Here is a 144,179-nt window from a genome sequence, read left to right on the forward strand (position 1 = left end):
GCTGAACCACACAGATTATTTTTCAGTGTATCATTGACCACAAAGTAAGAAAAACTTTTGTCTCAATAATATAAGAAGCTATTACACCCTACATGCCATCCCTATCTTTAAAAGGCAGTATATTTTAATGTATTATTAATCAATAAGTCCAAAGCCCCTCCTCCAGTAGCTTTTCTATAGGCTCAAAAAAAAGTAGTTAATAATGCATCCTTGGGTATTCTAGGGAATCCATGCCAGTGTACTTGGGGCATTTTCTCCATTTTCTACAATGAAAGGCCATGAAGATGTTCCCCAGGGTGCTGTTTTTTTTAATATTGTACATTTTTCTTGACAGATGTACCATGACCATTTCATAAGCTTCATAATTCCATGTACCTACTTTGTGCATATTTGATATTCTGGAACTCTGTCATTATGTTGAATAACATTACAGTGTTGGGAACCAGACAATAGACTAAGTGTGGGCTTTGCATAGAAACAGCTTGAGTTTCTCAATATTGCCAAAACAATTTGGTATTTGAAAGGCAATTTGTCACTTCCAACCGCCCTTATGCTAACTGGTCTTAACTGGCTTGACTATTCAAAAACATTAATTCAGCATCTTACACCAATTAGCTCATTTAAAATCTGTGTGTCCTCTTACATATAAAGGTTTAAAAATGCTTCCTGTTAAAAATTGTGGGTTTGAATATCATACTTGAAACCTTTAGCAAATCTAGATTTGGACAAGACCTCATTTTTACATTTTATGATTTCATTGATTTTAATCACATATATTTTAGCAACTTCAGTCTGCCTGTTACTAGGCATAACCTTCTCTCACCCCTCCCTGGATCTTTCCCAGGTTTGCTTCACATTTCTCAGGTAGGTTGACAAGGTGTTCCTAAAGCCTTCTCACAGCAAGGACACACTGATGACTCTGTCCTCTGTAGCTCAGCGACACCAGGGGAATGCTTTCACTGCAGTTCCTTCAGATTCCACAGGATGGTGGCCTTGTCTCCACAAACCAGATTTCAAGTCCTGTGCTAGGGCTTTATTGGCCTCAATTTCTAGCTTGGCTCTCAGAGCAGCTGCCAACCTGTCAAAGTCCCTTGAAACAGAGGAACTTCTAGGCTTGGGCTCCTCCACCACCTGTGGCTGTGATGCAGGCATTGTGAGTTGCCAGGTGCTCACAGTGAGCAGCAGACTATCCAAAGACTTTTTTTTTTTAAAAAAAATGTATACAAGTGTGTGTTTTTTAATATTAATTTTCTATTGGTTTGTTTTAGCCCAATTGAAATTTTGAGGACAGTAGATAAAAATTCACAGTGATAATTTAAGTAACAAATCATGTTCTATTCTGTTTATTGTCCTCTACTCTTAATTATTTATCTCATTAAGAGCATTGTTTTCCAATATAGAAGCCAACATGTGGATTCTGATTACCCAAGGCCAATTCAAAATTGATACCTGTGTCAAAGTCAAAGACATGAGAGATTTCAAAAATCCAATACCAAAAGGGTAGTGTAAAAAGTTAAGTATGCTTTGATGTACACAAAGATCCTTTAGTATATTAAGTTGAAATGTGTTATTAAATTTTATTTCATTTGTTATTTCTTAATAGTATTTATCAGAAATTTTGAAATTGCATGAAATTTGTTTTTCTGGTTCACATAATAGTTACATTGTACTGTGCTTTTGTTAAAGAAAGCTTATTAAGCACCAAGAGAGAGATCTAGTATTTCAGTACAACATTTTTTTCTTTCAGAAACTCCACTTAGCAGGCTGCTTTTCAAACTTTCCTTAGAATCTGGATCCTAGGGAAGCAGTTGAGACTTTGATGTGACTATGGCATGGGTGGATCTTACAGGGCCCTAAAGAAGAGCTGAGAAATTGTGGTTGGCTATCAGAATACTAGGTGGTTAAGTGATGTATGATCCATTCCTACAGATGAGTTGATTTTAAAAATACTACAGATTGTTATTTTGTATTTATTCATTGTTTCTTTTTCTTTTCCTGTTCAATTCCATTATATGAGACAGGTGTGGTCAATAGAGAGAGTCTTAACAAAATTGGACCGAGGAGCATCCCCCTGAGTCATAGTCTAGAACTGCCCTGAGGTACCAGAGTGCAGTGCACTCAATGTTATAATCAGCACATGAAAGCCAGCTAACTGAATGCAAGCTATACGGCCCAGATATACATTTATCTAAATGATGTAAAAATTCTAAACAGTATTTGACTCTTCTGGAGGTATTTGTTGTGCAAGCAACTATAAAATCACACACAGATGGGGCACTTTAGACTGGAGAGCCAGCAGGTTCTTCCCTCCACTACTTAAATGCATCATTTTTACTTTTTTGGTTTTGGTTTTGGTTTTTCGAGATAGGGTTTCTCCGTGTAGCTTTGCGCCGCCTTTCCTGGATCTCGCTCTGTAGACCAGGCTGGCCTTGAACTCACAAAGATCCACCTGCCTCTACCTCCCGAGTGCTGGGATTAAAGGCCTGCACCACCACCAACCAGCTATTTTTTTTTAAATGACAAATCATTGTCTGAACTAGACATGCTGTTTTAGGTGTGAAAACGGGCCACTAACATGCATTAATTTAAAGTAACCAGCAGACTTTGGCAGACTTTGGTGGGCCGGTCGGGGCACATATGGTGAATACCTAGAGAAGATGATGCTGCAGTTCATAAAAGAATTAAAATTTAAGAGATTGATTGAGTTACCACCTCACTTAACCATTTGCCTATGGCTCTTCTCCCCCCTTTCATGTGTACTTACCTATGTTGTATGTTAGAAATAAAACAACAGAGAAAAGAGAGTCATCAGCTCTCCCACTGCAGAACATTCTTTATGATTTCCACTTGACTATTGCAAATAAGAAATTAATTTCCATATAAAAGGCCATGTGCTAATTTCATCTTTAACTTCTTCTAAAAACAAATTTACTTTTACACATGAAGGACTTGTACATGTGGGTGCTTGTAGGGGCCAGAAGATGGTTTTGGATCCCCTGGAGCCAGAGATCCAAGAGGCTGTGAGCCACTCATGTGAGTGCTGGGAAGAGCAGGAAGTTCTCTCTTAGCTTGGGAGCCATCTCTCCAGCCCCTCCTGCAAAACTTCTGTTCACCTTGCTTTGTGATCAGGCGCCCTGCCCTGTTTTGTGAAGCTGGCACCACTGTGACTGGGTACGTGATCAACTGCTGGAAACTTCCCAAAAATTATTTAACATTAAAGCCTTTGAAAATGATTGAACTTCTGAATGACTGTAAATTCTCACCACTTGAAAGAATCCTGGTTTAGAAACTACATGTGACTTAACTTACACTAGGAATTTTATGTGTCCCTTGGCATGTAAGCTCTTCAAGGACATTTTGTCTGGTTTGTTTAATGCTCTACCTCAACTTAGAAGAGTACCTGGCATACACTGTATAAGCCAAAACAAACAAACAAATAAATAAATTATAACATTAGATTAAATTGATCATTAAGCCTAGACTCTAAGAATTGTGTTTCATAGCTACTGCACACGTTTCGACTAGGTCAATGCACAGACCTTTCAGGATTTGTGAAATGTAGTCATAGAGAAGCCTTGGCCTCACATCCGTTTTCTCTGTAGACAGGTTGGATGTCTGGAATTGCTCCCATCAAAGTGGATAGCCTGGTTTCTGTGAGAATAATGGTGCTGAGGTTTATGCAGTAGCATTAAATTACCCAAGACAAGAAAAGCATGAACACCACAGTGAGGGTCACAGCAAAATTAGTAGTGTGGCAGGAACAGTCTCACTGGCAGAAGCTTGGGGTATGGAGTGTTTGCTTCCTAGAACTCTAATAAGGGGACAGCCTAACTAAGTCCCACTTAATTTGCATAGGTAAGAAGATCTGGACTTGGTGAACACAGGAATGGCATAAATGGCTTTATTGCCAAATGAAGTGATTAGTTAACTGAACTAGGAATGCAGAGGCACAATGCCCAGCTGTGTCAGGTAAGGGGCACATCCCATAGTAACAGGGTCATGGAGTTCAAAACAGTAAGCAATGGAAATTAAGAAGCAGTTGCAGGAGAAGATTAACAGTATAATAGAACTCCCTGAAACTTTGATCTTAGACCGCTCAACTCTCCTAACTGTCAGAAATGAATGCATGTTGTTTAAACCACCAAGACTACAGTAATTTATTACAGCAGCCTGCTCACAGCCAGCAACGTAGGTCACCCTTTGTTCTTTGAGACAGCCAAAGTAGGGGGGGTGGGTGACACAATCACTTGACAATATGTCAGAATGCTATTCAAAGAGAAAGTAAATAAATTGTAAGCAATACAGCTCAATTTTATTTCTTGCATAGGAAAAATGCCAGGAGTCTGTCTAGAAAATCCAGAGGATAAATTCACTTTATGTGAATTCTATCCAACTAGTCAAAATACTGATAGAAGCATCATGTCTCTTGTGTATGTTCTTCATTGCCCAGGTATTTTATTTCTTAGTAATACTAACTGCAGCTAATTAAGTATCAGAGGATCATATAAAATGCTTCTGCTATACAATAAGATGAAAGAAAAAAACATTTCTTTCTTTCTACATATTCTCCATCTCTCCCCTCTTAAATTTATCCTCTCAAGTGTGACCTTGTAGTTGGCAAGAGCATAGTCAGGTATTTCAATATGAAGCTTGCTTCATGTTCATGTTCTGTATGGACTCTGCAAGTTGTAGCAATACTGTAAGACCTGCCATTCCAATCTTGAAGGTTGTTCTTGATGAATAGAGATTCTCCTCCCTTCTTACCACCTTGATGTTATTCTGTTCCCACTGATCTCATAAAATGTGAAAAGAAGCTTCTTTCAAGAGGTTATTATAGCTTCTTTTGCAATCCACTGGCTGGGAATGAGCTTTCCTAGTGATTTAACTTTGCTGTACTTCCAAATTTGGGTTTAATTCTATCCATCCCAATGGGTGTCAGAATAAAAAACCAACATATTACTATGAAAATGAGCAGTGTTACTATAAAGTAGATGACACCTCAAATAATTTGATTCAGAACACTTTCTACTTTGAGAGTTTTAACGACCCAATATCAACTGTAGGAATTTTGAAAACAGTTACAAAATACAGATGTATCACTTGGGAAGGTCAGGATATACGCTAGAAATTCTCTCATTGGGCAGCATGACACTGGCTAGTGTTCTTTGGCTCACACAGCCCTCGTTGGCCCAAAAAATGAATTAGCCTAATAATTTCAACCAACTATGATGGAGTAGAATCACATTAAGCATGCTGTAGCGCTGAAATTTAAAATCGCAGTCTCCATGAATTAATTTGTAGAGAGGAAAGTGAATGTATTTTGGGCTCGGTTGGCGCTCACAATGACATGGCTCTGTTTTCTTCCTATGTGGAGACATAAACATGACACCAGTAACCTTGAGGTCAGTACTGTCAATCCAGACAGTAAGAATACCCCTCTCCAAGCATGATCACACTTGGATTGCCATGTGGGTAGCTGCAGTCCATACTTCCTCATCTCTTAGCTCCTAGCTGTGATGTAAACCATCTGGCTCAGTTACCTTTCTTGTTGCTGTGACCAAATGCCTGAGAAATGCAACTTTAGGAAGGAAGGGATTATTTTGGTTTGCAATTTAATAGGGAGTAGAGTCTCACCACAGCAGGAGGCTAAGGCAGCTAGTCGCATTAAGTCTGTGGTTAGGGAGCAGATGGGGAGGAATGCACGTTCTCAGTTCTCAGGTATTTGATTTTTCTTTCCGTGTCTGGTACCTCAGTCCATCAGGTGGTACTGATCATTTTCAGGGTCGGTCTTTCCTCTTCAGTTAAACTTTTCTAGAAGCCTGAAAAGATACATACTGACATATGTATCTTTAGTTCTAGTCAAGATACTGGCTCATCCGTGTTTGAAAACCATGAAAGGAGTCTTTCTTATTCCTCTTAATTGTTTTAATCCAAGAGCAATTTTCCTTTTTAAATGGCCTCTACATGTGTTCCCTGGGGCACTGGTTTCATGATCACTTTTAGAAAGCAATCTCTTCTTAAAATGTATTTATTAATATATCCATACATTTTATAGTTTAATATGATGTATTAATTAAATACAAAAATACATGCATTATATATAATATGTGTTATATGTGGTTCTGTATTATATATATAATGTGTTATACCTAAATAAGTAGCATATGATATATAAGTATATAGTATGTGATGTAATATATGATGTGTTTGTGTGTATATATATGCATATGTATATATGTGATTCATATATGTACATAATGTGTATAATGAGGCAAAACATAAATAAATAAACTGTAATTCTTTTTTCTAATTGAATGAAAAAATACATTTGCCGAATCAATAGCTGTCTACAGTGTAGTAGAAGCATCACTGACCTGCCCTACCAATGGCAGCAGGTCTGACACAGCATCTTCATCTGGAGACCCGTGCTGTGCACATTAGGTTGACAATGGTGTTGATGATCTCCATTGTCATCTCAACTCCAAGGAGTGCTTCTCTCTTTTAATTAAACGTATTGATTTCCCTGGGATGGCAGCTACAAGGGTTCCTTGTGATAGCCTTTACTTTCCACCAATGGCCCAGCCTGGCAGATATTCAAATTACTAAGCATATCCATTCCAATTAAACATTCTGGCACTGAGACTATTTGGGGATGGCAGGGTCTGCAGACTGTCCATCTGTGACCTGGTTGTTATCTAGGGCACATTTCTTACTTGTTCCTGCAGACCTCCACTTATGCAGACAGCCAGGATGGTGTCTGGAATTGCTTCCACACAGTAGGTATTCTCCTTTCTCTAGCACACAGTTACCAGCAAACGTCCAGAAACCCTCTTGGGGGAGAAGCTAAAGGGACCACTGTCATATTTCATTGCCATGTTGTGCCATAGACTTTCCTTTTATTGACTTCAACATCTCAAATGTAAAAATATAAAGGAATAGCTTGGAATTAAAACCTGAGTGGTGAATTATAACTATTTTAGGGGACAAACGCCAGGCTCTTCTTCTGTTTCCACTTTTCCCTGGTTGCAAATTTCCAGTGTCGTCATTACCAACTGCCTTGTTCACTACTCTGTTTTTGTCTCTACCTAGGACAACCAATCTAAGGGCTCCGATATCCATTTCCTAAATTCTCTGACAGTCTAGTCTATTTGGCCATTCCTCAAACCTTATGGTTGTTAAGGTAATTGAAATTCCTGAGTGTTGACTTTAAGCATCGACACCCACTGAATTCTTTATCAAGGCTGGTATTCCTTCAAGCAGTGGTTTCCTGATGACCTGGTGGCTTTAGTCAATAGTGTGCCCCTGGGTTCACATAACAGAAAGATCCTCTGAGGAGTTTTAGGTCTCCAGATTCACTACTCCCTCAAGATTGATGTTGTTTTCCTTTAACCTCTGATTTGAACCCTCCAGGCTTTTTACCTCACTCTATGAATCCTTGCTTTCTCTGATCTTCTCATAGCTCCTCCAACAGGGAGTTTAGTTCCCAGATTCTTGTCAAGGTGTTAAATCATGTGACCTAATCAAAAAAAAATGTATCCTTGCTTATAAGGTGTTAAATTTATGTTATCTCTAGTAGAAAATCTTATCAGTGAATTCTTTTGACCACCATTGGAGCACAGCACCATATAAATACCATTGTTTCTATCCATAGAATATACTCTAAGACTGGAACACAGAATGCAAGATGCACACAGTTTAAATGTTAGTTTCTGTACAAATAATGTGTTTGTATAGGAATGTTCCATACATCATTTGGGATATGCTTATACCAAAAATGTTCACTTATTACTTGAAATTGAAATTTACTTGCTTTTTAATTGATAATTCTAGTTCCTTACATGTTCTAGAATGCAGTGCTGACACTACACAAATGTATTCCCCAAGCTCTCATATTTCAGCTTTGCTCTTTAAAAAGCTCTTGCCATCTTGGGCTGGACTAGCCAGCTCCAGCCAGTGCTGCCTGTGTTGGGTCCAGTGGATCCTGTACTCACTTAAATGTCCATTAAAATGAAGTGGGTTTTCACTGTTGTTGCTGTTATTTGTTTGTTTTGCTGTGAGATGTGTCCTAAATTTGAGGGACTAGTCCGAAGGTCATCCATAAATCTAACATTCTCTGAGCACTCAAATAAAAGGGTAGATTAGAAGGTAAATGAGTGTCTAAAATGTGAAACTATTTACATAATAATAACTTGGCTATGTTCTCTAGAATATTTTATTCAGATTCAATCTGAGTGAATACTTCAGCATTTCTATCTGTGTATTCATAGAGAAGAATATATGGGAGAAAACATAAAAATGTATTATGAATTATCTCAAGCAATTTTACTGAGTTATTAAACATGCTTTTATATTATTAAATTCATACAAAATAAATGAAAAGAGACATCTCACTGTAACTCTAATTCATGTTTGTAGCTCTTGCTATAGTTTATTTTGTTCTCCTAGGCTACAGTTATTACATTAACCTAATGAAACACTAATAATTGCTATTTATTGTAATAAAAATTCCAAGGCTCTTGCTTCATCATTGATACAATAATCTATTACTTAGCTAGGGGAAAGTATGCTTATTTTCATGCAGCACTAATGGAACTAAAAGTCAACTGTTTTCTCCCTTGTAAGTAAGACTGGTAAACCACAGTAGCATGCACTATATTTGTGGACTTGGCATCGATTGAAAGTACAGTCTCTTGCCACATTATGGTTGCTGCAGATATATACAAGTGCCGTTATGATACATTGCCGCTCTCAGTAGCTCCTACTCCTCACTATAAAGTCTTACTTAATATGTTAATAAAGAACCAGAGTATTTCTATTAAAAATTTTGTTTTCTTGATATAACGACAGTAGTATTTAAATATAATTGAAGTCATTTATGATCAAATATATTTTGAGTTTCATAGATAGTATTCTGTTTAAAACACAGGTTTTTCCAGATAGTCAAAAAGGTTTATGAAGCAAAATGTTTAGAATATTTTTCTGTGGTAAATTTTGTCTTTAGCATCCTCCATTTTTTGTATATTACTACAGCCTCTAAGTTGGTCCATCTATTAGCTTTGTCTAGGAGGCTTGAGAACTTGGTACCTAAGGCAAATGCTAATACTGTATGAGTAAGTAAGATTTTACACTTTACATCCTGTTCCCTGTTTCTCCACTCTCTTTCATTCATTTTGATTCTATGAAAATGAACTCCCCTTTCTCAGTGCCCACTTGAAAATAAAGGGGCTGGCTTTAGAAGGTTGCATCTAGAAACAAAGATTATGCATGGGCAAGAGATGTTTAAAGAAAGGAAGAAGATATTTGAATATGAAACAGCTACAGAAGCTAAGACAAGCGTAGTAGGAAGAACCAGTATGGGGAAGACATGAACAGGGCTCAGATGACCTGACAAGGGGAGGCCCAGCAAGAAATGAAAATGTGTATTGAACTGTAATGCAGAGAACAAGGAAACCACAGCTGTAAAGCCAAGCAGAATGTGGAATCCTGGCCTGGAGAATGGGATTGTACTCCACCAGTCTATGCTGCTCAAGTAAGCTGTCCAGAGCAAGGCTGGACTCAGGGTGGTGATGGTCTGCTGATGAAGATGGTCAAGAAGAGGAAAACGGACCCTAGTCTTAAGGAGGCAGCTGCATTTCTTGGATGACTACACACTAATTAACTGGGGTCAAGGGAAATTTTGAAGTAAACTCAAGACTTTATCTCTGGTATCAAAGCCCAGATCTGCTTCCTGGTCCTGGGTTTGATGTGTACGTAAGAGAAACAAAGTAAATGTGATCCTGACTTTTGTTATTTTACCAGATCATATTAAATAACTGAGTAGAGAATGATTTACAAAGTCTACGATGGGACTTAGTATGTTAAGGGAAATGTGGGGACGTGAAGGCATGGAACCTAGAAGTTGATAACTGGTTAGGTGGGAACATCCATTTCCCTATTTGGGAAGTAGTCACTCTATATGATACCAGGCCACTGATGCATGAAGTACTAGGTTATTATGAAGTCAGATCTCTTGGGATCACAAGAAAACAGAAAACAGTATTGCAGAAATAATAGAAGAGGAAAAAATCAAGAGAGAAAGTAGTGGGCAGCCAGAAGCAAGTGTGAGGCAGTTCCAAATGACCTTCATTATTTCTCAGTTGGAAAAGTTTGATGATTCGCCAAATTAATTCCCCACCTTAACTATTCCACTGATCAAGCTGATGGTATAAACCACTTAGAGGTGACAAATTAAAATTCTGTGTAAATGCTGTCAGTTGCTTTGGATTCTACTGAAACGACAAATGGCTCTTCGTTGCCCACCAACCTCTTTCTTGGCATTCAATTTGTAGAAAGTTGGAACTCAGGAAAATGCAAAATTTCTAGAATTTATTTTTTTAAATCTTAATATTCAATCAATTAATTAAAGTGCACATCATTTTAATGCATTCTGATATCCCCTTTGCGTTTCTGAGAAGTGAAACCTTCTTTGAAGAATTCTTCTCCTTCACTTCTATGTGATTCTGGTAGGCTGTCTATGAGACCACAAACTCTGACAAGAAAGCAATCATTTGGCCTTTATGAGGCCATCCAAAGTCCCTTACTCAGAAGGAACATTGAGACTTAAATTGATTGGAACTAATCGTGAAGAACTATTAAGATATTCTGAGTAGCCAGGTGGTGGTGGCATATGCCTTTAATCCCAGCACGCAGGAGGCAGAGGCTGGCAGATCTTTGTGAGTTTGAGGCCAGCCTGGGCTACAGAGTGAGTTCCAGGAAAGGCACAAAGCTACACAGAGAAACCCTGTCTTGAAAAACAAAAAAAAACAAACAAACAAACAAAACAAAAAACAAACAAACAACAACAAAAAAGATGTTCTGAGTACTGCATCTTTCAACATTCTCATTCTTCTATCCTTCTCAATCCCCAGAGCTGCTGAATGTACTTATGAGAGAAATTTTCACACACACACACACACACACACACACACACACACACACACACTGCTTTAAAATACTAGTTTTTACTACTGTGACTAATGCATACTAACTTTTGCAGAAACTGATGCTTACAGACCTCCAGGGACCCTGTAGTATGGGGAATTTATTATTGTGCTAAGGTCATAAAAAATGAGATCAACATTACTCTTAGGCTAATAATATATATTGGAGAAGTGGGAGGTAAAATTATTGACTGAGATACTGAGAATGAAATTCATAAGAATATGGGACAATGATGTGTTTAGTGCTAGTGTTTTTGCCTCCAGAACCTTCCTGTGACTGTACACTAAGGATCTCTTTTGACAGGTTGCCATATGACATTGATCATTGAATTAAATTGAGAAGTGTATCATGCAGCTTATTAAACTAGAGTAGGTCAACTGAGGGTGTTTTCCACCTATCTCATATGAATTTTGAGGAAAATAATAGGGCATGAGATACTTACCAGTTTCATAATTGAACATTTGAAATCCTCGAACAAATTCCAACGTCAAAGTCTCTTGCCCATGTTCACCTTGTTTCCCTTTCTTGGGGAAGTGGGGTCCCTCACAAGAGAAACCTTTCAGCTCCTGGACCTCATTGCTACACAGCTCATTATCATTATTTCCCAACCTCTTGGACCTTCTCCTTTTGCTTGCATTGCTTAATCCACTGTTCTTCAGTACTCCCGGAATTTTCTAGAAATTTCCATCTAAGAGCTTTTGCACTGACTCTCCTCTATATTTGTTCAATTCTTTCCCAAGGTCATGGTAGATTTGCTCACCTATCCAAGCTGTTCACTCGACTAGCATGTCTTATCTCTAGAAGGCTTTCTTTGGTCATGGAATGTGACTACCCTGCTCCAACACTGTGGATTGCTCTTGACTGCCTTCTTTTTCTCTATTGTACTTGTGTTTTATATATATTTCCACTTCATCTCTGAATTTGTCCCCAATAGCCTATGACTCAGGGTTAACTTTGTTATTTAATTCTGTCCTTAAAATATGGGCTTCCCTTCTGAGTCCTTCTTTCATTTAACCATTAGATTTTGGCTAAAGAGGTGGCCAGATCCTGGGTTGAGCCCTATGAAGGCTTGGTGGTTTTCAGTTCTGAACTTTGGAGTGCCCTGTGAGGCCTTGTGAAAAGACTGGTTATCTTGATGGATATACTTTCTGGGAAAAATGATGTATGGAAAGTATGAAGTACTGAGACCACCTATACATTCAATCTGACTTAATTAGTCTTTGCCTACTTCTGTAAAAAGTCTCTTGTGTGAGCCATAACGGACATTAAGTTCCTCAAATTAGCATAATATGGGACAAAAGACTCATGGAACATTGGGGACAAACATAGCATGATATGAGATGACATGACCACACTTTAACACATCAATTTTATGTTGTGAGGCAATAAACTGCAACATCACTCAGTGTATCTTTTTTCCATAGTAACATCAACACCAAGATGTTTGTCATTTTGTTCTTTGCTGAACTTCCAACATCTGTAACAGTGTTGAACATGTAAAAAAGATGCAAAACAAGTGAATGCATGAATTGTTAATGAATTTAAGTTGGATAGCCTATGGAAAGAAATGTATGATCCATGCTTAGAAGCAGAAACACACCCAAGAAGATTTTCAGGAATTAATATGTATAATTAACCAAGATTCTTATTTGTTCAAAAAAAGATTTTGGAAGAACACTTCTTAAAAGAAAATAATCTCATTTTGGATATGGTTAGATTTCTTGATTGGGGTGTACTAAATCAGAAAGTGTGAATTTGATTTCCCACCTTAGGTTAAGTTTCTTTATTAAATGGTTGAAAACTCTGGTCAAATGCTACTCAAAGCAATATATTTAGTTTATTAGACATCTTAATGTAGAGGGAAAGTCTCAAAAAGTTCAGACATTAGAGGACATAGTAGGGCAACAGCATGAATCCAGCCCTCTTTCCTTCCAATACCTCAAAATAGATATTTATTATTTCTCCTTTGATCCTGGCTATAATATTGGTAAACTTCTAATACAAACTAGTAAGAAATTCAGTTGTAGGCTTTGCTTTCTTCATCTAGAATGCTTGGAATCTAGAGTGCTGGAAATGCAACCGAGGCTTTGATTGAAGCAAGCCTCTTCACCTTGGCAGGAAAAGAAAATCCATTTCTCAGGCCTAGGACAGGCAAGCTGTTCACTGAACTACCTCACCTGTTAACCCAAAAAAAGAGACCACGTAATGAAAATTTCTTTTTACTTGTTAAAAATAGCATTTCATGCCGGGCGGTGGTGGCGCACGCCTTTAATCCCAGCACTCGGGAGGCAGAGCCAGGCGGATCTCTGTGAGTTCGAGGCCAGCCTGGACTACCGAGTGAGTTCCAGGAAAGGCGCAAAGCTACACAGAGAGACCCTGTCTCGAAAAACCAAAAAAAAAAAAAAAACAAAAAAAAAAATAGCATTTCATTACACAGGGCATAGGGAAAGTCAACACTTTGATTGTGCCACAATGTAATTCACGAGGTTATCAATTCCCTCAACCACTACATACTGTAATTGTCTAAAACATTTATAAAATCAAGTTGATATGAGTTCACAGTTTGGAAAAAACATGTATTCCTGGCATATGGTACACCATGGGAGATAAATGTGCAAATCTAAAGACGTTTGTGAGAAATGAAGGCAGCCTGACAGCACTCAATAGACCTTAACTATCACATGTGCCCACAGTTAGGAGATCTAAAGAGTTTTCCTCTGTAAGACAAATTAGATAATTTTTTGTAAATCTTTACTGCTTACTATATGAACTCTCAATGTGTCACTGATATGTCCTCCTCATACACAAACTGCCTGTATTCTTTCCAAAGAGTGTTTTTGAATAATACTAATTCATTGTCATTAGATAGATCTTACTTGACTTGGTGAGCACCATAATAGATGATAGATAAACAGATAGATAGATAGATAGATAGATAGATAGATAGATAGATAGATAGATAGATTAAACAGGTGATTGATAGATGACAGACAGATAGAGGGAGAGTGAGGACATCTATCTGTCCCCTTTATTGATTGTTGTGAGGTTTTTCCTTCCCTCTGAAATGATGTCCAGTACTACACATTTAGACATAATATTCAATTTGTGATGCTGGCAATTTTAAAGATAGGCCCAATAATTCTGAGCCCCCGAAAATAAGAATAATGTCTACATATCTCCTGGTAATACAGTTCTTATGAGTGAAACTGACAATATATGAACAATTGTTCTTATGTTCTTATATTCAAGTTTGTGTTCATTTTTCACAGTTAATTTTCCTGATCCCTCAAGACCTGGGATTTGTGACAACATTCCCCCTATAGTAAATAATAAATTAGGTATTTTATAAACCTGACACTAGAAAGGTAGCTTGACATATTACAAGCTCATTTGTGTTTTAATGTCAACATGTACAGCACTTGGAGATCCCCACCTTCCCTATATACCTGTATTTTCAATGAAGGTTCAAATAATTTTCTCATGAAAAGGTGGAGCCTTGCACGCTATAACTAGATTTCATACTTGTCACAAGTAGGCAAATCCAGTGATGCTTGGAGATTCAAGTGCCAGAGAGATTATTGTGGGAATTTAAGGAAGCCCCAACAGAGGATTCAAAGTAATGTTTTTGAGTCTCTGTTTCAGCTACAGGCTTACCACACAACAGCTGACATACTCAAAGGAGCAGTGTATCAAGAGGAGGTTTCACAAGGGGTCATACTGTAACCAAAGACAATCTTTGTTTCTCCTATGCATGAAGAAATAGGGAGGAAGGGAAGGAGGCATTGATAAAGCACAGAGAGAGACACAAATACTAACTACGCACATACACAGAGACAGACAGACAGAGAGACAGAGACAGAGAGAACCTAATAGATGCCAAGAATTAAATTCTAAGGATACAGCTGAGGCCTAAGCCTCTCCATCTACCTATTTTACTGATCTTTCCTTGAGAAATACTCAGAGATAAATTCTCTGTTATGTTCCTCTCCAACAGAGCTAACAAGACGTGAAGTCATTTTAGGACGGTGTAGTCCCACTGTTTTTACAACTCTCTTCACACCTAAGGATAACAGTATCAAACCTTCAGGATCACTTGGAAAGTTGGGGGATCTGCATAATATGCTGAGCAAAGAACCTCTCTGTTCCATGGGAAGTTGTATTTTTTATCAGGGTACAAGCAAGGCTGCTTTGCATCTTCCCAAATATAGGATGGAAATCTGTTTTTTAAGAGTTTGAGGAAACGAAGTTGGCTTCCTTACATTTCTCTTCCCATCTTTCAGTAACAATGAACTTTGAAATATCATTGATAAAAAATGGGGACATTTAAGGAGAGGGCACTTTCTTGGCACTATATACAGTGAGTGGCAGTCTGTTATTTTCCTGTTTGTGAGCACCATTGATTTGGTGAACAGTTTCTTATACCAGTTCAGTGCTTCTGTGCACTTAACATCTTAACAAGATGTTAGAAGTTCTCAGAACCTAAGAAGAGTTGAATGTGTATCGGGGAGTTGTTATATAGTATCCTGAGAGTCCTGGTTGACATGGCAGAGAACTCTGCCTGCTTGGATTCCTGCCTTGTCCTGTGACTAAAGGAGCATGTCAATAGTTATTTTCAGGGCTGCCTTTCCCTTGGGAGATTCTGTTCTAGTTCACCTTAATTCATTATTGATTCATGGCCTATTGCTTTTCTTACATGATGATGACTGACAGAGTTAATCTGGAGTCTAACAAAATTTACCGCAGACTCTTTCATCATCCCACCCTTTTGTAATATGCTGTCAAAACCCCACTTGAGACATTGCCTTTCTATCCTCTTTTCCATCCATCCCCATGAATACCTTTTCCTATTAAGGCCAGCACATAAAAGGACTACATTTACTATTCATGTTTCTGTCAGTTGTGCTTTACAGGGTACTCTGATTTTATTAAGCACCAATACCTAAGATGCCTACAAGTTTATCTTTTTTAAGTTCTCCACTGGCAGCTGGCTTTGACTTGGTGCTGAAATAGACTTTTCAGCATTCCTATGCTGTGGATGTCTTCCTGTAGGCTGTGAATATGTGTTGCTCTGATTGGTTGATAAATAAAGCCATTTGGCCTGTGGCAAGGCAGCTTTGAGGCAGATGGAAAATTCAAACAGACAGACAGGAAGAGAAAGGAGAGGCAGAGAGACACCATCTCGTCATCCAGGGAGCAGCATGTAATGGGACACAGGTAAAGCCACAGAACATGTGACGATACATAGATAAATAGTTATGGGTTAATTTAAGATATAAGAGCTAGCTAGCAAGAGGCATGCCATAGACTATACAGTTTGTAAATAATATAAGCCTCTGTGTGTTTATTTGGGACCAAGCAGCTGCGGGACATGGATGCAAGAGATTCATCTCAACCACAGGGCTGGGGCAGGACCAGAGAAATCTTCCAACTACATTCCCAGCTCAGGTGGAGTCTTGGACAAGATGACCTGCATAATTTAGCTGCTGATACCTTTGGCTGCACATCACAGCCACATGTAATTAGCTGTTTTGTGGCTATCCCATGATATGCAGAGCTACCATCTCTGAAAATGGGTTTGTAATCATCTTGTTAGACAGGTATCTGCTTATCGAATCTGATTATGTCAAGACTTCATACCACACTCAGCAACTTTCTGGAGACTTTGTTTCCTGAAAGGCAGAAACTTGAACTTGTCTACTCAACACTGTACTTTGATGTCAGCAAAGGAGGGAGCCCTCAAACTCTTTGGGATTTGTGGTATATAACAGAGTACAATTCTTGGTTTCTGGAAACTCTCAGTTTGCATTTTGTCCCTATGGTCTTGATCTGTTTTGTATCAAGCTAGCCCAAACTCATTTAATGGATGAACCTTCCTCTCTTGCATTAAACACTAGACTAATTGAAGCCTTATTGAAATTTGTTGAATTCCTTAATGAATTACTCAATACTGATACAAATCAAGAATCTTTTATCTAAAGTGTTTGGAATGACATGTACCAGATTTGATTTTTTTTTAACTTCATAATTTGGATGAGATGTCTCAGGAATGGGATCTGCCACTAAACACTGGTTTGTTTCTTATACACCTTGTACACATAATCCCAGGTAAGTGTATGCAATACTTCTGTGTGCCTGCATTTCTGCTCTGAGTCTTCCCCAGAGCCATGGGTAGACGTTTCCATGTGTGAGGTCAGTTCTGTGCACAAAAATGTTGGGGCTTTGGTGCACGTCAGATTTGGTGTTTAGGGGTCCTTAGTCTGTACAATTTACCCAAACACAAAAGAAAAGAAAAAAGAAGGAAAACACTTGAGTAACGTTTGTGCCCATAAGGAATTTAACTAGCTTGCATGATGGACTTTCACAGCATGGCTGACAAAAGGAGAATTACAATATGAAATTACTGCACACAAAGCACCTTTTATTCAGCATCAATTTGATTTATTTCCCTAGATTTTTTTCCCTCAGGTGGAAAAATGATTTCATCAAGAAACCAAAGTTTCTGCCAAAGTGAAAGAGTGTCATATTTTAATGCTTTTCTTATAAAACAAAAATCAACATTGCACTACATCATTGTTTTGCCTTTCTCCTTCTCTTGATTTGCTAATTTTTAAAGAAAACATCCACCAGCAGAAAACAATGTATTTCTCTCCAATAGAATGATTATATTTTATTGCTGCTTTGTTTAGTATATGTTTTTCTCAATTGGGAAAAAAAGGTCTAGGTGAAAATCTATCTAGCAAGAGAAGTAGTTTACATTGTTGTAACATTTAAATTGCTGCCCAAGGGGGGAAAATGCAAAAAAAATTAAAGAAAAAATGATTTAAATGTGAAACATCACATAACTTCAAAAAAACTTACCTCAATTGCCTACCACCTATCACATACTACAGCTCAACTTCCTAAAAAGTATTACAGTCCTTTATTATAAGCCCCTATTGGGTCTATGGTATACATTTAAAAAAAAAAAAACGCTACTACAAAAAAATTTCTTTTCTCTGTTTTTTTTTTCCTGTCACATACTTAAGCTACAGATAATGGTTGAATAAAAAGCCTACAGCAGGTATAAATGTAATAGTTAACTATCCTGTTTGCTGATGTTCTTTTCCTGATCCACGGAAGGTGGCATCTTTTAATCCAGCATCTTCTCCTGCTTCTTGCCTTCCTTTTTCTTCTTCTTTGATTCTGCTGCAATTTAAAAGAAAAAGAAAACAGCATCAAGGCACTAATCTATGAAAAGGATGCCAATTTTCTTATAACTGGCCAAGATCAACACACAAGATGTTTGCTCCTGTGATGTTGCCAGTATGTGTGCATGTGTACAAACAAGAGTTGGGGGAGTATCTATAAGAACAGGCAAGAAGAACACAGCCTATCTATGTGAATAGTTAAACGTGCTTGTTACCATGTTGGTTGCCTCCATTTGGAATGTCAAACATGTTTGAGGATCCTGCTTAGAAAACATATGTAGCAGGCTGGCCTCTCTTAGGAATAACCCAGGCCTCTTCTTGATGGAATGCTTTAGTAGCCTTGCTTAGTTTCAATGCTTTCACAGTCCCTTCAACTGGAAATGTTCATTAGCATTCACTTTTTTTTTCCTTTTAAGCAAACAGTTCCAACGTGCATCTAGTCTGGATCTTGACAGCTGCTAACATATTCAGGCAGCTCTTTATAGTAAAACTATGGACCATATAGTATATAGTCCAAGGGAGCTTTGTCTAAAGGATCATACAGAGTTGAATAAATCAAACAGAGGGTATCAACCCCCTTTATACTGAATCCACTCATAAACCCATTAGGAATTATACCAAATGGTTCCATTCTTTTCTTTTCAATCTTCTTACTATCTCTCTTTTACTGATATGAGAACATAGTGAGTCACATTTGGAAGGTTAACATTGCTTTCTTATTTTTAAGAATGAGACCTGAATTAACTCTGTGGATAAAGTCAGTTTCATTTCAGTAGTCTTTCAAAGTGACCATAAGACAAAGCTTTAGTATGATCATGAGGGTCCCCGCTTGATCTAGGGTAGAACTTCACTTGGTAAAGCCAAGTGCTTTATAATAGTCATGCAGTGGCCACTCTGCAAAGCATTAAAAGCCAGGAGGATCCAGACACTGATGTGTAACAATAGGGCACCTTAGTTCACATTGAACAGAACCAAGTGGTATGACATACCAAATGTTAACTCAATCCCCAGGCTCCCCATCTCTTTCTCCATCCTGCACTGAGACTGTGAAGCAGACATGCTTGCCAGGAAATGAGCAACTGTGAGACATGCAAGAGGAAGGGCTGCCTCTTGGAAGAATGTCTGCTCTGTCCCTTCAGTGATACCTAAGGGACATCCCTGATCCAGACATTTTAAATGTATTATGGGCTCATGTAGACAATATAGAGACATGCATACATCATGGCTACACACTGATGTTTTAGCTCCCTAGGTTTGTAAACTTTCATCCTTTCCTTAGCCAATGACTAAGTTCATAGAGGATGATGCTCATAGTTGGGTTGCAGACACAAGATGGTTGTAGTTCTGTAGAAGTTAGCACAATTACATTAGAGATGCTATTGTATTTTCAATATGTTGGAAAGTGTTTCTAAAGTCCTGAGACTTTCTAACAAAACAGTAAAATTCCAAATGCCTCCTATTGCTATAAATCATGAATATAAGCTTCATCATTATTATGGTCTCCAAGAACCAGGGGAATTATTGTAAAGAATAGCAACTACCCGATGTTGTCCACTGTGTGAAGATGTATTGCTGTGATTGGTGTAATAAAGTGCTGAATGGCCATTAGCTAGACAGGAGAGGATAGGTGGGATTTTATGGGAAAGAAAGGAAGAGGAGGAGGAATCTAGGCATGAGCAATTCACCACGGAGATGCAGAGGAAGGCAGGATGTGCAGTACGGAGATGAGGCAAGAAGTCACATGGCCAAACATGAATTGAAAAATATGGGTTAATTAAGTTATAAGAGCTAGTTAAAACAAAGTTTAGCTAAATGCCAAGCTTTCATAATTAATAATAAATCTCCTTGTCGCTATTTGTGAGTTGGCGGTCTGAAAAAAAAAAAAAAAAAAGCCAAACTACAACTACCAGCAGGAAAGACAAAGGAAATAAGAATGGGGAGGAATTATATGAGCTGTATAACAATCCATCCTGGGCCCATTTTCTTCATGCAGAAACATTGAGACTTTTATTAAGAGCATACTAAAAAGCAAGTGCCAACTTGCAGCATTGCTTCCTGCCACTGCCTGACATAAATAAGCCCTGTGTTGGGGAAATCAGTCAGTCTGCATTTGTTTTCTGCCAATTGGTAAGAATAAAGCCTGCATCCTCATGGAGGAATACAGGGAGTACCTTGTGAGATGATGGCCCCTGAGATCCCACTTCACTACAACTGCCTCCCAAACATCCATTTATTCAGTGAGAAATAAATATGCATGCCATCTCCACTATAGATCAGATGCAGCTTGAGATTCTCCTACATAAAAGTGAAAGGTGAAAGGAACAAACTGTGTCTTCAAAGAGTTGGCATCACAAAAAATCCAAAGAGAAATGTTTTCAAGATTGTTCTACATATATATTTCTATATATTTTTAAAGTATTCTAAAGGCCACGCTTATGTTAAAGATCATGCCAGGCATCACAAAAAAATCCAAAGAGAAATGTTTTCAAGGTTGTTCTACATATATATTTCTATAAATTTTTAAAGTATTTTAAAGGCCACGCTTATGTTAAAGATCATGCCAGGGTTTTAATGGCTTTGAGGCCAATTTTTCTTGCTAATTTACTGGAAATACATTGCAGATTCCTGTGACATAAAATAGAGAGCATCCACGAGGAAAATGAATTACTAAGAAGAAAAATGTTTATGAATAGTAGGCAGTATGAAAAAAAGATCATTTCTCCCCTCTGAGTTACTTCATCATTCTTAGAAATATTAATAACTTTCCTGTTTTTAAATGTAGCATGAGCTCATGTAGACAATATAGAAACATTTACATGTTAACAAGAATTGTCCATCATTTCCCAATATGGAAACAAAATGGTTATTGGTAAATTCTACTTGTATTTCTTCCTGTTGTTTTTATTAGGAATGCACTGAAAACTGTTGAGTACTAGAGAGAAGGCTCAGTGGTTAAAGTATTTGCTGCTCTAGCCTTGGACCTGGGTTATGGTCCCAGCACCCACATAGAACTCCAGTTCCAGGGAATCTGATGCCCTCTTCTGACCTCCGTGGGCACCAGGCACATACTTGGTTCACAGACGTATGTGTAGACAAAACACTCATACACATAAAATAAAAATAAATAAATCTTTAAAAATCTGTTGAATCGACTTTCTGTAATACTTATTTAAACCTTGAAACATGACCAAGTGGAATTCCCTGACATAAAATAAAGTATCCAATTTGTTTTTAACAGTTCTTTTGTAGTTCATTTGGATTGCTGCCATCACTTTTTGTTGTTTTTTTTTTTTTCTTTTTTTTTTTTGGTTTTTCGAGACAGGGTTTCTCTGTGTAGCTTTGCGCCTTTCCTGGGACTCACTTGGTAGCCCAGGCTGGCCTCGAACTCACAGAGATCCGCCTGGCTCTGCCTCCCGAGTGCTGGGATTAAAGGCGTGCGCCACCACTGCCCGGCTTTTTGTTGTTTTTGCTCACAAACCAAGAAGCTTTAAAATTTTTGTCTGAGTATAGATAATAAGGAGATGATTTCCTGGACAGAAGAATAGATCATTTTGAAGCTCCAGATCTGTATCACAACTTCACTTCTTGTGAGTTCTAACCTAATTTTTTATCAGCAGTTTCTATGGAATCTTATCACAGTCAATTTGTTCCACAAAACTGAATAATCAAAGAACATGAGTCATCTCTTCTTCCTCTCTCCATAGTCCTTTAGTAACAACTGCTATGCAGTTGACAGAGTAACTTCTAAACCGTTCTCTATATTAGGAAAATGAGAGAAATGGTGTCAGAAGGCAGCCCTGAGAGAGTGACAGCCATTTAAACACTTTAAGGACCAATACTTTCGCATTAAATTGAAGAGTTGAGTACTCTGGGACAGATTTATCTCAGTTCTTCTTCCCTGTCATAGCAAAAATGACAGGGAAGAAGAAAGGTCATGTGGTGGTTTGAATAGGAATGACCCCATAGGCTCTTACATTTGAATGGAATGCTTGGTCATTAGGGAGTCACTCTACTAGACAAGGATTAGGAGATGTGGCCTTGCTGGAGGAAGTGTGGTACTGGGGGTGGGCTTTGAGGTTTCAAATGCTCAAATCAAACTCAGGGTCTCTTTTTTCCTGCTGCCTGTGGATCCAAATGTAGAACTTGCAGCTCCTCCAGCACAATGTCTGCCTGCATGTAGCTATGTTCTGTCCATGATAATAATGGACTAAACCTTTGAAACTGGAAGCCAGGCCCAATTAAATGCTTTTCTTTATAAGAGTTGCCATGGTCATGGTGTCTCTTCCCAGAAATAGAACACTGGCTAAGATAGTATAAGAAGAATGAAGAGGGATTAATATGAGCCATACTATGTGGTTCTTGTATCTCATATGGCTATTAAATGTACAGAAAACTAACAAGGAAATTATGAGGGAAATGATGTCAAATATCAGCCCTTGTTTCCTGTTGGCTTGAGCTAAGTAGCTTTGGTTCAGTAAAGCAATGGGAGAAATCAATGACAACAACAGAAATAAGTCATTCTATCCTAGTGGGTAAAATAAAAGACTCAAAAGTGCGTGCTGTGCTTTCAGAGCTCAGGAGTCCACCATGAGTTTGTTTGGGTCAACAAATTACAGTAACCTACCAAATGAATAGGAACCTATCACTACCATATAGAAAAATCATAGTGTAAACACATCCTGAAGCCTGGATATCATCAAAATAGTTTCTATGCTTGGTTGACCTATTTAAAGCGACTCACTGGCACTTAAGAATGAGCTACATCGTTCACAAGAAATGTATGATTTCTCACACACTGCACCTTAAAACTGACAATGAGTTTTGTGGACTCATAAATGCATGACTCTTTTCTTTCTTTTTTTTTTTTTTTTGAACTTTTTTTTTTTTTTTTTTTGGTTTTTCGAGACAGGGTTTCTCTGTGTAGCTTTGCGCCTGTCCTGGAACTCACTTGGTAGCCCAGGCTGGCCTCGAACTCACAGAGATCCGCCTGGCTCTGCCTCCCGAGTGCTGGGATTAAAGGTGTGCGCCACCACTTTTCTTTACCTCGATCCAGGTTCTAGTTGCCTGAGCTCTCCAAAATGCTGACTTTCATTAAATTCTCACTGAGTTCCACTTGAATTTCATATATATATATATTGATATATATATATATATATCATAAATATTTGCTGTGGAATAATCCTTCTATACACTGTGTGAATATATGTCACTGTGATTGGTTTAATAAACAAGATGACTGGCCAGTACCTGAACAGGATAAAGTTAGGTGGGAGAGCCAAATTGAGAATGATAAGATGAGAAAGGACAGGGTGAAAGAATCACCAGCCTGATGGAGAATGAGTCAGACATACAAAATGGAACAGAGGCAAAAGCCATGAGCCTCAGGGTAGCACATAGGTTGATAGAGCTAGTAAGAGCTAGTTAGTAACAAGCCTGAGCTATTGGCCAAGCATTTGTAATTTATATTAAACCTCTGAGTGATTATTTGGGAGTAGGCAGTTGGGACAGGAAAAATCACCTACAAATATTGTTAAATATTAAAATAAATTGGTATTAAATCATTATAAAGTCATTTAGTCATATATGCTGTTAATATGATTAATAATATATAATATATTAAATATTATATATAGTTGTACAGTACAGGAAGATTCTTTATTTCAACCAAATAGAGCCAAGTTAATAAAAGTCCCTAAAGAAGTTAAGTATTTTCCAAAGGAACTCACACACCTATCAATAAACTGTTATAAATAAATAAACAAATATCAATAAATAATGTGAATAGGTAATAATGACAAATAAAATAATGTAAGCCAAGTTTATTTTCCTTTCTATGAGTATCCCAGTCTCCTTTCCCTGCCAACTTACCACATTTTTTGTGTGTGAGGTGAGGGGAAGGGCATATGATGTCTTCATTGCTTTCTCAGTAATTTTATAATGTACTTTCTATGTACAGTTGACACAAGAGAAAAGCCAGCCATGTGTTCATGTGTCGAAGTCACTGATTGGCTTGACACTTGAATATATCAGATAGAAAATGGACAAATTTTATTATTATTTCACTAATGTAACTACATAATCCTCATATTTTAAGTACCTATTCACACACATAGATATTTCTGCAAAAATCTCTTCTTTTTCCTGAGTTGGTGAACCACTGCCATGACCTTGCACTCAGCAATGGCTTCCCTACTGACTTCTTCCACCCTGAGGCAACAGGGAAGACATCTAAATATTTAATATATTATTTCTCAAATGAGAACTCAGGTAGAAAATTTGCCATATTATAGATGATAAGCAATTATATTGATGGGATCTGTTAGAAATGTCACATTTCCACTTAGCTCATTATTGTTTTTCACCATCATAACTGATAAATACTTTAATATAAGATCAGCACCAATAAAAAAAAACAAATTATGATTCACAAAATGAGGAGAAGCTTGAACTTCAGGATGTGAAGATTTTTGCATCCTAAAGTATAACCCTATGAAGTCTTCCTTGTTTGCTTCCATATGAATTTTGGGGGGGGGGTCAAAAAATAATAGGCATGGATTAAATGAGGTTTTTATGGGTTAAATGTGTTCCCCAAAGTCCATGCTAAAATTTCGATCGATGTATCTCATAGAGCCAATATATCTGGAGATAGAGCCTTTGCAGGAGTAAATCAGTCAAAATGAAGTCTGAATCTGGTGACTGATGTCCTCAGAAGAGACAATTCACACACAGTGAGGACACTGGAAGAAATCAGCCATTTCCAAGCCAAATGGAGAGAAGTCAGAAGATACCAACCTACACAGATCTTGCTCTCTTACTTGTAGCTTCTAGAATCATGAGGAAATGTAAATGTGTTGTTTAGGGTACTGAGTCTGGGATGCTTTGTTACAGAAGATCTAGTAAACTAATACATCACTTAATTATTACCAAAGCAGCTCATGTGTGTATATCCTTAAGACCCACTATAGAAGGTCAAAATATATGTCTCTTGCTTTTTTCATTTGGCCTATGGAAGAAGAGACTATGATGCAATTGTATTGTATTGGTGTTGAGGACAAAAGAGGCTGGGGCTGGGAAGGTGGACCAGCAGGCAAGGTGCTTGTTGCAAGAGTATGAGGACTTGAGCTCAGAGCCCAAGAACTTACGTACAAGGACAAACTTTGCCAAGATGATCTCTGCAGTGTGTGTGTCTGTAACCCAGCATAGGTAATGAGAGAGAGACAGGTAAAACATAGAGGGTCATTGGCCAGGCAGCCTAACCAAATTGGTGATCCTGGTTCAGTAAGAGATCTTGTCTCAACAGACAGGGTGGAGAAGCTAATGAAGAAGACAGCTACCTTCAACCCGCCATGCACACATACACACATTAAAATATAAAGAGGCTTGTAGAGGAGGGAGAGCGAGAACCACTGCATGTTTTCTGTCATATTTAGAATCCAGACTATATATGTAGGTGTGTGACATATGACATAAAAGCAAAAGGGAGAGACTATCTGAGGGAGGGAGGTGACCAGAAAGAGGAGGAAAGGTGACATGGGAAGTAATGGGAGGTGAAGTGAGCAAAGCATGTTGTCATATATGTATGAAAATGTCACAGTCAAATCCATTATTTAATTATAAATATTAACACTAGAAAATTTATGTCAGGTTTTATGTTTGATAATGGTCACACAAAACACGGCATTAGTCCTGTTCTCACATCTCCACGCAGGTACTCCTGGTTCCAAGTGGATGAGACCCCAGTACCTATCTGTTACACAGTCAAGACTAGATCTTCATCGCTCTCTCTGAATCTTTCATGCTCTCGACAGTAGCTTTTGTAGCAGCTGAATTTATTATTCTTGTGTGTCTGGATGAAAGTCGGAAAATAACGAGTTTCGATTTTTTCTAGAATAAAGATAGGTTTTGAAAGTCTCCTAAGAGTGAATACTATGAACACTTTAATCAATGAAAAATATCTCCAGACTTACCCTGTGTGTCTAAGCAGGAGCCCAGGAACACTTTTACCTGCTCCCAGCCTTTGGATTTCTGATGAATTTTCCTATGTATATTGCTTACTCTTCTAGAAAAAGCCTTTGTTTATTTTCTTTCCTTTCACTGCCTCTGCGTCCTGAGCACCAGCCAGTCTGCTTTGATTTCCCTGTGGGCTCCCACCAGCTCTGTATCAGTGCAGAGCTGAGTAGGACTGCTGGGAGTGTGGATGAGTCCCTCCTGACAGCCCTTGTTACCAGGACAGATATGCCTCAGATAGAGATAGGTACCAGATCCTCCACAAAGCTCACAGCAGAATCGAGACTATCTGGTTCTGTCTGGGAGGCCACTAGTATGGCAGGATGGCTTGATGTACTTACTATTCCTCACTTTAAAAAACTACATCCTTCTTGTCGGGCCTCAGTTGGATGAATACAGTACTAAAAGTTGTCCTTTGGTTTCAATGCTATTACTATACAAAGAGAAACTTAAGCCAGGAATTGTCTGATTCAATTCAAACATAAATGACCCCAAATGTATTTATATGGCTGGCTGTTTTAAATCATCACAAAAGAAAACAAAAACAAATTATCAATTTTATTTTTATAAATTCTTCTGGGAGTCCTTGGTATAGAAATCTCAACTTCTGTTTCAAGATTGGCCACTTACTGGGAGGGTCAACTTATACAAATTATAATTCCTAGACTATAAAATATAGTAAAACTCCTATAAATTGTTATGAGGATTAAGGGAGACAAGCCACACCAATAAATTAGCATAAGGCTTGCCATATAACAAATATTCAATAGATAAACTACTTTTATGATGCTCAAGAAAAGAAACAACAATAAACTACAGAGAACACAAGAAGTAATTCTTGATTCAGAAATTAGAAGGCAAAAATACAAAAGCTTCTGGAGAGGGAAACCCAAGATCCTCAGCCCAAAAAGTAATTAGTGTGAACGTTGCTCGATTATGCTGCCTTCTTTAGTACTAATTATTATAGAGCTGCATTCTGTGTGCACAATTAATGAGCCTCCAAAGTGTGGAATTTACCCAGGGAGATGAAAGCAGACATAGAGTGAAGTAAACCCTACAAATATTTATAGTTCATCGTTCTTATGTCTGCCTTGGCAAGTAGGAACAAAAGTTCTTGACTTAAGGACAAGATCTAAACACCCAAGAGAGTCTTCCTCCTGGTGTGCTTTTAGCAGTGATTCCTCAGCAGATACAGGAAACCAGTGTGTGAACAGCATGCCCCAGTGAGCCAAGTAAGACAGTACAGCTGGATATACCATTCATTCTTTCATCCATCCACCCCAGTCATGTCCCATTCATCTATTGCCTGAAGTTTGGACCTTTGGCTTGATTGGTGCAAAGCACATAGACAATGTGTAGAGCAAAGATCAGGGAAAGTCCAAGCAGGATGATTCTCATGAAGGCTGGTAAAGATTTAGGATGAGTCTGGAATTCATGACCTTTTTTACGTAGGAGTCATGACATCTATACTGAATTACACAGGGAGAAGCTGTATGTGATGCAGGAGATCCCTACTCAAACTGCCGTGTGTCTAAGTCCACAACTCTGCTTGTTAGGATGGAGTCCTGCTCTAAGTGCCTGGCTTCCCTACAGCTTCAGCTTCCTCATCTGTGAAACCAGAAGTTGCAGGATGTACTTCAGCATTTTGTGCCAATTCAGTAGTAGCAGGTACACACTACACTAAGCTGTGAACTGCACGAGAAACTCATGACTAGTTACTACTGCAATCACCACAGGTCTTCTTCCATCAGAGGTATAAATACCCACTTCAACATTGGCTATGGTGGTGCACTACCATGCAATACTACTACTAAGGAAGGTGAGGCAGGAGAATTGTGAATTCAGGATCAACCTGAGCTATACAGTGACTTCTAGGCCACCCAGACCTCATTGTGAGACCAGCCTTGCTTAAAAGAGAGAGAGGGAGAGAGAGATAGAGATATAGAGAGAGACAGAGAGAGGCAGACAGAGGCAGACAGAGAGACAGAGACAGAGAGACAGACAGAGACAGAGACAGAGAAAGAGAGAAAAAGGAAAACAAAGAAAACCCACTGAAAATGCCTACATCAACAGGATGTAGACAATAGGAAAGTAGTATCAAAATTATTGCACATTTATCAAGCACATTACTTATAGTCCTCATTTTCATTTTTCTTTAATAATATTCTTCATTTATTTTGGGGGAGTTTCATATATATATATATATATGTATGTATGTATAATATATCTTCATTTCATCTTAACAATGCTATGTTGTATTTACTGTCTGCAGTTTGGAAGACAAAACACATCACTTTGACATGAAAGGAACAGAATCAGATCTTGCTTTGGATATAATATTATAAATAGGAAATAAAAATATAGGTGCTGTCGAACATTTCCACAAGCAGAATAGCCATAAAATGAAAATCTGAGCCCAAACTGAAGAGGACTTCTCTCTGACCAAGAAGCACGGAAGTCCTACAATGTACCCCATGCTGCCTCTCCTGCTGTCCAAATGGAAGGACAAAGGTCCTCATCAACCCTTTTTCCAGCCAAAGAATCTCAGCGGTGGAGGCAGGTCCTGAGCCATCTTGCATGGAGATTCTACACCATATACTCTCTTTACACGGTTAAAAGTCCCAGAGCCTAGAAAAATCTGTATGCACAACACAGCTATGCCTCTTTCTGCTGGATGACAGAGCCTCCCAAAATGGGAAAAAAAATGTTGAGGAACTTCTTTTATCTTCAAAAGAACAAACAACAGAAATCTATTTGGTGGAGAGAGAATGGAGAATGCTGGGAATATCACTTTACTGACCCATTTTCCCATTCAATAGTCAGCTGCCAAAAGCTGTGCGCTGCACACAGCGGAGCCTGGCTCTGAGACAGTGGCCTTTCTTTTGATCTGTAAAGATGAATCATCAAACCTAAGAGAAAGCTAGGCAGCTGTCCCAGACAGAGCAATGAGATGGAAAACTTTTTGAAATAGCTGGAGAAAAAAAAAAAAGAATGGGCATTATCATGAGTGGAGAAATTCAACGAGCACCTGGTAGCAGATTGTGGAATGTAACGGAGCTGGCCGACCAACCTCCATTCATTTCCTCAGTCACCTGCAGGACAGACATCTCATTTTGAGCTTGCACCATGGACCATCCCAGGAACATTTTGGACAAGCCTTGGGTGCCAGACAACTTAAAAGCCAATGACCACCCTCCCAACTAAGTAAGCCCAAAATTAACTTCAAGATACCACTAATGCTTCTAATGTAAAAAGCAACTGCCATATCCAAAATCCTTGAATAGTCCAGACTGGTTAAGCAATATCATTTGCAAGCCACAGAAAATCCATAGTTCACTGAAGTTCCCACATCAGTCCCAGTTCCAGGCCCCACATGCCTGTGCTAGCTAGAGGCTGATGTTCTGTTCCATAGGCCGCAGCACTCACAAAGATGATGCTGGTCGTAGGACCCTGTTCCCCACAGAGGGGTCTCTCCCAGGACTCTTGCTTGTCCCAGTCATTTTCTAATTTCTAAGCGATCCAATCATTTAAGGGGACCCCTGAAACACAAGATTCAGGAAATCTCCTGAGTTCTTTGCTGTGGTTCTTTCTACAGAACCATCTGAATAGGGCAACTATAATTTTCTTCACTGTTAATACAGCTCAATTAGCTCCATGCGAGGAAAATAATGGTTGTTTCAAGAAGAGACCTGTTTTAAATATGTTCATTGTCTTGAATAGAATCTCTATAGGCAATGCTGTAGCCATGGAATGGCAGCAATACTTCCTCTACTCCAAGAAGAGAAGGGTGCTAACTAATGATATAGACTCCAACACATTGTAGCACTCCTGCCCACTCTGAAAGATCAGTCCACTAAGTACTAATTCAAGACTCTTGTAGCAGGCCATCCTGTGCTTATAGGTAGAATCTAAAAAAGCCAATTATATTTCCCAAACTCCCTTGCAGCAAGATTCTGAGTTAGATCTAATATTTATCAAGCAAATATATTTAAACGAGATATGAAGGTATACATGACATGTGAGTAACACACAACAGGGACCAAATTTGGAGATATTGGATACCCCCCACACACACATACACACAAGAGGGTGGGGGAGGTAGAAGGGTCTGGGAGACAGAAGAGTCTGATTTGGTGAGCAAGCTATGAAGCTTTTCAGGCTTTGAGTCATTGCATTGTATGAGCTGAGTAAGAGGTAATTTCAGCAGAAGGTTTTTTGCGAGAATAATCCCACGTTGGGTAGTTAGATATTTTCCCCGGATCTGTTGCCTTTGGCTGTATTGTTACTGACCTTGCACTATCCAAGCCAGATCCACTGGGCTCCTGGAGAGTCTTTGAACTATGTAATACCCTTGAATAAACTCCCTTCTGCTTAGCCAACTGGTGTGGATCTTGATGCACCTAAAATCACTGGCCAATACAGAGTTTTCCTGATTAAAGTAAACTTGATTAATTAAAACTCTTTTGTTTCCTAAGCAAATACAAGCTGTAGTCTCCAACACATTTATTCTCTCAGTCATCACTGCTAGGCTGGCAATAATTAAGTAAGTTCTGATTACATCTGCCAGTGCTTAGAGCAACACTGCCTGCCTGGAACCCTAGGAAAGCTAGACCCATTTAATGTACCAAATATATCCCTCTCTTCTTGTTACCCCTCTCTTCTTCTGGGTAGACAATGCTGAAGTTCTCTTTGGGTTATGAGTGTTTCCCACACGCAAATTTAAGGAGATTTAAGAAGATACTCTATGCCCTTGAGATCGTGGGCTGAGCCTGAAAGGCTGAACTTGCACAATATTGACAAAGCAGCAGTGAGTACCCATTCTACATTTTACAGACTGTGTTGCCTGAATGTGCTGGAATGGATTTCAAGGCAATTTTTGCCCAAGTGGGCTAGTTAGCAGTTTTCCAATTGTTTAGATGGGAACTCTAGACATTATAGGTCCCTTTACTTTCCAATCATCTATTCTAATTTTTTACCTTATTAGCAACAGTCAAGTCTCAAAGATATTTTCCAGTTTTCTTTCAACTTAGTAGTGAGTATTGAAGTTCTACCAACAACCATGCTGCATTCTGATATCTAATTACACAGTCTTCATATTAACCCAAGAGAATTTTCTGAACTAAACTACAAGAAAGAAAGAAAGAAGAAAGAAAGAAAGAAAGAAAGAAAGAAAGAAAGAAAGAAAGAAAGAAAGAAAGAAAGAAGAAAGGAAGGAAGGAAGGAAGGAAGGAAGGAAGGAAGGAAGGAAGGAAGGAAAAAAGGAGATCACTAAACAAGCAAATAAAACAATGTAAAATGGAGCCTGGCTGTGTGATTGACAACAAAGCTAATGACTGGGAGAATGGAGAATTGGACCATAACCTCAGAGATTCGAGTATTTGAAATAAGTAAACGTGTTTTAATGATTATTGGTTTTCCTCAAGACCACAGTATCACGTTATTTATTTTGTAAAGTCTGAAAGTTATTAGAGAGTCCGTTTCAGGTAGGTCTCATGTATGAAAAAATAAATAAAAAATGTACCTAGAAGACAAACAAGAACAAAACTTAGAACTCTGGCTCTGCTGATAGGCACCAGGCAAGATGGCTGTGGCTGAGCCATCAGATTTTTTGCTGTATTCATTTGTTACGTGAAGGCTAGATCAGATAATAGGCAACTTCCCAGAAGCTCTGCCATTTAATGCGTCTAGACAGAAAAACAAAATACCTCACATGATAAAAGTTTCATGAGTTGACAAGTGCAACTGGAAAGACAAGGCATCCCTGTGTCCATCTGATTTCCTGCTCTGTGGTTTACAAGCTAGAGAGCCTCTGGCATTATCACTGAACCTCTCTGAGCCTGTTCTTCCAGAACTCTTAGAAACAATGTCTGTATGTGGAGGGGCAGGTACCGTATCCCATTCAGCCCACTGGCACGGGGCTTTACAAAGATCACTTTCTCTTAGATCAAAGGAAAATAAAACATCAGAGCTTAGTTCATATTAATGTGATTTCAGTAATGTATAAACAGGGAGAAAGGGGGTATGAATGCAGAGCTTGCCAAACCCTTCCTCTGTCATTCCTAAGAGATACGGCACTGGCCAAGTGCATTAGGCAGGGTTTGTCTCCTCTCTAATAATGCTGCATGGGACCTTACAATGTAGTGTCTGTACAGTACATAGAGCAATGTGTGGAGGGGAAACAATCATGATACTCACCATGGAGGTTCTGACTTAGTATCACCTGCTTTTCCACCTATCTGAAGAAAATGAGCTACAATGCACAGAAGGAAGTTGCAGTCTCTATGCAGCGTTATTTGAGAAACAGTATGGAAATATATGTAACTCCCAAGTGTCACTAGTTGCATTTTATTTAAACAAAGAAAGACACATCACAGAATGTGTTTGTGTATCCCATTTAAAAAAAAAAAAAAAAAAAAAAAAAAAAAAAAAAAAAAAAAAAAAAAAAAACAACCTCCAGTCTGACACATCTTCCTGACTCATCTTCTACAGTAACATTGATTCTTTGTGCAGAAAAATGTGTAGTGCCTAAAAGGATATTTAGAAAATCTTTTACTGTTTTAGATGGGAGAGATTGGTTACTTTTAACTAAGGCCTATTAGGTATAAGGGGAAGATTAGATTTCAATAACTTATGGTCTACAAAATGCCTAAAAAGTATTCTGAAGCATGAGGCTAGTCCATTTTAAATAAATTACATACCTGCATTATTTAATATGAATAAACACGATAGAATGTCTATCCACTTGAACTATTTTTAACCACCATATTGAAAACTGAATGTGAGAAACCCATCTAGTCATCAGCTATCACTAAGTAACAAAGGGAAACTAGCTGAAATATTCAACAGTCCAACTAAAAGGAAGGCTTCTTATATTGTGTTTACTGAATACCCTTAAGGATCTTTTTCAGTTGTGGACTACCAAGTTTTTTGACAGTTTTTATATTCACCAACTCCACCATCACCCTGGACTCCTTATTTTTCCTCCCTTTTCATCAAACTTCCTGTCCCCTCTTCCACCACCTCAGGGATGATGTGTCTTCCCTGGTCACTGGATTTCATACTGAAACAGGACTAATTTTCAGTTTGGGAAGTGTAGCACAATCCTCTAAAGATCATTCATCCTGTTAGAACTACTAGTGGTGATCTGGTGAGTCTGATAAAGTTGGGGCAGTGGGAATTTTGTAGGTTCCTGTGGAAAACTCTTGCATACAGCTCAGGCAGAGAATCTCAATGCTGGAGCACAGAGGACACCTTGAGTTATCTGCATTTTGGTTCAATTACTGCTTTGAAATTAGTCAATCTGAACACTGAATCTCTGAACTTCATTTCTGAAAATACTTCCTGCTCTTTAGCTGGTCTTGTCTAGATAAGCAACAGTTGAAAGTTGGTTAAAAACTGCCCTGGAGGGCAGCCAAAATCTCAGACCCAACATCTGAGGTCCCACACTACCCAGCTGCCCTGAAGATGGAGGTAGCCCTTTCCATTGCCAACTGCATCAGAAGATGGAAAACTTGGCATGTAGAAAGAACTCTCTCTGTGTCATCAGTATAAAACACCAGCAGTCCTCAGTTTCTGGAAGATTTCTTTCTCTTATTTTGGCTAATCATCAGCATTTATCTGAATTTCTCCTCAAAATGAGTCTGGCAGGATGGATTTTCAATTTTATTTTGAGAGTCACGTACAAGGAGAGGTCAAGGGGGTATTTTACTTTGAATTTCATTGAAGCTTACGGGCGTGAATCGTCTGTGGGAGCCACATGAAGCCCCACAGCACAGGCAGCTTAGAGAATAGACATGCACTCTCTCACCATTCTGGGGACTGTAAGTCTGAGATCAAAGTGTTGGACTGACCTGGTTTCCAGTGAGACTTCTCTCTGTGGCTGGCACTTCTCCCCTGTGTCCTCACAAGGCTCTCCCTCTGTGTGTGTCTGTTTAATAATCTCCTCATATAAGAGCATCGACCATATCGAATTGGGTCCCATTCCTATGACCTCATTTGAACTTAGTTACCTCTTGAAAGTCCATGCTTCTAGATATATTCACGTTCTGAGATACTGGGGGTGGGTAAGACTTGAAAATACAGATTTGGAGTAGACAGAATTCAATCCACCTACCCATGAAATGAAAGGATTTACCACCTCTTTGGCTTCCTCCAGCTGGCATCCCACCTGCATGAAACCATGGCTACCTGCTTTACCATCTTCAGCATGAATGCTGAGCCTGGCATTCTGGGAACAAGTACTCTGCATAGTTTTAAAATTCTGTGATGAATGGGCTTGGAAAACTGAAACACTTCAAGCATGTAAAATAAGTACAAAACATATAAAGTCTATCATCTCATGTAGTAGAGGAAAGGAATAAATAGAATATCTTTCCCGATCCTGTGAAAATTATATTGTAGATAATCTGAGAGAGGTTTGATTTAAATTTTCTGCATTATGAGTTCTATAAGTTTATTTATCTTGTCCAATTTGAATTTTGAGACAGATGTTACCCATGTAACAGCCATCTTAACTAGCATGTTTTGCTGAGGCTGCATTCCTGTTTAGTTCCTAACCCCCAAGGTGCAGAGAACTTCAACTTGAAGTCAGAGACTGCCTACAGAAAGTATGCTGTGGCGCTTGCAAGTGGGTATTTTTTAGTCACTGTCCTACAGTAACTCATTTAACATTCTCTCCTGGAATAATTGGGTTTCGCCTGAGTCTCCCAGTCTATTAAAGCTGCCAGAGTGACAGCTTCTTACCTTGAGGCTTGGGCTTGGTGAGTTTGCCACAGGGCTTGGAGATGGTGACTGTCTTCTGGCAGTCAGCATTGTGAAGAGCTCGCTTCAGACTTCCAGTCCTGGTCTTCAAGGCAGTATTCAGGTCACATTCTCCCCAAGCCTGGAACTGGTATTTGCATTCAGCTAAAAAGCATAATAGGATGAAAGAAAAATTCTTTAGAGAACTTATTATGGTGATAATAAGGGCACAATTTTGATGTTAACTTTTTGTATTTAAGCCACTGTACATTCTTATGCAGTTATAAGAAATAACAAAGGGACATTCCATAACTCTTCACCCAGTTTCTCCCAGGTTTGGCATCTTGAATGACGGTGGGCCTGTGTAAAAATTGATGCATTCTAGGAGTGTAGTCATAGTTCATCAGTCTTATGTGCATGAACATGTATAATTCCATCAGTGTAAATGCATGTGATCAGCACCATCAATGTACATATAATCCCAGTGCAAGGGACCCACTGTCACCTTCTGTATAGTCACAGCCTCTTAAATTCCTTACAACCACAAATCTCTTCTCCAGCTCATTTCATTCTATAAATATAAACTTTTATGAATGGTTATTCTGGTGCCCACAGACTTTAGAAGATGGTGTATTATCCTCTTGAACTGGAATAACTGATGGTTGTGAGTTACTATATGGGGGCAGTAGGAATCAAACCCAAGTCCACTGCAAACACATGTGCTCCTAACAACTGAGCCATCTTTCTGGCTCTGAGACTGGCTATTTCTTTACTTAGCATAAATTTCTGGCAATCAGCTGAAGTTTTGTCAATCAACAGTGTATGCTTTTATACAACTAAGTAACCTTCCATGACATATATATATCAAAGTTTATTTATCCATTCACCAGCTTAAAGATGCCTAGATTGCTTCTATATTTTGGCTAAAATATATACATATGCAAATACTATATATTCATATAAGGGGTTTTGTGAAAAAATTCTATTTTCTCTGAGGAAAAAAAAAAGCCCAAGAAACTGCTGAGTTACATGGTAAGCTCAACTCATGTTTAATTTCATACAAACATAAAACAAGCATCCCCTCTGAAAAGTAATATTCTTTTTTAGTATGGCTGTGCCATTTTGTATTTCCACTGACAGTAAATACATGACCTAGCATTTCTGCACCTTCACTATTATTCAATATCATATATTTTTATTCCAGTCATTCTGATGGGCACATAGTAATATGTCACCAAGGTTTCAATCTCTCCCCTTAATGGGACAGAGAAATTGAATATCTTTCCAGTTATTTATTCATTACTATATATTCTTCTCAGGAAACATGGCTGTTGATATTTACTAACTCTCTTCCTGGATAGTTAAGGTTGTTTGTTTTAATTCTGTATTGATTTTTTGAGATTTTTATTGATGTTCAAGACATGAGTCCTTTAAGATACATCCCACAAACTTTTTACAAGTGAGTCTTAACAGTGATCCATACTATTTAAAGTCTAATTTATATGAACTCTGTTGCCATTATGGCAGTTACTGCCATTCATAAAAATGTACTCCAAAGTTACAGAGGAAGTCAAGACTACATGTGCGCATGTTCATTCTCCATCTTTACTCATATTTAGGCCACGGTGTGTTTCTGTATGGCACAAGTCGGACACTGTAGTCGTTATGCCCCGTGATGGTCAGGAAAAACACAAAGTGTGTGATGTAGGAGAAAAAGCTATTTGGGATTTTTAAATTGGGATAGGAGCACTATGGAGATGACTCTGTGGATAAAGGGCTTGCCTCAAATACACGTAAGGATCAGAGTCTCGGTGACCAGAACCCACATAAAAAGCTGGGCAGATGTGGTAACCCACCTGTAATTCTAGTGTTCTGGAATCAGAGACAGGGATCCCTGTAGCAAGCTGGCTACCTTGACTAGTAGAATCACTGGGTTCCAGATTCAATAAAAGACCCAGCCTCAGAAAATGAAGAGGAGAGCAACGGAGAGAGATATCAACACCAACCTCTGGTATCCACACACATGTGACCTGAACATATATGCACTCACAATCACACAAATGCACATGAACAACATTACACAATAAAAAACACACACACATGCATGTAGATGAATGTATATGGTTAAAGATGGAAATGTTGATTAATGGGTTAAAGATGAAAATGTTGAATATTGAATTAAAGTTGGAAGTGTTGAGAGAATTTGTCTCAAGTAGATATATCAGAACAGCCTGGAACTGACTAGAGTTAGTGAGACAAAAATCTACGAACATGGGCTATGACCATGCCTGGTAGAGTCAGTGAGCGAATCTATAAACATATCTGGAGGATGGGAAGGAGTCAAAAGAAAGAGTAATAGCAAGGGACATGAAGAAGGAGAATAAGTACAAAAGGGGAAACTAGAAAGTGAAGTGGAGGAGAAGATGGAACAGAAAGATTATTGGGAGGGCACCAGTGCATATTCTATGCCTGTATAAGAAATGATGCTTAACTACAAACAGTTTTGACTACCAAATGACATTTGGCCAGTTTTCCTGGCTGGTAGAGCAGGTTGTTTTATAGTTTTAAAAAATTAGATAATAAGGATGTTGCTAAATATCTTGCAATGTACAAGAAAAAAACAAATGAAGACAATAAAAATCCAGCCCCTGATATCACTAGTGCTGAATCTGAGAGGCAAGCTCTCTGGTCATCTTGTGTCTAAGAAAATACACTTATTTAATTAAATATAAACATGAGTTGGCCTTGAAAATGAATGATAGAAATATTCCAAAAGTATTTCATGTAGTGGATGAAAGCTATAGGACACAGGATGAGACTGACCTCCAAACTGCTTCTTCCAATTGCAAGGGATCTTACATCTCTGGGTCTTTATGGTTTGCTTGCATTCGGCGCCAGTACGTGTGCCCTCCCGGGTGCCCAGTCCACAGTCGCCACTGGTGGGCACGCACACACTCCACTGCCATTCTCCACAGTCAGATTTTTTCACCTTTTTTTCTGTAAGGAAGGAAGCAAAAGCAATCACCATCCAGGACTGTCCTGAACTTCTAGATATGGCTAAGTTCACTCCTCAGCATCTCAATTGTAGAGTCTATGACTTTTATCTCTACCTGCATTGTCCAGGAAGACAATAGGAATATGCCAGATGTCTTCTCAATGATCAAGTCAACGCACGGTTAAGAGGAGAGAGAAAGAAAACATGGGGGTGGGGAGCAGAATGAATACTACTAAATCATGTGTGTGATAGAGACTGTTTTAAGTGAATCACTAACATTTCCTTTTAGAAACAAATATTTCTGAGTGAAGGCATTGCCTCTCTGCCTGCTTCCTGACTACCACGATGTGAGCTGTTCTGCCATGCAAGCTGTGATGGACTTACACCTCTAGAACCCTAAGTGAAATAAAGCTGTCTTCTTCTTAAGTTCACTCCTCAGGTGCTTGAATGCAGCAACAAACAGCTAACTAACACACATGCACCAGATGGAATCTGGAGATTTGTATATTAAATTTTATAAAAAGAAGGAAATATTTTTGTAAAAATAAAGTCTACATAGCTTATAAAAAACTTGAAAAATGAGGAAGAAATGTCTATTAGAAGTAATGGTGGCCAGATTAACAATTTTACTGAAAATTGATGGTCTGATTTTTTTTCTGTCGATAAAAGCCATAACAGAAATGTGGTATAGGTCACAGACTAAAAGAGACCCCCAAAACCACAGCCCACTCATGACTATTCAAGGGCACATTCATTCAGGAGTAAAATGGGACAACATGAGACAAGTCTCACTTAGGGTTTCCCTACGTCATTAAAAGGAAGTTAGAGATGGTGGAAGGGACTAGAAGCAGGTAGCTGGGCTGCTTGGGTACCATCCAAGGAAGCATCTCTCTGTGATTCAACTGCTTACCCGGCTTCTCTTTCTTCCCAGCCTCAGCAATGTCCACGGCTGCCAAGATGAAAATGAATGCCAAGAAGGCAGCTGCAAATTTTCGACGTTGCTGCTGGTACTGTTGGGATGACATTTCTGGAAGGGAAGAGAGAGAGAAGAAGTGATTTCAACCTAAGTCGGAACAAAGATTCAACCCTCTGATGAAGCACCCTATCAGAAGCCTCATGAACACTGGGTTTTATGAAAATTGTATCGATTATCGCAAGTAGAATTTTATCATTTCTGCCCAACAGCTGCAAAAAGCAGTAAGTGACATGGTCGTTGACAATATTCAACCATTCTTCTTATCAGAGTCCACAGCTATTTGTTATGTATGTATGCCTCTGGGGTTGTGAAAGCAAGGGAATTTCAAGCAGATTCCTACAATCAATCTTGATGCTTGCTTCACTTGGTAATGACAACTACACTTATCTTCAGGATGCCTGGAAGTTCCTGGAAACATTCACGGTGTTGCAGTCACAGGACTCTTTGCTATAGCCATGGCAAGTGATCGTGTACTGTAACATGTACTGACTGTTTTTTATGTTTAGGTACATTTGCTGGTGAGCAGTGTCTCTGATTTCTATCTATCCCATGTTCACTTAAACACAGTATCATCCCATTATTTATTAGCATGAAACACAGAAATAGAGGTGGCATGCTATGATACAAACAATTTATAAACTGACTTTACTCTAGAACCACTAAATCCTCAGATTTGGGGAACGGTGATTATACTTGCTCAGAAATCAAAATGCTTCTCATCAGACATGAATAAAAATCCCTAGATAACACTAGAAAGATCCCTGCTTTATTTAAAGATACTTGTGATAACTCTCTGCCAAGATGTTTGCCTTGCCTAAACACCCCCGAGGAAGCCACTGACTACAAACTTACTTGATAGTCATTTACCTCCATCAGCTGTGTTAATGGTGTTGTGTAGATCACATGAAAGTGTACAAGTAATCTTCGGTTATTGTTAGTGTGGCTGTTTTCTTTTTTCCAAAACTGGCAATAGATTAGTTTTTAATGATTTTACAATCACCTTAGTGAATAATAGACTACTCTTGTGTGTGCACACTCATGTGTGTGTATGTATATAATGTGTGTGTATGTGTGTGTGTGCATATGTGGGTGTTGATGATCACTCTATTCTGTAGCTTGGTTTTCTAATTCATAAATATCTGAAAAACGATACCATGGTTACTAAGCCTGTAGCAATTTCTATGACATTAGAATTGTCACTTATTAGAGTAGTATTTTGTTTTGCTATCAATGACTAGATTCGATAATATGAATAAGCATATTCTGACTACAAACTAAAATTCACTTTTTGATCACTTAGCTGCTGTGGGATGGTCTGTATGTCAAATGTGTTGCTCATTGGTCAATGAATAAATCACTGATTGGTCAGTGGCCAGGCAGGAAGTATAGGCGGGACTAACAGAGAGGAGAATTGAGAGAACAGGAAGCTGGGTGAGGGAGACACTGCCAGCTGCCATCAGGACAAGGAAGATGTAAAGTACCTGTAAGCCACAAGCCACGTGGCAAGGTATAGATTAATAGAAATGGATTAATTTAAGCTGTAAGAACAGTTAACAAGAAGCCTGCCACGACCATACAGTTTGTAACCAATATAAGTCTCTGTGTTTATTTGGTCGGGTCTGAATGGCTGTGGGACTGGTGGGTGTCAGAGATTTGTCCTGACTGTGGGTCAGGCAGGAAAACTCTAGCTACAAATGGCGCCCAACGTGGGGCAAGAGTTTCCACCTAAAACCTGAGAAAAAAGATTCTAAAACGGAGCTAAAAACAGTTCCTAGTTGTCTCTTTCAAGTTAGTGGCAGCCTGCCGGTTTGAGCTACTGGCGGGTTCCTAGCGTGCGTGCATGCTCGACCTACAGTATGGTGGGAATGAGGCCTCTGCAAGTGGCACATTAAGCTGTGTGGTGGATTTAGCCTTTGCTAGTACAAAACAAAAAAAAAAAAGAGGTTTCTGGGCTACACACTGCTTTGATAGAAGCATAGACCCACTATTTCTGAGAGTTGTTGGCTCTCAGAGTTGGCGAAAAACGTATCACCGCCATGTTGGGAAGCTGAAGTGGGTGGAGCCAGCAGCCACAGCGCCAGCGCCGTTTCAGGCTTAGAAGGCTACAGTTCAAAACAATAGGCTCAAGCTAATATAAAAAAAAAATAAGCCACGTAAAGATGGCTACCACACAGAGAATCTGGATTATGTTCTCTTTGATATTTGTAACTAAAAAAAAAACATTTGATTACAAAAGCTGTTATGCCAAAATGTATATTTTAAAGGTACCTTGACTTCAAAATTTGGATGTAAGGATACCTTGCTTTGGAAAGGAGGCTCTGCTTTTGTTTCCACAGAAAGCCAGAGGCTATGGATTTGTTCCAGATTAAGACACATCAGGTTTGACCAGCCAAGACCACCTGAAAGGTCTCCGATGACACCATGGCCCAGATGATCCAACATCCAAAACCGTTTCAAGGCAACTGGCTCAGATGATACACCCTCATGGACTACTCCATAACCCTAAAATATTCTTTGTGTCCCCATAAGATACAGCGCCCCCCTCCAGCAAGAAGTAGTAAGAAAAGCTACGCCCAAATTCCCAAATATACCAAGCTGACTTTAGAGATGTGTAAAGGTTAAAACCTTCCTTTTTAAGAAAAGAAAATGGGAAGTGCTGTGGGATGGTCTGTATGTCAAATGTGTTGCTGATTGGTCAATGAATAAATCACTGATTGGTCAGTGGCCAGGCAGGAAGTATAGGCAGGACTAACAGAGAGGAGAATTGAGAGAACAGGAAGCTGGGTGAGGGAGACACTGCCAGCCGCCATCAGGACAAGGAAGATGTAAAGTACCCGTAAGCCACAAGCCATGTGGCAAGGTATAGATTAATAAAAATGGATTAATTTAAGCTGTAAGAACAGTTAACAAGAAGCCTGCCACGGCCATACAGTTTGTAACCAATATAAGTCTCTGTGTTTACTTGGTCGGGTCTGAATGGCTGTGGGACTGGTGGGTGTCAGAGATTTGTCCTGACTGTGGGCCAGGCAGGAAAACTCTAGCTACACTTAGCCCTTTAAAACATGAACCTGCTTTGCTACTCACACACCATTTCCATACCCATCTACAATCCAGGATTGGCAGCTTTGCCTTTCCTAATGCTGCCTTCTTATGACGCTCTTACTAAAATGTCCCTAGCAAATCTGAGGCGAGGCCTCATCTCGTGAGGAGATGTAGAAAGCCAGCCTAGACTCTGATTTGCAAGCTTGTCAAGAGTTCTCAGAGATGAGGCCCCTGTGCACCTATATGATGCACTTTTTCCTGGGACATTCAAGCACCATTTAAAATGGTTAGGCATAAAGTGAGCCAGAGTCCTTGCTTTCGCCAAAGGCTGCCTAAGCACCTTCTTTCAGTGCCTGAGAACTAGGGTGAAACCTTTGAGAATTCATAAATGGCAAATTAACTCTTTCATCCAGGACTTTTCAACATAGATTTCAACTTAGATTTTGCTTTCATATGTAAAAATTACCTGTAAATTACTTTAACTATATTGTTATGATATAGATTATTGTGATAATCTGAACATTCCCACTGAGAAAGCACAACCCTGAAGAAAACTTCCTGACTAAGCAATGGGGTGATGATCCCCTGGTCTGAATAAATGTAGTCAATGAAGGGATCAGAAGTCATTCTGATTAAACCAATATCTTAATATCTCAGTTTTTATGGGAATATAAAAAGAATAAAGGTTTAAAAGAAGAGACAAAGAAACAGAATGAATAAAATTACCCAAGTGCACCAAACAGTATTTAATACTATTTGAGTGCTCAAAAAAAAACACTCAGTTAACTTCCTGGCAATAAATATGTGGTAATTAGTATATGTGCAGATAGCAGCTTGCATGTTGTATCTGAATAGTTGACTATTTATTCTCAGCATCAAATAAAAGCAAAACCTTTCCCTGCACATAGCTTCACTTTGCTTATTCTCCAACATGCTGGGTACCAGATGAACATAGAAATAAGAACAAGCCCCCCTCAGACACACACAGCAATTAGGGAAGCAGCTAATTATTTTTCACACCGAGAAAAAGAAACAATGAAAGGATAAAACTTACTAAATTGGCTGGGTTCTTTTGAGAAACTTCTTTATGTCTTCCCACCTTCTGCCATCGTTATTATATTTGACCTGACAGCCGTAATTCACTGGGTTTAACAAATTGGAGACTACCATAAATGGATGCTGGGACATAGTATATACTGTTGAGGTATCTCAGTGAAGTCTGAAACCCGATGACAAATAAAGGAACTCACTGGAGAAAAGATTCACTTGTTACACTTTAGCCTCCTCTGAGACAGGGCTGATTAGAATGCAGGGAACTCCTCCTCCCTAAAGCATTGTAGTGGGGTCTAAGATTTTGAAAACTGCAACACCTGATGTAAATATATACAAGGATACTGGAAACTGTCCGTGCTTGCCCTGTTTAGAAAGACTAATACACTATCTGGAGGCAGAACTTATTACTCAAACTTTAATTCCACAACTGATTTTACTTTTGTCTTTGAGCAAACTCAGAATGTCACAACTAATTGAATAGGTTTTGATATCAAAAGAGTGGGAGTAAGTTGTAGGGCCGATAATAAATTAACTGCTGGAGACGCTTCTCATAAAAGCTACAGGATACAGACAGAGAGATAATACGGAATATTAGGAATTACATTATCAGCTTGGCTCACCTCTACAGCTCTGTGGTTTGCATATAAAGTGTCCTTTGTGAATTAGAAGCTTGGTCCCCAAATCTAGCAATTAGGGCTTTGAGGAAATGAGTGGACTGTTAGACAGAGTCTGTCTCTATCCATGATTCAATCCATGGATGTGTTAAAAAATATGAGTAGAGTACTAAGAGACAGTAGAACTGTAGAAGGTGGAGATAGTCGGTCATCGGGACATGTCTTTGATATCTCACCCCACCCCCTTTCTGTTACTTCTCTCTGTTTCCCCACCTCCGTGAAATGAACAGACAGACATGCTCCTCCAATATTCTGTATCACTTTGGCCCTCAAAAATGAAGTCAGCCAACACACATTAAAATATTCAAACCTGTGAGTAACAGAAATATTTCCTTCTTTAAATTATTTTGACTGTTTTTCACAGTGTTCAAAACTCTGACTAATACAAAAATGCTCTTTTTTACTGAAAAAATATAACAAACATCAAACTTGGCATTTTTGTATTATATAAAAGCAAAAATGTCACAAGACGGAGAATTGATTTAATTAAAATCAGCTAAAGTCTCCTTCAGCCTTCACAGGACACAAATTCATTCTGCCTTTATTTTTTGGAATCATAATACAAATTCAAGAAACAACTCATGATGTATCCTTTGAGTCCTAAGCCCAGAGTTGAAAATTAGTGAAGATGTCAGTGCAATTCCACAGGTGTGAAGTAAGGAAAACCCCCTCAGTTTACAGTTATATTCTATGCCCTTCCACATGGAAAAACATTCCTTTTCCATCTTTTTATTTGGCTAAGACAAAGAGAGCCCCAGTGCTTAGAAGTTGCTCCTAAAACTTTGATCTTGAAAAAGTCACAGAAATATAACTTAAAACAGAAGAGTGAACTTCTAAGCTAAAGTAATATCTTAGCCATCTGGACCACAGGATATACAACACATTGACTCTGGGCTGGAAACAACCATTGGTCTCTCCAGAAATGTATTGTAAGTAAAAATGATCAGCAAGCAACTGGAGATGCATCTGTATCTATTCACAACTAGAATATACTAGATATTTTGTGCTCTACTTGCTTTAACTTTTATGAAGTAGTATTTTTTTAACCTTGTAAATTGTAAAAATGAAACATAAGACATTGAAAATCATGCAAAGATACAGACTGAGTGAATTTTTATAACAGAGCACTTTTCAGGCTCATCAAGAGACTTAGCACATTCCTTGTCCCAACTACAGCTCATCCCTCAACAAGTAATTAACAAAGAAATTCTTTCCTTGTATTGTTTGAGGGCTTTATTTAAATGTTTTAGATTTACCTAATAAAAAAAAATCTGAATGCCTTTTAACTTGCTTTTAACATACATGATAGCCATCCTCTGACTTCCAGTTCTTGCTTTTTACATTCTGACAAAATATAAACCATTTAGTCAATATATCCCACATTCTGAATTTTGGTAATTATACATTTAGTTAAATTCAGTATTCCTGTGTTCTGCTTAAAATTAGCAACGGATAAAGAAACCTTCCCAGAATGACTTCTAGAATTCAATAATTGGCCATTTATGTCTCCTGTTTGACCTTGTTCTGACTCTACTGAAATCTCTCAGTCAGTTTCCCTAAGTTTAACATCATCGACTTATTAGTTCACTAAGACAACTAATCAAACATAAAAGACTTAACAGTTCAAAATTAAAACAAACCAAATATATTATACATTTAAGTAATATTTACCTTTCTAAAGAAAAAAAATGAAGACAACCATGTATTTATTTAGACAAAATACCCCAGGGATTTCTCTCATGTGTTCTGGCTTGGTAATATACGAAGAAATCCATTTTGACTAAAAACGTGTAGCCTTTCAGCTCTGGCCCCTATCAATCTCTACAAAGTGTGTAAGTGTCTTGAAAATTGCTGTCTCAGTCAAATTTAGCTCTAAGTCCACAGAAGCATGCAATAATAAGGAAGGGAAAACAAGTCGACTACAACAAGAACTCTAGAGAAATGAGTATATTTGATACTTGATATTTCCTTTATAATGTAACTGGTACCTAGATGTGCTTGTTAATTATGTGGTGGATCAAACTAGTCAAATGGCTCAAATTAACTGCATTATTTCTTTACTGCTTTGACTTACATAATCAAAGCAAATTAGAGATTTAATTTTAAGTTTTTATAATTTTCTGCTTTCTTTATGAGCATTTTAATGTTTATCTACTATAATTAGGTAGAGGAATAATTAAGAGTGTAGAGCAGTGGTTCTCAAGCTTCCTAATGCTGCGACCCTTTAATACAGTTCTTCATGCTGTGGCGATCCCGAATCATAAAATTATTTCGTTGCTATTTCATAACTGTAATTTTGCTGACATTATGAATAGTAATGTAAATATCTAATGCACAGGATATCTGATATGTGATCCCGCAAAGGACTCATGACCCACAGGTTGAGACCTGCTGTTCTAAAGGGAAGAGAAACAGTCCATTCTGCAGAGAAAACCCTTAAGCTCAGAAAGTAAACAATTTAGAGGTTTAATTTAGAGGTTTCAGGAAGTCCCTGAAACTGACAAGACATACTAGGCTCCACCCTTACCAAGTCATTATAAACAGTAAGAACTGCTGAGACACACTGTGAGTGAGACCAGCCAAGCCACCTGAAAGAGACAGAGATCAGCAGAGCTTTTTGACAGGCTGAGCTGCCTGGATGAGGCAAATCAGCCAAGTTGCTTAGAAGAGGCTCAGACCAACCTAAATAACTTGACACTCTCAAGCCTGTTGAGCTGCCTGCAAGGTTGTGCAATGCAGTATAGGTTTTCCATTTTCATGGGGGAAGGTTTTTGGTCATGCACTGTCATTGAATCGATTTTTGCTCCTGTTAGTAACAGCTCACCCATATTCCTGTAAGTAATCCCAAGTAAGACTAACTAATTCACCAAGTTGGCATTGCTAGTATTCTTACTTGGATCTGTTGTTGGTTCTCTATCTGGGTCAGCAGACATTCATTCACGTCTCCCCAGAGACAGTGTCACACAACATTTAGCACACAGCAGCCACATTATCTTTCTTCTCTCTATTCTTTTGTGTTACACTGCAGTCCTCTACAAGTTTGTGTTTAACTTTCTCTGCCAGCAGAGATCTCCTGTAATAGACATGGAATGTTGCCTGGCCAGGATAGCAATGCACAATCCTTCTATCCTGTCTCCCGAATCACCCTCCTGTCTCTCGGGTTTTCTTTTACTTTGTCCTCCTCTGAAGGTTTCCCAGGCCAGCTCAAAAGTTTCTTCTCTATTAAGCTCCCCTCTCAGATTGTCCTCTCTCCCCTTATCAACCTATGTATCTTTAGCCCCAAAGAAGTATTATACTTCTTTAACCCTGAAATGTTTTAATCAGCCTATGTGTGTTTGTGATGTTCCATGTGATAAGAAATTCTTCCCCAAATCTCTCTACTTGGCTAAATTTGATCAACTTGGATGGTTGGGTCCAACAATTTTACCCTCTCTGGAGCCTTTGCCAAGATCATCTTATATTCTTTCTCTTTGGAGCACATTGGGCCATGCCCAGTCTAGAAACTCTGACCACAAACAACCCCTGAATGCCATAGTCAAGTGTTATAAATTCTGTGAAATGAAACAGGAAAAACTGGAAAGAAAATGCTGCAAGCTCTCATGACCATTCAATTTAGAAAGAAACACATTTAGGTGAACAAAATATAGCTTATAAGTAAAATAAATAATGTGGAAAAACAACCTGCTATCCACTGTGGCAACTGATCATGCATCTAAAGCAACACACATACACACACACACACACACACACACACACACACACACACACACACACACACATACACACACACACTCATGTTTCCTCACCTGGATTTGTTTTCCTACAGTACAGAAATGAACTTTTTGGCTGTACTAAAGCTTTATTCTTGTTTGCTAATTGTATGTCTATATCCAGAGGCCATGCTTTGTAGAATTATAACACATCTTATTTTAGATATATTTTTGCCTTTTTTAAAGGCCAAAGAACCTGGACTTTTAAAAAACAAAGTTAAAGCCATTTCCCCTACTGTGCTTGGGAATCTTGTTGGGACTGAATTATTCTAAGTTGAAGATCTGTTTAACAAATATAACACCCTTCTTTTATCTTTATACTTTACAAATTTACTGAATGATAGTTTTTTTTATTTTATAATTTGATTTAATTTTATATATCAGCCACGGATTCCCCTGTCCTCCCTCCTCCCGCCACCACCCCACCACCCTCCCCCTAGCTCTCCCCCCATTCCCATCTCCTCCAGGGCAAGAACTCCCCTGGGGATTGAGTTCAACCTGGTAGACTCAGCCAAGGCAGGTCCAGTCCCCTCCTCCCTTCACCCAGGCTGAGCAAAGTGTCCCTATAAAAGCCCCAGGTTCCAAACAGCCAGCTCATGCACTAAGGACAGGTCCTGGTCCCACTGCCTGGGTGCCTCCCAAACAGTTCAAACTAATCAACTGTCTCACTTATCCAGAGGGCCTGATCCAGTTGGGGACTCCTCAGCTCTTGGTTCATAGTTCATGTGTTTCTACTAGTTTGGCTATTTGTCCCTGTGCTTTTTCCAATCTTGGTCTCAACAATTCTCGCTCATATAATCCCTCCTCTTTCTTGCTGATTGGACTCCTGGAGCTCCACCTGGGGCCTGGCCGTGGATCTCTTCCATCAGTCATTGGATGAGATTCCTAGCACGACAGTTAGGGTGTTTGGCCATCCTATCACCAGAGTAGGTCAGTTCCGGCTTTCTCTCAACCATTGCCAATAGTCTATTGTGGAGGTATCTTTGTGGATTTCTGGGGACCTCTCTAGCACTTTGCTTCTTCCTATTCCCATGGGATTTTCATTTATCATGGTCTCTTTTTCCTTATTCTCCCTCTCTGTTCTTGATCCAGCTGGGATCTCCCGCTCCCCTAAACTCTCTTTCCCTCCACCCTTGTCCTTCATTACACCCCCTCACATCCAGTTGATAGTGATTTTGTTGCTTCCTATTTTACATATGAGAATTGTAAAATCTCATATGTAAAATCCTAAAGGAGATTTTTATAGTTTGGGTTGTGTTTTTCCTTATTCTTTGGTCACTTTTCTTCCTACATTTGTATTAACTTCACACTGGTCTATTGTAAAAAGATCTGACCATTTCCTTGGAATCATACCATCTCTTAAAGCCGCGTATCTGACTTATGATATTGCTAAGTCTTTACTTACTCTAACCTTCATGGACTTACATAGTCAAACACTAAGTCTTAAAAGAAAGTGTCCCAAGTCTGAGCCCAAAACACACGCATAGAGATGAGCCCAACAGTCCATGCCTACTGCAATTATGTACATATCAATTAGACTGATAAAAATAGTGCATTCATTTAATTTTATATGACCCATATCCTAAAAACAGGAAACTCTCAGATGAACCATTTCGATGGTAGAATTGCACCTGCTAGAGAGTGTGATAGTTTAGGACACGTTCATGAGCAATTGGTCCCCAGTTCTCATGGCCTGTATATGAAGTGAGTGTGTGCTATGTGAGATATGAACAGTGAATGTGAGACACATTTCTCCAAAGTAGTCCTGCAAGGTGGGGATAAAGGAGAATTGAACGAGTATGATGTTCCCTGTGGTAAGTGTACGAACAGTCCTCTCTGAGTACACAGGCCCAAGTAGTCACATTGCTCGATAGGATGGAGGGTGCTAGAGAATTGGGACATGTTTTAGTTATCGATGCACATGTTTACTTACATATTTATTTTGGAAGAAGAAGGGAAATGAAGGAACTTGAGGCAGAAGAGCCACGAAACCAGTGTTTAGAGGTGGCATTTGCAAGGTATTCAGCCAAGTAAAGTAGACAGCAGCACACAGCATAGAATAAACCACCCAAAGGAGACTGCAGCAATGACTAAAACTGATATCCTTTGTGAGATATAAAAGTGCTTTTAAAAAATCAAGTGTTTATGACTTTAAAAATATAGTTTGATATTCTTGGCAATATCTCATTGTGGGAAATTGGAATGACCTTTCTTATTTGGGGCATTAAAAAGCAAAGGAAAGTATTGACAAGCTGAATCATTATCTGGATGTAAGAACCCCTATTAGTAACAAGTCATAAATAAATGTCTTAGGTTGGTTGAAAACCAGGCTCTGTACTCACGCAGCCCAGCTCAGTAAAAGAGCGTGTCCCAAACTATATAACCTCAGCTACACAAGGAAAGGATTACTGTCAGGGGTGTTACTCTGCTTTCATGTTATTCTAAAACAATCAGTGCAGCTTTACGAACTACTGTGTTCAGGCAACACTTCTAATAGCTGGTGACTTTGCTCATTCAGGCGAAGTGACTCAATTAAAAACATAATTAACAAAACAGCATGCAGATTTTCAAGTTCACTGGCATGCCACTAAGCAAAGAAACAGCACCAGACACCATCCTGCATTTGGAAAAAGATTAAGAACATAAATTGTGGAACTGATCTCAGTGATGTGTGTGAGTCAGGGAGTTCTCAAGGCAGCGTCAATCTCCAATGCCAAGGGAAAGCTTCTATGCATCTGCTACCAGACCAATAACTACTAAAAATCATCCATGTGAGAAGAATTTTACAAAGGAATCTAAGTGTGCTGATTGAATGATATGAAGTATTTCATTAATCAGAAAGGTAAATAAGTATAACAAGGTAAGACCCTGGATGGCTTTGGAAGCCACTTATTCTTCCTTATTCATCATTCTAGAGTAGGTGGTGAATGTGCTAGTAATATTACTTCCTGAGACAAGGAAGAACTGTTCAAGAGGAGACAGACTCTGGTCCTGAAAACTTTGAACAAAACTTCCTTTAAGTACTTATTTATTGTATTTGTGTGTGTTTGTGTCTGTTGGCATGTACAGTCACATGAATGCAAGTGTATGAATGCCAAGGTGAGCATGTAGAGGTCAGAGGGCAATTCTTGGAAACTGGTTCTCTCTGGCCATTTTGTCAGATTCATGATTCGAACTGAAGTTATTGGGGTTGCATGTAAGCACTTATATCTACTGAGCCATCTTGATGGACCTATAAAGCATCTGTAGACCTCTAAATAGATATGGATAGATAGGTAGACAGACAGAGAGAGAGAGAGAGAGAGAGAGAGAGAGAGAGAGAGAGAGAGAGATCTCCAATGCCTCTTTAAATCATTGGCAGAAACAGTGAGACACTTTCTTCTCATTCATTATAGTAAAAGCCTTATGTCTTTCCTCAATGCATCCTAGAAGACCAGCTTGAAGTTTTCTTTTACTTCTAGTGACAGGAGCTCACTTAGTTGGCACTTGGTCCCCTTGACTCCTAGGCAGACTTTTCAGTTCTTAAAGACCTCCCAGATGCCACTTTGTCTATGTTCTAGGTTCTTCTACTACCGTAACCCAGCTGTGTCACATACAGTACCCAGAAATCAAGAAACGCTGTCTAAACAGATACTATCTTAAATTAATGGCTGTTCATTAAACAGATATTAACGCTTCAAGCTTCACTACTCGACTAAATCTTTTCTACATAAGACCAATGATGTCTTAAAAATTGCAAATAATTTTATAACCCCCAAGTACTTATTTGTGTGTGTGAAGAACAGAGAGAGAGAGAGAGAGAGAGAGAGAGAGAGAGAGAGAGAGAGAGAGAGAGAGAGAGATGAATTTATATTTGCACTATCTGTGAAGACTTTTAGCATAGGTACCAAAGTGGATGCTTGCTGTCCATACTGCCTAAAATCACTTCTAGTAGTTGACCTATGCTTAGTTAAGTAAAGCAGAAAATATCAGAGTCTCTACCCTGCTCCCTCCCCATACACACAAGTGCTGTAAACTCCTTTCCATACAGTTCCCACAGCACTCAGAAAGTTTCAGATGGACACTAAGGCACCACAAGGTAAGGCTAAGATGTGTATTTCCTTGGTTTAGCTGGCAAATACTGGATTATGAATGCCTGGTTCCATACCAGAAACCAAATCTTAGAACAAATGAACAGTTGCCCAGGGAGCCACTTGGCCTGAAGCGAGCCTTTGCTCCAAGAACGGAAGAGCTGGACCTTGCCATTCTTGATTTGCATGCCTTTCAGCGGCTATTTCCAGTTGATTCAGTTCATCCAACTCTAGCTTTCATTTAAGGCCGAGCTCATTGACTACAAAAAATAAAGACCTAGAGAGGAAGGCCAGAGCGCAAGGAAAGGCTTCATTGATTATGCAGTGTTGCTTTGGGAAAGGGGAAAATCTTGTTAGAAACTTGGCAAACTTACTTCATTAGGGACCTACTGACATCTGTAGTCAGAGTGTGCAATGGGCAGTTTAGAACTGGGATTGTCCCAGTTGTTCGGTAGGAGAGCTGGATCCCCATCCACTGTCTCAACCACATTCTCTGAATTCCTCCTCATGCTTTTAACAATGGCAGAGAAAAGTGGCTACTTAAAAAGGTATGCTGAATAGAAATGAGATGCATTAGACATTAGACACATGACAATTAAGGATGATGAGTTGAATTACTGGTCCCATTCTCTAGAAACAAGATTACTGCTTTCTGCATGCATCGTCACATGGGCCTCATTTCCACCACCCTCCTCTGTCCCATACACAGCCACACTCAGTCTCCTTTCACCAAAGGATCTGCTGTGTACAGAGCTGGTGAACCAATTTGGGTATTAACATCAGATTTTATGTAGTTTGGGAGAGTCAGCTGCTTCCTGACCCTTGCAGACTCTGAAGAAGGTAGTTTCCACATTTTAAAAAGTGGGGGATGAGTCTATTTCATTCTTACTTTGGAAGCATCAAATGTTCCCATTCACTGACCTCCCATCCTCCCTAGAAATAATCAAGCTTAGGGCTAAAATTATCACTGAAAATTAATGAAGAATGGTCAAAATAGTTCCTTCATACCAAACAAACTTTAGTTTTGTGAGAAAATGTCTAAATAACAATGACATCATTCCTTCTGGGTATCTTGGTTTTGGAAATTACTGGACAAGAGTTATCAACATATACATCTGAGGATAACAGTTAAGTCTATATTTTACAATTGTAATATAAAATGATTGAGCCTAGATGACTACAGTCTAGAGAAATAAACTTGAGGAGATTAACAGAGAGTAACCTGTTCTGTAAAAAATGCTATTAATAATTGGAATGACAACATGAGAAGAGTTCTGCTTCAATGTGCAGGTAATCGATATTGGGATAAATCTGGAAACACATTGGCAATAGAGTAATAATATTCCAAACGGCACACAGCATTGACCTGAAATAAGTCTATCAGAAGCTAACAAGGTAACTATAAAATGCTGCAACTGAACACTTTTAAATTGATAAATCTAATCAACTTATTTATAGCCACTCACCAGGAGCAGGGACGGGTTTTCTTGAGCATGTGATTAATGTGTACAAATGGAAATGTGAGTGGAAAGCAAAACAAATGAACAATCCAGTCCCTGGTTCTAACAGGTCTGATGTGACTGGGACAGCAGGGAACCACCTGCTAATGGGTTGGAGATTATCACCCTACAGGTGCTAATTCTAACCCAATTCAAAGGTGTAACAGTTGCTATCCTGGCTCTTACAAGCATAAGATAATAATGCTTTTAAATGGGATCTAATAACCTAGCAAGGACATGAAGGTAAGAGGCAACATTCTATATAATCTTTCTAATCCTATTGCCAGGAAAGCACCTATACAATTGACAATCACTGAATAGATGGGTGAATGAAATTTGAAGGACTGACTGGCCAAACCCAATACAGCAATAGCACATGGCTGATACCCTTACTCTTATTCATTGTCTTTTGAACACATGTGCAAATTCTGGAATTTGACTATCCAGTTTTCAAATATGTATAAATTTAAAGAAAAATAGATATCATACCCACACATGTTGGTATCCACATAAAATTAAAGGGAAATTATTTTTGAAACTGATAGACACATAACTCCCAATAACCCCATTTGTCCTGAAGGGAGCATCTACTGCCTTCACAGTACTGGCATTCCTTATGTCAGCTGAGATCATCAAGAAACACACTTCACAAGCCATTGTATAATTAGCAAGACAAGAAAGTATGCACACTCTACATTTATAAAACCAAACCTACAACAAAATTGATGGAAGACTTAGTACTCAACAACATAAGCTCTCTGCTCACTACACCAACCCCAATATCTACGATTCCTGAAGCCTCAGCTCCATTGCAGTTCTGGGGTATCTGACAGCAGCCTACATTGAGATCTTCTTTAAGAAGATTCTCATTCTCACCTCAGTGATCATGACAACTCAGAGTGATAGCATGATAACATATCAATTTATAAATAAGTAAATTAAATTAACACAAAAGAAGCAAAAGGGGGCCATCTACCCTTCAAACACAAGTCTTGTTTTTTCACAAAGCCATTTATAATGAGGAAATCCTTAGTGTAAATATAAATTAGTGCATTGGATAATGAAAATATAGATCTATTGTGACCCTTTTGAGAAAAATATAGACATAAGAATTTGAAGGAATGGTTTCCTAATGTGTTAAAAATTGGAAGATTTGATGTGTCTTAAATACTATACATATGATTTGATTTTCTTTTTAAAATTGTGTTTCCATATTTTATAGAACAAAATGATCAATAGCTATTTCTATTCACAAAATGGCCTTATTTTACCCTGCTCAATTCCCAATACTGAGATAAACATGGCAGGCATTGCTAATCAGTCAGCTAACTATGCGATTGAAGACATAATAGATTGAAAGACTCCAACCATACACAGCTAGTGAATAGTGAAGATAGACAGGGGTTAGCTTTACTAGAGTCCTAACTAACAATTATTATTTATCCTAATCTGGTAGTGTGTTTACAAAACAATATTTGAATAAGTTGGATTTTGCCCCTGAATGGTGAGCAAAATTTGTTGCTTTGCTAGTAAAATTTTTCTGCCTGCCATCTTGGAATTACACATACAGAATTCCCTCCACTAACAGTGCTTCTTTGAACTGGCTTTTTCTAGAAGACTTGTACATAGTGATCTATAAATAGCCCCATAGGCCATATATCCCATAGCCCAAGTTTAATTACTAATATAAACCTTACAATTATTATTGGGAGGAGATAGATATGAACCTTCTTTCCTAGGGTCATTTGAGATTTGATCTAAGAACAAGCAGAATGTATACTTTTCCCCCCAAAGATTTTAGAAAGAAAAGTGACCATAACTTGATCCTTAAGCTTCTAACCCATTAATTAGAGTTGCTTCATGATGTAGTGCCAAATGGCACTACAGACATATTAAAGTTTTATGCAACACACAAATATTTTATACTAACTTGTAAAGGCAACTGTGGTATGTGGGATAAAATACTACACTGAATTAAAAACTTTACATGATACGTATTCACAAAATGTTTACAATGCAGTTCATTTTAAAGACAAGGTCTATCAGATTGCTACTCTTTTTAAATATTTTCCATATTATTAAAGGCACAGATGACAATTGATGTCAACTGTTGATCCTTTTTAGATGGTTAGGTTGATTATGTGAAGCCATTAAGAGTCTGACCTCCCTCGCTGTCATGTCAGGAATACATTAGAGGACATTTACAAAGTTGGAGACTCTCACCTCAGTAGTGTAAATTGAATCTTTTAAGGCAGGACAGAGATTAGAGCTTGGTGAAATTCAGAACATAATGGTAGATTGAGGAGAAGGCTTTGAAATGTGTCTTGATAACTGGGTGGTCATTTAATAACTAAGAAATGGATTGTTATAATGTTAGATGTATTGGCTTTCAGCAATCTTGTGAAAAAACAAACCTTAATAACCTATCTTCCCAGCTGACTATTTCCTAGAAGAAACTGAGGATCCCTGTTGGGCCTCAAATTCATTTTTGTTCTGTGTGTTGCAGGTGACGTGGAACATGGTGGCACTACCAAGTTCTTTTGTGTTGTTAAAACATGATCTGTAATTACTGTTACTGCCTTAAAAGATGTTTGACCATGTTCTAGGAGCATGCAATTTCCAAAAGCACACACCTTCCTTGTCAAATATATTCTTTTAATTTTTTTCTAAAGCCAGAAACTTTTTTAAAATTTAGTGCTGAGATGTAACAATCAAAAATCCGTATCTGCACTAGGATGGAAGTGTTGATTATTTTGGGGAAACAAAGTCTTCCTGTAGAGTTTGGGAACTTTAGACCCATCAATGATGAAGAAAAATAAAACATTGTATAATATATTCTTTAATGTCACTTTCAGCAAGGTAACTAAAAGCAAAGTTAGCCTGTCACCTAGGTTGTGAGTTATTTAAAAGGCCAATAGAAGAAAATAAGGTAAATCTGATAATAACATGAGCCTCCCCATGGCACATAAAAGTATCATCCCCATGACAACAATAGAAAGATTACTATTTACTTTTGCAGTATAACCAGGTGTTATATACACTCTAGGACTGAGTGTATATAAAGTTTTTTAACAGCTACAAAAAGCTTACAAGGCAGGTAATATCATCACCTTTTTGTAGAAAGAAAAGATGCAAGCAAGTTACACTTATGGCTCAGCTCATACATACATGAGGCGGTAAAAATCGAGGTCTGAAGCTGGTTTAGCTGTTTCCTAAGCCTGTACTCTGAAGACTAATAAGGGGAGGGGACAGAGTGATTATAACAGAATTAGAATTTTGGAGTTGAAAGGTTGTATCTATGCTCCTTAAACCTTGAACATCTGGATGACTTTTATACAAGATCCCTTTTCTTCCAGGAGAAAAAAAAGTAGGACTATGAATCATGGAAAGTGAAGCATTCTGACTTCCAGGCACATAGTACACAGAATTCTGTCTTTCAAAACACTTAAACTTCTCCCCATTATTTAGTAAACCACTAACATAAGAGCTGCTATGGGTTATTCACAGTTGCAGTCAATGTCACAAATCTTTCAATTTAAAAATAGATAAGAAGATCTGAGTGGACCTGACTCAACCTCAAGAAGCCATTAAATCCGAGTCTTGTGACCAACCACAGGGTAACTCAAAATCGGAAATGTGAGAGGCATTTGGCCACAGGCTTTGATATAGAGGGGGGGGTCAAGAAATGTCCTCTATCTATCTACTTATCTATCTATCTATCTATCTATCTATCTATCTATCTATCTATCTATCATCTATCTATTTATCTATATATCTATCTACCTACCTATCTCTGTTGAGGTCCTCCAGATAAGAGTCATCCCTGTTGAGGTCCTCCAGATAAGAGTCAGTGAGAAAGAAAGGACCTGAACCAACAACTTCAAGAAACTCAATACCAGCTGATCTGAGGCATTGGCGTTATTGTTTCAATGTGACAAGTCTCCATAGGCTTGTGCTTCAGGCCTGGGCCCAGCAGTGGGCACTAGTGACCAGTGACTGGGGCCTGATGGTGCTAACTTTATCAAAAGACTAATTCATTCCCTCGATAGCAGAATGGTCTGTTGGGAGGTGGAGCCTACTTTAAGGAAGTAAGTCATGAGGTCAGTCTTTGAAAGGTGTATCTTGCTCTGTTTTCTTCATCTCTACCTTACTTTTTCTTTGTCCCTAAGATGAACACCCTCCTCTGTCATGTGATCCTACTGCAGTGATGTTCAACCTCATCACAGACCCACAGCATAAGACCTAGCTCACTGCGGACTGAAAACTCTGAAAGACTGCATCAAAATCAACCATTTTCCCCTTAAGTTGTCTTTCTCGGATATTTTATTATGGTGGCAAGAACTAATCCATGTAGGAAAAGATTATTCTGTATAATCTTGAGAAACCACAGCAACCAAACCCCAGCCAAGAACCTAATCAACCCTTGACCAAACTTCTAATTTATGTAAGCTAATAAAGGCATATTTAAAAGAGTTAAAGCAACCAGCTCTTATAGTAACTGATTACACAGTAATAGCAGAAAGGGAGAGTTTCAAAATATATTCACAGAGCAGCACTGTCAAACCAAGATTAGGATTTAATGAAGTTTCTGCAAGCAGACTGCTAGAAGATGTTAATTAGGTATAAACCTATGGCAGGTCCATTAAATTGCTCTGGTCATCTGATCATGTGAACTTCTAAGAAAACAATGATAATCTGGTTAATAATGATAAATTGCCTTAGTGTGTTCAATGTACTTCTACATTTGTTTATCACTTGAGACTTGCTATGACTCAATTCAGTAGAAAAAGCAACTATTATTATCTCTCCTGACAGCGGAAGACAGTGGTTCTCAACCTTCCTAATGCTGCAACCTTTCAATGCAGCTCCTCATGTTGTGGTCACCTCCAACCATATAATTATTTTCATTGCTACTTCATAACTATGATTTTGCTACTGTTATGAATCATAATGTGAATATCTGATATGCAGGATATCTGATATGTAACCCCTTAAAGAGGTCACTACCCACAAGTTGAGAACCACTAGTGTAAGACCTGAGTAGGGAGAGCCCATGAATGGCTCAGAACAGCCACAAGGATTTGCAGTGAGATGGGGTGAGCAGTAGATGACAATTAAGATCTTTTAATTTCTCTTAAAAACCTCATTTTACTTTCAAAGCCAACAATACTTTAACAATACATGGAATTATGTTTCTCTTTCTTTCTCTCTTCTTATTTCAAGAAATAAATGAATAACTATTTATTAGAAAGTGATATATATGCTGTAACAGATCTTGTAATTAAAATACTTGGAATAATTATTTTCTTCCCATGTCAAACATTACTACCGCTTACAAAATATAGAACACTTTAAAGATTCCTTAAAAAAAAATTGAACAGGTGTTGTAAAAGTCTGAAACAAGCTCTGAAATGACTGAAGGAATATTATGAAAAATTTCCTACTGCCAGTGAGGAATTGGTTAAAACATCTGTAAAATGGAATTCCATTAAATTTTATGCATATGAGTGATTTTTGTCTGTATACCATATGGTGCGTGCCTGGTGCCCACAGAGACCAGAAAAGGGTGTAGGATCTCCTGGAAATAGTTACAAATAGTTGTGAGCTGCCATGTGGGTGCTGGGATTCGAACCCAGGTCCTCTGGAAGAGCAGCAAGTGTACTTAACCACTGATTCGTCTCTCTAGTCTACATTTTATTTTTTAATATAAAGCATTGATTACCAAAAACACCGAATTTGATTTTATTTTGTACAATAGCCTGGCTGAAGTGTCCTTAGGTCCTATATCAGAAAAACAGGGCTGCTATTGAATATCTAAGAGTCTCTGTGAAGGTTGAGGATTAACTACACTGTAAGGATCTCATTGTCAAATCACTCCTTGTCCTCACTAGCACAGCTGGGCACCTCTGCATTCTATATTCATTCATTCTACACATCTTCAGTTCATCAGCCAAAACCACAGCTCTCTCAGTGTTCCTGACCACCTGTTTTGACTTCAGTAGCCAGTGCTAATTAATGTCCCTAACAGCACCCAGATTTAATCAGATATTATGTGGGCTGAAGAAAAACCCAAAAAGCCCTTGTCTTCTCTATGTTAAAACTCCAACTGAAGAAAGTTGAGACAGATTGCTCTTCATTTTCTCTTGAGGGTTGTGAAAACACCAAACTTTCAATCAGTCCTTGACACCTTTAAATTTCTAGCCAAAGGTAGTGAAATAAAAACGCTTAGATTCCTTTGACATACTTACAGATTTAGTCACTTTACTTGGGTCATGTGTTGAAGCACCTACCTCTTTGTCATTCATTTCTTCATTCCTTCAGGTCTAAAGACCAAAACTAGGATTTCCAACAAGCCAGAGCAACCTTGGTCTGCCCTGAACAGTTACAGTGAATATGAATGTTATTACTTCTGTCTGTTGTCATGGATGGAAACTGTTCTATTTAGAGCCCGAGGGTGGTGATTTTGATACAGTGTAATGATCTTCCAAAACAACAAAAACTATTCGTCAAAATGTGAAGTAACACAGTTCGTTTAAAGTTTAAAAAAGAAAAGAAAGAGTCTTTTGGTCTAATCCTGTCAAAATAATTCAATTATTTTAGTCTTTAACTTACATGCACACTTACTCATTTTGACAAAACTGCCATTTATAATTCCATTTTGCATTCTTCTTCTCAAAATGTAACAAACCGTGAAATATCTTCCCACACTTCCTTTTAGTGTCTTAATTTATGTTTCTTTTTTTATAACCAAGTGAGGTTGTTTTCAATAGTGCAAAGATTAAAAAACATTTATTTTACTGCACTGATAGAAATTGGAAAAACTAAAATCATGTGAAAAATTTTAATAGCCCTTAATGACTAGTATCTACTGTAATATTAAGCTTTACACAGGATTAGTGTCTGATAAAATATACGGGAGAAGGTCTATATATAGATGGACAAGCTGGAGGATTTTGGAGTTTTACTTAACCAACATAGCTATAAAATAAAATAGCTTTTTTCCAAGTCCTAGGAAGGAAAAAATGAATGTTCAGTTACATAGATTTAATTTGAAACACTAATTTACACTGAATTCAATAATATTAAAAATGACAAACAATAATAAGAGAAGAAATAAAGTAGCAGTTTTTTTGGAGACTTAAGACATTCTAAGTAAAAATATCAAGATCTTGCCAAAATCTTGTTAGAACCAGTAATAGCATCTGAAGTGTGCTGATTAAGATAATAACATATAAAGTAGTTTAATATTCCATTTTCAAATAATGAAAAAGAAATTAATTCCTGAAACCATTTATCAGAAAATTCAATACATTAGTATAAAATTAATGGATATCATTCAAACACTCTATAAAGAAATAAATGAAATATTATTGAAAAAATCAAGGGAAGTACAAATGTCATCCTTACCCCTATTCATATCTGTAGGTCAACATGCTCAATACTGTGGATGACAGTCCTCCCAAAACTGCTTAGTAACTGTATGTCATTCTCAGTTTTTTGGGAATATGATAAGATGATTCTAACATGTACATGGAATTTCAAGAAGCCAAAAAAAGCAGGAAGGTGAAACATCAGTGATTGAAGCAAAGTGATAATAGTATTCAACAAAAAATACACAGGCAAATATCCTTGAGACAGAAAATACATATGCAAAAATGCATATGCAAATGCCCTTGAGAAAGAAAAATGAGGAGCGAGGAAGAAATTCACACAAAACACACCAGCACAAATGTCTACAATTCAGCGGACTAGCAAACAGTAAGTTAAGAGGACATTATGAATTGCAATACTGCTTGGGCTGAATGGTCAGGCTGATACTCTAGAACATTCCTACCATTCGATTTCCATAGGCCAGTTATGTCTTCCCCCATTGCACCAACTTCTGAAAAGAGATATTTTAACCTGTCAGTGGCAACTCCATACCAGCAACCTTGCTGTCTTTAGCAGTATGTCCAGAGCTGTTTCCACCTCGTATAAGGCTGCTTTCCTTTCGGTGAGCTCTGTCTGGGCTTGTAAATAGTTCAACACATACAGGTGCTGTGATGGACCCAGCAGAGGAATAGAGTTGAGGGACATGTGAGAAAGAAAGTACCTATGAATAGATGGAGTGGAAAGAGGGAATTTGTATAAGTTTGGGCTGGTGTGAGTGAGCATCATCCCCTCACACGAGAGTGATTACTGAAGAGGAGTCAGAGAGGAATCATCTCTAAGTACATTTACAAGCCAGCATCGTACAACTAATAAAGTTTCCCAAGAGGCATGTTTAAAATGCTAGTATATTTGGATGGAAATTGTTGTGGAGGGGTGCTAAGAAAGACATGTGTTATCTTGGGAGGTAAGGGTTTGGTTAATTCTCCCAAATACAGGATCAGGCATATGGTGGAGTGATAGCCTGTCCTTGCTTGTTCTTTTAATGGACTTCCTTAGGATAAGTTCAGGTTCACTGTCACAAGAAAGCAGAGGAATTCCACATACATCTCACCCCCTCCTCATGCATAGCCTCCTCCATTTTCCACATCCCTCACTACAGAGGTTCATTTGTTACAAATCATGAGCCTACATCCACACAGGATTATTACCCAGAACCCATAGTTTACATTGAGATTCACTCTTGGTGTTGTACCATATAAAGATATGGACAAATTCATGGTAACGTGTATCCACCATTATATTATCACATGGCATGGTTTCACTACCCTAAAGATCTTTTGTGTTCTGTCTAATCTGACTTGTTATTATTAAGAACAGTTTGTTACAGATATGAGACAACGATGAGAAAGGGTAAAACATTGAATCTTATTGAATTAATTCTAACAATGTTACTTATGACTATAATTGTTCAAAAGCTTATAGCATTGCCAAGTGAAATAATAAAATGCCTAGAACTTGCTCTAAAATACTAAAGGAAAAGTTTTGACATACCATGTAAGGTATATCGACCAACTTCCACATACTCCATGATCCTGTTTCTACATACACACTTTCACACTTACAGGTACTACTAACTTCCAATTTTGTTTGTTTGGCTTTTTTTTAACTTCCTAGGAAGAAGCCAAATGCAAGCAGTGATTAATGGAGGCATATGAAGGCTTCTTGGGTTAGCTGCACATCTTTCTTTTTATTGTGGATGGTTTGGATTCCATAGCTAAGTGAAGGGAGTTTGTGTTCGCTTTAGCTGAGGAATTTAGCTCAATCTGCTTAGGTTCTAGGGAGAACTGTTGAGTCTATGAAGATGTCCTGTACAAAATTTAAGGTGGTAGCTCTTCCTCCAAGCCAGCATTTCTCAACCTGTGGGTCATGACCCCTTTTGGGGTCAAATCACCCTTTCACAGGGGCCACCTAAGACCATTAAAAAGCACAGATATTTACATTACGATTCATAACAGTAGCAAAATCACAGTGGTGAAGCAGCAATGAAAATAATTTTTGGTTGGGGGTTACCACAACATGAAGAATAACTGTATTAAAGAAACTATATTAAAGGATTACGAAGATTAAGAACCACTGCTCCAAGTGAATCCAAGCCTATTTTCAGGTCCACTGGCTGTGCCATTTTCTTTGCCCTCTCCCGTTGGCTTGGGTATGGTGCCTTTGGGATCACAGTGTCCGCCAGGCTTGTTCCTGAGGATGACTTCCCTTTGTAAAGTTAATAGCTGGCTACTTTGCTTGGCAGTCAAGTATTCCATCAAATGCCAACTTAGGATCTCTTGTTTCCCACTGGGACATTTCATGCCCCACCAAGAGAGTTTGGCCTATTTGTGAGTTTCCCTGTCACCTACCCCAGTCATCAGAAAGCTGGCCAAGTTGTAATTACTGAAAAGTCCATTATTGATTGTGTTTGACTTTCTCTTCTTAGTGCTTCTAGGTATAAGACTGTTCATTTGCATATGCTTACAAATAAAAATACATATTTACAACATCTTCTAGAGAATTTGGTAAACAATTAAAAAAATATTTCCCCAGGATATTACCTGGTGGTGTATGTTGCTGTTTATGTTAGCCATGTAGCCTAACAGTCTAGATAACTCTAGTCTCACATGGTAGTTACCGGCCACTTGTAGCTATTAAGTACACAGAAGTGAGTAGTGAAAACTGCAGTGAAGAAAACATCAGCTGTAAAGACAGTACGAGCAAAAGTGAATGTAGAAAATACCCCAAATATAGTTACTTATTCAATTAATAATGGACTCACTCATTCAAGAGCCAGCTGTAGTGAAGAGTTGAGTACATTCAGTTTTCACTACAATAGAGCTTAAATACAAATAGATAATATTCAAATTTATCTTCCTCCATAAAAGTTGGCCTTTCACACAAGTACTATGAATATATAATATATTATATATTATATATGTGTGTTTGTATGTATGTATGTATGTATTTTTTTTTCTCAAAGCACACAGTCACGACAGTATCCCAGGCAGGGTGACACGAGCTAGGAGCCTGGTTCATTGCTTAGAGACTCACTGTGTAATGAAATAGCCACTGGTCCTGTCAGACTGTCAACACTTGAAATGTGCCAGAGCCAAACCAGGACATGTGGTAATCAACCCGAATTCCAAAGATACTGTAATACAAATGATTGCTTATTATCTCATTTGTATTCATTTAGGTTTTAAGAAGTTTAAACTTGAAAAGGATCATGAAATGAGCCAATCAGTACAATTCTGAATGCCCGAATTAGAATCAAAGATGAAACAGTTACATGGTATCACTGGATTATAAGTATTGGTGTTGTCTGCAGTAATAATTTCTAACTCTAAAGTGGTATCTTAAATACTTTATTTTATATATTGAACTCATGGTGAAATAGATACATCATTACAACATATTATTAAAATTAACTTTACCTGTTCTTTTTGAGTATGGTTACAAGAAAAAACATGATCACACATGGGAATTATGTTGTATGTATAACTGTCTTCTATTCAACTGGTGTTTAACCACACTGAGTAGGGATTTGCCTGCTCAGAAAAAAAAAATTGTGGAGAAAATGGATGAAAGGATTTGGAAAGTATAAGATACCTCAGCCCCTCTCATATCACTTTTTTTTTCTAGAGGAGTCACTTGTATCTTGAGCTACAAGCATAGGTAACGTGATACTACAGAGTGGTGGCAAAGGTTAACCAGAAAGCCAGATCCCTCTGGTCACAGAGTCCTCAATTATTGAAACATGGCGGGGCGGGGGGTGGGGTGGGGGGGGAGACAACCTGCAGAATTGCTGTCTCCTTAGATGTAAATGTCAAAGTGATCTGTTGGTCTGTGCCCTCTGTTTCAGATAGTACTGTAGCATGGAGGCCAATATGTGCCACCCTGGCGTACTGTGAACCTTGTTGCCATTATCATACATACAATCATCCTGATAACTACTTCTCTAAGCAAACAAAAAGGGTGAAAATTATCAAAATTCCATAATTTGGGGGAGATTTTAAACCAGCAATAGCTCAAAGAGAAATTTAATACTAATGAAAACAGTCAGAAGGCTGACAAAGAAAGAAGAGGGTTAACAAAGAAAGTTCTAGACAGCTTCACATGCAGTAGAAATACATATAAGAATGAGAACAATTTGGTTTGGCACTTCACATCTCAGTTGTCTGACACTGGGGAATTATTTTGATATCATCTGTTTTTCCAACGAACAATCTGTGATTAAAACACCAGTGATTAAAACACCAAGCCCTCACCTGGCTTGTGCTGCAGCTGATTGTTTCGGTGTTTCTATGGTGGCAGTGAGTGGGAGGGGACATTGTAGATTTTGAACAGAGGGACTCTGTGTAGCCTTTGGCTGGGCAATACCAGGCACCACACCACTGAGCCCATAATGACACGCCATGGAAACATAGAGACATGATTATTCTCCCAAGTATCTGAGCTGGTTCCCAACATTCCTGCCTCCATCCCACACTGAAAGTCGAGGCAGATCAGAGACCCTTGGACATCCCACTTTTGTTCTTCCAGTCATCCTGTAGGATGGTTGCTCTATTGTGGAAAGCTGAGCAGGGTCTTCACTGTCTAAAATGTGCAAACCAAAAGTGTCCCAAAGCAGCACCCGTTTCTATCAACTCAGACATTTTCCAATGTAAAAAGAGGTTCATACCTCAAGAAAGTACACAGAGTGACAAGAAGTTGATCAGCTTCAAGAAGCTGCCGTAAGACACAGCCATATAGAAAAGTGTTCAACAGCAAAATCATTCGTTGAAATGAAATGTGTTACAAAACAGTGACGTTCCAGTGCCCCACACCCCAAGAATGCACCGTCACCTCCCTCAGCGAACATAGTTAGGCTTGGCTTTGCTGAGGCTTGTGGGATGCAATGTCATGAGTGTTTCACAGGCGGAGGTGACCAAAGCACAAGAGATTCTAAGAGCAGTGAATGAACACTGGTCTGAATTGGCTGAAAGTGTCCCGGATGATAGTAGCTCAGGGAGAATGGTCTTAGCAGAGAGCAGACGGTACATGCCAGGGGATTCATTGATGAGCATTTGGTTGATGTATTGTTCAAAACCGTGTGGAAAGAAGGAAGTGCCACTGGGAAGAGATGTGTGAGCAGATTGAGTGGAGCAAGAGGGGAAGGTCTGATGGCCTTTAAGTCTAAGGTGGAAGCAGAAGGGTGCATTGTTAGAAGCTAGGCATAGGAGGCATAAGGAGAAACAGCCTGCAGAACAACCTTGGAAACTTATAAATGTTGACCAAAGCAAATCACTCAGAGTTACCTATTTCCAACTTCTGTTATCCCCTGGCAGTGCCTCCCCTGGCCAAGGCCAAACAGAAGCCAGATGGCAAAGGAACCTGTTCACATTTTTGGTAAATATCAACCTCCTGGTACTCAGAGCGGAACAGAGAAGGTGAAGCTGGTATGCATCAGCATTCACCTAGGAAAGCTAAGCTCTATGGAAAGGCGACCTACAGACTAGAAGGGGAAGGAGAGGATAAATACCGCCTGTGCCCTTCACCAGCTTTCTTTCAGACTCTGTTTCCCATTGCCTCCATATGAAAAGTACACACTGTAGAGGACAGAACTGTTTCAAGCATCCGCACTGGTGAATTGCAGCAAGAAATGCCCAAAGCAAGGACTAACAACAGAGATAAGGAAGACACAAGTCCACGGGCAGCTTTAAGAGTACATAAGAATTCAGCAACAGAAAAACACCGTTGTTTGTAACTGTTTATTTCCAAAATCCTGGGATTTGGGCTAATGCAATTTTTGATTAAATTTTGGTTGAACTAGTCCTCAACTATATATTCATTAGATGAGCAAAAGAGACTTTAAATTTTCTTTTTCTGACTTAGACATGTACTAACCTGAACTATTCAAAAGCTTACCGAGTCTCTGATTAGCGATTAATCAGAAGAATATGTCCCAGCCACTTACTGTAAGTTTCTTAAATGTGAAAATATTTCCCCAAAATTTTCTGATTCCTCCAGAGGTTTGGATATGAAAAAATATTGGTAATTAAAGAATAATACACTTTTTGCTGTAACTTAAGTTTTAAAATCCCCTTGAGTTCCCCGCACCCCAAGGAATTCGGAACAGCCTGTGGGTGGCTCAGCACATCATAATGAGCACAGGTTGTTACCACAGTTTCCCTGCATCTTTCCTGGCCCAGTGGCTTTCAGCTGTGAAAGAAGACCATTGCCCACTATTTCCTGCGTTCCTGGCTAGCTTAGTAGAAAGTACCCAACTCCTCCAATTCCGTTCCAACTCCTTCAGCTCCCTTCAGGCACTTGCGTTCTCTGGAAGAAATTTGAAAAAGCACAAGACAAAACAATACTTGTTTTATTGTTTGTTATCTAGAACTCAGCTGGTGAGCAAAGCAAGGAGGCAGGATTAGTACTATATCCAGGGAATCAGGGAAATGACAAGGCGCCATGCCCAGTTAGGAGCACCAGGCTGGGGCAAGATAGCAGCTCTGCCTCTGCTGTACAGTCTCCTAGGCTCAAACTCTAGGAAAGGCTTGAGCTTCAGACTGCTTAGAAGAATGAGGAACATCTAAAGGGTGTCTTCCTAAACTCTAACGACAAAAAGGGGAACTCCCTGGCCCTGGGGTTAATGAAAAGTTCTTTGGGACTTTATATATATATATATATATATATATATATATACATACATATATATATATATATATTATATATATATATATATATATATATATAACTTAATTTCACATATCAGCCACAGATTCCCCCGTCCTCCCTCCTCCCACCCCCCAGCCCTCCCCCATTCCCACCTCCTCCAAGGCAAGGTCTCCCCTGGGGAGTCAGCCCAGTCTGGTAGACTCAGCCAAGGCAGGTCCAGTCCCCTCCTCCCTACACCAAGGCTGAGCAAAGTGTCCCAGCATAGGCCCCAGGCTCCAAAAAGTCAGCCCATGCATCAAGGACAGGTTCCGCTGCCATTGCCTGGGGGGCCTCCCAAACAGTTCAAGCTAATCAACTAACTGTCTCACTTATCCAGAGGGCCTGGTCCAGTCCCATGGGGGCTCCTGAGCCATTAGTTCACAGTTCATGGTTTCCACTAGTTTGGCTATTTGTCCCTGTGCTTTTTCCAATCATGGTCTCAATATCTCTCACTCATACAATCTCTCTCTCTCACCGGTTGGACTCCCGGAGCTCCATCTGGGACTCAACCATGGGTCTCTGCATCTGTTTCCATCAGACACTAGATGAGAGTTCTATCATGACAGCCAGGGTGTTCGGCCATCCAATCACCAGAGCAGGTCAGCTCAGGCACTCTCTCGACCATTGCCAGTAGTCTACAGTGGAGGTATCTTTGTGGATTTCTAGGGACCTCTTACATGCTTCCTCAAGGGGTCTGTGCTGCCTTCTTGAAAGGGCTCCCAGCCACAACACTTTTCATCAGCTGTAGATATAGCTGTCTCTATTCTTTAGTAGCCACCAGACCATTTGGTGTAGGCATTCAGTACCCACCCTACATGCCTTTAAACTGTAACAAAACCTTTAAGTACATTTTTAATATTAGCTTCCATTTTGATGAATTTTGGTTGTTATTTTTGGTTTTCTTTTTCTCTTGGTGCTGTCATAATACTAAATGTTTTTTTTTGTATGTCTGTGCTTTATCTAATCTTTATCAGAAGCCCATTAGGAGGTAAATGTTAAAGCTCAGTCACAAACAGAGGAGCTGAGTTTTTAAGAGATCGTCTTATCATAGAAGAGTTGTAACAGCACCAGAATTGTCCATGTACGTTACACTGTGGGCTGTTGTGACCTACACATAGGTCATCAAAGGGCAGTGTGCTGGATAAAGGGGAGTACTCCTGAACTGGGTAGATGCCCAGACAGTAAAGTGCCTGCAGTGCAAGCCTGGAGACCTGAGTTCAGATCCCCAGCACTCACATAAAGGCTGGTGCCCTGTCACACATCTATAACTCTGTAGCAGGGCTGAGAGTGGGCAGATGCAAACTGATCCCCGGAGCTTCCTGGCTAGCCAGGCTGGTGGTCTCCAGATGAATGGGGAGGTTCTGTCAGGGATAAAAGGGGAGCACAGCAAAGGTTGTCAGTTAGTCAACCTGTGTTCTCCATATGCATGCAAAGAAGGGTTTAAAGATAAAAATGTAAAGCATAACACAGCTAGCAAATGATTAGAATACACGCACGCACGCACGCATGAGCACACACTATCCCTGAAAAGATCACCAGACATGGTAAGCAATTATCTCCAAAGTGGAAGCAGAAATTTGTCAGTATGACCACAGATATGCTCTGGTGTGTAGACATAACCCATCACATCTGCAACATTTATCATCGGTGGAGAATCTGCTCTGACTCCTGGTTTCCATGGCTACACCTCAGGAGGGAAGAGGAATCACAGGAGCACACTTCTGTGATACACTCTCTGCTTGAGAATCAGCCCTCAGAAATGATCAGTTGACATTTCCTAGAGATGATGAAAGGCATCATCTCTAGGCCCTTGACTAAAGAGTACTGCCTATTAAGTAGACCATGAAAGCCCCAAGTTAGTGCCCCATAAACAAAACCCCATACACACATTTTCACCACCCCCTCCAGTGAATCTAAGTTTGAAGATCCTGTCATGGAGCACCCATGGCTTTTTGTCACAAGGCTTCTAGATTACATGCCCCAAAATGAATGTTAGAGATGAGGTGACTGCCAGCTCCATGTGAGCAATGGGACCTTGTCTTCTCAGTAGATCAAAGATAGGTAAATAAATAGGCAGATGTAGAGACAGATAATTCCATTAAAACTCAGAATTTAAAGGTTTTTTATAATTTGCTGTGTTAGGTCCAGAATTTTACATTCATTAAACTAGACTTAAGGCCTAAAGCACAGGTGATTGACCCACACACACAGAATAATTTTAAATTCCTAAGAGTCTTCAGCTCTCTCAGAAAAGAATACAATAATATATCCCTTATTTCTCCATGCAGTTATTTTTTGTGAATATTTACTTCCTACTTTAGACAGCAGAAACAGAAAAGACAGTGTGGTACCAGTCTTCAAGAAGGCCTCCCTGAGAGATGAAACTGAGAAGACACCAGGGCACATACAAAAAGGGCCTAGCTCTTCTTGGGAGTCAAGATGAGGTATGGAAGGCTTTTCAAAGCCTGGTGGGACCTGAAAAGGGGGAGCAAGCATTGGCTGATGTGGTGGCAAAGCATGGGCCTACATCTGCTCGGCACAGGGTCTCCTAATCAGGGAGGAGGAATACAACGGGGACTAGAGCTGCAATCAAAGTGTGAAAATAGATCTTCTCTGTGCATCTGATCTGGCTGTTTTCTCATTGCATCCCAATGCAGTCCCACAGAACCAGGTCTCCAATCCCTCAACACCACCTTGACCAGATAAGAAACTTGCTCTTATTTCACTCTGGGCATGGCACAGACTTTGTTTCACTTATCTGCACCATCTTAGGAGGAATTCGCCCTTTGATGTTTATTTCTTCTATCTACACCCTCAGCTGAATTCTTACTCGTTCCTCCATTTCTAATGTCATGCAAACAGACTCTAAAAAGACAATTCGGTTAATTACAAGAAAAAAGTCAGGCTTGAATTCCAGACAGAAAAAGTGCAAAGGGCAAGGTACAGTAATTACCAAGATGTGGTCCCTGCAAATTATCTTCATATGCCATAGTCTTCTGACAGTATCTTGAGATTTGCATATTTGTCAGAGACAGAAAAGAACCAGGGTAATGTTGGAGAAACTGTGTCTTCAGGAAGAGACAGTGGCATGGAAGAATGCAGGAATAGAAGACCCAAGTTCCTCAGAGGATCCCCTACACACATGCACAATGGCAGCTAGGAGAGGGTGGTCCCAGACCACCTGTAAGTACCCCAAACCTCCCAGCAGACAGGCAGTAGTGAGCAGAGTCAGGCTGTAGGGGGTAAACCAATTTGTAAAGCCTGGAGTAGATGCTTAAAAGAAAATAAGCACTGTACATATTCACTAATTCAGATAAAGAACTAACAAATCAAGCAGTCACATTCCCCCTCAAGGATTGTCACAGCAGGCTGAGAATTGTATGTATAAAGACAGACAGCCTATATGATGCCAAGCACCATGTGTAATGGACATGTCCATGTTAGATTTCCACAGCGAAGTACCAGTGAGGTGCTCTAGAAGTTCAGTTCAGACAAACAGGAAGGATGCTAAGAGATTTGTCATTCAAACTCAACAGAGATATGCTTTGCTCAGCTTTGTTTTAAACTTCATGTCATAATGAACAAATATATGCTGATAGTTGAGAATTAAGATCTAACAAGGTGGAGCTAGCCTCAGACTTCTTTACTCCTATATGTACAAATTGGAGGTAATTCATGAAAATAGTTATAATGCTTGTGTGTGTGTGTGTGTGTGTGTGTGTGTGTGTGTGTGTGTGTGTGTATGTGTGTTCTAGTAGTTTGCTAGCTGTGTTGTGGTTTCCATTTTTAATTACTCTTTAAACCATTCTTTTAAAGAAATGAATTATATTGTTTGTGTTGTTTTCTTTTTCTGTTTTGGGTTTTGAGACAAGGTGTCATATAAACCAAGCTGGCCTTGCGTTCACTGCATGGCTGAGTCTGGCCATAAACTACTGGTCCTTTTGTGCTACAGGCATGTAGCACTACACTTAGCTTAAAAAGAGTTACCATTTTGTTTGTAAAATAAAAATGTCTTGGAGACATAGGAGAACTCAGTATAAGAAGTTATACTTTGTGGTTTACATAGACAACCAGAAACCATGCACATTTTCATATTTGACCCCCGCCATTCTATGACACAAGCAGGCTGATTTTCATTATTCCCATTTCCTAGACGTAAAATCTAATCCTCAAAGAAGCTGAATGTCATCATGAAGTTGACATAGATAATGAGAAACCATGAGGGCAACAAACCCTGTCTTCTGATTCTTAGTTGCCAGATTGCTATGTGGAAACATGGTATTTAACTGCTGAAAAGAGGAAAACATCTGTTGCTTTTCAAGTCAAAATGAGCAGGTTTAACAGTCAGGTGAGGTTCAATGGGAGAAAGAGTCAGGAAGGTAGAGTGGATGAATGGGAGCAGGACAATCAGAAGTGGAGGCCAAGGAACTGAACTTGACACTAACTCACTCGGAGCACCTGCCGATGCCTGCCTGGACCATCAGCACCCTCCTGCCTGCCTAGACTAGGTTAACATTGCTTAAAGACATGTCCAACAATGTTGTTGCTGACATTATCAGGACTCTGGGAAAGCAGAATGTAATATTGGTCTCCAATTTGTACTTAACCTAGTTGGTGCCTCTATAATTCTAAGGGACTCCAGTTATAATGATCTCATTGTATTGTTTGGAGGGCCTTAGGATAGATACACTGTTATTTAATGGTGGCCTACACTTGCAGAAATAGCCCAGAATAGCTCAAATTGTATCCACTCTGCTCTGCTTTCCCTACTTTTTAAATAAACTATGCAGCTTAGGTCCTTCATGAAACAATAGCTATTGCTTGTATGGCGTCAGTGAAAAAGTGCTTGATGTCTGGGCCTATTCATTGCGTTGTATTTATTGTAATAATGTCAATAAGGCAGTGTTTCTATGGGCCAGCTGCATGGGGCATGGAAATGGCTTTGTTTCATAACACCCACACTGTATGATGTTGTTTTGCTATGGTGGTATTTTGTACGTGGCTCTGGTTCTACCAAACGCTTTTGACTTGAAGAGTCAAAAGGTATTTACAAGATTTATTCCCTCTTTACTCTGCCTGTCCTGTAGCTGTAGTTTTTTTAAATAACTCATATTGAGGTTCGCTACAGCAGAGTCCATGAAGGGAAAATTCTGTTTCTGGGGTAATTCTAATGAGCTACTTGACTTTAAAATGACTGCTTGTGTATTGTCCTTCTATTTCATTATAAACTCAGGTTGGACCTTGAATTTTAAGGAAGGAATCAGATTGTTATCTCCCCAAATAAAATAAGAAGTCCCATGAAAATGTTACAGTACGATTCTGGAGTGTACAAAAATTGCTTGGGTCATCTTTAACTGTAACTACAGTAACAAATAATTTGAGGCGGGATTATTTGTAAGGAATCAAATAACTCCTGAAAATAGAGATAGAACTTAAGATGCCTAGGAAAAAAAAGTTTTACATGTATCTCATTCATCATTCATCCTTTCTACATGCACTTGTGGGACACTGCAAACCATTGTGCTGTGGATAGAAAGAAAAATAAAATGGAGGCCAAGTATTTAAAAATTCTTTAGAAAAACTATACTTGATCTTGATGTTAATTCGTTCCTTGCCAAAATTATATTAAAATAGCACGTACGAGTCCAAAGCAAGTACGTTCTGTTCTCTGATTATTTTGATAGAATTTCTTGCATTTTAACCAGGAGACACAAAACCAGTAAGCTGAAATGCAAATATGTTGTACCCAGGGGACACATCCCGCTGAGTCTTATAAAATCACTCAGAAGCGATGAAGACTCTCATACGGCATAAGCCTGCCTCATCAGACAGCTTGAATACTGAACCACAGTGTACCCCGTACATTGCTTTAAATGAAGTTGTCTCTAGAGGGACGGCTTTGCTTGTGTGCATGGACTGCACAATACGTGTCAAACCCTTGAGAAGATACAGGGTGCTTTCGAGCACAGCGCCTCCCATATAGAGTCACCAGGGACCATCTGAAACCCCGGCAGAGAATGGGACCTGACCCTGGCGTTTGCATTCCTCTCCTTTTCTCTGATCGTCTCCTCCTTTTTCCCCTCCCTCCCTTTGTAGTTTGCCTTCGAAGGGACAAGTATTTGCCCAGTTTCTTTGGGTTACAATATGTTATCCCTAGTGGAAATCAGAGACTTGAATTCAAAAGGGGATCACTCTTGACCTTTGACCCCGGTGCCTCCCACCCGGCCGCTCTGTCTCCATGGAAGTGAATAGCGAAGGGGAAAAAAATGGGAGCAGGCAGAGTCTACAGCTATTCACGCACCACCTGACCCCACCCCACCCCCAAGGAGAGTGAGAGAAAGATGAATGAATCTCATTCATCAATAAGCAGGCGATGAAGAAGAAGGGTCTACTGGCTGAAAAGCAAGCTCAAGAAGGGCGAAAAGAGAAGGAATGTCAGGGGAAGAGAGGCAGGGGCCCAAGGAGGCTAGTGAGGAGTGCAGGTCACAAATTCTCAAAAGCAAAAACTCCGGATAAAAAGCTGTATCACAGATTTCCCCGAGAGGAATATCTGCAAGGAGATGGCAGCTTCAGACGTCAAGGTTTGTGACTCCGTGCACCCCTTCTTTAAAAAAAAAAAATTTTTTTTTCAAGGAGCCACTGAAGGAAAAAGCAGGGATACGGTAGGAGCTGGCTGATACTGGACAGAGGTACCTGCTGAGAGAGCCAGCGCTGGAAGCTGAGAAAGTCCAACACTGCTACAAAGAAACACTTCTACATACCCAAGAGCCAGTTAGAGTAGCTGGAGCAAGCTGACTGCCCCCAGCGTGGCTGAACGTTTCCATATGCCTTGAACCGGGAGATAAGAGAAGAAAGTCACCCAGATCTGCCTGTCCAGATACACGACTTGCTGACAGCCGAGGGTCTGACAGACAAACAAAGCAGCACATTTCAGTGGAAGAGTGTCAGAAATGCGGTGAAGACTCCAGCATTCAACCGGATCTCACTCAAATCTAGGGAGAGTCCAGTAACTGTTCGGTTATGACGAAAATTCCTCTGCCTCCGCGAATGTAGACATTCTCTAACACATTGATTATGCATCTTAAAGCCCGTTTCTGTTTTGTTTTGCTTTGCTTTGTTTATCATATGAACGCTACCTCTAAAACCTTAAATACTGTCAAGAGTTTTTTCTTCTTTGTAAGTCAATGTAATCGCCACAGGCTCCAGATAAAATATGGTACAGCAAGAAGGTATTTTTACCACTTCTCAGTCTATTTCTCCTACACCAAAAAGACACACTTACATCATGATGGGTGGGTAGGGATTATGCTTGGAAGAAACATGTCCTCCCGCTTCCTCAATGACATATGCCAGTCACATTCATATAGAACTCTAAAATCTTTCAGCAAGAAATTTGGCCCTGGTCCTAAATGTCTGTTTGGACTCCCCCCGCCCCCCGCCACCCCTTCTTCTCTCTTGACACTTTTCTGACTGTATTTTCTAGAACTGTCAGATTTCAAGCATAGGAATACAGATGAAGGAGGTGATGGATTCTGATGGAAGGGAAAAAAAAATAAAGAGGCTGACAATCGACTTTGCAAATTCACAAAAGCTGAACTCAAGTAGAGACCTCACTGAATTCTAGGGTACACATATGCTTATCTCTGTCATGGGCAGGGAAATTGGACACCCCAAACATCCCAAAATGGGACAGAGCCATAAGTGTGGGAGAATCCACCATAGAAGGAGCTGTCAGAGGCTCTGCCCTTTGTCCCACACTAAGAAGGAGACTGAGATGAACATATAGCCAAGACTTGTGATTACCCCTTCCTGTACTGCTTCCTCGGCTCTTTCCTTCTGCTCTAAAGATTCCCATGAAAAACATCAAAATGGGGACTCAAATGCACAGCCAAGTAGACTCAATTCCTTTTGGACCTCCGCCAGATTCTCATTAGGTCCTGGACGTGTGAGCCAGTGCTGATTTCCATAGCTGATCTAGCCTAAATCTGCCCTTCCTGAAACACTAGGCTTTGTCCCTCCCCTGCAGTATTTAAATGGGGATTTGGGTGAGAGCTCTACCAAAGGCACCCTCACTGTTCATTATTATGAAATGGATGGGTTCTAAGTCTTCCTCCCTGAAAGCTCTGACAGGGTGAGAGCATGCTGGGGTTTCAGAATCATTGCTTTCCATGGCAATTCTGCTTCAGAAGGAGAGCTGGAGTTGGGGGGTGGGGGTAGGTTGCAAAATAAAGGAAGAGTGTTTTTCCTCAAATTCACCTCACTTCATGTGGGAGTGAGAGGCCATCCGTACTCAGGAAAGGCTAATTACATAAATCAGATGCCCTGGCTGAGTTCCCCATCCCCTGGGAGCAGGGAGAGCTAGGAATAAATGAGGTCTTCTAGGAAATGAAAGAGGTCCTTTGAAAACAATGCCAAAGCCAATACAGCTTAGCTTGCCTTTTTTTTTTAATAGAAGCAGGAAAATCTGGACCAAGGATAACAAAAGTAGCTGACTTTTTGTCTTCCAGAAGATTTGGATATCCATGCACAATTTATTTACCTCTTTCTTGGTGTATACTTAGCTTTCCTTGGCTCCACAATTCCTGGACTGTTCAGATACCTCAATACCTCCTCAAAATGAAATCTGGTTTACGGTTTCACAAGACCATATTCATGAACAGGATGTCCCTATAATAAGCAGTTTTGGAGTAGCCAGGAACATGACAGGGAAAAGTTACGAAACTGAGAAGTGGGAAGACCCGCCATTAGTTCAGCCCTGCCACTCACTAGCACGGAGTCTTGGATAGGTGTCTTGCTTTCTGGAGCCTTAAATTCCTCCTATGAAAACACAGATTTGATAAACACTAGTAACAAAGCCCCCACAAGGACTGATTCTAGTTTTCCATACATGTCACAAGCAGTCAGCCCTCAGATGACAACCTGAAATTCAGTCTAAGTATTAATGGCATATGAGCCAGCAATTTTAATGTCAAATTTAAATGTTGAGCTTTGATGGAGTTTCATGTTTTCAATATCTTCCTTGTGGAGGGTCTCAGCCCCATGAAGAGTTCATTCCTGATCTTATCCCTCCTTGTTGACGCTGTCTCATACTGAGCCTCTAGGGTATAGCTTCTGAGAGCCTCTTAATCCCTCAAATGTAAGTTTCTCTGGGGAACAGGAAGGGTATTTATTCATAATGTAGCAATAAATGTATCATTGGTTAGATTCTCAAACTAGGTACTTGGCTCATTGAGTACTTTTATGTTCCAATAAATCACCAAACAAACATAGGGAAAAACTTTCCCGGAATGCCTGGATGGCAAGCTGACTTAATTGGACTGGTCATAATTTTCTTTCAAAAGCTCTTCCTTTTCCTTTCATTTCTGACTAGAAGCAACAAATTAAAATGCATTCATGCCTGATTAAGAACCCAGACTAAATACACTTAATATAGGTGGCTCAGTTTGGTGTTTTCTGTGTGTGACATGGCTTGCCATTCTGCCGTTAGTCCTCAGAGTATACACTGATATGTCCCAGGCATGGCAATATTTCCCAATAAGAAGAGCCCAACACTACTGACTGACAGCAGAACAAGGAACAGAACATGCCCCTAAACTTCTCTCCCCGATCCCCTACATAATTCCCTCTATCCCGACTACTCTATGAGGACGGCTGTGCGCTGGAGTGGGAGGCTGATCTGTGTCCTTGGCAGTAGGAAACAGCTTCACCTGACCACTGAAACTAAAATCGCTAGTATTATACAGTCTCTTCCCTCTTATCCCAAGAGTGTTGCAGGGTCCTTACTCTGGGACCCAGCAATCCCTTTGTAATTTTTTCTCCTTTTGACCTGCTTTTCTTACAGCCTATAAAATTTTATCTCTTCCACCGGGAGGAAGAGCTACCTCTTACTGAGTCAATTCATTGTTTATTGTCATGAATTTTATGCCCTGAGTCCTCATAACTTTGGAAGCTCCAAAATTTATTGCTATTTAAAAGTCATGAATTTCATTCTCATTCGGCAATAACCACTCTCTTTTCAAGGTCATATTATCTTTTCTCCTAGCTGCTCAAAAGAAGAAAAGTGAAAGAAACTATTGACAAAGAAGAAAAAGAAAACACAGCCCAGAACCAATCTTGCTATGTCACGTGATCATATCACAGACTCCTGAATACATAAACCAAAACACATAGACATCTGTGCATCCATCCTCCCAGGAGTGAGAACTTTCTCAAATCACCTGACCTAGACACACCAGAACATCTCAAAGGACTGATCATCTGTTTCATTCCCTTTTCATGACAGCTTATACAGGCTGCCTCAGGTGCTAGGATTTGAAGATCAGTAAGGTAAAAAAATAATAATAATTTATAGACAGAGTATAATATGCACCACATTGGGTTGATCTAGGCACAATTGGAGTCTCCCACATTAAGATAAGGTGACCATGAGGCCTTGTGTGGAAGGCAGATGATGACCAAGTATAAGATGGCTCATGTTCATCTCTTATCTCTCTCCAACACAATGACTCTCAGAACTTGAAGCACAAGATGATGTAATGTCTTAACCCATTGAAGGGCTCTAAATGCAATGCCTCATCCTGACATCAGTATTTTGACACCTGATTGGCTCAAAAGAAGATCATGTTAATGCTAGACCAAGAAGTTTCCTTATTATGTCCATTAAAAAACCACATGTAGCTGGGACTGAAGGAGAAAAAAGGATGAGTCAAAAATAGACACTGAAATGGAGCCAGGAGCAGAGAACAAAACGAAGATGCTATACAGTTTTGTGCATCCTGAAGGGCTAGGATGCTGGGGGATTGTGTTTTATGTCATTATCACACAAGAGAAAGAGGTCTTGGTTTGAAATAGCACTGCTGCTGAGGAAGAAAAACTTCAATGGTCTTATCCAGTGCAAGATCCTGCATGCAAGACCAGGCAAGATATGCCCACTGGTGGAATAGTGTCACGATGGTTATGAAGGTAGCCAGCTGTCTTCTGATTGGAAAAGAGGCCTACTCAAAGGAAGGGATTTATGACTGGTGCTGTAAACTGGTCAAAATTCCATGACTAAGGAGACTATGGGCCCCAGGGGGAAATCTACTATTGCTGTTTACCAAATGGCCATACAGTCAAACTGACTCCTAAATATTTAAGTTTATAACTACGCCCCTCATTAAAAAATAAAAGGAACAAGTAACAGTGATAAAGAGCTACGGGATCTATAAACCCTGCCAGGCATCAAACATGGCAAATGTTCGCTTCATAGAGTAAGATGTTGTCTCTTTGATGGTCAACAATTTGAATCATTCTCCAATGAAAATATCTGCAAACTAAGGTGTGTAGCTAAATAACTCTGTCCCCCTTTATTAGGGAGTCTCTACAGCACATGTGGCTTCTAGTTTTGTTTGAAAACTCACTTGCTTTTCTATCTAGGACAAAGAGCAAGATTAAAAGATAGGGATAAACAAATGGGAAGTTTACCACCATGAGAATGCTGTGCTGATGTTTTCCTGGGTGGCTTACGCCTCCCTTTGCCTCCTCTGCCTGAGGCTTAGTGGTGGTTAAGTTCCTGAGCCAAGCTTCCTTATCTCAAATCCAGTTTAAATACCAACCTTTTGGAAATTAGTTACTGTTTATTTTTTATCTTTTCTCCAACCACTCCCACCTGCATATTTAATAAAAAAAAATAGAAGCTATGAATCACTGGATACATTTTTAACATCCAGTCTAACTGAAAACCAAATAATTCAAGCAGAAGGCTAGAAATTTCCATTTTATTTAATAAAAATATCAATCTTGACTTTGTAATAGCTTTTTTTCTAGTTTAAAACAACTTAAGACAAATGTATAAAATGTATGAAATAGATAGAAAATGAATTAGTTGATATTACCACTAAAACGGATGAATGACCTTTTAACTTCTTACATGGGGTTGCTATGGAAAATAATTTTACATTGATATTTAATATGTTGTGTACCATAGAAATTCACTTTGGAAAACCTCTCTTTTTTATTTCGTTTGACTCCCCTTTCCTCACCCATCTTGCAGACACCAAACGATCTTGGCAGGCGCAGTCCCAACATGTCTACAAAAATGTATTTTTCCCTGATAACCTTCAGACTTCTGCCTTCTGAAGTCAACATGGTATGATGGTTAATATTGTCTGCCAATTTGGCTGGATCTAAACTCACCTAGGAATTGAGCCACTGGATAAATTATCTAGTTAACTGAGGTGGAGAGATGCAAAATTAATGCGGGCACAGGATTCTGTAAAAAGGAGAGCTAAAGAAGAGCATCCACTGCTCTCTACTTCCTGAACACTGCAGATGGAATATGACCAGCCACCTCAAGCTCTTGCTGCCATGACTTCCTCATCATGGTGAACTGTACCCTTTAATTGTGAGCCAGTTTCTAAGGTTGCTTTTGTAAGGTAGCGTCCTAGCAGTAAGGAATTCATGCCTGGTAGTGGCTGCTCAGACATTCCAAGTCTCTTCCAGAAAGCAGACAATGAAAAGTAGAGTGCATCAGGAAAAAAAATGTAATGATCATATGACCATATTTCCACATATGACCATATTTCAGCATATAACCATATTTCCACATATGACCATATTTCCGCATATGACCATATTTCAGCATATAATCGTATTTAAGCATATGACCATCTTTCAGTATATGACCATATTTCAGCATATGACCATCTTTCAGTATATGACCATATTTCAGCATATGACTATACTTCAGCATATGACCCTAGTTCCCAGACTACCTGGGAGGAGACTGTGGTAACAACATCCAGTCAGAAGTACCTGTAAGACTTGGAGAACCCAGTGCTGAGGGGACAAAGACAGCTAATGGGAGCTGAGTGGGGGTCACCTAGTTTGTAGGTAGCATTTCTGTCCTCAGCCTTGTAATTCACCCAGAGATCCTTCCTTCCTGTGCTTGACAAAATGTCACCTCACTTGAGCCAGCAGCCTCGTGTCTGTCTTTCTGACTACGGCACAGGCAGGCATTCCTGTGTGACCCAGCTCCTCAATGCGTTCCCTTTGAACTGTTCCAGACATTCAGGCTAGAATACATTTCTTCAAGAATTCTAGGAACCATTCCATCAGTTCCTCAAGGATAGGACTGTCTACATGGGCCTTTTCTGTGTGCAGGTTTTAAAAGTTGGTCTGTACTCACTCTTCCCCTTATAAAATTCTGCTCTCGGCCAAATTTCTCATAACTGTCAAAGGGTGAAATAAATTGCAGCTCCTATCTGCATTAACAATTTTGATCATCAGTGAGACAAGATTTTCTCTATGTCCAGAAAAGTTATAAGATCTGATGGCCTGTTTGCTGGGATGAAGGCTTTGGTCAGCCCACTGGGAACCCAGGAGGAACCTACACCCTCTTGGAGTAGAACCTGTCCTCTGTACAGTCACCTGGGGCTGAGCCTGAGCCTCTGCCTATTACTCAGCCCCTTTCAGTTGGCTGCTGGATTATGAGCAGAAGCTGAGAAATCACATTTGGAAAGCAGGGCGGGGGGGAATTATCGCTTATTTTAGCTGTTACTTTATTTTTATCTAGTGTCGTGTTATTCCACAGTCTGAACAGGATGGAGAAATCTCATTAGAGAAGAAGAAAGAAACTATCTATGGAAGCTCAGCTTTAAGCTGTGAATCATAACCAACCCGTTCAGGAGGCCACATAATGCCCTAAATGATACAATCCCAGGACCAGCTTTCCTGGAGCAGACTGTACATAAGTATTCTGTTAACGAAAGCAGATTCAGCAATATATCATGGCTCATTACTGCATTCTGTGTGTATTATGGTACTTTTTGATAGGCCCTAGGGCACCTGGCAGAGGTGAACAGGAGTCTCCAGTGCCGTGCCTATATTCACTAGAATGTAGCACAATTGGAAGTGTACACTGTAAGTTAAAATTGCTTTAAGAATGGTCTCTGTCTTAGGATACTAAATAGCCTTAAAAGCCAAAGCAAACTCTCAGGTCCAAACCCATGCTACTCTATGTTACTTTGTGGATTCTTCCTCAGTGGTGGTGGCAATGTTTATCCTATATGTAACTGAAAGCTTGGCACATTGTTAACTATAATGTATGTTCATCCTCTGTTAGAGTGATAGCACTTATTTCTTGGCTGGCACTGATAGAAACCTTGGTAGCACGGATCAGGAATCAGACCCCCAGAGAGGAGACTTAGTGATAGGTTCTGCTGTCCTTTTGACTTGAAAACCTAGCGAAGGACCATCTGCCAGTGGAAAAGAGGATGCTAACAAGTATGCAACAACTGTGCAAGGAAATGACATCACTGTCAGAGAGATGCACACCTGTGAGGAGCTGTGCTAAGCAGCCTAAGGAAGGACATGCTTTGAGAATAGATGGCAGCTGTCCTTGGCCATCATGGAGGGAGTGACGGGTAGTTGAACAATGGAACCCTTACAGAAGAGAGTGAGAAGCCCAAGCTAAATGCCTCTCAAGCCACAGAAGAAAACTGAGATAGTCACCATAGAGGACTCTCCACAGCTTGTAACTTCAGAATGCCGAAAATCGAGTGCAATGTTTAGGAGTGAGTGTGTGTGTGTGTGTGTGTGTGTGTGTGTGTGTGTGTGTGTGTGTGTGTTGCAAAATTATAATTATAAGCAGTTAAGTAAATTTAATTTCAGCAAATTTTCATGTGCAGGGTAGGAATTTCATCTGTGTGAGGTGGAAAAATCTTGATGCTTGGAAAGGCCAGGCTAGCTGGATCCAGACAAAGATAGAGGTATGAAACCTGTAAGTCCCTTTGAATTTCCTTTTGGTTCCCTTTATTGACAGCCTATCACAGCCAGGTGACAAAGAAAACACTTGGAGGACCTCCCCTCATTACTATATCCCCCAGGAAACCTCTTAAGAACAGAGGAGTCTACAGAACAGAGTCAGTGATCTCCGCGTTAAACAAACACTTACAATCCTTCATGTTTTCAAAGTTAATTCTGACTTTCTCATTCCATGCCTCACATGCTTGTCTCTCTGTCCCTTAGGAAGCTGCACTTTCTGAAGCTCTGAGTTCAGACTGCCTCAGCTCAACTCTGTCTCTCTAACCACTGTGTGTCAACCCAGAACACGAGCTTACCCCCCACACTTCCATTTCTACACTATAATTTGGAATACAGGGCAATCCTAAATATTAAGAGAACACAAATCTAAGAAAACCCCATTGGAGGACAAATACTTGTGCATAAGAAATTCAGCAAAGCATTTTCCATGATCACATTTGTTACATGATGCCACTGAAGAGAATGTTACTAACACACATCAAGGTCTCCTTTCAAACAGAGGGTGGGTTTAGAAATGACCAAGGTAAGGTATCAGAGGACAGCGACAACACTTACTTTCTGTCTGTCTGTCTGTCTGTTTCTCTCTCTCTCTCTCTCTCTCTCTCTCTCTCTCTGTGTGTGTGTGTGTGTGAGAGAGAGAGAGAGAGAGAGAGAGAGAGAGAGAGAGAGAGAGAGAGAGAGAGAGAGATTCCTGTATGTCGTGTGTGTGTGTGTGTGTGTGTGTGTGTGTGTGTGTGTGTGTGATGCCTGTGTGTTTTGTGCATGTGTGTACGTGCAGACGTACTTGCCCATGCATGTGTAGAGGCCATGCAGATGTCTTCTTCTACCTTATTCTTTGTTGAGACAGGGTCTTTCGTTAGATCTGTCACTTGTCATTCCAGCTGGACTGGCAGGCCAGCAAGCTCCAGGGACCCTCCTGTATCCGCATCGCGGTGCTGGGATCACAGCAGTGGCCTTTATACTGAGGAGCTGGCATTTCAAACTCAGGTCCTCATGCTTGCATAGCAAGCGCTTAACCCACAGAGCCAACTCCCGCAGCCTCAGACAGCACTTCCATTGTGGCCAAACTGTCCGAGCTTTGAATGGAACTAAGGAGAGGACCAGAGCCCTCCTGGGGAGCCCCGCCTTGCACACTGGGCCCCTTAAAGAATTACCTTTCCTGCAGATTAGCCAGCTGCCAAATCTGGTAAACGTCATAAATCTCCAAGAACAGGGCTGCACTCATGAGAAACCCCAGGTGTTTGACCATCTAGGGTGCTGAAATATGCAGGGCCAGCCCTGCTAGTGCCAAATGGGTCACAGCCACCCCTCTGTGCTTGAGTTTCCCAGGCCCCTTAGTGGAACTGCTCACAATTAGCTGCTTTGTCTGTCCCCAAGCCCAGTCTCTCTGTTGGATGTGGGGCTGTTCTCAGGTTGATGGTCTCTCTCTTTCCCTCCACCCCCATTTCTACACATGTACAGCAATCTTAATCAGAAGCACATTCGTCACCTACAGCTGTTCAAAGCATGTCGGTGAATCCACTAGGGCTGAGAGGCGTGGTGAGCAGAGACCTGTGGAAGCAGGAGAGAGCAGGAGCTGGGTGCACAAGCTCTGGTTCTGCTTCCCTTCCACTTCTAGCCTCCAGACAGACATCATTCTGTCCCTTGATCTCCTCAGTAAGTACTGGAATCAGAAGATGACTCTTTGTTTCTCCCCGTGTGCTCTGTGAGTTAAATTTGAAAAAGAATTTTTATATGTCCAGGTACTTCTAAGTCCAAATTTCCTTTTTAAACTGTCCCAACTGGGCAGTGGGTGTCATCATGTGGGTAGTATGGGAATCTCAGAGGCCTCAGTATAGTATTCCCTATACCTCAGATCATCTACACACATACCTAGGGACCCCTACTGGGGAAATCCTGGAAACTTAGAAACTTTACTCACTTACTTTTCATTTTAGAAACCACAAAATAGTCCAGTCCCACATCAATACAGGCATGATCAGGTTTTCTTCTTCTCTCTTTGTCTGTAGATTTCACAGAATCTTCATGAAAGAAAATCTTAATTAAATACAGTAAAGATAATTACATGTAGGACATTCAATATGTCAACAAGGCAGTTGTGAAGGGTGCTACAGGGGAAAGTAAATAAACTCCTGAGATTATAAAATCCACTGTGAAACTCCACAGTTTCAGAATGGCTAGCCTAACTATACAGAAGGCCATTGAGATATATATAGAATTTAGCTCTGGTTAACTTTGGTGTGTGGTGTTTATTTTATTTGCAATGTTTTTAAAGTACAATTTCTAAAATATTTTTTAAGAAATAAAGTCCTTGCATCAAATAAATTACAACCCTTGCTGAAAGAAAATGAATGAAGTGAGATCCCTGTTAGCACAGAACATGTGCACAAGGTGAGCATGAATCAGTGCCCTGGGAACTCAAGCAGTGACAATGAAGGGAACTGCAGTACATAAAGGTATTCCTGATGAGATGGACCCCTCCCTACAGGACGCCAGTGGGCAGCTGAAGGTTCATGGCAGAGGAAGTGAGAAAAGGGCCGAGTGTTTGAGGAACATATCCTTTTACTCCTAATGGTAAGTCAGTGGTTCCAGATAATTCTAAAAACAGGGAAATCAGATAGAATACTCCAGGGTCGTCTTCCATGCAGTATTTTATCTCTGTGGCTACAGATATGGACATGTATAAGTAGTTCAAGCTCTCTCTCTCTCTCTCTCTCTCTCTCTCTCTCTCTCTCTCTCTCTGTCTTTTAAAGAAACAAATGATGGACTCTAGATCTCCTTTTGACTTTGTATCCCTAGGCTTTTCAGAGATGGAGCATGTAAATAAATGCGTATGTAGTGAGTTAACAAGTAACTGGACAAATGACCACAGGCTTTTTTGGGTGGCGGGAACTTGTCCCTGCCCAGGGGTGTTGACTTTCTTTTGTCGTGAAGTTATTAGTATCATGGATTTTAGAGACAGACAACTTGAATTCAACTTCAGCCGTTGCTAGTTACTGGCTGAAGATTTTGAGAAATGAATTTAACTTAAATAAAACAAAGCGAAGCAAAACCTTTGAATTCCTTGTAAAACAGAGGAGTCATGTTTCAAGAAAAATAAAGTACAACATCATAAAATGAATCAATATGATAACAAAGAAATTTATCCCCCGCCCCATGAGCACCCAGGTTTCCTTGATTGCTGTCTGGCATTTTAACCGCAGATGTCGTGTCTCCCCTTTTGATATTCCTATAGAATAGCTCTTACACACCCTGGCCACTAATTTTTCACTCACCAGTTCAACCCAATAACAGCTAAGCTCTCTGTTCCTTCTAACTTCATGCAATGGGTTACTACATGAGATCTAGAACAGCGTAAGTATTTTCTGAGTGTAGGCTGTGTATTTTAAGACCTGCAGTTTCTTTAATACCCTTAAGTGTCAATGTCCTCATCGATGACATGGGGTTCATTATCCATGCTTTCCTAAGTTCCTGTAGGGAATAACTGAATCATGTATATGAAACATTTATCAGAGTTTCTGCCCCAGATGTTCACTATTACAAAAAGAGGCCTTGATTCCCTTCCATTGCTTGTCAAGAATCTTAAGACTCCAGAGACTGCATTGCTTAGATCTTTGGAGGAAGTGCTTAAAATTTGACATTGAATCAGGGTAGTTTGAAAAGCTGGAAGCAGATGTCTGCCATTTTTCCAAGGCCTCTGTGCTTGCCCCCTGTTCAGCTTGCCACATGTGTGTGTGTGTGTGTGTGTGTGTGTGTGTGTGTGTGTGTGTGTGTGTACACATACATACATACACATATATAATATATGTACATATACACACATATATGTGTGTATATATACATATATGGGTTATATATTTGTCTTTTCTTTCTTCTGGTTGTAGCAACTGAATTAGGAAACCCAGGAAGGGTTTTGCTTTGTCTTTTAATCAGAATCTGACTGATTCTCATATTGTCTCTTGGTGTCCACAAAGGGTATGCAAACCTGTACAGATGAGAACAAGGACACGTTGCCAAGAGCTGGCGATTGGGACATGGGAGGGGGAGGCTGCAGACAAGACCTGTGCCCGTTTGCTGAAACAGGCCAGGCATGAGGTCTGCTCTCCAGCTGCGAGGACACCTGCTCTGCTGACATTCACAGCAGCATTTAAATAGTGGATTTTATGCTGTCCAAGGGTCACATGGAATGTGAAGTGGTCAAGGCCCTGTTCAGTCCACCTTCTGAACTACAGACTTCCCTGGTCTACACCATCTAAACACATTCTACTACCTAAGAGTCCTCATGTCTGTGTCCTGCAACACTTAAAAAACAAAAACCGCCAGGCGGTGGTGGCGCACGCCTCTAATCCCAGCACTTGGGAGGCAGAGGCAGGCGGATCTCTGTGAGTTCGAGGCCAGCCTGGTCTACAGCGCGAGATCCAGGAAAGGCGCAAAGCTACACAGAGAAACCCTGTCTCGAAAAACCAAAAAAAAAAACAAAAAACAAAAAAAAAACCATTGGCTTCCAGCTTTGCTAGCTGTAAGAGCTGTCTCCACATGTGCATGTGCTCATGATGCTCCAGCTACTTTGGAAAACATAAATATAATACAGCCATATTTAACCAAACTCTCAGTAGCTTCGATTGTACTGCTGGGATTTATACCATAAGGGGATCACGTGATATGAAACAGTCTTACCTTTTCTTTTTCTCATCTTTCACTGAAATTCACCCACACATGACAATGAACTCCTTCCCCTAAGAAACATGCTTCTCACTTACCATTTAGAAACAATAAAAGGTCCAGGGAGGCGGAGGGTGGCTCTGACATCTTAGGATGAAACAGCACAGTTGGGTGTCATGTCATGAATGAGCACTCCAGTACGTTCTCTAACTACCCAATCTGCCACATTGCAGCTGTAACTGCATCCTCTCACACTCCTATGGAATTGAGCACTGATGGCTTTCTCCTGAAGTTCCATACCTGCCTTTGCACAGCCAATGCTTAACACGTATTTTTTATTTCATTTATTTATAGTTTACATATATATATTTTTTTTCCTGCGTGTATACCTGCACACTAGAAGAGGACATCTGATCCCACTACAGATGGTTGTGAGCCACCATGTGGTTGCTGGGAATTGAACTCAGAACCTCTGGAAGAGCAGCCAGTGCTCTTAACCCCTGAGCCATCTCTCCAGCCTCCATGCATTGTATTTTTACAGAGATTAGGAATGTGTACTCGGTATCAAACTTAAATCAATTGCTGAGAGAGGCTTTAAAAGGTAGGGGGCATCTTCAAAGGTGTTTAGATAGAAGGGGGCTAACATTGTTGAGAAATATGACTCTGGACACTGCATAGAGAAAAGTAAGCAAACTTCTCTCTAGGCTTCCTTTTATTTTCAACTTCGCATACACTTTCTATTGGTTTTCTGACCGTCACTTGTCAGTCGAATTGCAATCCTGACAGTAGTTGCCTTTCACAAACCAGCCCTCTGCTTTCTCTGGTCACGCAGCTCACTGTGGATTCAGCCCACTGGGTACCTTGTTATCCTCCCCACATACCCTGGTGTGGTCCTTCTTCTTGCAGAGCAAGCTGGGCTTGGGGGAGTGCTCTCTGCTGTGAGTTCTGGCTGTGTTTTTCACAGACTCAAAGTGAGCTTTGAGGAGGAAGACTGCATGTGCTGGGGCTCTAATGAGTATGCCCACAATACATTTTGTGCCCACAGGTGTCCCGTTCAGAGCACCCAGGCTAATGGACAGTTAAGGCAATGAGGTGACAGCTGTTAGGACCGGCTTGCTATGCTGTCGGTGACACTCTCCTGCTCTCAGTGGTCGTGAATTACATAACCCGGGCACAGCTAAGCACAGCTGAACAAGCAAAGAAGCTTGGAGGTCACCTCCTGCTGTCAGCCCCAGACTTGGAGGCTAATACCATTTATCAACCCCTCTGCAGGCCAGGCTTTCTACCTGCCCACAGCTTGGCTGGGAGTCAAGGAGATGTTTGCTTTATAAGAATAACATCTTCTCAATCAAATGTGGATTGGATTCCTCTGTGGCTTTAAAACTGTTTTTGTTGGGTTTCTTTTTTTTTTTTTTCAGCAAAATGCATGTATTTTACTTCCTCGGAGGTCCTCCTCCATATATAATCTCCCTAAGTGGTAAATCATTGTCTTCGCTCATATCCAGCTGCTAATTATAAAAGGAACTAGTGACTCACAGGGTGAGATTTCTGCAGACACTGCTAGTGTTCATCATGGATGCCAACTTCTCGCATGGTTGGGGATAAGGGATATTCTGTAGGTGAATTTATAACTTATCTGCACTGATGCTGTTTTCTTGCACACCGACTACTGGATGAGTGGCCTTTGTTGATTTTATCAAAATCAAAACACAGTTCTCTTCTCATCTCAATTGTGTCTAATATTCACATCTTAGTGGAACTATAACCATGGCTTTTGGTACAAAAACGTGGGAATCCAGATTTAAATATGTGAAAACAGCAATAATAAAAGACTGCTTTAATGCTTAAATTATGAAAATGTTACCATAGTCTTAAAGTTCTATTTATAAATTGGTTGTTTTTTAAATTTTTACTCAAAATAAGCCATAGGTGAGCAGAATAAATCAAATGACATGTTAAATATTAACAGATATTTGTTGATTATAAAAACATTTTAATAAAAATCCAAAATAAGAAGTTTAAGCTCCCGTTTTGAAATAATATGAGATTAACACTTGTAGGTTAGTTTTTTTTTTTTTTTGTTTTGTTCTTTACTTCATCCCAGATATGGAAACATGTTGGACTGGGACTGAGAAGTCTCTCCACATGCCCATGCCTCACCCTCTCCTTTCCCTCACATCCACGGGCCCTCTGTCTCTTTTCTCTCTTTATTCTCTCCACAGTCCTTCCTGCTGACCAGTCATGTGTGTGGTTGCCTTTCATCTACAAAGAATGAAGGCAGGCAGGTACCTTCCATCTTTCTGCAACTGTGTCCCTGAAGGCTTGGAAGCGCATTCCATAAACAGTTTATGGGTAGATAAATGGATGGACATGTTCTGCAGGTGGTCTCTGAACTCTAATTGGAAACTATAAAAATCTAACTTGATCTGTTTCTTTTCAGGAATGACATATGGACAAATCACCACAGGAAGTTGTTGATGTGCATGGTTATATGGGACAGCAGAAATGATCAATCAGACACCATAGAACGCAACCCTAATAATCAACGGGGAAATTACATCTGATCTGTGACCTATTAAAAACGGTGTCCAATCACTATCACTAAAATCCATCTTACTTCTATTTGTAAAGGGATAGAGAAACTGCGATATAGAAAAACTAGTATTTATTTACTCTGCTGTCATAAGACAAAAACAGTGAGATTTGAAGGTTTGGGAAAACCTAACAAGATTGATCTGAGTACATTACTTTCTTGCTCTTGTGGGAAAAAAAAAAACATCTTAGCACTTAAGCGCTGCTGTTTCCTTCCTCGGAAAACTTTCTAGGTTTGGATTAGCTTCCAACATTTCACTCTTTCACTCTCTCAATGTTGCAAAATACCTAAAATCCCATTAAAGTCATTTTTGTTGCTAGCTTCAGTTCCATTGGGAACGACTCCTCCTCTTTCTGTCAGGCCTGTGTCCCCATTTACATGGATTCGTTTGTCTTCTGTCTTTGTGACATGTGCTTGCTGCACACAGAGGATCTCTCAGACGGACACAGTGCCCATGTTCTGACACTTAATCTTACTCCATTCACTATTCGAGTTCGGCCTCCTGTTGAATTCCTTCCCCTTTCTTGTCTGCACTCGTATTTCTGTTGGCCGATTTCTTTGGATTACCCGTTTCTGAAAAGATGTCTTATGAGTTTATCACTGAGAGGTAAGAAGACAAGCATACCACACGCTTTGTGTTCTGGGCCTGAGGTGAACGCACAGTGGCCAACTCTGAATGGATACTGAAAGGATGTGATTGGCCAGGGGCTGCAGAGTGTGTTTGTCTCAGGAAAATGTGCGTGTTACTTTTAGTTCAGACACTAAAATATGAATGATGTTATAAGACAGCCAGTGTCAACTAATCCAAGCAAAGTGAAGAGTCCCAGTAACTAGAAATTTTAATTCTGCCCAAGTTTCCAAGTGATTTCTATCCCTCTATATGTGGAATAAGCTACTTTAGAAACAAGGGAAAACGGTTCTGAGGCTTGGAAGTGACTTTTAGGAAAGGTAAACTTTCTTAATGCCTTCCCCTAAGATACACAGCAACAGACCTTCACTCATTGCTGTAGCTTAGATTCGGACAGCTAGCTGGACAGTTATGGATAGCATGCTGGCATTGATCGAACAGGATCCAATGTTTCAATCACTAGTTCTCTAACTTTCTCACAAATAACACCATGAGGACTAACCAAAACATGGTTTTCAGAGATTGGGATGTTATTGAGAGTCTGAATTTCTAATGAGCTCCTAGGTGACTTAACATCAGACCAGGGGCGACAGTTGAGACCCTCTGTTTTAGACATAGAGAGTAATTCTAGAGGGGGCAGGAAGAAGAGAAAATCAGAGTGACTGAAGCAGCAGCTTGGTCTGGAAATCAAAGGGCCTCAAGGGACCTGGTGGTCTTTTCACCTGGGTCCATAATTCTATGAGAGAAGACAGGGAGGCTTGAAAAGTTCATACTCGATTATGTATAATCTAGACCTGTGGCCTACTTCCCGTCGTCCTGGAACACTGCTCATATTGTAATAAGCCCTATTTTAGATACAAATATATGTTGAATATATAATGTACGTACCTACAAGAGACTCTCAGACCTTATTGTTGATGAATCATCTTTTAGCATTAAAAACAAGTATCCGCATGTAACAACAATTAATAAAGAAAAGAAGCCATGAATTTGAAAGAGAGTGAAGACAGATTATATGAGAAGGTTTGGAGGGAAGAAAGGAAAAAGAAAGGATGTAATTATATAATGATCTCAAAAATAAGAAATCATTTTTGAATGAGTATTTCTAAGCCCTCACCTTTAGAAAAATTGATTTCATAGTGATATATCCTCAGGGATCTTAATGTAGGCAAAATGTTCTTTGTTTGTTTGTTTATTTATTTATTTTGGAGTTTGTGGTGGTTTTGTTGTTGTTGTTGTAGCTGGTTTTTTGTTTGTTTGTTTATTTTGTTTTGGAGACAGGATCTCTTAGATAGCCCTGGCTATCCTGGGCCTCATTATGTAGCCCAGGCTAGCCTCCAGCTCACAGAGGTCTGTCTGCCTTTTCCTCTGTCTCCTGAGGCCTGGGATCAAAGGTTTATGCCACCATGCCCAGCTAAACTGTTCTTTAAAAGGCAGTGCTTTGGGGACAAGTAAGGTGGCTCAGTGATTAAAGGTGCTTGTTCCCCGGGAATGTAAACTTGATGATCCAAGTTCAGTCCTTGGAACCCAAGTAAAGGTAGAAAGAGAAAACTAACTCCACCGAGTTCTCTTCTGACCTACACACACACACACACACACACACACACACACACACACACACACATTTTAAAAAGTAAGAATGGTAATGAACTATGTCAGCCACATTTTAAGCCACACCCTCTTTATAGACCATCACAGTTACTCCCAGGAGAGCCTATGAAGTAGGCCAGGTAACTGCCACACTCCTTTTTTTACAGTAGCTCGGCTTGGACTTCTTTTTTTTTTTTTTTTTTTTAGCTAGTATGAAATTTTTTTTTTTTAAATTTATTTTAATTTATTTTGCAATACAATTCAGTTCTACATATCGGTCACGGATTCCCTTGTTCTCCCCCCTCCCGTCCCCCTCACCTTCCCCCCAACGCCCCCCCCCCCCCATTCCCATCTCCTCCAGGGCAAAGCCTTCCCCACAGACTGAGGTCAACCTGGTAGACTCAGTCCAGGTAGGTCTAGTCCCCTCCTCCCAGGCCAAGCCAAACAATCCTGCATAGGCCCCAGGTTTCAAACAGCCAACTCATGCAATGAGCACAAGATCTGGTCCCACTGCCTGGATGCCTCCCAAACAGATCAAGCCAATCAACTGTCTCACCCATTCGGAGGGCCTGATCCAGTGTGGACCCCTCAGCCATTGGTTCATAGTTCATGTGTTTCCATTCATTTGGCTATTTGTCCCTGTGCTTTATCCAACCTTGGTCTCAACAATTCTCGCTCATATAAACCCTCCTCATTCTCGTTGATTGGACTCCCAGAGATCCACCCAGGGCCTAGTCATGGATCTCTGCATCCAGATCCCTCAGTAGTTGGATGAGGTTTCTAGCATAACAATTAGGGTGTTTGGCCATCCCATCACCAGAGTAGGTCAGTTCGGGCTGTCTCTCGACCATTTCGGCTTGGACTTCTTGCACTCTCAGAATCTCACTATTCTAATGTGTAGAGACGACAACCGTAATCCAACTAGTTTCATAGAAACTGTTAAGGATGGATGATAATGAGATAAGATGTAGGAAGACAATTTTCCAAACAGCAACATCCTGTATTGTTATTAGCTATGAATGTCATCAAAGACAAGTCTAAATAAAGTGTAAGTTTCTTTTTAAAATATCAAGGGGGCTCACTACAGATAGAAGCTTCATAATTAGGTTCTAGTGGACTCGCCCTGGTGGAAGTTGCCTATTCAAAGGAACCAAGAGGCAAACCTTCAATGAAATCTATTATTTTACCCTCCTGGACCAGAAATTGTTGACTGAAGGCTTTCATCTGTAACCACACTAAATATAACAGATTCCGAGCTAACTGGCTTTCTTACAAAATGCCTTGCCTAATCTGGTTCCCCAGGACACTTCCTGCCCCTCCTGAATCACGATTAAACTGAGGCTTGGAACCCAGACAATTTTTGCTTCCTGAGCTTTCTTTTCATTTAACCAAGCTGGACAAATACATCTGAAGGAAGAAAAATAAAATTGATCCGTGCCCCTGCCTTCCTGCTCTCACGGGGAGGGAGAGGGAAGAACGGGGAAGAAGAAAGTGGGAGGAAGGAAGGGACATCTTTGGTTCCCCACAGGGCATGTGGACAGCCAAAGTCCATCACACACCGAGGACAGTGCTGCTAGAAACCCTCCCAGGACAGGAGCCCTTCAACCAAGAGCATCAGGGCTGCTTCCGCCTTTCACTAGAGCCCCAGACTTTGCTTATCCCACACACTGTAGTCAGGGCTTACTGATCCTAATAGTCTGGCTTTCACCATCAGAATTTCCTGAGCCATCCTCTTTGCCACACTGACTGCTGAAGTGATGACTCTACACACGACCAGCAGAAGAACATTCATCTGACACAGGAGGAGAATGAAGTGTTGGAGGAGATGGACACCTCCGTGAGTGATTCAGTGAGCACACAAAGTGCAGTCACTGGAATGATAGATGACTCTCCTCTGTCACCTGGTCTCTTCTAGAAGATTTCATATTCATCTGGCATCTAGACCTGACTTTAGGGTTTTCTTAAAAAGTCCAAGGATCCAGGGCACCCCTACAAGAAGAGCAATATCATACAATACATCTTCCAGAGTAAAAATCATTAGCATGCTCTCATAACATTTCTGAGAGAATGTGTTACAAGAGCTTCTAAGGAAGAAGATGCAGCTATGACACCGGGAAGTTAGAGCGTAGTTGGCAACCAGGTTACCACCAACCAGGGGTCACAAGTCTGAGGCTAGTTTCTCCCAAAACTCCCAGGCATCGAGGATGCCAAGGACGCTCAGAAGAACCTGGAAAGTCTGTGTCCAGCTCCCGCTCAGTTCTAACAACAATCCTGCCTTTCATAACTGTCTCAGACCAGGAATACTCATTTCTTCTCTAAATGAACTCTCCCTACAGATTCCCCCTTCTTAATGATGGTGCTAGAATTCCCAAGTTGATTGATTTCAGCATCTCATTTTGATTCACCTTTCACTCACTAACATTCCATCAGAGTACTTACATTCCAGATTTTTTCTTTTGTTTTACAGCGCCCGGTGAAAGGATCCTTCCAAACTCCCCACTTACACCCAGGCCCTGGCAATGCATTCCGTTGTTCATTCACTCATTCATCCAATTGTGGTCTTGAAAAACACTAACTTTACAAGACACGTTAAGTAGGGAGGATCAATTAAAGTAATTGTTTCCACAAAAGAATGAATTAAGCATTCACAGCATCATTTCTACCTTAAGCATGCTCACCTCAATATTCTTTAATCACAGGTCAAAAGGCACTCTCTTCTGGAAGCCTTTGATCCATACTGCTAACTTAAATGTCTTTCCTATATGCCTTCAGGATGCAATCTTGACCACAGCACTGATGAGTTATTGATATGTTGATCTGCTGCCCTGTGACTAGATTGTATAATCTGGGGACTAGAAATAAACATATTTATGTCAGTATTCCTGATATTAACATAGAGCCTAGTTATATGCTCCATATATAGGAAAGAAGGGAGGGAGGCAGAAAGGGAGAGAGGGAAGGAGGGAAGGAGGGAGGGGAAGAAAAAGGGTCATGGAGGGATGGAGGGACGTAATATTAAATAGAAAATATAAAACCAAAGTAAGTTTTGGAAAAAAATAGTAATAATCCTTTTCACCAGGTCAATAAAGACAGTTTTCATGGAAAAAATGGCAATTAGGCAAGGGCCTGAAGCATGAGCAGTATTTCCAAAATTTGCAAAGATCAAAGGTTTGGAGGGAGGGAGATGCACAAAGAATTCCCTTTCATAACCCACCTGACCTTTTCTACCTCAGCTGTACCTTCTCCAGGAATAATCTTCCCTATATAATACTTTTACCAAGTTCTCCCTTTTAAAGAACATTCAATGGTTTCTTGATATCTAACCAAAGGCAGCTTAGCCAGCACTTGAAAGGCCATACTATTATTTTCAACATTTTCCTCCCACTCCCCCTAACTCTCAAAAGTCCACTTCTAGTGGCCTGTGTCCTCAAGCGAGGCCTTATGCCAAAGGTCCCACAACCTCTCCAAACAGTACTGCCAGCCGAGGACCGAGCGTTCAAACATACAAGCCTGCAGGGGACATTTCACATCTAAATCGTAACACTTGGTGTGATTTCCATCTTCTGCCCTACCTTTCTGTCGTGTACAATTCAATTCTGGTTTTCCTTTTAAATATTACCCCTGCTTCAGCTTCTCCTTTCTCCTAGAGAAGGTAGGTCTTTCTCTTCTGAAAACCTTAGTTGAATGGCTCTATGATTTTATTTTCTATTTACAAATGTTCTTTTTCTCTTATGAGGTCTCCACTAGGAACCCACAGTGTACAACTACAGGTGAGGTCTTGTTGTAACAGGGACAATAGATTGGACAAATATTCTGTATGCTGAAAATCTTCTTTACTGGCTCATTCCTGTCAGGATAACCTCGGAGTTCTGTTCTCCAAGCAGATACTCTGTTATACAGCTTCAAGAAGAAAGGGGTGGCTCATGGTAGATTTAAGATTTAATTCCATGACAGGAGCAAAAATACAATTGTCATTTGGATCTAGAAACCACTGACTTTATCTATGATGTGAAATTAAACCTCCCCCTGTCCATTCTGATGTGCTCCTGCCCAATGACGTGAGGATTGAATACAACAAAGTGCTATACGTTTCAAAAATTGAGGATAAAGGAATTTGAATGTTTCCACCATAAAGAAGGGGTATTTGAAGAGCTAAGTGCGTTTAACCTGATTTCAATATTATACAATGCATCTGTGTATCAAAATACCACATGGAGCCACATAAATATACATATACATATATATACATATATATACATATACATATGTATACACACATACACACACACACATATATATATATAAATGTGTGTATGTACAATTTTTATGTTTCAGTCAAAAAGCAAATTTCAGTTTACAGATACTTCCTACTTCCTTGTTCTATTGATTGAAATAAGTCTCTAGCTATTTTCAGCTCTTGCATGCAGCCAGATTAACGATGCCATTAACTGCATAGTCCTGCCTTTTGTGGTGGGTACATCATTTTCAATGCCTTTGCCCTCTTTCCTGTCATCCTGGGGTTTCCTCACAGTCGCCAGCCCCCCATGCTTTGCCCCTCTTCAAACCTCATTAATAATAGTCTCCAACCCAAACCATAAAAGACATTTTGAAGGACAGAGGCCCAATGCTTCCTGTAATAGAGTGACTTTGTTGCACACCACAGGCTGTAGGGCGTGGAGAATCCATCACCTAACCTTTCCCAGCCTCTGTTCCTCTGTGCCCCACTGTTGGATGTCCAAGCTTGACAGTGAACGCTTTCCAATGGGAAACTGTAGCAGGATTTTTTTCCCATCCTTTGGTCCCTATTGTGTGTTCAGCTGCACTGTAGCTTGCTGCTAATCAAAGCCAGGGATTCTCATACACAAACAAACACAGCATTGTGGCCTCCCCCAGGGCTAGAATACAGCAGTCCAACAATTGAGTCAGGTGATAGCAGGCCAGAGGATCAAACAGCAGCTCCTAGACACGCTCCTGCAACCAGCCCCAGATGAGCCCTCTCTTCAACACAGTCATGTTGAAACCACCATGCCAGGCAAATGGATGCTTGTGAAAACAACTAGAAATGAAACCGTATGCAATAATATGCAATTAGGGAGGTCTCAGCTAACAGCAACATTCATTATCCAGCACTGTGTTCTACAAATCTTAATGAGTTAGAAATAAATTAACAGTGTGAGAGCCTGTTATTGGAGCTGGCTATGAAAGAGAAGGGAATATTGAACTAAAAATACTTCAAATATCTGTCATTGAACGGGAGTTGGAAGCAGAAAGAGTGTGGTATTGAATGTCTTTGTGTTAGATTAACCTAGACCATAATGTCAATTCCCTGTCCTACCACCTTCTATTGAATGGCCAACCTGAGATTCAGCTCCTTTATTTAAGGGGGAGGGTGTATTTATCCCACAGAGTTATTGGAAGAATTTAGCCCAGAACTTAATGCAAAGATCTAATAACATGCCAAACACTATAGTGAAATCAATCAGTAAATACTCCCTGTTATTGCTGCTGCTAAACAGGGCTCTAAAAAGAACAAAGATAGAAAGCAATAAGAAAAAAAGGTGAAGGTGGTAAGGATTATCTGGTGGTAAGGGACAAAACCCACTCCTGCCCTAGCAGTGTCGAGGAGCAAGGCCTCAAAGGTAGTGGTGGACCCTACACCTCTACTTATTACCACATGTCTTTGAGAACAGCAAGGAAAGTAGATGTCGCAATGGCCACAGTGAAGGCCAGATACAATTGTCTTTATTCAGTAGTAGGAGGCTGGGCTCTGGGTGAATGCAGCATAGATACTAGAACGGTCCTTCAAGCACAAAGGATAAATCAGGAGAGAAAAAAACTAGAGGCCAAGAAAATAAGTACTCTTGACACGATTTTCAGCTTGAGCAGCCAGAGGTGAGTGAATGGAGGAGACAGAACCTACATTAAGGGGTTGATGTTATTCTTTCCACTAGCAAGCATGGGCTGAGTGTCAATATTCTAGTTCAGGCAGTGATATACTGAAAGTAGTCCACACATGTTGCTAACTATGTGGTAGACATAATGAAATGTAGCTTTAAAATACGTAGCCACTGGGACTCGTGCTTAGTAGAGTGACTCCCTTAAATACAAATACTATATTTCAAGATCTGTGAGTTTGCTTTAGCACACACCGAGTCATATTTCTATGTCCTGTCTTTCTAGTGTACACCTTGATCGACTCTCAGTTGCACATGGCTCTCCTCCCTAGGTTTTCTGTCATCTCCATTTCAGTAAGAGTCAAATGTACCTGATAAACCAGTTTCATCCTTTCTCCACATACACCTTGAGAGAACTTTACTACTGGCCTTTAAATCCTCCCAGATGTATATGCTTCTCTAAGTCTCCGATCCCAAGGATTCTGGCCTCATTTCAGGTCTAAAAGATTCTCCAATACAACTGTCATGTTATGATGCAGACTACGTACAAATGTTCTAATATGCTCAACAAAGTGTGATTTTGTTTAAATGGTACCAAGGGTCAAGATAAGCCATCCCACATCAAGTTTCAAGGACAACAAAATCCATTCCTGTTTGAGATAAACAGCCTCTAATTCTTAGGCTGACATTTCTTGCTAAAGAAGAAAACTCACACCTTTCTTGAAACCCTCTCCAGTTACTGGTGCCCAAGGTCCAGTGGATGATAATCATGAAAGTCGTTATGCCTTGGTATAGATTTTGGATATCAAATGAGGAAGGAAACAATTTGAAATAGGAAGGTAAAAGAGCCATATTTGCTTTTCATACTTATATTTGAATTTTTGATAAACTTCCCAAGCATAAATTTCTGAGTAGAAAGAAAATAGCATTATGCACTCCATTTGGTGCATACAAGTCAAGGCATAAAACAAAGCCAGAAAGATGATAGATCAATTTACATCTGAGCCCTGGACTGAAGGGGACCCCTCTGTGCTCCAGCTCAGGGAAGGAGACCCCTACTCTTCTCTCACTTAATTATCCATTAGTGAGTGTCTGGGGTACACAGATGAAAGAAAGGATTAGAAGGGGAGCAGTTTCAAGAACCACGGTCTTCAGCTGCAAGTCCTGCACCTAGGACGTTCGTATCCTGGTTAAGGCAGGAATCTTTACAAAGCTAACACTACTTTGTCTTCAAAGACTCCCTCTGGGAAGATCAAGGAAAGGACCAGGCTGCTCTCCAGTGTGAGCCTGGCTTCATGGGATTGTCATAGCTAGAGGTACCTGGAGCCAGGAGATTGGAAAAGTGAGCAAAACAAGTCAGCCCCAGAGAAATTTCCCAACAACCACCACCACAGCAGACAGACCCAGAGGACGCAATGGCATGCTCCAGGTCATTTGTCTGATGTGGAAGAACCTTCAACACTGTTGAAATGGAATTTTTCTGAGTTCTGAAGTTCCTTTCTACAGGCTTACAGCTGCGCTCTCTCCCATTCTTGCGTGTTCCCCTTAGACCTCTGCTCAAATTCCCTTTTTTTCCCTTTTTTTTTTCTTTTTCTCTTTTTGTCTTCTTTTGTGCAGGCTTTGAAGTCAATGGCTCCCATTTAGCCTCTTGCAAGAGGATGAATCATTAGAAACCCACAGAGCCAGCCTACACTTGGGAAATGTCTGTTTAAGAAGAAATTGGTAGAAATCCACATCTACCCGTTTATTCTGCTAAACCGTTTTTGATCTACATCTCCAAACCAAATTCATTCATGACAGCCTTGAAGTGCATCTTCAAATCCTCAGATATCACATATCAGAAGAGACACCATCATTTCCTCACCCTCAGAACAACACTCTACTTAAAAAGAGCGAAAAGCACTTGGGGCTAAAGTTGGTGGGAACCCTAGTACTGGCAGAGACAAGAAAGGCATTTGACTTTCAGCCCTCTTTCAGCCCTCGTCTGTGATCAACAATGTGGTTGTCAAATCCCAATTTGATCCCACTCACTTTCAACTAGAGCCAATTGTACATTACTCACTCCAAATAATAACAGAGCAAATAAATAACTCCCCTGGAGGCTGCCAAGCCCTGGAGCGACAAGCATCAAAGAGAGCTGCTGGCCTTGGAGCTTACCCACCTGCAGTGAGCTAGACCCACCCTGGAACCCTGGAGCAGCTCAGAAGTTTCCCAGGCTCCAGGGACCAGCTGAGGAATGAGATGAGTCCTGGGAGGGACCACGAAGTTTGTCCTCCCTAGGGAGACTTTCTCTCTTGACTCCATGGAAAGGGTCCTTCCGGCAAAAATGGAACACACTGCTTAGGCAGCTTGACCTTGAACTGGTGCATGCTAATTCTTCAAGATCATTTGTTCCCATCTAAACAAGCCATCCTTTGCTGAGACAGAGACTCTTCTTGTTTACTGCATGGGATGTTAGCTTGCATTTTTCTATTTCCATCATTTTAATAAAAATCCATAACTTCCCAAGCATTTTTTGCGATTCCAATTTACCCATATCAAGCTAAACAAATTGAATTTCCATCTTAATTAGCTCATTTGGTGGAAACAAATGTACATGTTAATGTGTATATATCCCTTTTAAAATATTGCATGAATCAGTTACAGTGTTGAAAGAAATGAAGGACACATAATTATAAATATAACTATTTTTAAGTTACACCAGAAAAACTGTAAAAGTTTATCAGAGTGGTAATATATGTTATATAGTCAAAGAACATAAGTTTTTCTCATAAAATTTGATTAACCTGTAGCATGAACATGATTTTCTAGAGTAGGACAAACATGTTTCTTCAGGTATATCTGTTTTCCTAATATAGTGAAAAACTCTTTCCTATGATTTAAATGAATCAGCTTACAAGTTTGACCTACATGGAGCCTACTTGGTGTCTCACATATTCTCAGACACTGTTCAATAATTAAATATCTAGGGCAAACTGGGAAAGAAAAGAGGAAGGGAAGACAGCATTTATGGTATCCTTCCAAGATTTAAACACGCATTTTGATTTGAAATTAGTGAATTACCTACCCTCTTTCCTACAGAACCATCAGGCTTCCTCATACAAAGTGCTTCTAAAGAAATACAGTGCCCATAGAAAGCAGAGTTTGAGCTGTTTGTTTTATGGTAGGGTTTCTTTTCTTTTCTTTTCTTTTTTCTTTTAGACAGAATGTGAATATTTAAATCAGGTTCCCCAGAGTTTTAGGGTGTTTTTTTATTTTTAAGCCAAAAATTCTAATAATGGTGTATAGGGTACACTTGGTCAGCTGTCCACTATGCTCACATACAGACACTGTGTGTTAAACTATATGTTAAAAGAGAATTTTTGCAATCAGAAGCAAAGCACTGTGACTAGGACATAGCAATGTCCAAATTCTCAGCACCTGAGGTAGGCTATTATGAAAACATTGTTCTAAATCTTTGGATAATTTCCATTTGTTTTATCCTAAAATATTTTCTCAGTTTCCTGGGATTATTACAAAATTATATTCACTGTTGATTTAAATCTGGGCTGCCTTTTGTCTGGGCATCCTGAAGTCTCTTAGGATGTCACATAGAAGGATGATTTCTGCCCTTCCTCTGTTATGACACAGAAGAGAACAGGAGAATGTATGATAGGTGTCCAAGTCCAGATGAGAATAGGACCAAGAAAGTCTGCTCTTCTCTATACTTTCAATAGTAAGGGCAAAGTCCACCAAACACATGTAGTAAGTTTTGAAGGACAATCTGGGAGACAACACTTGGACTTTTTTCTTTCTCTACAGAGGAAGACTCCAACAGAAGCAGCGGGCAGGAGAACCCCTGTGCATGGGGTCAGGCTACTTGGAACATACAGTAGCTTCAGCTGAGTCAATAGCAGACCATGCAATAGCTTTTGAGGAGCAATCAAACACTGGGAATATTTGGACATGAAGAGACAGGCACAAGCACATTTTGCATCTAGCAAGAAGGTTTTCACCAAGGATCCTCATGATTTTTATTAAGCTATTGATATCATGTGTAGAAAGTTACAACAGAAGAACAGTTTGTCTCACATGAGATGAGATGTCTTGTTACTCAAAGTGAGTTCCCCAGGCCAAAGAAACTGCCTTCACCCAGAAGTCGCTGGACATGTACGGTCCCTAAGGAGATTTAGGGCATCTGAACCTTCATTCTGGAGAAATCCTTGGGCAACTGGCCTGAACATGGAAGTCAGAGTGCATGCACTGTGCCAAGAACTCTAAAGACCTAAATGTGATGAAAATAACCAATTGAAAATGTAGTGCATATCCTTCCAGACTCGTAAGAAGGAGCTAGAACCCCACCATTTAATAAAAGATGCCATGCTGTTTCAGTTGAGTCTTTTGGGGATTTGTCTTCTCACTTTTTTGAAAAACTGTGACTCAGATTTCCTTTTCCTGTTTCTGTCACAGTCCTCTCCTCCTCCTCGCTTCACCGGGTCAAACTTACCTTCTGGCATCTTTAGCATTCTCTAGGTATCCTACAAAAGTGACAGTGAGGGCGTCCAAGCGGGACATGGAAAAGACAGGGTTTGCTTATGTGGGCTTTGGTAATATGAGCTTGTGTTTAGTAGGAGGGTTCACAGCTTGTGAGTGTTACACTCACTGAGAAAGCAGAGTGTGTCATCAGCATTCCCACCCCTGAGCTTAAAAAAAAAAAATCCCCAAATCTCAAAAAACCTGGTAACACATCCATCAGCATACACTGGGCAACGTACAGGACAGTGGTGAACTACCGGCCTCTGAATCCACTCCTTTATTCCCTCACTGTACTGAATCCTTCCACAGCAGGGCCCCGGAAAGGACCTGGATTGGGTTATGCCTATGGTTAATGCCAACCATTGGAGGTTCTACTTGCAACTGGGAGTCCCCTGTAGGGAAAATGTTCTCCAAAACTTGATGGGGAAAGCCAGTATCTTTGTAGATCTCTGTTGCCAAATCTCCCATGCATTGAGCATGCTGAATTTTTGAACAGCATTTAGTGAGAAAAGGCAATGATCTAGGAAAATAAAAGGGAGTATTCTTTGAAGAAGCAGGAAGTGTCCTGTAGGGAGTGTTGGAGAACAGAATATGAAAGATGAGAAGAGGGAAGGAGTCAACAGAAGGGGGGCCTTCATCTGACGCTGTCCACTTCCAGACTCCTTATCATAGACCCTGGTTGTGTGAATCTACTTCTTAAGACAGAAACTCTGGAGGTGTGCCCCAGGCATCAGGATGCTCGCACATCAAGTTAATCCAATGAAAACTGAAAACAAGGACTGTTCTGGGTTATTTGACTTCATACACACACACACACACACACACACACACACACACACACACATACATCATATAATGTCACATATATAGGATATATAGGTTATATATTCACAAATATGATACATATTGAATATATATATATACATATATTGGACTTTGGGTTTGAGAGGCTAATGGTAAATAAATTCAATTAATTAAACAAAAAGAGAGATGGTCACATGTGATACAGAAAAAAAATCTAAACTAGGGAGTTGGAGATATTTGTTCTATTGCAGGTACATTCTTGAAAGGAGCCACATTGCTTTCTCTAAGAATACCCTATTCAGCCTACACGAATAAATTGTTACAGAAATATAGTGAGAAAGTAAATTTTTGAAACTCTGAGAGGCAAAGGCCTCATAGTTAGACTAGAGTTGTGATGAAAATAATACATTGAGTTTGTTACAGAAAAGCAGGAATTCTCTCTCTGTGCTAGAAGTAGTCAAGAGTCAGAAACCATGGCAATGTAAAGGAAGAAGGAGGGTGGAGTATGATGAGGACTGGACCAGCAGGTCTACAGAACCCCTGAAATAAAAGCAGTAAATGAGATTTGGGGACGGTTCCTCTGGAAGCCTAAGGGCATCAGGAGCAACACATGATGTTTGTTGTGAGACGGGGGAATGGGTAAATGGACGTTGTGGGATTGGATCAGCATTGGGACATTCAGAAGCAGGAACGGAAGGAAGAGCAAAGGAGAGAAGAGAGAAAATTCGAAAGTAAATGTCCATATTTGGAAACTGAGGGGGAGAGATCAAAGAAAAGCCAAGTATCCAAAGAGGTTGGGGGAGAAGTTGGATACGGACACATCATGGGGATTGCAAGGGAGGATGAGCAGAAGAGGGCAGAGCTAGCAGGTAAAGCTGGTATGTGCTTAGCAAAGGAAGAAAGGCCAGTTGCCACTGGATGAAATCACCTATGGCTCTGAAAGCATTGTTTTCTTCAGAGTCAGGTGGGAGGACAATGGACTGTGGTTGCTTAGAATCTGTTTTACATGAATTTCTAATAAAGCGTCTCCCAGTTAACACTGCTTAGCAAACGGGTGTGTGAACAGAAGGCTAGAGCATGCGAATTTGTGATTTGATGTTTACTACCAGAAAGTCTCAAAACTAGACCCTGATGGTCAGTGACCAGGACTCATGTCGTTCAAAATTAATACAAAGTAGTCAATTTTTGTTGTTATTGCTGTATTTGTGGAGCTTAAGAGTCTAAGAATTCTACTCTTAGAAAACCATATTTTCTTTTTCTATTTGAGATGGAACTTTATTTAAGGTCACTATAATAAAATGACTTTAAACACAAAGAACACTAAGAAAAATTAAATTTTATTACTCAAAATGTCTCAGGCATGAACTATTGACTAGGTTACATTATTCCTACCTATCCTTAATCCTTGGGGAATTATAGTGAGTGTGCGCTGCACAATCAAATCCATAAGTACTACCATAGTCTCAATCTCCCATGATCAAATCCACAAGTACTACCATTGTCTCAGTCTCCTCGAATAGTGTTTGTTCACAGCTACCCTTTTAACCAAAAGTACTTACATTGTCATAAAAGGCGTGTTATAGTTATTGGTCTAGAAAGATCGTAACAACAGCATGCAGACTACTATCTATAAGTCTGGCTTGTAGCACCTAGAAAAAAAAAAAGGCCCAGTAAATGGTAACTTGGACAGGCCATAAACACCAAGAATGGAAAGACTTGCCAATGAAAAGCCAAGGCCCAAATTCTCCTTTATTTTCCCTGGATGGAAAAAGCAGGCGCAGCTCCCAAAGAAAAGGCCCATATCGACGTGTTCCTTCACCCTCACTCCCAGGAAGAAAGTGTGGCCTGTGCCAGAGGACACAAAAGCTCTTCCATTTGTTCCTTAGACAGACCTCAGAGGAGAAAACATTCCTCATCCAGCTCAGCTTTACCTACAAGGCCTGGGTCAGAAGCAGCACAGGGCTCTGCCATGTTGGATGATCCAGTGTAAACCAGGCTTCAAGGTAAGTCAGGGGAACTCGGGCGTGGAGCACACTCGTGGGCCCACTGTTCTGAGTAGTCTCAACTGGGCCTTATCATCAGTATAAGGGTCAAGGATAAGTCCCTTGTTACCACGCTGCCGTATTAAGAACATAAGCGTTTGTAAACTGCCATTTATAACCATAATTCTGGCTTCAATGACTATTAACATCACCACCATTTCATACAAATCAGGCAAAAAAAATCAGTGTGTTCCAGGGAACACACTGAGGAATTATAAAGTCCCCCACACCACAAATGCTGAGCGGGGAATGCCACTAAAATGAGGAATCAAGAGCATTTCCAAGAAAAAAAATAGAAACTTTAAACCTAAAATATTTCATCTCTAAGAGATTAACTTTGCAAATTATTCAGGGGTCTTGTGTTATTTTCAGTGACCAGGTTTTGTGAAAATGCAAACCAGATCATTGCATTGAAAAAAAAAAAACTTTTAAGGAAAAAAAAATCAGATATTGTTACATATTGCTGTTTGTAAAGACCAAACAAGAAACATGAAAACTGGCAGGCAGTGGTAGTGCATGCCATTAATCCTAGCCCTCTGAGGCAGAGGCAGGCAGATAAATCTCTGTAAGTTTGAGGCCAGCCTGGTCTACAGAGCAAGTTCCAGGATAGTGAAGGCTATACAGAGAAACCTTGTCTCAAAAAAAAAAAGAAAGAGGAGAAGGAGAAAAAGAGAAACATGAAAATGAAAACTTTCACTAAATGAGTTTGTTTTTTGGTTCCCGGTGTTACAGAAAGTGGTCCAGGAAGACAGACAGTTTTATATTATATAGTATACACAACACAATATAATATGCAGTCAAATATATTCTATTCTCATCCCTATGGGATATCACCTAGGAGTCAGAGGGCTAAAACATCATGTAAACAGTAGGTCTGTCTCTCTCACAACTCTGCCTTTGAGGGCATAAAGTGTTTGAGCCACAAACAGCTAGAATCCAGAACCTAGAGGGGCTACAGTTTGTATACGGGAGGGGTAGGGGCAAGAAAGGCGTGTGTGTGTGTGTGTGTGTGGTGTGTGTGTGTGTGTGTGTGTGTGTGTGTGTGTATGTGTGTGTGTATACAGGCAGTTCACCAACTGAGAAAGCTGTCTTGACCTGGGTGTGTGAGCAGCTGGAGAAAGATTGTCTTCTTCTAAAGACTTCAATTCTAGTCAGAAAATTTAAATTTTAAAGTTTCTTATAGTTCAAAAGAATGGTGTTGTGGTTTTAAAATAAAACAATTTGAAAATCTCATCCTTTAATTTCCATGGCAAACAACCACTGTTGCCAGTCTGAAATAACTCAGGTCTCAAAGAGGAGCAAGGGACAATACTCACCCTAACTTCCCTCGAGTTTAACTGGACTGTAAGTGTTTCTAATGACTTGGCCTGGAAGGCACATAATTTACTTTAAAGGGGACGTAATGAATCCGGAAAGCACCAGCCTTCTGTTCTGTGTTGGCCGACTTCTCTTCTGTTTCATTCTCATTACCTTTTAATATTCCCACAAAACAATTCATTCCCAGACGATGAAAGGGCTAAAGCAGGCTCCGCTGTTTCATCAGTTCCACATTTGCCTGGGATCATGAAATTGCTCCATTATGTTGTTAGTTCAAAAGCTTTTCTTTGGTAGTTCCTGAAGTGCCTCCCAGGCCCTTTCCTCCAACGCGTGTGCGTGCTTGTACACACACACACACACACACACACACACACACACACACACACACACACACTTTCTTAAACTACTGGAGAAAAAAAACTTCTGGCAGTCTCAGGAGAAAAGATGCTGAACAAAGCGAGAACTTTCTTACTTCCTTCTCCCCCAAAGTGTGCATCGCCTGCTTTCAGGAACCACCCACTCTGTTTCCATGGCCTCACTCTGCCCAGACACCTCTAAAGTCCCTGTAAAAGGGGAGACAGGAATGAGTTAGCTCTCTATGTAAACCAAAAGTGTGCCCTTAAATTTACGTGCCACATCATAGTCCATAGAAGTGTGTGCGCGCACACGCGTGTGTAAGAGGAGAGGAAAGGCCGTGTTTTGTGCACAAAGGAAGTGAATACATTCTTCTCAAAGCATATTATGATAACTTAATTGAAATATCACCTCAGAAATTCTGGGTATTTGCCAAACTAGTCTTTACCATATCCCTGGTTTATTTGGATGAAATTGAAAATGTAAGTGCTTATGTGCCAGTCCGTTAGAATAGTTGGCTCCCCAAGAAAAGGTAAAATTCAAAGCATGTCTTTGAAACTTTGGCAGGAACTGTGCCTAGAACCATTCCTGAGCTGGCAGGCAGGATAGGGAGTATATCCTGGAAAGAAGCTTTTCTACAGGCAGGCAGGAGGGGCAGGCCGCTACCATGTAGCATGTACCACACCTAGAGCTGTAGCAGCGGGCAGTTGGCAAGCTCTGGGGCCACCTGAGAAGTGGAGGTAGGAAAATGAGACCTGACTGCTGCTGCTGCAGTCTCTCTCTCTCTCTCATCTCTCTCTCTCTCTCTCTCTCTCTCTCTCTCTCTCTCTCTCTCTCTCTCTCTCTCTCTCTCTCTCTCTCTCTCTCTCTCTCTCTCTCTCTCTCTCTCTCTCTCTCTCTCTCTCTTTCTGTCTCTCTCTTGCCTGCTGGGCCAGACACACCCACCAGAGCTCCAGGTTTTACAAAGAGCACAAATGTGTCCTCTCCCGCGCTTTGCATGCTCCAGCAGGTAGCAGGAATGCCGTCCCCATGCACTCTCCACAAAACAAAAGCTGCCTCCCTTCTTCTCATCCGAGCACACCCTAACTGATCCGAACTCGTCCCCCCAATTTTCCCTGGGTTGGTTTGCCTTTGGGAGCAAGTCCGTTTTGAAAATCAGCCCTACTAGCCGACTCCAGGCAGCTTCTCTCCTGCTCCAACCCCCATAGACTGCGGACTGCCAGGAAAGTGGCCTAGGGGTAGGCACACTTCACCAGAGACCCTTTGGAGAAGTCCACGGGGTGCTTTGCACTTACTTTGGCTTGCAGAGGTCCTCGCTGAGTAGCAGGCTGCCTTTGTTGCACCGTGCGGGCGAGGTTTCTGCAGCGGACTCCAGGTACTGCTGGATGCTGCTTCTGCCTGGGCGGCTGCGCTCTCCCCCCTTCTGGATGGATGACTCGGTGCTTTCTTTCTTCCCCTCTCTCTACTTTGGATTTTCTTATGCTCTGGGGCTTCCTTGGCGGGATTTTTGGACGGGAAGGCGGGGAACCTGATCTCAATTACACCCTGCCAGGGAGGGAAATGGAGAATGGGAGGGTTGAGAGGAGCAGGCAGGGAGAAGAAGCAGGCTGTGCGAGGGAGGGGGAGTGCTTTGCCCCCGAAATCTGATTGGGAAGCTTATGAAAAGCAGGCTACTCTGGGGGCAGTCTTTCCCCAAACGGATTTGCACGGAAAGACGAGGGGATATAAAACTGTTTGTTCTTAGCATCCACCCAGCACAGTATTTCTTTCACAAACTCCCAAGCACCATCATTTTTTCCTCGCATGAGTCCATACCTCGGCTTATCAAGTCGGATATCTTCATTGGAAAACTGATGGCATTTTAGACTACAGTTTGGGGCCGACGCTTTTTTTTTTTTTTCCCTTTTTAATGTGATATTCGGAGGGTAGGGGGAGCTGTGTGCAAATGCAGCTGCCCCTTGCTCTCCATCCCCAGAGGCCTTTCCTGCAGGGAGTCCAGCTAACTTCAGATGCTGGTGGCAGCCCACCTGCAGTCACAAACCTGCAAAGCACTTTTACTGGGTTGTCACTGGGAGTGACAGATCTCTGAAAATTCCCAATTAAATGTCATTTTCCTTTAGGAGATTTTTCCTTTTTTGGCTTCTTTGGTGCCTCTAGAGACCTATTCTGTGACACGCTTTTGGCAAGAACATGGGGGGAATAACCAGTGTGGCTCAGACTCTGGGGTTGTAATACTCTGAGGGTAGGCATCCCAGCTTTCTGAGATCTCTGTCTCCTTTAACCAAGAAGAGGATAAAGCAACAGACCAGTGTTGAGTCTCATATAGAAGCTTAATGTAAAACGATGAAGGAGTAGAACTCTAATGTACCCAAACATGTTCAAATTGTAAAACGGACTCTTTCCTCACCATTCTGACGTCACACCTCTTCAACCCAACTCAATTAGTAAGTCTTATGGATTCCCATGACCTTTGAACCCTCATGTCTTAGGACCACTCCTGTCCTAAAATTAGAGCCATTCGTTTATGGCAAGTTGTTTTAAGGACTGGGGCTCTTCTGTTGACTGTCACTGTCTCAATGCCCGAGAGTCACCTGGGGACAGAAGAGGTGACCCTGCAGGAGCAAAGCTTTTAGTGCATGGACCTTGGTTTTTTTTCAGAGGAGGAAGCAACAGAAGTTCATTTGCACACCTAAGCCTATCTCCCTAGCAGACTATTCTCCAACTACCTTTGCAAACTACCCACGTCTCCCTCAAGTCAAACTCCAGGTGACTCAGTTTCCTTTTCTAACCTTCCTTTTCACCATGGAGCAGTCAATCTGCTTTCACCGGGCTTCACCTGTATCTATCACGAACTACTCATAAGGTTTGTTCTTGCCAGCCCCTTTACCGTAAGAAACACCTCAACACTTCCTGCTGTTCTAGAGTGATGGAGTTCTAAGAATATTCCGGAAAGATAGACCCTCTCCTTATTGCCTCTCAATTTTATTTTTATATTTAGCATATGCTGCTGTCTGTTCAGTGGACCATGCTGGATTAATTACAGTGCTTGTTGATGGCGTTGGTCAAGCAACCATGAGATTCCCATGATGTCAACTCTATTTCATTTACCACTTCAAAATATAACCTTGTATTAGAGAGGTCCATGAGAAAATTAGTTACATCTGTGGTTCTCAAACCGGAGCAATTTTATCCTCTAGGAGACACTTGGTGATGTCTGGAGACATTTTCAGTTATCACAACTTGGGGGAAGATATGACATATTCCATCTGTCCTCTACTGAGTAGAGGTCAGGAATGCTACTTAAACATCCTACGGGCCTGTCTCCATGGCCTAGTGAAAAGAGTGCTCTCTGTGCAAATACAGGTCTGGAGTTTGAATCCCTAGTGCCCACATAAAAGTCGGTGGCCCATTTGTAGCCTATAATCCCAGCACTTGGGAAGCAGAAACAGGGGATTCTTGGAACAAAGTGATTAGCTAGACTAGCCAAATCAGTAAGCTCTGGGTTCAGCAAGACACCCTGTCTTAGTAAATAAAATGGGGAGTTGAGTGAAGCCTCCACAAGCATACACACACATAGGCATGCATACTGGCGTATGTGTGGGTTTACACACACATAAGCATGTGTTAACATATGAACAACACACACACACACACACACACACACACACACACACACACACACAAATTAGTTGACCCAAAATGAAAATAGGGTCAAAACTGAGAAATGCTAATGACATTATTTACCGTGATATTTTGAAAATGTAAAAGAGTAAAGACTATGCCTTTTTCTAGAAGTGGAAATCTATAAAAATGCAATAAGTTATATTTTAATTCAACAATATTTTTACTAAAACTGAAGTAAAACACTATTAATGCATCTGAGATGCCCGACCTCAAATCCACACGTCATAGGCAGATTGACCCCAGATTTCTAGTCATTTTACTCAGTTTACTATCATTGGTGAGCCTTTAAGTATTTGACTGGATAGGATCCTAAACAAAAATGTTAAAACTTTGGCATCCAGAAAGCTTATATATTTGTTCTTAATTAACACATTAAAATGGGGGGGGGGGAGTGTTGCTAGAGTTTTCCTGCCTGGCCCACAGTCAGGACAAATCTCTCTCACCCTCCAGTCCCAAGCCGCTCAAACCCGATCAAGTAAACACAGAGACTTATATTGGTTACAAACTGTATGGCCGTGGCAGGCTTCTTGCTAACTGTTCTTACAGCTTAAATTAATCCATTTCCATTAATCTATACCTTGCCACATGGCTCGTGGCTTACCGGCATCTACACATGCGGCTTGTCATCATGGCGGCTGGCAGTGTCTCTCCGACTCAGCCTTCCACTTCCCAGCTCTATTCTCCTCCTTGTCCCGCCTACAGGGGAGAATGATTAGATTAGTGACATGAAAAAATATGCTGATTTGGGAAGAAAACTTCAGAGATTACAATTGGAGCAATGATGACCTAAAGGACAATGAAGGAAACTGTCATGTGAACACTGAAGAGAAGGACCTGAAGCAAATGCAGAAAGGGCACCCTCCGAGCTGGCTGGAGTTTAAAGAGTAAAATAGGGGCTCAGTGGTGGGAACTCCCAGCAAGGGGCTTGGGTATTCGGATCAGCTCATGGCAGCCTGTGTCCACCACAAGCAACCACAGTTTACTCCAAACTACACATGGACCACCGAGAATGACAAATCGTGACTGGTTTCACAAGGTCCCTCAGCTGAGGTGCAGCCACCACAGGAAAGCAGGAGTAGACACAGAGTCCCCAGTAAGAGGTTCTGCAATTACTCACTGACTGAATATCTGCTCCTCCACCTCCCGCCCTCATTGCTAGGAGAATAACTAACTCCAAATGCTTCTGCTCTCCAAAGCTCCCGTTAGCAATTGCTATCAGGGGTTTCTCTGCCCCTGTTCAGCCTCTCCAGGTGAAATTAACGACCCCTGGCATGCATGTTACAAGGCTAATATATAATTGATGCAAGACGATTTGAAATCAGGGAAACTATAACATGGCCTACAGCCATTTTGAAAATGAGGCCACTGATTCCTCGGTGACAAATCCAAAGCAAGGGATCACCAGCAGGATCTTTGATAATGTGAAGGAAGCAGATGAAAAATTGGGCAACCCATCTCCTACTGTCTACTTGGCAGGGTGTCTGGATTCTTGGTCATCACTCTCCAGTTCTCCCATCTCCCAGGAATGCAAAGAACAATTCATCAAGCTATCACAGCTGGGAGGCAATCCCAGTAACACAGCTAGAAAATTATATTCAAGACAGTATGGTTAGTTCCTTCCCAAATTCTGCCTCTTCTTTTCGTTGGCATTGTCCATGTGGCTAGGTAACCAGGTAAGCAGATTTTATGGATCAGAGTTTTGCCCTGTGACAGAATATCTTGGACTAACTACTTGAGAGAGAGAGAGAGAGAGAGAGAGAGAGAGAGAGAGAGAGAGAGAGAGCAGAGGAGGAAGATAAGAAGAAAAGAGAGAGAAAAAGAAAAAGAAAGATTAGATTTAGTCTCTATTTCATATAGTTAAAGCATACAAGTCTCTGCTGAATCTGAGTAGCTTGAGTTCATGCCCCTCCATTCTTGACAAAAACTGTGAACACAAGGTTCCAGATTGTCAAAGCAACATAGAAGGACAGGATGTTGTCAGGGACAACACTCAGACATATAGAAAAAAAATCAGGCCCAAAATACCCAGTGTGTGCATGAGCGTGTGTGTGTGTGTGTGTGTGTGTGTGTGTGTGTGTGTGTGTGTGTGTGTGTGTATGTGTGTGTGTGAGTGTATGTGTGTATACATGTGCGTGCATGCACACGCACACATGTGCGTGTATGTGTGAGTGGTATACGACCTTGTCAGTGGGGTATGTACATAGGAATGTGATGTGCTTTTCCGTAAGGGTCCGAGGTCACTGCTGGTGTCTGTTCTTGCCTGTGTTCTACCTTTACTTTTAGAAACAAGGTCTCCCATCAGACCTGAAGTTCGTCAGTTCAGCTAGGCTCTCTGGTCAGTGAGCACCACAGATTCAACTTTCTTCATCTTCTCATCCGGTGTGGGCTTTAGGAATGTGCTACCACTCTCAGCTTCCACGTGGGTTCTGAGGGGTTCGAGCTAACATCCTTGTGCTTTTGAGGAAGGCACTTTACCAAACGGGTCCCCTCTCCAGGCCCCAGAGCCCACATTGTAAGACAACAAAATCCACAGAGCAACATCCCCCATGAACATGGACATGACGGTCAAAATAAATATCAACAGATCAATGTCAACAATTTATAAAGCATATAAAAATATTTATCAAAATTTGATTTTATGTAAATTCAAATACAATTTGCCATATTAAAAGATCAACAAGAAAATGAATAGATAATTACACATTGGACAAATATGACAAAATTCAACACTCATTCAATGTGAAAGTCTCAATAACTTTATAATATAAACTAATATGCTTATATTGCTAAGCTATAGAAACCTCCCAACAAATGCAATGTTTATTAATAGTGAAAGTGGGTGTTTTCATCTAAAATTGAGGGGAAAAAACCACTTTTAACTATTTTCATATAATGTTGTACTTGTAACTCTACCAACGAAGCCTTATAAAGAAGAAAAAGGATCAAAGGAAGTAGACTTGCTTTGATCTCAGACTAGGGGTGTGAATGAAGCCTATCAGGAGTACACAGAGAATCTAACCCCACAGACTAAGTGAGCTGGAGCACTGACCTTTCTCACCAGCAAGGCAGAGCACTTGACAGTGGCAACTGAAGTGAGGGAGGAGAAGTCCATCTGGCCTATGGCTCTGGGGACTTTAGTCCACCATGGCAGGGAAGGCATGGCAGAGCAGTTCAGTCTGTGTCACCAGGAATGTGAGACAACTATCACCACATTTCATGGTAGGCAGAAGCAGAAAATGTTCAGGGTGTAGAATTTTCTACTGATGTGGTGTCTTCCAAGACATGGAACACCTCTCTAGGAGTTATTGGTCAGCAAGGCCCCAGAGGTCTCTAAAACAATCAAAACTATTGCCTTTACCTTTGGTTACCCACCATGGCTACACAGTAAAACACCGTTGCTGAAGATGTCCCATACTCTGGCTACAGGACTTAGAGAAATCAGCCTTAAAACAACCAGGAAACTTCCTCCCCACTGACTAGCTTTCATAGTGCCCAGAAGTGCTATGCAAGTTACTGGAGGAGAAAATACATCAAGGATCTTACATAGTTCGGGATCATACATATGTCATATCAGCCTATCAGGCAAGTTATGCCCACAGGCACAATAACAATAGAACTATTATAGGATCGCTAACTGTCTTCTGATTGGTTTTGTGGCCTGATACACAGTAGGGAATTTCATGCCTGGTAATTAAACCTAGTCAAAAACCCATGGCTTCAGAGGTCATAGACTGTAAGGTAGAACCTGCTGCTGTTGTTTTAATAGATGATACTGTCAAAATCCCGTCTAAACATTTGGATACCCACAGACCTGGGCTGCTCTGAGCAGACCTTGGCCAGAGAAGCATCTTTTGGCAGTGGGCAGCAATCAACAAAGAGACATAGTTAAAGTGCTGAGAACACTGGACTGGGTAAGCAGCCCTAAACAAGACATCTGTATCAAATACCCAACCAAAGTGCAAGTAACATCGTGGAAGAGGAGGAAAATAGGTAGGAGTGCTGTGGAATGCTGTCTTCTGGACACGGCGTGGCCATTGCTCCCAAACTCACGGAAGCTATGATTATCTGCACAGGACCAAACCAGGCAAAATTCTGACACAGGTTGGGTGGATAATCTCTGAGAAACTAGTAGCAATTGGTAGTTCCTGGGAAAGAAAGCATCAATCTTCTTTAAAGGATGTGGCTGCCAATAGGATTCCATGCTCGGGTGGATGACTCCATATCCATGCACATTTGGATAGCACCAACTGGAATTAGTGGATTAGACAGATAGACAGACAGACAGGCAGATAGATAGACAGATAGATACATATCCGCATATATATATATACATATATATACATATGAAATTGATAGGGGAATGTGTTGGAGGGGATATGGGAGAAATTGGATGGGGTAAATGGAGAGTATATATGATTGTCCATTGTATGCATGTATGAAATTCTCAATAACAAAGACAAATTTTAAAAGAAAAAGGTAAAGAATAATAGTGTGTGTGATGTGGTGGGAGTCACAGCTCCATGTCATCTTGCTTGCCATAGTATGTATGATGCCCTGGGCTTGATCTACTGTACAACTAAATAAATAAAAAGGTAACACAAAACTAATTTTCTTCTATATCATATATAAAATATTTAAATATGTGCAACAAAACTATTAAATACTTAGGACTAAATTTAGTGAAATATACCCAAATCTTATACACCACAAAGGCCCAAAACTTACAAGAAAAGTTTTAGCACGTCCAAGGAAAAAAGAGAGTCCCCATGCTTAGAAATAAAAAGTTAGGATTGCAAAAATATAAATATAAAATCTTTCCATACTTAGATTCAAGACAACCAAAACAAAATTTAAATGTATTATGTGTGTGTGGTTTGTGTTTGTGTTTGTGTGCAGGCACATGTATATACATAAGGGTGGAAGCCAGAAGTCAACCTCAGATGCTGTTCCTCAATAGCCATCCACTGTGGTTCTGGAGACAGGATCTTTCACTGAGACTTAGGGCTTTTCAATTCAGCTAAACAGCTTGGCCAATGAATACAGAAGTTCTCCTACTTCTACCTTCTGAGCACTGGGATGACAAGTGCTAGCCACCGTGACTAGCTTTCATATGGGTACTAGAAACCAAACTTAAGTCTTCATACTTGTGTGGAAATCACTTCTCCAACTGAGCTATGTTCTTAGCTCCCCCATGTATGTTTTAATAGAAAATGATAACCTAACACCAAAATGTGCATGGAAGGACAAAGAATATAGAACAGACATTTTTTTTTAAATTAAAACAAGATTGAAAGACTCACACTCCTTGGTCTTGCTGCAAAGTTGAAATAATCATTAGTATAAAAGTAGATCAATGAAGAAAAATAATCAATGCACAAATATAATCAGTTTGATGGCAAAGAGAGAATATTTGCAACAAACTGTTGCAAAGAACTGGATACACATCTGGGAAGAAGGATGATTTGGTACCAGAGAGAAAAATTTATTCAAAATAGACCATGAGGAGTGCTAGGGAGAGGGCTGAGTGGTTAATAGCACATGCTGCTCTTTCACAGGACCCAGGTTCACTTCCCAGCACCTACATGGTGGCCCAGACCCATCTCTAACTCCAATTCCAGTGGATCCGATGTCTTCTGACGTCGTAGGCATCACACCTGTATGTAATGCTTGGACATACATACAAGCCAAACATCGTTACACATTAAAAACTATCATTAAAAATAACAAAGCAATTCTGGAAGTATATGAAAAATCTTAAAATTGTTATGTGACAACAATTATAACCTGAGATTTTAAAAATATCTCATAAAACTTGATAACCTTAAGCCATTCAATGCTATAAAAACTGAGCAAAAGATTTGGGCACTTTTAAAAGGAAAAGAGATGAATGCCCACCAGTGCCCCCCCAAATCTTAATTTTATTTGATCTGTTTCAGAAATGCAAACTAAAACCTCACCAGCGAAGAGCTAAAATTTAAAAGACTGTCAACCCTCAGAGTTGATGGGAATGGAAGACAGCATAACCAACTCTGAGAGACGGTGTAGCAGCTTCTCATAAATTAAGCATGAATCTAGCATGTAATCAGGCTTTTCTAGACACATTAGACTTTACGTTGTTAGGTAGCTGCTCAAGAGAAAAATATGTCCCATGGAAAGATTTGTGTATAAATGTCCATAGCATCTTTATTCATTAGAGCTCAAAACAAGAAGCTGATAAATGTATCATTAAAATGTAGTGGATCCATTAAATATTACTCCACAATAAACAGCTGTCATGTGCAACAAAATGAATTAATTTTAAGAACACAATGGTTGAAAGAATTTCAACATTTAACATGTGCAATGTGACCCTAATGTCTGATATTCTACAAAGAAATTCCAACCCATGTGGCTAAAAGAGACATAAGTGTTTGCTTGGGCCTGCCAATTGGAACTGAGAAGAAATGATCAGAATAGCAAATAGTCTATTGATGTGGTGGCTACATAGGACATTTGTCAAAATGTCTTTAAGCTGAAAAGTTAAAATAGATTCATTTGATTGTACATGGTTGAGTATAATGGAGCAGTTGTTTTTCTTTTCTTTGTTTCTTTTTTGTTTGTTTGTTTTGCTTTTCAATTAGCACATTAAATTCCTGACCAAACATTGTATTAAGTGGGGACTACATGTAGAAAAAAAGATACACATTATCAAGTAACACGTCCTTTAAGATTCAAATGATTCTATTTCAACTTCACAGCTTGATGACGTTTGACAAATGTCCTATGTAGCCACCACTTCAATGGACTTTTTGCTAATTCTGAATCATTTCTCCTCAGTACCAGCTGGCAGGCCCAAGCAAACATTCATGTCACATTGCATGTGCTAAGTGTTGGAGTTCTTTCATCCTTTATGCTTTGAGGTTAAATCATTTTAGGGACATACATTTTCCTTTCTAAAAACTGTGTTCTATGACTTTCAGAAGTAGCTAACAATTCACTTTTATTTATTCCTTTCAGAAACTAGATTTTAACGTCTAACATTAACAGCTAGCGAATTAATAGTCAAGCAGGAAGAATGTTACCCTTGTTTGTTATTTGTTTCTGTGATAAAATGCTTACCAAAATCAACTTGGAGGAGGAAAGGGTTTGTTTCAGTGTATATAATATAGTCCTTCACTGAGGGAAGCCACACAGGAACTTAAGGAGTCAGGAACTGAAGCAGAGGAATGCTTGACCATGAACCAGAGGCCATAGAGGAACGCAGCTTACCCAACCTGCATTCTTACACTGCTCACCACCACCTACCCAGGGGTAGCAATGACTGCAGTGGGCTGAGCACGGTCATATCAACCATTAATCAAGAAAATGCTCAACAGAATTGCCACAGGCCAATCAGATGGAGGCCTTTTCTCAATGGAAATCTTCCCCTCCAAAATGGTCCTGATTTAAGTCCGGTTGACATAAAAGCAATCGGCACAGATATCAAGGGTACAGGTGTCTGACTGTGTCAGACTTCTAAGACCGTGTCCCAGGACCAGCTTATCCTGAGTGACAGGCCCTGTCTGCTACAAGATTATACAAGTAGCATTACTAACAAATGCTTATGAGTTTAAGCAAAAGAATGCTTCATCAGTTAAGGGGGGAAACAAACCATCCACATGGGAGCTTAGGAAAAACGAAAGGAGACTTGTTCCACCTAAACAGAGAGTGCAGATGGAGGTGCAGACTCGGGTTATCATGGAGTCCACTTTGCAGTGGGTCCTAAAATTGATACCATAAAGACCTGGGAGTACTCCAAACTCCAGATTGACTTAATGCAAATCATATTTAGAAAGGCAGACTTGTCATATGTATAAAACATGGAGGCAGCCTAAAAGGATGAAAATGCAAGAAGTGGCCGCTATCCTGTCAGACTTCCCTTTGTGAATCTAAACTTCAGTAGCATCAAGAAAATGTACTCAGAAAGCATCATCTAAAATTTGGTCCTTCCTAATGTACATATTTCTTTCCAGCCCCTAGTATATTTTTTCTGTCAAAGCTGGTAACACTTCCCTGTGGCCTGTGAACACAGCAAGTTTTTTCAGGCCTCCCAGGTTCTTGCTGTTTTCTACAGTCATAGGTCTTTCTGGACCTACATTTACCTAAACGTTGCCTTTAAACAAGTTCCTCACTCACCACGGCAAGTTTCTAGGATGACCCAGCCCCAGAGAGCTGTCTCAGTACCAGTACCGCTTCTCCTCGAGATCAGCATTTGTTGACTCAAACAAACAGCTGTCAGTTGGAAGGAGTGCAGACAGGGAAATAAGGGGTCATAAGGGGTCAAACACAAGCAGGAAAGTCCCCTTGCTCTGCAGCTGTAACACATTCCAGCATTGGGGAGAAAACCAATGGTTCTTGGCCTTCATTTTTATCTGACATGTGAGACTAGCAATCTTTACCTTTCTACTGAATATGGGGCTTGGAGATTTCATAACTGTAGGGATTTAGAAGTCTTTAAAGAAGATGTATCCACAAGAATACATTTTCCTTTAGCAGGAATCTTAGAAGGTCTTATTAATAAAATCAAACCTGAGGCCATTTATTGGGGTGAATGCTGGAAGATCAGAGAAGCAGAACAGGCCACAGCTGCCTCACCTTGCCAATCCCTCAGCTGATCCTGTTTCCTCAGATTGGAAACCTCTGAGTCCTCATCCAGAGTGAAACTCAGCTGAACTGCTGCTCCAAAGCCTGAAAGCTTAACAGCTAAAAGCTTCTAGTTTCTGGTCTTCACGCCTTATATATCTTTCTGCCTTCTGCCATCACTCCCTGGGATTAAAGGCTCACTTCTTGGGATTAAAGGCATGTGTCACCATGCCTGGCTGTTTCCATTGTGGCCTTGAACTCACAGAGATCCAGAGGGATTTCTGCCTCTGGAATGCTAGGATTAAAAGTGTGTGCTACCACTGCCTATCCTCTATGTTTAATACTGTGGCTGTCCTGTTCTCTGACCCCAGATAAGTTTATTAGTGTGCACAATATTTTGGGGAACACAATACCACCACATTTTCCTTTTATTGTCACCCCTTACATGCCAGATCAAGTGTAGCAGCAACACTGTTTACCAGAATCATGTGAATCTGAAAAGTTTGCCCCATGTATGTGTTATTTAGCATAGAACACATCATGACTCCTAGGAGGATGGTCATCATTGTTCCCACTTCAAAGGAAGCTGAGGTGGAATCTTCTAATGAGGACAAGTGGTAACTTACCATTGAGACAACTGATTTTTATCTGTGGGTTCTTATTTGAATTCCTCTCTCTCTCCACTGGTGCCAGAAAATGTCATGCCCTGAGTTAATGGATTTTACACACTAATGGCAATTTTGCAATATAATAAAAACGGGCAAGATTATGATATATACTGAATTTTGATCTTCTTTAAGTCATTAATATTTTTTTCTTGTACCCAAACATGTTTAGGAAAATCAGACAAAGAAATGAAAAGCTTAGTCCTTTAGTTATAGTATGCTAGCACTCTGTGGTTTTTCAAATCAGTTGCTGGCTAGTGATTCATTGTCCTAGTTTGATTTTGGATACAATTTCCAGTTTCCACTAGATATGAATATTTAAGACCATATTATTATTTGAAACCAAACTGTAGCCTATAATACTCAGCATAGCATTCTCCAAGATTCGACCAGAATATGGCTCTAGGATGTTATTACATGGGTGGATTCTGCAATACAAGGAATCAAGAACTCTCTCAACAAATGTATTACAGATGGCCTTTTGAAAAAGCTGCAAATGCGCACGCATGCACACACACACACACACACACACACACACACACACACACATGCATGCACAGGGACTGAAGGAAATATGCCCACAAATTATGTTCACCAAATTATTCTTTGAGATGAAATTTCAGGATAGTTATTAATTCATTAAAGAAGGAAAGGAAATTGGAAGGGGGTGTGGAGAAGGCCAAATATATTGACTTCTTTGTTCATTCAAGGATAACTTATAGTTTCTTATATCTATAAAGCAATTTTTTTTCAAGGACACCTCATACTATCCATTTCCTGACAAATGTTCATAACAAAATAGATACAGATGTTGTATAAGTGAGTTAGAAATGGACAATTTCCTTAGTCCTAGGGAGCTCAAGAGCTCAGAGTTTGCAGCAATTTCTGCTTCTATCCCCCACCCGACATGGGTTTGGGTAGTGCATGAAAAGGGAGATTCTGTGACTAATATCAATGAGACAAAGAAATGAAAGTTCTCTAATCCCTGGGCCAGGCGCCAGCCTTTCCACTGTACGGGGCCATTGGCCAGAAATCCCACTGTATGCTGGGCCCCCAGCCAACCAGGACTGGATACAATGAGTTTCACAGCCACCTTTTCAGAGCTGACAGCAAATGTTGGGGCACCAACAGCCTTTGATAAGAGCTCCAACTTTCTCTCTAACATTTCTACCCCATAATAATACAGCTTTTCTTTCTTTCTTTTTTTCCTTTGTAATTTATAAAGCGGTACTCTCTTGAAGACTGCTTAGTGCTTTGAGAGACTCAATCTCATTCATCTCAGTACTTATAGTGAGAAGAGGTGGGGCTGGTGGCCAAGACTAGGAAATCAATATTCTCTTCCTGTTTTGAATGAAAGAGAGAATGGGAGAGAACAACACTCCACTTTATGCAACAGTTCATTCTACTGCCGAAATCTCTAGACACGGTCTCACATGACTATTCTTTCCTTAGACTGAGTGAGCTCCCTTTGAGCTCAGCAAACCTGGCTGTTTGATTCCTAATGAGTTGTTTACTTAAGACATCTTCTGTCCTCTTAAGACCAGGGACTTTTGAAAGGCTAAACACATACACAAACCTGTTAATACTGGTGGCCCTTGTGGAGCTTTCTGGCTACTTCACATTTAAATATTGATTTTCATTCACCCTCTCATTCTCCCTATCCCTTCACAATGGGGACAGATGCCCAGGAAGCTACAAACTTCATGTCAAGAAGGCACCCAGGAGAATATGAACACCATTCATTTTTTTTTTAACCTTATGCTTTTCTGTTGTTTTCTACAAGCCTTGAGCAGCTAACTGAATATTGGGTAATGCTCACCCACTGGGAAGACATTGGATCTGACTTCCATTAGAGACACTGAATTATTTAGTAGGAACAAGAGCTCAAATCAGCTATCTGCTGAATGGTTGCTTCTTGTGTCCATTCAGATTCTTCTCTTAAAACAGAGCAGACATAACTTATAAGTTGTTAATTTTAGTTTAGAATAGTTTGGGGAGGGGCTTACTTTCCAAGAATTAGGTTGAATATAGCACACAACCTTAGAGTACTGAAAAATTAAAGAAATGTGAGGGACTCATCTAATCACAACCTTCTTTGGTTTCAGATCTTGTCATGATGTAATCTGGCAAACAGTTTTCGGATTTTGCTTCTTTAAAACTATGAATGGATATTAATCACTTTTAGAACTCAGATTTCTAACACTTCTGTCAGTTTGCTAATGAACTAGTATACTAATCTTTGACTAATGCTGAAGGTAACTATAGTGGAATATTATACTGAGTGAGGTAGCCCAGACCATGTCCTTTTTCTCACTCTGAATCTTCAGGTGTGAGTACACAACCTGATAGAGGCACAATTCCTCTCTTGTTGAGCTGACCTTTAGACCAATCAGAGAGCTAGTATGGGTGAGTGCCACTGCTGTTCCTTACTGCTCTTGTGCCGTTTTGGCTGTTATTGTGGATCAGAGTCATTACAACTCTACATGCAACAGAAATCAGAAAAGTAAAAAGGGGAATCTTGAGGGGGAGCACTAGACAGGGAAATAGCAGGGTACAAGTGATTTGCAGGGGGAAATGGGTTAAACGGGGGAATTTAATTGGGGAGGGAGAAGGGAGGTCAATGCAGCAAGAGATGGAGGAGGGTAAAATAAAACTATGGATGTCTAGAGAAGCCCAAGGAATCATTATTTACCTAAAATTAAGTAGTATATAACTTAATTGTATTATATATAATATGTGGGTGTATAAACATATACAGATTAAATGGAGTTATGACACTCAGGCTGACACTGCTCCACCAAGAGTCAAAGACAATCTAACAAAAACCCCATAACCAAGAAACTCCACAAACAATGTAGGCTATTACTATTGCTCCTGGTTGCCTCCCAGAGATGGAAGGTCAATGCCTATTTCTGAAGACACCAGGTACTTTTGACTCAAGATGAAGCCTCCTTCTTGAAGATTAGCTTTCATAGTACCAGATCTTATGCTTTTTATCATACAAGGAGGTGCTAGGCAAGCTTCCAAGGCAGGGAAGCAACCAGTAGTCCTACCCAGTTGCAATACCTATGAACTACAATGACAAACGGCGTGGCCCAAGAGCTCTAAGGTACAATAGTGGCACTCATATCAGCTCTCTAATTGGTCTTAAGGCCAGCTCAACAGGAGAGAAATCCTGCCTAGTACTAGAAACCTAGACAACTACCCAGGACTAGCCAGGTCATGGATCTTAGAGGAGAAGCTACAGCCAACACTTTACTAAACAAGCATAACTCCTGTGGTGATGTTTTATTTGTGCTGAAATGTGGTGATATTTTATTTGTGCTTTAATAAAATAAAGCTTGCCTGGAGATCGGAGGAAAGTCAGCCACTATAGTAAACACAAAAGTCAGGCAGCACATGCCCTTAATCCCTTAGCAGGCAGGTCAGGCAGGTCTCTGTGTGCTCAAGGCCACACAAGGGAACAGAGCCACGCATTGTGACACACACCTTTAATCCCAGTACCAACCATATCTGGAGGTCTGTATAGACAGACAGAAAGTGACAGAGCTGTGTAGGAAGAGGAAGTGAGGTAGCTGGGCTGAGAGCCAATGAGAGGGCAGAAAAGCAAGGCATATAAAGCCTGGGTAGACAGGAAGTCATGCATTTGGAAGCTGCAGAGTTGGTGAGGTAAGGTTGGCTGGTGGCTTTCCCTATTTCCCTGATCTAAGGCTTTCACCCCTATATTTGGCTCTATATTTTTTAATCTAACAAGACCTTTAAAGCTTCATGTTACAAATTCCTAACTGCACTATAAATATTTATCCTTACACACACACACACACACACACACACACACACACACACACACACACAAGCGTGTGTAGCTCTTACCTCTCATCGAGCAAACTTCTCTTTGCAACAGATGGAGACCATTAGAGGAAACCATAACTGGTCAAAATGCAGAGAAGAAGTGGTTGCAAAGTACCCAACCCCAACCAATCCATCTCAAGCACAAATCCAGTACCTGAGACTCGGGGAACATCATTAGAAGAGGGGGAAGAAAGATTGCAAAGGCCACAGAACCAGAAAATTTGCTATGAGAGTGTGTCTTCTAGAAAGGACTGGGAAGCTTCACCCATGATAGCTGAACAGTATAACTATCTAAATAAGACCCGAAGAAACCAATCAAAAGATATGCTAACATGGAAATCTCAAGGGTCCTCATACACGCATAAAGAGCTCAACTAAGGAATGCTGTGAACAGAGCAAGAGAAAAAGTCTTCCCCAGGGATGAGTCCTCCTAATTGGTTTTTTAATACCAAGTGGTCACGCCTAAAATCATATACATATAAATAACACTAAATAGACTGATCATGTTATATTTATACATTAAGCAACATTAAGTATGTGTATGTATGCAACTAAAGAAGCTGGGTGGTGGTGGCATATGCCTTTAATCCCAACAGTTGGCTCTGTGAGTCTGAGGTCAGCCTGGTCTATAGAGTGAGTTCTAGGACAGCCAGGGCTGTTACACAGAGAAACCCTGTCTCAGAAAACAAAACAAACAAACAAAGAAAAATAGGCCATGATTTTAAGAGGGAACCAGGGGAGCTGGTATATGGAAAGGATTGGAGAGAGGAAAGGGAAGGGGGAAATGATGCAATTATATAATACTTTGAAAACATGAAATAAATAATAAAAGAACAAAAAAACAGGTTGGGATGAAGGAATATATATATATCTATATATATAGATATATAGATATAGATATAGATATAGATATAGATATGTGTGTGTGTGTGTGTGTGTGTGTGTATACATATAATGTCTAAATAGATCTTTTTCTTCCTCAGCATAGATGCAAAAGATAAATCAAAACTGAAAAAACACACCAGGCCTATCTGTACAGATGTTCCATTATTTGCATGGCATTCTTAAAAAGAAATTGTAGGGGGTGGATTTGAATAGATGAACATGGGTCAGATCTGTGCCCTTGCCACCATTATTGAGGAACCTAGTCTCTACTGCATGGTTATAGTCATGACAAGTTTTAAGCTATGAAGTACCATATATCAGATTTTCTTCTTTTTTTAAAAGTGTAGTTATTTAATTTTTGCTGTGGAATGTCATTGTGTATGCTGTGAATGTGTGCTGCTCTGATTGGTTGATAAAAAAATGCTGGCAATTATAATTTTAAAAAAGTTTATTGATTCAAATTTTAAGTTAATTTTGTTATACTGTATGTATATTTCTACTCTTCCTAAAGTATTCTGTTTGTGCAACTCATTTGAAATTGTAGTATGTAGTTGAGAAATACGGATTAATAATTAGTCATCTATGATAATCAAACTTATAGTCTTGTTTCTTAAGTTTTCTAGGTTACATAGATATATTTCAATTAGGTAGGTAATCTTCAAACACTTCAAAGATCCACAGAATATGGCATTTAAAATATTTTAAAAATTTAGACTTTCCTGAACAATGAGACACATCTGCTCCTGGCAGCACTGATTTACTTCAAAGAGGAAGATGGGCATCGAAGACACTCCATATGGGGTTTATCTTCTTGGCAAAAATAGCCATATGGGCAAGAAACTGTTCTTGCTTGTACTGCTTTACAAAATGTTGTATAAACTGGACATGCAGGACCCATAGGAAGGTGTCCACTGAACTATACAAGGCAAGATGGTCCTTCAGGTACCTGCTTCACAGAAAAAAACTCCCAGACATTCTACAGGACACAGAGAGAAGCTATTGAGAGACTCTAGGTCTATAGGATAAAGATGGATGCCCCAACATTGCAGAGAAACTTTAGATGACTGTCCAGGCAGCCAGCTGTCTCTGTCATTCTAGATTTTTGGAAGTTGCTTACAATGCCTTCCTGTTTACTTAGGTAATAGTATATCCTTCTGGGGTCTTTGATATAGTTGAAGACTAGATAGTTATAATTTTCCTTGGTTATGATAAAAGATAAATTAGATATGAAACTTTAGACTCAAAAATATAGTATAGATAGAATATTTTCTTTAATTTTGCCAAATACAAAGAGTAGATATTGTAACTGTAACTCTTGCTTTATAAATGTTCTATTTAATTTTACTATGTTAAAGTTAAAGCCTTCCTTTTTGATTAGACAGAAAAGGGGAAGTGCTGTGGAATACCATTCTGTATGCTGTGAATGTGTGTTGCTCTGATTGGTTGATAAATAAAATGCTGATTGGCCAGTAGCCAGGCAGGAAGTATAGGTGGGATATGCTGAGAAGGAAAATTCTAGGAAGAGGAAGGATGAGTCAGGAGTCACCAACCAGACACAGAGGAAGCAAGACGACAATGCAGAACTGAGAAAAGGTACCAAGCCATGTGGCTAAACATAGATAAGAATTATGGGTTAATTTAAGTGTAAGAGCTAGTCAGTAATAAGCCTGAGCCAATGGCTAAGAAGTTATAATTAATATAGGTTTCTGAGTGATTATTTTATAAGTAGGCCGAGGGACTGCGGGGGCTTTGTGGGACCCAGAAAAAACTTCCAACTACAAACCTTTTTATTTTGTGCACACTCATGTGAAGGTAACTGGAGTTACAGACAGTTGTGTGCTACCATGTGGGTGCTGGGAATTGAACCAGGGTCCTCTGAAAGAGCAGCCAGTGCTCTTAACTGCTGAGCCACCTCTCCAGGCCCCAGATTTTCTTTTTTAAAAACTTCCACCCTGAGCTAGTAAGGTGGCTCGAGGGGTAAAGAAACATGCTGCCACGACCCATGACCTGAGTTCCCCATCAGGGACGCACACGGTGAAAGGAAAGAAAGAACTCCATCAAGCTGTCCTCTAATCAGCATATTGTCCTCTAATCACTGCTGCTCGTGTACACACCAACACTTTAAAAAGCCCTACTCTTGTGCTGTGCTTACAATAAAAGATGTAGTATGTACCAATTCCTGTGGGAAATAATGGCAGTCTAAATAAGTAAACAAGAGCTAAGGGACAGCAGATTGGGGACCACAGAACTTATTAGTAGCAGTGGTCAGTTTGCTATGACTGGAAAAGTGAAAAATGATCAAGAATAGCCCATAACTCTCAAGCTTCATAGATGAGAACACTGGTCTTTGAGTTAAGGAGCAGAAGTGGACTATTAGAAACAAGCCCACCCTGATGAATCTTCAGTTTGGAGATCTGTGAAAGATTCCCATGGTGGAGAATGTATTGTTCAGCAACAGTTAGCAGAACTATATACCACAGCACAAATTGGCAACTGAAAACTCCACTTTACACATAAATTCACTGAATGCTTCAAAAACTATGAGCCAATTAGTAGTCCACTCGCAATGTTCCTAAATCAGCTGCTGTGAGAAGCTCTCAACAGTGTAATAAAAACATCTTCAAACTGCTGTTCACCCTTTTAAATGGAGTAAAAATAAACTTTGCTAAGGGCTGACTTTTAATTACCTCTTCACTGTCCTAGTTGGCTTTCTGTTGCTGTGAAACAAGACTGACCAAAAGCAACTTAAGGCAGGAAAGGATTTATGTCAGCTTATGGTTTGTTGTCAATCATGAAGGGAAATCGGGGCGGGAATCCTGGCAGAGGAACGGATACAGAAGCCCCAGAGGAACACTGCTTGCTGGTTGTTCCCTGTGGCTTGATCAGCCTGCTTTCTTATACAACCCAGGACCACCAGCCCAGGGGGAGCACCACCAACATTGGGCTGGACCTGCCCACATCAATCATTAATCAAGAAAATGCCCCACAGTCTGGGTTACAAGTCAAAATGATGGTGGTATTTTCTCAGTCAAGGTTCCATCTTCCCAAATGATTCTAGCTTCTGTCAAATTGACAAAAAACAAAAACAAAAACCAAACACAAAAAACTAGCCAGCACACCAACTTAAGGAGGTAGCCATTCTTTGGTAATCCTTCATGTCTAAGTGAACTGGAAAAAAAAGAGAGAGAGAAACCATGTGTGTGTTCACCAAATTATTTTGGTTATCTTCTAGTTCAGGCTCAACGTTGACAGATTCCCTTTGGTTTTCATACTAATTGCCTTGCATTCTCTCTCTCATTGCACATGTATTATTTTAATAATCTTTATAATAAACAGCGACTTTCAGAGAGATGTGTTTCTATGTTCAAGAGCTGAAGTTCTGATGTCTTTAATTTTGCTGGGGTTTTGTTTTAATCCATTGGCAATATTCTTTCCTGTTCTTGCTTGAGTTTGGCTCTCTGTTTATATGTGTAAGAAGGCGTGGTGGTTTGAGCAGGAATAGCCTCCATAAGCTCACATATTTGACTGCTTGGTCATTAAGAAGTGATCCTACTAGAGAAGAATTAGGAGGTATGGCCTTGTTGGAGTAGTTGTAGCCTTGTTGAAGGAAGTGTGCCACAGAGGGATGGGCTTTGGGGTTTCAAAAGACCAAGCTAGACCCAGGGGCTCTTTCTTTTTGCTGCCTGCAGATCCAGCTGTAGAATTCTCAGTTACCTCTCCAGCACCATGTCTGTCTATGTGCCATCATGCTTCCTACCTTGATGAAAATGGACTAAATCTCTAAAACCATAGCAAATCCCAATTAAATGATTTCTTTTATAAGAGTCGCTGTGATCATGGTGTGTCTTCACAGCAACCGAACACTGACTAAGACAGAGGGTCAGTAGCATCTTAATGGATCCTCTACCTCCAGTGATTTGCAATTATTCTGGTGTTGTTTTTACATGTGCATCACTGGGTATCTGCCTCTAATTTTACACTCCCATCCTGTAGCCTTTGCCCCCAAATTTCCTTGTGTGTACTAATTTTTATTTCATCTTCAGATAATAGTATAATGAGAATTTGGACATATTCTCTGCCTAATTTAAATAAGAAGTCAGAAAAAAGCACCAATCAAAGTTATGCTAAAAAAGGAACAGATTCATGTATCTGTAAGGCAAATGCAAGCAAAGTCTGTTGAAACATTTGAAAGTTAGAGCTACAGAGATGGCCCAGTGATTAAGAACACTAGCTACTCTTCAAGAGGAGCTAGGTTCTGTTCCCAACACCCATGAAAGCTCACAATCATTAATTCCACCTTTAAGAGATCTGATGCCCTGCTTTTGGGCTTATTAGTCACACACACACACACACACACACACACACACACACACACGCACGCACGCACGCACGCACGCACGCACGAGCACACACAAATGCAAAACCACTCATACAAATAAAATAACATAAATAAATCTAAAAAAATCCAGAAAAACTTGAAACTGCAACTTAATGTCAAGATTACTCTAAAATTGAATGTTTATTTTTATCAATAAACTCAAGGATATAAATAACAAGAAGTTGAAATTGTCCTAATAGTTCAGGAACTGAGGAGCCAATTTACATATGCCTCATGCTACCTTCACAACAGGCCTACAATGAAAATGACCTTATAGACCTAAGTTTTTAGATTGAGTCTCAAACCTCCAAGAGGTCAAATTGGGATTTGAACCAGACTTGATCAAGAAAGCACTTTGGTCCCTTTTATGTATCCCTTCTCAAATTTTTCATTGCATTTTTGCCTTGCCATGTAACATTTTGCATGTAACATTTTGATCATGAAGATCACCTACTAGGGAAGAAACTGCTACTCTTTTGTTGATAAACGGACATAATAGCAACCCTCTCTCCAAATGCTTATATTTATACCCATAGATTACTGTGTCTCTTTTTTTTTTGTTTGTTTGTTTTAAGAAGATGGCTTAATCCAGAGACCCATAGCTGGCCAATGTGCAGAGAACAAGAGACTGAGGGATGTTCAGCTCTAAATGGGACATCTTTATCATACCCACGCCCCCTCAAGGCTCAGGGATCAATTTAGAAGAGGAAACAGAAAGACTGTAAGAGCCAGAGAAGTAGAAGAAGGCTAGAAAATGATCTTCCAGACATAACAGAGCCAATGTATATATGAATTCACAGTAGCTGTGCCTGCATACATGAGACCTGCAGAAGACCAAGCCAGTGAATCTTCCTAGCTGAGGAGTGATTGGCAGTTGATGACTGATAGAGAGGGAGCTTCTGCTTTCTTCAGGGAGATAGCCCTGAACATGTAACCTATGCTCCAGTGGTGGAGAGGCCTGTACCCATACACCTATCAGCAGCACCAGTTGGAGTCAGTGGTTTAAAATAAAGAACATGTGAAGTTGAGAGGAAGACTCAGTGAGGCACATTTGGGTAACTGGATGGGAGGAGCAACAGAGTGGATTTGGTTAAAACACATTGATTGATACCTTAAAAAAAAACATGATGGACTTTAGATGATTGATGCATGCCCCAAGTATGGCCTCCATTTTTACAGATATTTAGAAATGCTTTAGCTCCATAACGTCTGGCATAACCTGACTAACAATGCCTCATATAACAAGAGGTTTCTCACATTGGTTTCTTTTCTCAAGGATGTGTTTGTTATTCTTTTTAGTTGTGAGATGTCTGGGGCAGGGCCAAGGGTGGAAGGTTTATCCTTCAAGGTCCCCTTTTCAAGATAAAAGAAGGAATCTTTCTAGAACTTTCTGGAAGATCCATCCATGTGTGGTATACAGCAACAACAGGATTATATGTGTTCTTGCCTTCAAGGATACTGAGTACATTAAAGATGAATTTTTGCAGCCTCTGTAATGGAAAGTGGGCAGATGACATGTGTGCTAAAGGCTTTGATGTGGCCCAAACTCCACATCTGCTACAACTGGTGCATGACACATGTGTGCTTTCCCCTGCAAAACTATGACTATGTGTTAATTATGCAATCTCTTCTCAAAGACCAAACAAATTTTCTCTACCTAAGGTTTACTCTTTCTAATGCTGAGCTCAAAAATGCTTAGCTACATTTTTTTATTTCTTTTAACTTCAAGAGACTTAGTAAGCAGCTGTGACAACAGAGGTAGGTCCCATGCAGGCTCCCTGGTTGTCGGTTCAGTCTCTGTGAGCCCCTGTGAGCCCTGGTTATAAACTTTAACCTTTTAATCAGCTGAAAATTGGGGTAAAAAGTGATAGATTATTCCCTAGGTTCTGCTCAAACCTCATCAATAAACAATTTAGGATTATAATCCCTTCTCTTTTACACAATAGTTGACTGACTTCATCCAAGTTACTTAACTTTTAGTGGCTTCATCTTATATACCAAGAAACTACTGACAACCATTTAGAACATTGTGAAGAGAATTTATAATAAGAAAATAAACAGGTGCAAGGGTGAAGGCTCATTGATAAAGTGTTTGCCACACAAGTTTGAGGACTTGAGTTCAGACCACTAGAACCCATGTAAATTTAGGCACAGTAGCTCATATCTGTGAGCCCCGCCCTCCTACAGTGAGACAGCAGGCAGAGCCAGAATTACCAGAAGCTCATGGACCAGCCAGCCTGACATAGGCAGCAGCAAACAAGAGATCCTATCGATGTGGAAGGTAAGAACAGGCCCCCAAGATTGTCCTCTGACCTCCTATGACATACATGTGATGACACATATGAACACATACACACAGAGAGAAATAAGTAAATAGTAAATTAATTAAATTAAATAAACATAATGTATACCTAGTCAAAAACATAGGATTTAAAGGATGTCCGGTAAGTGGCTTCCTCTTTCTGTCTTTTGTACAAAGATCTAAATGTAAGACATAATGCAACTAATATGAAGGGGAAGGTTTCATTGTCTAAGGATAAATAGAACTAAAACATAAGCTGGGCGGTGGTGGTGCACATCTTTAATCCCAGCACTCGGGAGGTAGGGGCAGCTAGATCTCTGTGAGTTCAAGGCCAGCCTGGTATACAGAGTGAGTTCCAGGACAACGAAGGCTATTCAGAGAAACCTTGTCTCAACACCCCCCCAAAATATTCCTAAACATATTTGTAAAGGAAATTAAACTTTCATAGCAAATGGTGGTGTTTATATTGGAGGATAAAACTAAAATATTTTATGTTGCTAAATAAATTTAGATTTTAATTGCAAATATATACTGATTATTAACCTAAATAAAAATCAAATGTGAATCTATATTTTACATTTTACTTTTAGTTCAGTCCACAAAATTTTATGAGAAAAGATAATATGCCCCATCTCACATTTTGATTCTGCATCGTTATATTTATAATACATGAATCACTAGTCAAATTTCAAATGTATTTCTTAGTCATTGTTATTAAAATCATTCTCATCACAGAGAGTATCTTGTCATGATCCTCTGTCTTTAAAAAGTCTGTAATTTATTTCCATAATTTAGTTTCCTCATATTACATAACATTGGTAGGATAACAGCACTCTGAAAAAATAGCTGTGATGGACCGGCCAACAGACCTGGATGGGAGAGTGAAGACAGATGGTAGTGTCAGAGACAGGAAGTGGTCTGAACGGAAACTAACTGGATTAGTGATATATTAAAATATGGATGGTTCTGTGCCACAGCAACTTTCCTTCTGACGTCTATGCCTGTTTGCGAATACATGGACTTGTATAATGTTGCCTTACAGTATTACTGGCCGATTGCCTCAAGTTTGTAGTCATTTTGATGAAACATACATTAAATTGCATTTTTAAACTTCAACAGTATAACATAGAAGTGGTCCTAGGGTGAGAGAGGGAAGGAAATAGAGGGGAAATATGAAGAGAGAGAAAGAGAGAGAGAGAGAGAGAGAGAGAGAGAGAGAGAGAGAGAGAGAGAGAGAGTTCTCTGAGAAACTTAAGAGCAGTTCTCTATATCACCATGACATTAACAGAGACTTCAAATTAGAGGTTACTGAAGTTCTGGGAAGCAACTACCAACATAGCTACTGCTTTGATGAGGAGAGAAAATATATATGCTATTGAAAAATTCCCCTTCACTTCACCCCTTTCCTCTCAAAACCTTGGTTATCAGAACAAGAACTACAGATCTAGAAGTTTAGATTAACGTTCGTAGAAAGAGTCCAACAATTTCATGTTGATTTAGTAGGCTCTATAGTCCACATGTTGCTAAGAGTGATCTTCCTCCATAGCAGTGCTAAAAACCACTAACGTCAACATGGCAGGTACTGGAGAGATCCATAGAACATGACTCATGCACCTACGTTTGCCTTTCTAGAATTTAAGCGGTTTTAGGGGATCGTTTTGTTTTTCCTCACTTTTCAAAGTAGGGAGTTTGAAATCAGAATAAGTGCTGTGTAAGGAATTTCCAGTTCATTCATTCTATGACTACACAGCATCGTTGGAGCCCCTCCAACACCACAGATTAAATTATTGGTTGAGTTAAAGAATGCAGTACACCTTTAACATTAACGTAAAGGAATGAATCACAAATTGTCAACTCAGTTGAACTATCTTCTTTCAGACACTAAGGTGCTGATCCATTAACTATTGCTAGGTGACTAACTTGATGGCTTTACAAATCAGCAATCATGATAATCCATCACTCAGGAGGCTAGAGTAGAAGGATAATGACTTTAAGGCCAACCTAGACTACACAGTGACGCCTTGTTTCAAATAACAAGAGTGTGAAAAGAGAAAAAAAATGATCTATTTGTGATTGTGCATCGTGAACAAGGCTCATTGAAAACTACTCCATGCTGCTGTATGATAGAACCTGAACAGCCCATATGGCATCTTCAATCACTCATGTGATTGAAGCTAGGATGGCAAGAATACACACAGGCTGGCCAGGCATCTTTCTCTGCACCTCTCTATGAGGCTGACTTAAACTTTCTCCCAGTGACACCGGGCTCCAAAAAGGATGATATCAAAAGGATCCATCAATAGCTTTATACCAGTTCAAGTTCCAAACTGCAGTTCTAGTTAAATCAATGATAATGGTAAGTGGGGCTGTTAATACTGCCTTGTAGAACAGGAGAGAAAGTCACTTCAATCTCACAGAGAATTCCAGCTATTGATTCCTCTTGCCCCATCCTGCATGTAGTCTTAGAAGATGCTAGAGTATATGGGAGGTAGAAGGTTATGAAACAATAGAACTCCCATTTTTGAGCTTGTGTGAGGCGGTCACCTGTGCCAGGATGGGACTTTGAAGGTGATGGAGACACCTACCATGATATTTAGTGTTGTCAACTTGATAGAATCTAGAATCATCTTGGATAGGACTCTGGACATGTCTGTTGGGAATTGTCTTGATCGCAGTCAAGGAGGGAAGAGCTACCCACTGTGGGTAATGCCGTTCTAGACTATGTGAGTGAAGAGAAGGAGGTGAGCAGTGAGCACTTTGGGCATCCAAGGCTCTTGATACAATGTGAACAGATGCTTTGCCTTCCCGCTCTTGCCCTTAACTTGCTTTTGTCAGAATATTTTATCACAGCACCAGGAAAAGAGACTAAGACACCCATGGTCCCCTAAGTAAGGCTGTGTCCATACTCCTACAAGTAACTCCAGTCAATCTATTGTTTATAAAGCTGCACTTGAATGGAATCCTTTGCTTTGCCATTGGTGCCCTGTTTGAGGTGAATAGATTTTTTTTAACATCTTCCCAGGAAAATCATGCAACAGAAATACAAAACTACCATCAACCAGAAACACTCATGTGGAATTGAAGACTCCTGTTGTGCCAGTAAGTACCTACCCTTCCCCAGTTTACATGACAGACTCCTACAGCAACTGCTTCTTTTGAATACAGACAAAACTATAGGATACAGAATAAATTTCTGAGAAATTCCTTTCCTTGAGTGTACCTGTTAAATCAAATGACTAATAACTCTTCTACTGAGACTCTCACAGATGATAATTAATATTGTCCATTCAGCATTTACTCTCTACTTCTTTTTGGATAAGAAAAACAGAATGGAAAATATGAGTCTAACTTGGGTCAAAGTTAGAAAATTGCATTCTTCCAGTATTACTATTCTGCTGGTGACTTAAACGGGCATTTTGCATTTGATGATTAAGTACGTAGTTCTTACCAGCGGTACTGAGAGTTGCTACAGCCCTCTATCCTGATTGCCTGTGTCAGAGGAAAGCATATCATTGGAAGAAAGAATGGTTGACACCTCTCCCCATAGTGAGCCAACAGCTTGCTGAGCCAGAACAAACTGCTATGAAGATAATTGAAACCAGCCATGAGCTGTTTTTCAGACCAAGCAGTGGTGGCATCCAAAGGGCTTAATTCATATAGGTATACCATGGTCCTCATGGTAAACCTTAGATTTGAGTTGAAGGAGCTCTTTTCCCACTATTTCTGTAAAAGCTCACAAAATTGTAAATCCAGAGGAGTCAGACCTCACTCAGAGTCACTCTGAGCTAAGCATGTGGGAAGAGGGAGATTTGTACAACAGGGCAAGGCAGGGACCTGAACCGGCACTGAGCAGGACCAGCAGGACCAGTGGTGAGTGTCACTCCAGCAAGGATAGGCACTTCAACACTGTGAGAGAAGCATGACAACTTTAGCTTGATGCTCTTTGAAGTTGGAAATATGGCCACAGTTTTAACAAAAGAGGACTTTAAAATAAACATATCCAGAGACTTTAAATTGCTAATGTGCACTTTGTGTGTGTCTTCATTCCCCAGAAGCTAGCACAGAGTGGTTTCCCTTCAAATTCACTGTGCCCACATACTGATGTCATAGGAACATAGATTTGGAAGGAGCTAATAATTTTCCATTTTCAAAACTAGGAGGATGTGTATTCCACATTTTCTCTCACTATCTTCTGAACCTTATTTGTTGCTGCCAAAGTTTGCACCTCCTAATCCTTCTCCTAACTCTTCACATATTCATCACCATCCCCAGCCCTCTCAATTTCATGTCCTCTCTGTCTTTCTCTCATCTCCATGTCTCTCAATGTCTCTATCTCTGTCTGTCTCTGTCTGTCTCTGTCTCTGTCTCTCTCTCTCATCAAATCCAGTTTCTGCATCTCAGATACTCAGTGTTGTGGGAATATCCACTAGAGTGTGGCAACCTACCAGGGATCATATTCTGAAAAGAAAATTAACTCTTCCTTCCCCTAGAGGCCACCAATTGTCAAGAGCTCCTCACCCAGGGATGGGGACTCATGAGCCTGCTCTACCTCCATCCTGGGATGTTGCCTGGCTTAGATATACAGGTCTTGTGCATGTAACCACAGCTGCATGGAGTTCATGAGTGCAGGGCTCCTGTCAAGTCCAGAAGACACTATTTGGCCACAGTCATCTTTGACTTCTGGCTCTTATAATTTTTCTATTCCTTTTTCTAGAGTGGTCCCTGAGCCTTGTGGGAAAAGGGGTATGATTTAGATATCTTATTTATGTCTGAGCATTTCACATATACTTACTCTCTGCACTTCGACCAGTTGTGATTTTCCACATTAACTACAGTCTACTTCACAGAGAAACTTCTCTGATGATGTCTGAGAGATTCATTATTTAAGGGTATGAATTTAAAGGACAGTTAGATACTATGTCCATTTAGCCCATGAGCCCCCCAAATAGCACTTCTTGGCCAGATTTACAGTATTAGGCATGCTTTTCTTCCGGCAAAGCATGCATTAAAATCCAATCAGAAAGTAGCGGGTTACCACCTAACATTTGTGTCATTATGTGACATTTGTGTCATTATGTGCCACCCATGGGCATATCTTGCCAAGCCAGCTATTATCATAAATCACAATGTTCAGAGCTGGGTAAAACTGTTGATAATTCCCTCCTCAACACCCCCGGAACCTACATAGTAACTTCTAGCACTGTGAGAACTAACCAGTAAGGAGGAAACTTCCTGGTCAGTACAGACTTGATTTTCCCATGTCCATGTCCTGTGATGTGGTGTCTTCAGCAATAGGGTCTTCCCATCAAGCCCTGGTCGGCAGTAAAGAACACCAGCATAGTATGTATTATTTGGAGGATCACCCAAACACTTCTCATTAACAACTTAAGGGGACATATCCCGAACCTGGCACTGTTTTGTTGTTGTTGTTTGTTTTTAATTTGGCAACCTATAATAGTAGGACACTGATAATATGAAAAAGGAAAGGTGAATAATGGATCAGGGGCTTAAGGGTAGGGTGGGATGAGGAGGTAAGGGGATGACCAATAGTGAGAATGTTTGAAAAGCCATATGGAAACCTGTTTTTATAAACACACACACACACATACACACATACACACACACGAATATATACTATATATGCATATATACTACATATATATGTGGTTTAATTAGAGTTACCCTACACAGAGTTAAGGCAAAACTATATTCTAATTTTTCTTTCACCCAATATCATGTAATGAGCACACCAACTCAATTTAATTGATTTTTTTCCTACTTCCAAACAAGGAAACTGAGGCTCAGAAAGCAGAGTTGTGTGCCAAAGTTCACTCAGTTTGCAGTCAGCAACATAAGGGCTAACCCCGGAGCTGTCCATATTGATTCATTCAATGCCAAGCTGAGAAGAAACCCCACTATGTAATTAGATTGATCCTTGAAGGAGAAACATCCTTCCTTGTATCATTATCATATCCTTAATGTAGTTGTGAGACATAACAGCCATTGAACATCTGTGCTCTATGTAAGTTCCGGTCCTTTCCATCTGTATATGCTGAAGCAAATTATCTTCATGCCTTTGAACTGATAGCTTGTAGTGCCAATAACCCAGCAACATTTGGCCCTGGAAATGAGCACACATTTAAAAAAAAAAAAAAAAAAACAACCCTCAAGGATTTTGCAGTCAACAAAAAGCCAGGCTTCGTGGCTTCATTCCATAGACATCTTGTCCAAATGGCATTAGTATTTAAAAAAACACCAACCAATTATGAACACTATATAACATATACCACTCACAAAGTGTACTTTAGATGGGGCTAGTAGAGACTTCCAAACCGAGGGCTTTCAGCGTAAGCATTTTGAATCCTATCTTCATCTAAATCATCATGTTCAGAGATGCCCTTTGAGAAGGGTCCCTGAGACTGTCTCACACCCCTATAGTCTTTCTCTGCAGCTGTGGAAAGGAATGAGCAATCCTGGGTCCTTTGCATTGAGGCTGGTCTCCAGGCTGCTCTGCACTAGAACAACCTACCCTGCTTGCCATACATCCCTTCCGGTGTCCTCTTGTGGTTCCTGCAGGGGAATCCAAAGCCTGTGTGCCTGGCATTGTGATGCAAGTGCAGGTGATTCCCTGGGCTTTGGGGACATCTTCCTATCACTTGGTACCTGTGTCACCTGGAGAACATTTAAACTCTTTGTAGCACACTTTTCTCCATGGTAAACATGAAGTTGTTTGGCCTGGGCTGTTAGCAGACTCTAATTTCGGTCTGTTATGTTTTTCCATTGGCTTCAACTTTTCACAAAGCACACAGGACCTTCTTTTCCTTAGTCCAGTTCTCTGGACATCTCAGTCATAAATGATGCCGGATCCAGAATTTCAAAGACAGATAAACCCCGAGGAAAGGAGAGAGCAGACATTTTTAGACATATAAGAAGACAATCCATTTCACTAGACCTTAGTTTAAGAAAGGAATTTGTGGGTAGACTCTAGAAAATCAAAAACTAAGAAAAAGGGAGAGTTAAACTGGCAAGAAAAGAAAACCTTAAGGTGGCTGCATAGCATTCCTGCGAACATTTGTTAAATTTAGAGAAATATCAAAATTCATGAGGATTTGAATATTGTCCCGTTTGTTTTGTTTATTTGTTTTACACCTTAAGAAAGTATCTTAGACTTTCCATTGTTTTAACACAGCTTAACCTGTCACGAAAACAACATCTAAAAAGATGAAAAACTTGTTTTGAATGATTGAACTTCATTATCGTGGAAGAAAATCAAATGTACATCTAACATCTAATACACAGGTTGCCAGAAGCAGGAAAACATGACATTGAAGAGTGAAATAAGAGCCTAATTGTAACCATCTCCAAACTGGTGCAAATTTTAGTTACCAGAAAACAATATGAAAATGCTGTAAGGGTACATGTGCAAGTGTTGGAGCAGAGTGCATGCTCCTACATGTACATGTGAAGGCTAGAGGAGGCTGCTGGGCATTCTGCTCTATCACTTCCTGCCTTCTTCCCTGGAGACAGGGTCTCTCACTAAACCTGGAGCTAGGCTGGTAGCCAGCAAGCTCCAGTAAGCCTGCTACCCCACATAGCAGAGAACATAGGTTTATGTATAGCCACACCAGGGTTTTTTTTTGGGGGGGGGTTGTTTTTTTAGATACAGGGGATTTGAACTCAGAACTAAAGCTTGTGCAGCAAGCACTTTTACCTGATGAGCTATCTCCCCTGCTCCTACAGTTCTCAGATTTGCCACCATGACTAGTGACAACTGGCATACTCTCATCTAATATGAAGACTGCTGACCATTTCTTTGAATCCTCTCAGATTTCTCAAGCTTAGGCAGTTTCCTCACACACATATGTACCGCAGCCCTCTAGGGAAACTTAAAGGGGAGCTTCTGCAGGTCTATGGAGCTCACTGTCGTATTCTTTCTTTTTGAAAACTCCTCTGTCCAAGATCTGGCTTCCTTTATATTCTGAACTCTCATCCTGGTCTCTGCAGCCCGCCAGGCTGTGCCAGAGCTGGTGCTCTCTGAATTACTTCAGTGTGTAAGGTGGGGGTGATTAGAAACTGTGTCATTTAGTTCTCATCTTTCAGGAACCCATGCCTTCAATAGCTCGGGTTCAACATTTTAACAATGATTCTTCTATAATACATTTTTATTGAGGCTGGAAGGTAAACCTGACATTAGTTCATTGTAAAAGCAGAAGTTTAATTTTTCAAAATATTTCTGCCTTATTTAGGATCCTTTTTGCCAACTCTTCATTTACCCTTTGAGCTAAAAAAAAATCTGATTAAACTGAAGTTAAAGTTACTATTCTCATCTGTTGTATTGTTCACTAGAAAGAAAAGAAACAAATCAATTATATTTCATTTTTTATTCTGTACATTTCCACACAATTCACAATACAGAAAAAGTGTCCAAAAAGTAAGTATAACTAGTCAATTTCTTTTTCAGAGATTAATTCGTCTCCCAAATTAATTCCATTGAAAATCTCTGTAGAGCAACACAGTGATCAAGATTCTTTATATAAATAGGAAATGCGAGAAAATTAGGGAAAAATACTTTATGACTTTATTACAAAAAAACTCCATTCTTCCCTCTCCCCAACCCACCCTTCCCTCCCACCCTCCCTCCACTTCATAGTATCTGGATCCCACTTGACCTGGAAATAAAATTTCCTCCTCTACTGCCATAGCTGCTACTACCGGGGGGATCCCACCCTGCAGCTGCCAGCTTCGCAGTGGCATGGCTCTGGGATGTAATCAGACGGAATCAGAAAGCATGAACAAGCCCTTTGTAACATGACTGTAACTCTTCATAATACATGTAGCCTCTGTGAGTGACCCACCCACAGCCAGGATACTCCTCAGCATGCCCGAGGAGTCTTGTCACTCCAGAAAATCAAGATCCATCAAACACTTCCACTCTGCTGGCAATATCAGCCACTTAATGCTTCATAGAATCACTTCCTCACTTTCAAACAGCCTTGGGCCACAGAGTATTCCTGGTTGTCCACTTAACCATCAGCAATTTGAAAAATACAGCTGAGCTAACAAATATGTAGCTGATTTGGACCCTATCTTTTCAATACATGGTTCTCAGAATATCCTACTGCATTGCAACATTTGGCTTTTAAAAGCCCCCAGATTCATTCCCCGGGGCGGAAGCTCACTCTTCCCCAACTCACAATCAGGATGTCAGCAAGCAAGAAGACCCTAGCTGCACCACAAATTCAGCATATATGTGCATGGGTTAATGCCTCAATCAAACCAGTGAGAAGTGTGGGGGCAGATATGTGCATGGGTTAATGCCTCAGTCCAACAAGTGAGAAGGGTGGGGGCAGGGTGGGGAAGGAAAAATGTCACTGGTAACTATTAAAACCCAAAGGTAGGGGGCATGTGGATGCATTATACAAGGTACAGCATGTATCAGATGATAAAATGTTTTAAACACTATAAATGTGAAGAATACATTTGTGAGAATTGCTCATGAGTTTAAACAAAAGACCAAGTCAATGTAGGGCTGTCATATCTTTGGATTTTGCAATTTTGTTTTGCTTTCATTTAAGAGGAGATTACTTGTAAACAGCTCATATCTTTCATTTTTAAGAGAAAAAGGCTAGGTTTATATCCCCAAATAACAAGGTCTACTATCTGAGTAGTTAAGATGAAAGCACATTTAAGTTTGTGGATAAAATTCTTCAGGCTGATCTTTTCTTCTCAACTTTTATTATGGGCCAACACACATCTGTGAAGGAGTCTAAACTATGGGCAGTTGAAGAAAGTCTCAAACAATATCCGTCCCTTTGGGAGTTCTACTACAAAGATCTTCCATTAGCTTTCCCCATTTCCCCACTGGATGCCACATTCAATTCAGTTCTACTGAGCTGCAGGAACTGGAACTCCCAGCTAACACTCCTTGAAACCACTCTGTGCAAGTTTGCTTTCGATACTGGGTTTTCATGAGGATGGTGTTTGTTGAGTGTGGATGTTACCCGTGAGTTGCCAGGAGAGCCTGTACTAATACCAGAGTCATCTTATTGTGCTATACCTGGGAATCAGTTTCAAAATTATTTTTGTCTCTTCTTATAACTCTGCTCTTGTTTTTCTTTCCCAAGGACAAAGAGTGGGGCAGGAGAGAAGAGAGAATGGGGTTGTACGAGCTCCTTCAGAGAACTCTGGATACTATACATCCCCTAATTATCTGAGCACTGACACCCCACCCTACCCCAGCCAGAAAACCCGGAAGCTAGGACTCAGGCATTAACTTTATGGGCAAAGGGAAGATAGTAATCAAGACTATAATCTCCTTCAATAAAAACAGTATGGAAACACTAGCCTATTGATGTGAGTTTATATCTTATTTGGTCACAGAGAGGTATAGAAAAGCTTCCCTGTCTCTTTATGGCCAGAAACACACAGGCATCTTCAGTCCTTTCTCAAAGCCCCAGTCCCAAACAAAAGGGCAAGAAGAAAAAAAAAATATATACAAACATATATGTGTATGTGTACACATATATACGTGTGTGTGTGTGTTTATGTGTGTGTGTGTGTGTGTGTGTGTGAGAGAGAGAGAGAGAGAGAGAGAGAGAGAGAGAGAGAGAGAGAGAGAGAGAGAGGAGAGAGAGAAAGAGAGAGATTGTACAAATATTTAAAGTCACAAAATTTCTGCTTCTAATGGATTTGGGCTATATCTGTCATATTTTTCAATAATGCCTTTGATTCCCCTAAGAAGTTGCCATCTAATTGTCAGGAACCTTGGAGCAAATGGGCTCTAAGTTTTACTTCAGTCTAAAATAACAGAAACTAAGCCTGGGAAATATTACATGTTCTTTTTCTCCAAGTTCCCTCACAATTAAGGATTGACTTTCCTATGATCCCTAAGCTGACTTTTAGTCTTCACATAAGTACTAGAAGAAACAGTTGAAAAACGCATTGTTTCTTGAGGAAGCCCAACTGATTTTTCTAGATGCAATGTTTAGAAATGAAAAGCCTTACATAATACAGCTACCAGTGCTTCATGACTTTTTTTGATCTGTTCTGTACTTGGTTTAGAGTCTACACAATGTTTGTCCCTTAGAACTTGGATCTGATATCACCAAGCAGCTAGTCTCCTTTGGACATTTTTTTCCCCTAACCTAACCCTAGCCTTTTTTTTTTTTTTTTTAAGGATCAAATACCCTACTACAAATTCACCAGTCTGCCCATAGGCAATCCTTGGAGAATATGAGATCAGAATGGGAGAACATTATCTATTCTTTCCAGTTCAAGCACAGCATAGTTTCCCATATGTGTCAGAATATCTATATATGTGGTTGTGCAGGATGCACTTTGCACCTAGACCCTCCCATAAACAGATCAATCATGCCTTGAATGATAGGGCCATTTCAACACCTTTTGGTACAGCATTCTGAAACAATATCAGCCTTCAAAGGAGGTAAAATAGCACTTTCATTTACACACACACACGCACACACACAGAGACAGAGATAGTAGAGACAGAGAGAATGAGAATCACAAATAGATACGTCATCAACCCTCACCTCTAGCTTCTTTGCATGGTTACCACAGTTTCCAAATCTTTTGTGTTTGAAATATGCCCACATTTGCATGCCTCTTGATAACAAAAACTCTAGAATTCTAATTTTAAGATCTCTCTTGGTTCTATTCAAGTTGGCTGTGGAATCTTAGGTAGAATTTTTTTCTTTTTCAATGGAGAAACCTTTGTATGACGGAAATCTGAACAACAGATGTAAAACTCCACTGAAGGCAATGGTGCAAAACCATTTTCTTAAAAAGCATCGATTTTGGGCATATTGGTATGTAAGTTCAACAGATCCCTTATCTGGTGGGAACCCTGTCACTGTGTGAATCTGTGCAGGTGGATCACTATGCTGGAACCTAGTTTAGAACATATTACCTGCATTATCTTCCTCATAGAATTGTATTAGATACCAAAGCTCAGAAGTGTCAAAATGCATCAAACTATCAAAGCATTGACTTAAAAAAAAATCTTATGAAAGTTATTAGTAAACAATATTTGAATTATTGTTTAAATTACTTTATACTGTAAAACACATGTGTGTCTCAGTAAAGAGCTGAGAAACAAGAGAGTCCCAGTTGTTTCCACTACCAAAGGCAGCCAACTTAGACACCATTGGCCTCCAGATACTGGAACACTGAAAGCAGAGAGAAAACCTGTCCCACCATTTTGTTCTGTATTTCCTCCCTTGCAATTACCAGGTTGGTACCAGAAGCCAAGGGATTCTCCATGATGCCCTTCATGTACATTTACTTAGCTTCTAAATGTCCCTGGGGCAGAACTCCCTTCTGATTCGGTTACAGTTAACTCTAAGAATCTCAAATCACAGTGCTTTCTTATATTGGAAGAATGGCAGATTTCCAATAAGGCTTTACTTGAGAATGTCCAAAAAATATTCATCAACACCTAAGATGTTTTCAGAAGAATTTTGAATTTTTATCTCCTTTTTTTTGAGTTCTTGTATCTGTGCTCAGTTAGTTTTAATTTTTAATTTTTTTAAAATGAGAACTAAAGACCACCCCCTCCAAGGTTTTAAAGGTCCTCATGTATAAAATGTTTTAATTAAGAAATCAAGGTTCTCATTAATTTTTAAGATCAAATGTTGCCATCAGACAAAGCCATCTTCAAAGTGATGTAAAGAAAATAACAATCTAATTTCCAGCCCCTTCAGATCACAAATCCCTGCTTGTGACATGCCTAAAGATGGTCAAATATCCTTCATTTAAGTGTTTCCAGATGTTGAAAGTTTGTAACTCTGTACAGATGCCCACTGCACTATTTGGCAACTCATACTTCATCTTCTTTATATTTAATCAAAACCCACTGAAAATTCTGCTTATTATTCCTGGTTTAGCTCTTGAGGGCTGGTATAAATAAATCTTAGCCTTTACTTAAGTAGGGTTTCTAAGTTTCATCTTAAAGCCAAAGTTTCAAATATATTTTTAAGAACATTACCAGGATTCCAGGGAAATGGAAATACAAAATAATACTATTGCATTTGCTTGCACAGAACTAAAATGTGCTAGCCAAAGAGTAATAAAAATAACAAAGATCCTGGTGAACTTTCAGGGCATGCTGAGGTTCCCTCAAGTCCAAACACATGCAATTTACAGAACTTCAACTACTTAAGTTTGTCTCTGGTTCCTTGTCTGCCACTTCCTTGAAATAATTTATCCTTTGCAATCATAGATAGCTTCATATCCTTTGCAATCATATTCTTACTGAGGTGTCTGTATCACAGTGAGTGATAGATATTTTGAAAGAAATGTTGAAATACTTGCAAATACAATGGGTTTTTGAATATATTATTGGATGAGGCTGATTGAGTGTGTGTGTGTGTAATATATATATATATAATTTCCTGGAGGAACACATCATCCAATATCTAAATTTCTACTGTAAAGTATTTGTTTTAATAGCTTTATGATTATTCTGCTTCCTCTTTGAGACCAGAATAAT

General features: G+C 40.0%; 1 protein-coding gene across 1 annotated transcript; it reads right to left on the minus strand.

Annotated features, from left to right (window-relative positions):
- Window positions 1-17,377: 17,377 nt before the first annotated feature.
- Ptn (pleiotrophin) lies at window positions 17,378-107,925 on the minus strand. Its single transcript, XM_052719665.1, has 5 exons — window positions 107,601-107,925; window positions 38,819-38,935; window positions 37,737-37,910; window positions 34,917-35,078; window positions 17,378-18,165 (listed from the first exon to the last, which is right to left on the minus strand). The coding sequence occupies exons 2-5, from the start codon at window positions 38,931-38,933 to the stop codon at window positions 18,110-18,112; spliced, it is 507 nt and encodes a 168-aa protein (XP_052575625.1). The 5' UTR covers window positions 38,934-38,935; window positions 107,601-107,925; the 3' UTR covers window positions 17,378-18,109.
- Between the last annotated feature and the right edge of the window lie 36,254 nt (window positions 107,926-144,179).

Source organism: Peromyscus californicus, unplaced genomic scaffold (genome assembly GCF_007827085.1).
Source record: "Peromyscus californicus insignis strain IS unplaced genomic scaffold, ASM782708v3 Scaffold_6__1_contigs__length_162567912, whole genome shotgun sequence".
Classification (NCBI taxonomy): domain Eukaryota; kingdom Metazoa; phylum Chordata; class Mammalia; order Rodentia; family Cricetidae; genus Peromyscus; species Peromyscus californicus.

Excerpts from the sequence above, each read along its gene's own strand:
- Ptn (XM_052719665.1), bottom strand. The coding sequence starts at position 38,933 with ATGTCATCCCAACAGTACCAGCAGCAACGTCGAAAATTTGCAGCTGCC. Across the intron at positions 37,911-38,818 it reads TGGGAAGAAAGAGAAGCCGG|AAAAAAAGGTGAAAAAATCT; the intron begins GTAAGCAGTTGA and ends CCTTCCTTACAG. Across the intron at positions 35,079-37,736 it reads TTGGAAGAAGCAGTTTGGAG|CTGAATGCAAATACCAGTTC; the intron begins GTCAGTCTCATC and ends TATGCTTTTTAG.